The following is a 113437-nucleotide window of genomic DNA, read 5'->3' as shown; positions in this document are numbered from 1 at the left end:
ACCACACCATCCAGCTCAAAGGGCCCCAGAACAGAGAGAAACCCAGACGGAGAGGTCCAGGGTGCTCAACTGTGATCCATGATCAGGGCTTGATCCTCCCTCCAACCTGCTTTGTGTCCAACTCAAAGCATCTTAGAATAATTTTCCAGGAGGGAGTAGAGAGAACTTAGATTAGATATATGTAAGAACTTCCATCCTAACAAGGAGGCCATTGTAGAGCTTACACACCTCTTTGATCTCAGGAGGCTTGAAGATAGAGTTGCAGAAGGAGGGGGAAGTTGGATCCAGGTGAGGGATGGTGAAGGGGGAGAATAAGCAGGAGTGCTGACAACAGGAAAGTAGCATGAGGAGGAGGCTCAGGGAGGGCAGTGCTCTGGGTGGGTGGGGGGACAGGATGTGGAGGGGCTCTTGCTGGGCAGAGATGCCCTGGAGTGGGAAGGGGCCAGGGGCAAAGGGAAGGGATGAGGGAAACACCCAATGTGAGGTTTGAACAGATGGGGCCCAGGGCCACTTCAGAATGTTCCAGAGCTCAGCTGAAGGGGGAGGCCAGAAGCTATGAGAGGTGAGCTTCCACTGGGAAGACGAAGCCCCCAGAAGCAAGAAGTAGGAGCTAGCGGGGCCTTGGGAGGAGTCTGAACAAGAGGTCCAGAAAAGGAAGGTAAATTGAGTCCTGACATGTGGATTTTGAGAGGGGCCACGGATGAAACACATACAAGCCCCTACTGTGGCCCTTGGTGCAGAGACCCGCACAGCACCCCCCTCTTTAGGCTTCCACTGTGTCTGCAGCCCCCACCTGTCCCTGCCCTTCCAAGTACTTAACCCCCCTGTCCCTAGCCCTAGGAGCCCTGGTGGAGCTGTCTTGTAATGTTGGGTTGCTAATGGCAAGATCAGCAGTTCAAATCCACCAGCTGGTCCATGGGAGAAAGATAAGGCTGTCTGTTCCCATCAAGAAGTTACAGTCTTGGAAACTCACAGGGCAGTTCTACTCTGCCCTATAGGGTCGCTATGAGTCAGCATTGACTCCATGGTGGTGGGTTGGGTTTGGCCCCCTCATCCAATGATCCCTGGTGGTACAGTGAGTTAAGCGCTGGGCATGGTCAGCAGTTCAAACTCACCAGCTAATCCTTGGGAGAAAGATGAGGCCGTCGGCCCCTATAAAGATTAACTTCCTCAGAGGCCCTTGAGCGCAGTGGTCGTCAACCTTCCTGATGCCGCGAACCTTCATACAGTTCCTCACGTTGTGATGACCCCCAGCCATCAAACTATTTTTTCTTTTTTAAAAATACTTTTATTGGGGGCTCATACAACTCTTATCACAATCCATTCATACATCAATTGTATAAAGCACATTTGTACATTCGTTGCTCTCATCATTCTTAAAATACCTGCTCTCCATGTAAGCCCTGGCATCAGCGCCTCATTTTCCCCACTCACTGCTGGATCCCCTGTCCCTCATGAACCCTTGATAATTTATAAATCATTATTTTGTCATGTCTTACACTGTCTGACGAATCCCTTCACCCACTTTTCTGTTGTCCATCCCCAAGGGAGGAGGCTATATGTAGATCCTTGTAATCCATTCCTCCTTCTACTCCACCTTCCCTCCATCCTCCCAGTATTGCCACTCTCACCACTGGTCCTGAAGGGATCATCCATCCTGGATTCCCTGTGTTTCCAGTTCCTATCTGTACCAGTGAGCATTATCTGCTCTAGCTGGATTTTTTAAAACATTTTATTAGGGGCTCATACAACTCTTATCACAATCCATACATATACATACATCAATTGTATAAAGCACATCCGTACATTCTTTGCCCTAATCATTTTCAAAGCATTTGCTCTCCACTTAAGCCCTTTGCACAGGTCCTCTTTTTCCCCCTTCCTCCCCGCTCCCCCCTCCCTCATGAGCCCTTGATAATTTATAGATTGCTATTTTGTAATATCTTGCCCTATCCAGAGTCTCCCTTCACCCCCTTCTCTGCTGTCCGTCTCCCAGGGAGGAGGTCACATGTAGATTCTTGTAATCGGTTCCCCCTTTCCAACCCACTCACCCTCTACTCTCCCAGTATCGCCCCTCACACCCCTGATCCTGAAGGTATCATCCACCCTGGATTCCCTGTGCCTCCAGCTCCCATATGAACCAGTGTACAATCTCTGCCCTATCCAGTCCTGCAAGGTAGAATTGGGATCATGGTAGTTGGGGGGAGGAAGCATCCAGGATCTGGAGGAAAGCTGTATTCTTCATTGGTACTAACTCGTACCCTGACTGACTCATCTCCTCTCCTAAACCCCTCTGTGAGGGAATCTCCAGTGGTCGACAAATGGGCTTTGGGTCTCCACTCTGCACTTCCTCCTTCGTTCACTATGGTATATATATATATCTGATGATGCCTTATACCTGGTCCCTTTGGTCTAGCCAGATTTTTAAGGTAGAATTGGGATCATGATAGTGGGTGGGAAGGAAGCATTTAGGAACTAGAGGAAAGTTGTTTCATTGTTGCTACACTGCACTCTGACTGGCTCATCTCCTCCCACGACCTTTCCATAAGGGGATGTCCAGTTGCCTACTTTGGGTCACCACCCCGCACTCCCGCTCATACACAATTATATGATTTTTTTTTTGTTCTTTGATACCTGATACCTCATCCCTTCGGCACCTTGTGGTCACACAGGCTGGTGTGCTTCTTCCATGTGGGTTTTGTTGCTTCCGAGCTAGATGGCTGCTTGTTTACCCCAAAAATTATTTTCATTGCTACTTCATCACTGTTATTTTGCTACTGTTATGAATCATCATGTAAATATCTGATAGGCAGGGTGTATTTTCATTGTTACAAATTGAACATAATTAGGCATAATTAAAGCATAGCGATTTGTCACAGAGCAATATGTAATTGTATATTGTGAAATAGGTATGTGTTCTCCGATGGTCTTAGGCGGTCCCTGTGAAAGGGCCCTCTGATCCTCAGGTTGAGAACTGCTGCTCCAGAGGGTCGCGACCAGTCGGCACCTACGTGATGTCAGGGATGGAGCGGCTCTTTCCTCCAAGGAGCCACAGTGGCACACCAGGTTAAGCACTGGGGCTGCTAAGGGAGAGGGAGAGATATGGTTCAAACCCTGCAGCTGCTCTCTGAAAAAAAAGACGAGACTGTCTCCTTCCATCATGATGTTCAGCCTGGAACGCCTCGGGGCCAGGGGAGGGTCTTGCCGGACTCTGTGCCACGTGGTCCCCACGAGGAGGAGCCAGCCGGCCAGCAGTGGACTTTGCGTGGCTCACTCCTCCCTGCCCCGTCCCCTGCCCCTTGCGGATGGAATGGCGTCTGCTGGTGACTTGGACTGAACATGTGTGGAATGGAGGGCTTGGTTGCCAGCCAGGTGGCAGGGGGTAAGTGAGGAGGCGTGGCCGTGACCCCTGGCCTGCTCTCCCTAGCAGCGTGGCCACGACTGGAGAGGGAGAAGCAGGGCGGGAGAGGCAGGCACAGAATGGAGGCCAGAGGGTTTGTGTGTGTGTGAATTGGAGAGAGTCTTAAACAGGGATGCAGGCGGAGGGCAGCTTGCCAGCGCAGAGGGGAAGCGACGGAGAGGACAGTGTGGGAGGGGTGTGAGGAGTGCTTCCTGAGAGGGAAGGGCGAGCAAGAAACACACAGGCTCTCACTTCTCCGTCTCCCCCATTCACTAGTTCCGTCCTGCGAGTCTCCGAGACGATGCCTGGGCTCTCTCTATTAGCAGTCCCTGTGTGTCATGGAGGTCACTGAAGAGCAAGGCAGGGAACCAACTTCCCAGGCCACCCAGGGCTGGGGTTTCCTTCAAAGCCAAGCAAATCCCGGAGGCCCAAAGGCTCAGGACGAGGGGCGGCGACCCACTCTCAGGGGACAGAGGCTAGAAATGACCTGAATAGATCCATCAGGTGACTCTGACCTCTTCAAATATAGCGGTGGCCTGAGGTGCAACTGTTTTTTTGTTGTTGTTGCAAAGACCTTTTTATTAATTTATTGAGATGCAACTGTTAGGCAAGGCTTTCTAAAATGGAAAGGACATATGTCTGAAAGGAGCAGATTCATAATTACCTGGAAAGGAAACTCTAGATGATTTCAACAAACCCTGTGGTGACACACAGGGAAATAGAGTCTGCCAAAACCCTCTCTCGGCTCAGCGGGCGGCGTAGGAAGGGTGCTTGGCTTTTGATGAGCTATAAACAGGAAGGCTTTGATGAACAGTGAATGAGGCTGCTGCTGTCTGTCTTCAAGTCAGTTCCGATTCACGGCGAACCAACCCCTGGGCACGGCAGAGCGAGACGCGGTGTGCTCCAAGCAGTGCCATCCTCACGGCCGTGGCTGCGTTCAAACCCGCTACGTCAATCCATCAGGTGAGGTCTTCTTTTCTGCGGACTCTGCTTGGTAAGCTTGCGGTCCTTCTCCAGGGATCTTCAGTTCCTGATATGGTGAGCGCTGGCGGCAAAGTGTGGTAAGAATTAGGCTGCTACATGCAAGGTCTGAGGCTCAAGCCTGCCAGCGGCTCCTTGGGACAAAGTGGAGGCTGCCTGCTGCTTCCACAACTATTTTCACCTTCAGGAACGCTACAAAGGGTCTCTGTGGGGGAAGCCAGCCCCCCACAACTAATCATGGGTTCAGTAAGCGCAATTGTACGGTTAAGATATACAAAGCTTATAATAAAGGCATAGAGAAAAAGGAGAGATGGGAGAGAGTAAAATAGGGGAGTCAGACACATTTCATGGTCACATGCTCACCTCAGCCCTGCTTGGTGGTCCACGTGGAGATGGGAGATGAGAAGGCAGGAGCGAGTGAGAGCTCTTTATTTCTAAGCAAGGCTTGTATATCTTTGGGGGCGTGCGAGTCCCCTGATTACAGGTAAGGACATGCGTCAGAGGAAGGGGTTGTACTATAGGCATACACATCACAGGAAGGGGATGAGCTAGGCATGTACAGGCTATAGGAAGAAGAGGGGCTAGGGGTACACATGTGACAAGAAAGGAAGACCCTAGACTCAAGATGGCAGCCTGACCTTGGTCATGCTTCAGTGGGCTTGACCTCCCTGGGCTCTCCTTCAGGGAAACAATCTACTGTCCTTGGCCCTACTTAGGGTGGGATTGACTATGCAGTCTGATTGCTCTAGATCAGGGGTCCTCAAACTTTTTAAACAGGGGGCCAGTTCACTGTCCCTCAGACCCGTTGGAGGGCCAGACTGTAATTTTTAAAAAAAACTATGAACAAATTCCTATGCACACTGCACATATCTTGTTTTGAAGTAAAAAAAAAAACGGGGCAAAAATGTCCTCAGCGGGCAGCATGTGACACCTGCTCTAGATGACTGATAACCCCTAGGGAGGATCACCTCCGGCCTACTTTCATTGACCTCCAAGTGTACAGTCAGTCATTCGCCACGTGTAGCAAGCAGCTAGGTCTGGCATCTACTTGGAGAAGAGACAACCTGGGAGAAATCTTTCTGGATCCCACTGGTCTCCATGGGTCAAGATTGACTTCAGGGAAATGTGTTGGGATAACATGTCCAATCCTCATTCCTGAGGATCATTCTGGCTGTGCTTCCAAGACGGAGTCATTCCTCCTGGCCTTCCTTGTGTAGTTGATGTTCTGCTTCACCAACACCATAGTGCCTGTAGGTGGCTCCGAGCATAAAATAGAGGAGATTGCAGAAGGGGAGAAGAAACAAACCTGAACCGTCCAGGAAAGGGTTCTGAAATGAAACTATGAAGCTCATCATCGGAATCGGAACGCCTGGTAGGCGTAGGAGCGAGCAAGCAGTGGGACCCATGGATGTAAACGAGTTAGATTCCCCCAGTGAAACGACAGGATGTTCGTATGGAAAAGAAACACGATGCCCAGGAAGCGTGATTCACGGGGACACAGCTAGACGAAATAACCCCCAAAGGGCTGAGGACCAAGAGGCAGAAAAATGCCACTCAAAGAAGGTGAAGGTGGCACTGCTACTGTCGGGAAAATAGGACGGAAACAAGCGGTATTAGGTGGGGGAAAGTCTGGCTCCTGTTCCACGGATGAAAGGTACAGACCATGCAGAGGAATTGCGAGCCTTTGTGTTCTCAATGGTGTAGAGAGGTAAGCACTACAGGGCCAGCCACCAGATCCAGCCCACCGCGGGCTCCCGCTCCTCAGACTGTCTGCCCCCAGGCTTCTTGCCTCGGAAACCCACCGGAGCGGTTCTACCCGGTCCGACAGGGTCGCTGTGAGTCAGAATCGACCCCATGGCATTGGGCGGTTTTTGTTCTGAAAAGCAGAACATCAGCACATGCAACTAAACTATTGGAAGTGCGCAGAACGTAACCGAAACAAAATTATAGTGGGAGCGTTTCCTGCATCCCTCTCCGAATTTTGCCAATCAAGTAGATAATGGGTTTTTCAAAACTCAGAACGACATATAGAACCTTTGGAGGCCGCAATGAATAGGCACAGTTTTTGCTCAGTGTTTTGGCAAGGTCAAAAGAAACCAACAGACCAGAACTTGACCTTTGATGACACTGCCCCCTAGAGGCTGTCCTGGGTCATTTCACCTGTCCGCTTCCCAACCCAACTGATGTCACTGCCACCCAAGCCATCCCCAGTCATCGTGACCCTCCCGGACACAGTCCAACGATCCCCAGGGACTTCCAAGACTATTCCTCTTTGCAGGAGCAGAATCCCTCATCCCAATCCTTTGGAGAAGCTGGTGGCCCCGGATTGCTGGCCTTCTAGTTAGCAGGGTAGCAGGTGGCCATTATGCCCGCCGGGGCTCCTGTGACCACCTGGAATCCCACCAACACTGATTCTATCACGCCTGATCCTGCCCGCGGCCTGCAGACAATGCTGGACATTTTGACAATTCAGAGAAGACCCAGATAGTTGAAAGTTCCCTATGATTAACCATAGAAATGCTATAATTCTTTTCAAGGGATCTGTAGATACACAGGAGTCCCGGATTTCCTCTCAATTCCAGTTACTTAGCACCATGCCATGTTTGTTTGCTTGACGCACCTCATTGTGAGTCCCATAGACTGCACACAACGTGGCGGTGTGTAGCGGTTGCTGATGTTATCGTTCTTCATGCCGCTGCTAAGCACTAGGTCAGCAGTTCAAAGCCACCACTTACGCCAACGGAGAACGAGGAGGCTGTCTCCTCCCTTGAAGGCTGGGGGGGGTCTCAGAAACACCAGAAGTGGTTCTGTGCTCTACTCAGGGCTGCGAGGGGTCCCACTGATGTGATGGCAATTGGGTGGTTGTTGTATCGTTGGCATATGGACCCCAAAGATACTGAGAATGAAAGCTAATCGCAACAAATACTGTTGGTTTTTTTTTTAAATGAGGTATTTGACTCCAGTTAGAACGAGCTTACACAGGAGTCATGATAAGTGACCCAGTAGAAATGCCCGTAAGATTTCCTAGTCTGTAACCCTGATGGAAGCAGATTCCCGGGTCTTTCTCCGCAGGGCCGGGCAGGTAGGTGTTACATTGCCAGCCTCTTAGGTGAGTAGCTGAGAGCTTAGCCCTTTGCTGCACCAGGCTTTCGTATAGAGTTGCATCTCCGTCAGTCCCTCGATGTGGGACTCGGAAGACCGCTTCCTCTGATCATGATGGAATGTGACAAGAAGTGATTTTTGTTTTGTTTTGTTTTGAAAGTAACCATCAGAGCATAAGGAAACTTCAGGGGTGATGGATATGTTTACATCTGAGTTGGAGTGACAGTTTCCTTGGTGTGTGTACACAGATGCCAAAACTTACCAAGTCGTCCGCTTTAAATATGAGTGTGTGTGTGTGATCGTGGCGTGTCAATTGGGGCTTGATAGAGCTTTCTAAAAACACAGAACCACTGATCAGCCAGAACAAGGGGGTAGCGCATGGTTTAAAATCAGGAAAGGCGAGCGTGTCAGGGTAGTCCATTTGTACGCTGATCCGAAAATCGCAGGGGTGTGTGACAAACTCAGCATCAAGATGGGAAGAAGGCTCGTTAACAACCTGTGTTTACAGATAATGAGAAGTAAGCACGCTCAGACTGCGGAGGTTCAGCCTCGGGTCTGGATGGCACCCCAACAAAGGAAGATAGATGTGCTCTCACCTGGACCAGTGAGCAGCACCATGACAAACAGAGAAAAGAGGGACATCGTCCAGGGTTTCCTTTGACTTCGAGCCCATGGGCGGGGGGCGGGGGGGGAGGACCTGTCAATCAGGTGTACTTGATGACAACTCCTTGAGGGGGTGGTCTTCATAGGAGAGTGGGGGTCTCTGAGAACCGCCCCTCTCTCTGTCCCATTGCAATCCTCCTCATGGGGACTTCACTGGGACTCTGTGCCTGCCTCCGGGGACCGTCCCCACGAGGGCCACCTGACCCTGAGAGCTGTCCGGGGCCCTGCTAGGTTCCCAGTGATCTAGGATCGATCCACAAGGCTCTGCACCCCCCAGCCTGTGATTCCCCTGCCTCCCACGGCCCTGTTGGCATCAGCTACTTGAATCTGAAGGGGAACTTGTGGACAAGCATCAGACTCACGGACTTGGGCTGGGCTGCCTTCTTCATGTCAACTGGTTTCTTAATATAAAGCTCTGTCTTGTACATCGATGAGTATCACTGGATTTGTTTCTCTGGACAAACACAGCCCCAACACAGATCTGTAATCAACACCCATGCAAGCAGCAGGCAGGCTTTCCAGTGATGTGTGACATTGGATGAGCCATCAACAAAAGCCCTTTTTAAGTGTTAAAAGGCCACGATGTCGCTCTGAGTCCTGAGCTCTGCTGGACCCAAGCCTTGGTGTTTTCAGTCCCTTCATCGGCACGCAAGCCCTGGACAGTGGATAAGAAAGGTCGTGGAAGAATTGACGCCTTTGAAGGCAGAGAATCTTGAAAGTGCCTGGATTGCCAGAAGAGTGGACAAAAGGGTCTTGGAGGAAGTATTTACTGCCCTCCACCCCACCGAGTTGGTTCCGATTCATAGTGACTGTGTTAGTCTGGGTACTCTAGAGAAACAAATCCACAGCAACTCATGCATAAGAAAGTTTTATATAAAGTGTAAGTGCGCATCAAGGAAACATCCCAACCCCGTGCTGCCCAATCCCACAAGTCCAACATTAACCCATTTGTGCAACACCAATCCACAAAGTCCTCCTCCATCTCACAAAACACACACAATGATGCCGACTGCAGGAGGGAAGCTGAGTCAGTGACCATGTCAGCATCTTAGCGCTGGCAGGGGTCTCCACATGGCTGCTCCAGCACCCAGGGCTGCATCGGGGTAGGTCCATGTGGCTTCTCCTTGGGGATGTCTTGCAGGAAGTGAGCCTTGCCAGCTGAAGCAGGGAACTGCTAAGGCAGCTGCATCCTGGTCCGACCATCCCAAAGCAAGAGACCTGAGAACTAGAAAGGCGAGGCTCACTGAGGTATTTATCCCCCCGCCCTTCAATTGACCCCATATGTGTTTATCGGCCAGGTTGGCACAATAAACTAACTCAGTGACCCTATAGGACAGGGTATAAGTGCCATTTGGGTTTCTGAGAGTGTAACTCTTTTGGGGAGTAAAAAGTCTCATCATCCCCACCACCCCTACCCCCTGGAGCGACTGGTGGTTTCAAACTGCTGACCTTGCAGTTCCAGCACTAGGCCACCAGAGCTCCTTTGGAAGAAGCATCTTCTCAGAAAGGGAGAATGAGAGCAGCTGCCCGGCTTGAAGAATGCCTTCAATGGGGGCTACACAGCACACTAGAGACGGATGAACTGGTGTGTGGTTTGCTGTGTGTAATCTCGACAACAGTGAACACCCACCCCCAAAAACAAACCCAAACATTTTTTAATCCATTAGTTGAAACAGAATAGCAAGAACAAAATGAAAGGGAATGTGGACTTATGGAACTGTAACGAGTGTCACCGAACGATTCGTGTGAAACAGACCCATGGGAAGCTGATTTGCTGTGCCCACGTTCTCTGAAATGACAATAAAATGTGATTAAAGGAGAAGTACTACTGCCAGAGAAGCAATGATGATGAGACTTTGTCTTGACTTCATGTGCTTTGGGCCCGTTATCCAGAGGCACCAGCCCCTGGGGAAGGGCATCGTACTTGGTAAAGTCGAGGGTCGGTGAAAGAAAGGAAGCCCCCACTATGAGATGGCGTGACAGCACGGTCACAACAGTGGACGCAACCACGGCCTTGATGGTGACGGTGCTGCAGGCAGGACGGGGCACGTGCCACTCTGCCGGGCACGCAGGGTTTGCTATGAGTCCGAATGAATGAACTCCAAGGCAGGGAACTCAGAGGCCTAGAAACAATGTGGAGCTTAATAAGTGTTCAGTGGTGAATGCGGTTGCTCCGGGTCAGCAGGATTCAGTGACATTGACCAGCAATAGAATCGCCTTGATACTTACAGTTGACCCTTGCTGTTTAGACAGAGTAAGAAATCCAGAGTCTTTGGGTGTCATGTCTGCGCAAGCACCCAGGATTGGTTTATCGAGGGGCTTACCAGACCAAGTCAATGACAATCTGCAGTTGTCTCAATAAACCGAAGGTCATGCTCCAATGAGTGAGTACAAGGCACCAACGCCGTCACAAAAGCAAACAGACACCCGCATGGCAGGCCAAGGCAGGCAGGCAGAAGAGGCAGAGTCCCATAGTCCGATGGCCGTTTGGAGGCGGCGTGGGATGTTGCCATGTGAGAACAGGGATGCATGAGGCTCAGGCTGGAGGATGCAGACAGGAGGCCCGCACCTGTGCTTTTGGACAAGATGAGACTCAGTGCCAGGCAGAGACTGCTCTTCTTGCCTTTGTGCCCGCTTGCCTGTTGCTACAAGGCCAGACAAGCAAGCCCTCACCATCAGCGGGGGGTGCAGACTGAGCAAGGACTGCTCTGTTGTCTGGTTCCACAGAGCCGAGTCCTACTTGTACCCCCAACAGTGTTGTGTGTCCATCTGGAGAGGTCGGGGGGAGGTTGGCGCTGACATTCCCTCAGGCTGGCAACATTGTGCGTGTGTGTGCGCGTGTGTGCGTGAGTGTGTGCGTGCGTGTGCGTGCGTGTGCATGTGCGTGTGTGTTGCGTGAGTGTGTGTGCGTGTGAGTGTGTGTGTGCGTGCGTGTGTGTGAGTGTGTGCGTGTGTGTGTGTGATCACTCTCTAGACCAGGATTCCTCACTTAAAACAGGACGATGATCTTGCTCTTGTTCCGTGGTTTTGATACCTGTCTCAGCCACAGGCGGAACCCTCCTGGTGAAGCGAGCGGGTTACACATTGAGCTGCTAATGTTGAGCCCGGGAACCTGGAGCCAGCAACCATGCTCTGAGGGAGAAACGGAGACTTTCTATTCCCCGAAGTCACGGACTCAGAAGCCCGCAGGGGCAGTTCTTCTTTGCCCTATAGGGTCACTATCAACCGGCATGAACTTGATGGCAGCTGGTATGGTTTTGCCGTTATTATTAATAATTAGTGTCTCAGTCATATAACCCTGGTTTCAAGGAAAACCTTTCTCTAAATTCCAAAACCTGAGCCGTCCCGGGACAGGGTGACCATGGCCCCAGAGGGATGCGTGACTCCTGAGGTGGATGAAACAAGGACAGCCCTCAGGGAGTGTCTTGGCGGCCTCCTTGGGCTCAAGCATCGGCACAACTGTGAGGAGGACGCAGGACTGGGCAGCGTTTGGGTCTGTTGTGCACGGGGTCCCTGTGGGTCAGAATGGGCTCGGAGGCACCGCCCAGCCACCGCCACCCCTGGGACCACCGGATGCTCTCCCATGGGCGCAGAAACACAGCCTGCAACACAGCACAGAAAACAGCCACTCCATGCGGCACAGGGGAGTTAGCAGTGAGGCTGTGTTAAATGTTTGCTCTGTTCTTTTTAAAATACTTTCTTTTTAGAATCTGCACTTATTGATCAGTTATTATCTGAAGCCCTGGTGGCAGAGTGGCTGTACACTGGGTTGCTAACCACAAGGCCAGCATTTCAAAGCCACCAGTCACCTCCTCACGAGAAAGACAAGGCTTTCTATTCCTATAAAGAGTGATAGCCACCCGGTCACTGAAGACAAATGGGTGCATGAGCAAATGTGGTGAAGAAAGCTGATGGTGCCCGGCTATCAAAAGATGTAGCGTTTGGGGTCTTAAAGGCTTGAAGATAAACAAGTGGCCATCTAGCTGGGAAGTAACAAAGCCCACATGGAAGAAGCACACCAACCTGTGTGATCACAAGGTGTCAAGGGGATTAGGTGTCAGGCATCTAAGACCCAGAACAACAACAAAAAATTTATCAATGTGAATGAGGGGGAGTGCAGAGCAGAGACCCAAAGCCCATCTGTAGATAATCGGACATCCCCTTACAGAAGGGTAACAAGAAAGAGACAAGCAAGTTGGGGTGCAGTGTAGCACTGATGAAACATACAACTTTCCTCTAGTTCTTCAATGCCCCCCATTATCATGACCCCAATTCTACCTTTTAAAAAATGTTTTATTAGGGGCTCGTAAAACTCTTATCACAATCCATACATGCATCAATTATGTAAAGAACATGTGTACATTCATTACCCTCATCATTCTCAAAACATTTACTCTCCGCCTAAGCCCCTAGCATCAGGTCCTCATTTTCCCTTCCCTCCCTGTTCCCCCCTCCCTCATGAACCCTTGATAATTTATAAATTATTATTTTGTCATATCTTGCCCTGTCCGATGTCTCCCTTCACCCATTTTTCTGTTGTTCGTCCCCCAGGAAGGAGGTCACATGTAGATCCTTGTAATCAGTTCCCCCTTTCCAACCCACTCTCCCTCCACGCTCCCAGTATCACCACTCACATGACTGGACCTAAAGGGATCATCTGACCTTGATTCCCTGTGTTTCCAGTTCCTATCTGTACCAGTGTACATCCTCTGGTCTAGCCAGATTTGTAAGGTAGAATTGGGATCATGATAGTGGGGGTGGGGGGAAGGATTTAGGAGGTAGAGGAAAGTTGTATGTTTCATCCTTCCTACATCGCACCCTGACTGGCTCATCTCCTCCCAGAGACCATTCTGTAAGGGGGTGTCCAGTGGCCTAAAATGAGCTTTGGATTTCCACTCGGCACTCCCCCCATCTTTCACAACGATATGATTTTTTGTTCTTTGATGCCTGATACCTGATCCCTTCGACACCTCATGATCACACAGGCTGGTGTGCTTCTTCCTTGTGGGCTTTGTTGCTTCTCAGCTAGATGGCCGCTTGTTTACCTTGAAGCCTTTAAGACCCCAGACGCTATGTCTTTTGATAGCTGGGCACCATCAGCTTTCTTCACCATATTTGCTTATTCACCCGCTTTGCCTTCAGTGATTGTGTCAGAAAGGTGAGCATCATAGAATGCTAATTTAATAGAGGAAAGTATTCTTGCACTGAGGGAGTACTTGAGTGGAGGCCCAATGTCCTTCTGCTACCTTAATACTTAACCTATAAATATATGCACATAGATCTATTTCCCCATCCTCATATATAAATATATTTACATATATACATGCCTTTATTTAGACCTCTATAAATGCCCTTTGCCTCCCAGCTCTTTCTTCTATTTCCTTTGACTTTCCTCTTGTCCCACTATCATGCTCAGTCTTCATTTGGGTTTCAGTAATTCCTCTCAGTTACATTACCCTTGATCATGCCCTACCAGACATCCTACACCCTCCTCACCACCAATTTGGATCACTTGTTCCCTTGTCCCTGGGTTTGTTAACACCACTACCTTTCCCCCCACCGCCCGCTCTCCCATGTCCCCCCGGAACCACGGTCCCATTGTTTTCTCCTCCAGATTGTTCATCCAGCCTATCTTATTTAGACAAACCTACGGAGATAATAACACGCACAAAAACAAGATAGAGCAAAACCAAGCAACAATATACAACAAAACAACAACAACAAACCAATGACAAAAAACCAAAACAGAACTAGAAAGAAAAGCTAATTAGTTAATTAGTAGTTAATTCAAGGACTATTGGCCTTCAGAGGTGTTTTTCAGTCCAGTCTGTTGGAGCACCAAGCCCTGGTCCCAAAGTCCACCTTTGGCATTCCCTGGGGACCTCGCCGCTCCAGTCCCTTACTCTTCTGTTGCACCCCCTTAGTGTTTTGCCGCGGTGTGGTGGGATCAGATGGGGTGTAGTTCCCACACTGTGTCTCTAGTGTTGTCCCCTGTAGGGCTATGAGTCAGTGAGGGACGTCGTGTCTGATAGTGGGGCTGGCCATGTGGTCCTCTCTGTGGACTGGCTGCTCTAATAGGGAACATCGTCCTCAAGTCCTGGTGGGCCAGGATGCACTCCACTCTCTCCTTCTCCCCCTTCATCTGCTCCTGTGTGCTCCCATCAGATACGTCATTCTCCCAGAGCTGCAGATTCAGTGCTGTCCTCTGAAATGAATTCTTTTGAGGGGAGGGGCTTGTGTCCACATAGTTGGGATTGGGGCCAGCCCCTCAGACCTACTCCACGCAGATATGTTGCATTCACATCTTGGAACACTGGGTTGAAGTCTGGTCCCTCTTTCCCTATCTTTATGATCTTAAATCATGTTATTGGAGGCTCATACAACTCTTATCACAATCCATACATACATCAATTGTGTAAAGCACATTTGTACATTCATTGCCCTCATCTTTCTGCAAAGATCCACTTAAGCCTCTGGCATCAGGTCCCCATGTTTTCCCCTCCCTCCCCACTCCCCCCTCCCTCATGAACCTTTGACAATTTATAAATTATTATTTTGTCATATCTTGCACTGTCTGATGTCTCCCTTCACCCACTTTTCTGTTGTCCTTCCCCCAGGGAGGAGGTCACATCTAGATCCTTGTAATCAGTTCCCCCTTTCCAACCCACCCTCCCTCCACCCTCCCAGTATCGCCACTCTCACCACTGGTCCTGAAGGGATCATCTGTCCTGGATTCCCTGTGTTTCCAGTTCCTATCTGTACCAGTGTACAACCTCTGGTCTAGCCAGACTTGCAAGGTAGAAGACCCCTCTCTGCACCACTCCTGTCTGGAGACCAACTGTGTCACCATGGGCAGTGGTGAGGAGGTGGGGGGCATGCCTGTGGGGAAATGGCTCTTGGCCCTAACGGGCCCACTGGACAGTTCTTCCTTTATCAAGTCACCCAAGAGGTGCAGCTGGATGTGTCACCTGGGGAGCCGGACCCTCTGTGTGACCCCCCCTTCACACCAGGGCACCCGGGGGAGTGCCACTGTGAGTATCACTGGCTTCCAGGGGCACCTCATCTGCTTCCTTGGGGCGCAGACACCATCAGGGCTGAGCAGCACCTCCTCCGCTGTCTCCATGACAACACTGGCTGCAGAGAACAGAAGGTGTTGGAGCTGGGAGGGACCTGGGAGATCAGCTCCCCCGCCCCCTCATTCTGGAGGGGGAAGCTGGCCCAGAGAGGGGATGCTGCTAGTGCTGAGACATGTCCCACAGTGATCCTAGGACCCTGCCAGCAGGGCACCACCCCCAGTGGGGTCTCTGTTCCCAGGCCTGAGGGATGGGGACAAGGCTACTCCCTCCCCCCTCCCCCCCTGCTAAAACACATGGGGCCCAGCCCAGCGTTCTACTACTGAGCCCAGAGCCCTCCCTCTGGTTTGGGGGTGCAGAAGGGCAGGATGAGGCCACCCTGGGGACACTCCCAGACCCCAGCACAGCCCAATGAGGACAATCAAAAGCTGCACAAGCATACGTGAGTGTCCAGGGAATAAGGAAAGCTATTTAGAGGAGGGGGCTCTGAACAGGTCCTGGAAGGCTGGATGGGGAGGAGTCTAGAGTGAAGTTGGTCGGGGGGGGGGGGTTAATGGGGGCCAGAAAGAGGCTGCCCCCACCACGGGGGCTCCTGGCCACAGTGGTCAGACACCCAGGAGGACAAGGCAGCAGCCGAGTGCTGGCTGCAGGCCACGGGTGTGAGGGGACGGTCATGAGTGGGAGCTGACGAAGGGAGAGGGCCTGGGGAAGACAGGAACAGGCTCTGGGTCACTGTGGCCCTGGTCGGACCAGGTCCTGGTTACATGTTAAATGTTGCTCTTCCCCTGCCCACCCCTGAGCAAGAGGCATGAGCTTCTCAGAGCCCTCTTCTCCTCAGCCCTTAGCACCACCTCAGCTCAGGACCCGGAGGACACACCCTGCCCTGTGGGGGTCCTTTCCTCGCCAGATCTGAAGACCTCAAGAATCAGGACATCCCAGGTCTGGGAAGTCCATCTCCGCGGCCTTCTCCGCCAAACGGACTCTCTTCCTCCTTCTCACTGCAGCCTCTTTTCAGATCAGTGGGGACAGCTTCTGTCTGCTCAGGAGGGTGTCCCCTGGGGCTGGAGCATCCACGTCGACGAGGACTTCTCCATGCACGTGTCTGGGAACCAGCTCCTCTCCATGGGACTCTGTGGGCTTCCTCGAACCGTGGCAGCTGGGTGCTGAGAAGGGGTCCCAGGAGTGGGAGCTGCCAGTCTCCGAGGTCATCTCCACTTGCTCTGTGGATGGGACCAAGAATACAGTTCTGTCCAGACTCCAGGGCAGGGGAGGGGACTTCCTGGGCCACCTCTAATCAGACCACCTCCCTGCTTCTGTCCCAGGTGCTCTCACTGGTCTTCCCTTCCTTTGTCTCCAGGCCCGCGGGCTCCCTCTGCCCTGATCACCTTGTTGGGAAGCTAACCAGAAGGTAGGTAGTTCAAATCCATCAGCCCTACCCGCGGGAGGACGATGAAGCTGTTGGTTTCCATACCGATTCGCAGCCTCGGAAACACTAGGGAGCAGTTCTACTCTACCCTGTAGGATCAGGATGAGCTGGAATTAAGTTGGATGCAGTAAGAGCCCCAGTGGCATAGTAGTTATTGATTGGACTGCAAGGTCAGCAGTCTGATACCACCAGCCGCTTCTCATGAGAAAGATGAGGCTTTCTACTCCCATAAAGAGTTACAATCTCAGAAACCCACAGGGGCAGTTCAACCCTGTTCTATAGGGACTCCATGAGTCAGAATTGACTGGATGACAGCGAGTGGGAAAGACATGACATCCAACTTCTCCTTACAATCTAGCCCCCTCCTCCCTTTGCCAAGACGCCATCTCCCACGGCTCCCAATAAACGGGGCCATTCTTTGGCCTTTTAGTTGAACGACCCATCTCAGTTGGCACTCTCTGACCCTCTCCAGATTGCCTCCCTGCGCTTGGGCAAAACTTCTCTGCCTGCTCTGCTGTGGAGCTCCTGCGCACCCATCAAAGCCCCATGCAAATGCTTCCCCTTGGGCTCACAGCAGACAGGGATCCTGGCCGCAAGGTGTCCACCTGAACGGGGCGTACGTCTCTCAGCCACTGCTCCCCTTGATGATTTACTAAGTGCTTACTGAGGCTCGGAGCTGGCTGCCGGGCATGCGGCAGTGACCAAGACAAGCTGGTTCCTGTCCCCTCCCCCTGAGGATGAGCCAGATGGCAAATGGAAGAACTGTGAGGCACGATGATGGCTGGAAGGCAAGAGGCAGGGAGGGGATGGGGAAGCGGGAGCCCAGAGCTCACCATTTGCAAAAGGAACTGGAGACAGAAACTCACCTACATGTGAAGGAGGTGCAGACAAGCCTTTTCTCTGCTGCTCCTCACTGCCCTGTCCTGCCTGGCCACCAGCTCATTCTGGCTTTCCTGTCTGCCCCTCCCCTCCTCAGTCATTCTTCCCAGATGCCCAACCCACAGCCCTCAGCACCCCGCAACTCCTCACTACCCCAACACCGCAGGCAGTCCAGGCAGCAGTGGCCTAAGGAGGGGTTGCCCATTTCCTGGGGGTTCTGAGGTCTCCAGCTGAGACTCGGGGCCAGCCACAGCCTCACAGGGATAGGACACCCACACCAGGCTGGGCAGTGTGGTGTCAGGGGGAGGGGGGGTAAGTAGGGGGCTGGAGGGCAGGAAATGAGGTCTAGGGGCCTGGCTGGAAGCTGAGGGACAGTCGTGGGAACAAGGGACCCTGGGGAGGCAGAACTGCTCCTGTCAGTGCTCTGCCACGCCCTGCCCTTAGCAGGGACCCGGGACAGAACCTCTTGAGGCTCCAGGATTTGGATTCCCTTCTCTGCAAGGGGGAGACAGCAGGGACTCCCGCCCAGAGACTCTCTTGAAAAGGGTGTGCTACTGACACCCAGCAGTCCCAGCACAGCCTGGGCCAACACCTCAGAGGCAGCTTGAACTGTGGGCTCTGCCAGTAGGTGAGCTGTCTGCACAGACCACAGGATCTGGAGCCAGCTGTGACCTCTCCGGGCTGACCAGCAAGCAGAACAGGGCCCACAGCCCCAGATAAGAACATGGAGACTCTCCGTGTGAGGGACCCCTGGCAGGGGGCTTCGTGTGGGGGTGCCCTGAGACATCCCAGCAGCCCTGGTGGAGAGGGCTGCCCCTCTTGGGGAGACGCCTATCAGGGTCCAGGAGGAGTTTGGGGAATCTGCTCACTGGCCCAGGATGGAGAGGGGCCTGTCATGGATCGGGCTAGTCCCAGAGAGGGGCCTCCCAGAGGGGAGGAGGGCCATGTGCCAGAGGCTGCATGTGTGTGCCTGTGTTGGGGGGAGGGGGGAGCACAGTCGCCATGGTTCTGGCTGACAACCAGCTGCCAGCCAAGCCGCAGGCTCACGGCCTCCGAGTTTGTTTGTTGAGCCCGCAGGAGGGTGAGCGGCCTGCCGGCTACCAGCCGGGGGTGGGGGGTAGGGGGTGGGGTGGAGTGGGGTGGACGATAAGGGCAGAAGGTGCACACATCTCAGGGTGCCAACCTCAGGACCTCCTTGGCCCCAGACATGGAGATGGTACAGCGGGGTCATTGGGCAGGGGTGACGTCGAGTGCCAAGGGACCGCAGGGCCTGGGGAGGGGGCTTGCTCCTGGCACCCAGGCCCGCTACTCCCGGCACCCCAGCCAGGGGCACGCGCACCCTCGCAGAGCCCGGCCCCGTCCCGCCCCCGGGTTATTTACATGTCCCCGCCCCTCGCGCACCCATTGGTGGCAGCGGCGAGAGGCCGGGCCTGAGTGGCTGCGCGCTCTGTCGGGCACGGGGCGGGGCGGGAGCCGGGCGTCGCGGGCCCGGGTGGGCTCCGGGCTGGCTCCGCGGGCGCCGGCGGCTGCAGGACAGCCGGGCGCGGTGACCGTAGCGGGATCGCCCGGAGTGCGTCGGCATGTCCAGGAAGAAGACCCCGCGGAGTAAGGGGGCCAGCGCAGCCGCCTCCAACGGGCCCCGGCCAGCGCGCCCCGGCCCCGAGGTGCCACCCAACGGGACCCCGCAGCCCGGCCGACCCTCGCTGGGCGGCGGCGGCGACTTCTACGACATCGCCTTCAAGGTTAGCAGGGCGCCCCCTCCCCGGGAGAGCGCAGCAGGTGGCCGCAGGGCCGCGCTGACCCGCACCCAGTGCTGGCCGGCGCATCCCACACAGCTGTCGGCCAAGCGCGGGGCGCCCAACAGCTGCCAGGGCTACAGTCAGGGCCCGCGGGGCACAGAGCCTGGCAGCTCCCTATCCGCGCCGGGGCCCCAGTCCCACCTGTCCCCTCGCCCTGCAGGGTTGGCGTGGTGGGGACCTCCATTAGGGACGCCAGGAAGAGGTCTGCCAACGGGATGGGCCTTCAGGCTTAGGCTGTGTGGTCTGTGGGGCGATGTGGCTCTACCGTCCGGGAGTTTAGAATCACTGGCTGCAGGCTGGAGGAGGGGGTTCCCGGGGGGGAAGGGTGGGGTGGTAGACGGAAGCAGCAGTCTGGCCAGCCCTTCCTGATTTCTGGAACCTGCCACCCTACAAGGCTAGCCAGGACCCTAAGCCACTTAGCAAATGCCCCTTGAGTGCTGAGATTTGAAGAAGCATCCCCACCCTCGCAGGACACCCCCCACAAACCTCTTAAGAGGGCCCCAGCTGCCATCTCCCTTGCCTCTTCTCCCCATTAGGTCCCAAATGCCCCCGCCCCTCCTGAGCCCCACCGCCCCTCCCCCACCCGATTCATCCTGCTGTACAGGGTCCAGTGGTGGCGTCCAGAGGCTGAGTGTCTCTCCCAGGTCCTGTGGAGTCCGAGTCTCCCTCCTCCACCCCATCCCCTGCCACCAGCCCCCAGCCAGGCCAGCTCCCTGCACCCGGCCTGATGTCCCACCCATGCCCTCGCCACAGGTGATGCTGGTGGGTGACTCGGGGGTGGGGAAGACCTGCCTGCTGGTGCGCTTCAAGGATGGGGCCTTCCTGGCGGGGACCTTCATCTCCACTGTGGGCATTGACTTCCGGGTAAGCAGGAGAGCTGGGCCCCTGACACCCATGGGACCAACGCTGAGATGCACCCTCAGCGCCTTCCACTCTGCGGCTGGTGCCCCCAGGACTGACAAGACTACAAAGGCAGGCACCTCCTAGAGCAGGAGCTGGGGGCTGCGGGAGCCAGGCCATCAACTTTCCATAAAGCCCAGGATAAGGCATTCCCTAGATGCTGGGGGAGAAGTCCCTGCCCTTGGGAAGGGAAGTCAGGGCCCCATATGATTGACCCCCTACCAGGCCCCCTAGCCCTCTATATCCCTGCCAACAGGCTTTCTCTGAGCCTCTTCTGGCCTGTGTATGTGTAGTGGGTCTTGGGCCCTGAGCTTCCCCAGCAGTCTTTTAAAAGGTTGGGGAGGATTGGGCCAGGACCTCAGAGCCCCCCATCCACCCCAGCCCCCGTCGGGTCAGGTCAGAATCCCACGTGCTAAGGTGCTGTGTATTCTCGGCAGAGCTGGGACTTTGCTTTCTCACCTTTTAATTAGACCTAGTTAGCGGGAGGCTGGGGTGCTGAGGAGGGGAGGCCTGTGGACAGAGAAGGGGCTGAGGTGCTGTTCAAGCTGAGATGGGAGGGTGGGGATGGCTTAGGCTGGGTGGAGGGTCGTTTACCTGCACCTGCTTGGCCTCTCCCCAGCCCTCTCTTGGCTCTGGTTCAGACAGAAGAGGGAGGGGGGCAGTGGTTTGGTTGTTGGATTCACACTCCTGCCCCAGGTGTCCTTCCCATCCCCCTAACCGGCAGATGGCTGGCTGCACCTGGCGCCCCGAGGATCTACAGAAGCAGGGCAAGGAGGGCGGGTAGGAGTCCTGCCCCACACTGGCATGCGGATTCCCAGTGGTTCCCACTCCTGCCTTCCCCCTATGCAACCGGCCTGTGCTGAGCTGGGGGTCATTGCAGTGTGCGCCTGGGGTGCAGAGGGCCTATGTCCACTTTGCACTGTAGGCGGCCTTTGCCACGCCTGCCATCTGACCTGCATGTCTCGGTGTCATTAGCTAGAACCATCCCCAAATCCATGTCCACCTCCCCCATGCCTGCACCGAGCCCGAGCAAACTCTGCCCTTTAAGCAGTCCCTGAAGTCAGTTAGAGCGGGAGCAGACCCTCACTCGGGGCCATGGGAGGTCACAAGCCACTGGGTCCCCTGATGAACCCCATGAAGAGATGAGAAGACTGAGAATGGCCTTCCCAAAACAAACACGCTCACTGCCATCGAGTCGTTCCCACTCCCGGCAGAACTGCGCCGGTCCGTTTGTGAGACTCTAACGTTTGCTGGGAGTAGAAAGGCTTCTCTTTCTCCCTTGGAGCCGCTGGTGGTTTTGAACTGCTGACCTTGTGGCCAGCAGCCCCAGGGCTACTCCTTCGTCACTTCAAATAAGTGGTTACGAGTGTTCTCAGGGACAGCCCATGTGGAACTGGGTGAAGAGGAGCCGATGGGCACAGGCCCTCCCTGTGCTTCAGGGGAGGGGATGTAGGATGAAGGTGGATGGATTGGTCGGCCCAGGAAAGAAGTGACTGGGGACTTGGGAGGTATGGGGTATCTGAGGGGCTGGGATGGGCAACCTTGGAGGTGGAGCATGAAATGGGAGGGAGGCCTGGTATCTACATATACGGGGACTCCCAGGGGCTGGGACACAGCAAGGGGCCTGGGGGAATCAAGGAGCCTTCAGGTGGAAGGACGGAGGAGGGGGACCAAGAGGCAAGGGCAGGGAGACTGAATATTTGGCTGGGGGGATACCAGACCTGGAGGTGAGAACCCTTGGCTTGAATTCAGGTCCCTCACATGGACAGTGGGGCTGGGTTTGTTCTGAGTTTGCACCCCCACCCCACTCCACCCCTGCCATCCCACTCTTGGGAGCCCTGGGCCAGAGCATCTGCTGCTTGGGCGGGGGCAGCTGGCTGGACGGTGTCAGGAGCTGGCTGCTTCCATTTCAGAACAAAGTTCTGGATGTGGATGGCACGAAGGTGAAGCTCCAGGTAAGAGGAGAGGGTGGGCTGAGCAGCTGGGGTCAGGGGTCACGGGGGGAGGCTGGGCCACCTGACCGCTGGCTGCCCTTGCAGATGTGGGACACGGCCGGTCAGGAGCGGTTCCGCAGTGTCACCCATGCCTACTACCGGGATGCTCATGGTGAGTGCAGCCCTCGAGTCCCCGGGGTGGGGGGCAGGAAGTGACTGGTATGATGTGAGGTGACAGGTGCTCCTCGGTCCCCAGCACTGCTGCTACTTTATGATGTGACCAACAAGGCTTCCTTCGACAACATCCAGGTCAGCGGCCCCTCCTAAGGGGGAGGGTGGAGGGCAGGCCCTGTGACTCCCACCCGGGGACCCCAGGCCAGCGTCCAGAGAGCCCTGGCTTCATGCTCAGTGGGAGGCTGATCTGGTAACCGGCAAGTGCGGAGCTTTGTGTCGAATGACTGAGGAGGGTAGGTGACTTTCCAGCCTTGGGGACAAGTTGCAGTACGTACAGTATGGCAGCTGAGTCTACTAGTGTCCTTCACAGAACCACGGGGGCCGGGAGGGGAGTTGCAGCCTGGGGGAGAGGGGGGCGGTGTCCTCTCCTACCGGGGCCCTGGCTGGGCCTCCAAGGTGCACGGTCCCCCAGGACTGGCTGAGCGAGATCCAGGAGCATGCGCAGCGCGACGTGGTGCTCATGCTGTTGGGGAACAAGGTGGGTTGTGTGCCCTCTGGCTGGTGGGTGGGCCACGGTGGGCCAGCCGTCCAAGCTCCCTGCCCCCCTGCGCAGGTGGACTCCACACACGAACGCGAGGTGAAGAGGGAAGACGGTGAGAAGCTGGCCAAGGTGAGTGGGTCTCAGGCAGGGGGGTGCCCCGATGGTGCTTGGGGCAGAGTGTGGGCTGTCTCCTGAGACCACGGCCAAGCTGGCAACAGCTGTTTGCAGGAATATGGACTCCCCTTCATGGAGACCAGCGCCAAGAGCGGCCTCAACGTGGACCTGGCTTTCACCGCGATAGCCAAGTAAGCCTCCCTCCCCCCATGGCCGGTCCCCTGGATTCTTGGCTGGAGGTCTCATGTCTGTCTGTCCTGTAGGGAGCTGAAGCAGCGTGCCACCAAGGCCCCCCATGAGCCCCGCTTCCGGCTGCATGACTATGTCAAGAGGGAGGGCCGAGGGGGCTACTGCTGTCGACCCTGACCTGGTAGTTGCCCCGGAACGGGCCTGGCCCCTCCCAGCACACCTGCTTCAAGGAGCCAGCAGCTACCCAGCCCGTCCCCAAGCTAGTGCAGCTGGGGTGGACACCTGCCTCAGGCTGTCTGGCCTTCTGCTGCCTCCTGCTGGACACCAGGCCAAAGTGCACCGTGCCTAACCTCCTGGACAAGCTTGTTTCCAGTCATGCGCATCACGGGGCCACCGAATGGCAGAACCAGCCTCACAGGGGAAGCCTCCGCTCCATGGCTGATTCCTGGTCATCATCCGGGCTGCTCCCAATTGCACCTGCTAGGTATGGGTCAACACTGTCTTCCTCTGTGTCACCGGGAGCCAGCAAGGCTCCGTGTTGCAGGGGACATCATTCGGTCATTCAGAAAGCACCAGGGAAACCTGGGATAGGAGTCCCTTGTGCCCACCAGCAAGTCTTTTGTCAGTGCCAGTGAATAAAGTGTGTTTTCTGGAGTGGCTCCGTCTGCCATAGAACCCCAAGCCCTGGGTCGGGGTATCAGCAAGGCCAGGCTCTGGATTTCACAGAATGTACAGGGTCTCCTCCCCAAAGGGCAAGACCCATCTTCTCTGTGGCTAACCCCAAACTCCTTAGGGAACCCAAGGCCGCCCTGGCTATCTTAGCAACCTCTCAAGACACCTCCAGACTGAGAGGACCCTGAAAAAAACCCTCATCTTTTGGGGCTCACAGCTGCAAACTGGAGACGGGACCCCCCAAAAGATGGTATAAGGGAGAGAAATAGCTTCAATCATTTGAGATAAAAAAAAAAAAAGGAAGGCTTTGTCCTGGACAAAGCTGAGGGAACTGGGTGAACGTGATGATTTTCATTGGATGAGTTTAGTCAAACATGCACGGCTTGCTGGATGTAAAGCTGAGACCTGCTCTGTATACCTTCACCCCACGCCCAATAAAGTGAAGAACACCCACCGCACCTTGATCCTCCCTCTACCCGGGACTCACGACCCTGGTGTAGGTAGTACGAAAGTCACACTGACCTGCCCATTGGTTTAGCACTGCTTTATTTACACACACACACACACACACACACACACACATACACACACACACACACAGTAGCCTTGCCACCAGGACCTCCTGTCTGCTGGACCCCCAGGCTGAAGATGTTAACTTAGTCTTGGGGACTGCAGCTGATCCTCCCGTGAGAATCTGTTGCCACTCCCAATACTAGGATGTACCTGTGGGTCTTCAGGGGGAAAACTGGGGTGGGCCGCCTCCTCCTGCATGTTATCACCTGCTTACTGACGACTGCTCAGGAAATCCAATCTGGACCCCCTTGAGTATGAGTGAGGCTTTACTGGTTATTTTTGCAAAATCAGGCACCCAAGCCACAGAAGGCCAAACAGGCCCATGTGCCCAGCATTACTCCCACAAGCAATGTATTCCGTAGCCTGCAGGGCTCCACCCCAGGTTTTTCTCTGGCCAAGTACCATGGGGTGAACAGTCCTCGTGGGCATAATCCACTTCCTTTCCTGGTTACATCCTTAAAGTTCCTACTTCTTAACCAGATCCCCCCGCCCCCGCTCAATTCATCCTGTTTGCACATACCCTAGGCACATGGGCTCATGTGATCGCCACGTTAGCCTGCAACGTGGGCTCTGGCTATTTGAATGACTTCTTAGTCTTTTGTTCTCCTTATTTCTGATCTTGGACTACTTTGGGAATTATTTCCCACAAACTTTCCCCTTTTCACTCGTTGGTCTTGTCTTCATTTACATTTAAACTTCGTCTAGAATCTGTTAGTGTATCATCTGTGGTTATTTACTCAGTGGTCTCACTGGGCTTAGGACGAGTCCTTGGACACAGCACATCCAACAGCTGTCAAGATTCCAGCTACTATTATGAGGCTGAGGATGGAGGCAGTCACCTTTTTCTACTTTTCTACAGGGTCACTAATCCATGTTTTTAGCTGAATTCATTTGCTAGGGCAGGGGTTCTCAACCTGTGGGTCTTGACCCCTTTTTTTGAGGGGGCGAACAACCCTTTTACAGGCATCATCACAGTAGCACAATGACAGTGATGAAGTAGCAACAAAAATAATTTTATGGTTGGGGTCACCACCACATGAGGAACTGTATTAAAGGATCGTGGGGGGGCGGTGTTAGGAAGGTTGAATACCACTGAGCTAGGGTGTTTAATCCCTTCAAAATCTTGATGGTTCCATCAGGAGCTGTGTCATTTGGGGATAAAGGGTTAACATCTGCCTCCCAACATTGGACACCTCCCTTAAACAGCGGGCAGCCATGTCCAGTGCCCTCCTGTTTGTGGCATCTAACTGGCTAACTACCCACTGCAGGGCATCTCTGGTGTGGTTACAGTTGATGTAGCTAATGCAGTCTACATTTTGATTTACCAGGAAAGTCTGTTCTCAAACTCTGCAGATTCCTCCCTTACAACTCATTAGGAACTCCACTAGGGGCCCCAATGTGGATCAAAAGATCCAGGGAGATTTCTTATCCTGCTCGGGTTTCTCCTGAAACACTAGGGTGAAGGGAATTGCCAGCTGCCCCTGGGCACATGTCTCAGTCTAACATGGTAGCAAATCCGAGGGTCCCCTTTCCACACCACCACCAGGCATCTGCCCAAGGTACCTGAGGGCCAAATAGTTGGCACTGCTGGGATCATTGGTGAAGTTTCCAAGGTTGGTACAAGTTGCTAATTCTCCTACTCAAAAAAAACCCAAACACCTTTTGGCCAAATGCCAACACATAGCAACCCTATAGGGCAGGGTTGAGCTTTAGGGAAAGAGCAACAAGCTCCTACAGCTGTCATTCCCAAGTCCGTGTGTTGGTACAGCCAACATGCAGTGCATTCACTGGAAGACCCCCAACTGTGGCTGGCCAGCGGTGCAGGCCTAGCCATCAGGTTTACGCTGAGAGCTCACCAGTTCTACTCAAGCACTCACGTTTCTGTGTCCTAAGTGGCTTACTTCCATCACTGAAATGAAAGGGAATCATTCTAAGAGTGGGTGTGGCTTGGGGGGGGGAGGTCTTGGGTGGGGCAGCTGAACATCACCCTACCCAGGAGGCCTGTGCTCATTCTGTCCCCAAGCCACACTTCAACTGATGGCCATTGATGCCAAGGCAGTCAGGCTTACACCTGGACAGGGTTGCCACCCAACTCTACAGTTCAGGGAGGTTTCACCCTTAGCGAGGTGTATCTTTTCCTTAACCCCTTCCATGGCATACTCTTGTCCCAGCCCCATGTGCTCTGCAGGGAATAAGTTATCTATGAGCTCACCAGCTGTTCACAGAACAAGACCTGATGAGGATCACATTTGAGGACCAGGACGGGGATGCAGTTTTTGTCACATTAACCACCAGACTAATGGGTGTGGGCGCAGAGGACCCTTTATGCTGTTCCTGGTGTGATCACCCAGTTCAGCCTGCTACCTCCCAGAACAAAGGCTTTTCATGGTGAGTAGTTGTGGAACAGTCTCTCCCTGTAAGGAGTGCACCTCCTCAATGGTCCCGTCTCTTCTGAGTTCTCAACCAGAACTTTCCCTGGGATGTGGCGGGTCGACCCCTCCTGCGGTCCCAGTGGAGGTCAACAGCACTTGCTAAGAGTCTTGGCAGTTCAGCTGGTTTGTCTCAAACGACCTCCCAGCCCCACCCCCAGCAATTTTATCAGATAATTCAAAAAGCAGGGGACCAGCACGATGCTTTAGAAAACTGACCCTCATCTCAATGGCGGGGAGGTCTGTGGTCCTTCCTATTAAGTTTATTTGGGCGCAAAACAGAACTAAAGACCCAATTAATGATGTTTTAGAAGCAGGCTTTATTGGGAAGCTTGCGGGTGGGTTCAGCAACTCAGGGTATTGAGCTATTGAAGCCACACAGTGGAAAATTCTGGTGGCATTTTTATACCCCTGTACCTCCTGCTGGCAGGCACAGGTGGGGGGAAAGTGCGCACACAGGGGTTTCAGAAGGGAAACGGTCGTTAAACTTACCTAAAGGTTAGGGACGGGTTGAGTAAATATATCTTCAAAGCACATCTTGGCTCCGGGAACATCTGGTTCCAGGAATTTACAGTTAAGCAAAGGGAGGGGAGGCCGGTGAGGGGTAAGTCTTGAGAGCTAAGATGGAGGCGCCGGACTAAAAATGGACTCTAGTGCCAAGACCAGACATTCAAGACTCTGCCACATAGGGGAAAAGGGCGAAGTCAGTTTTTTTCGGTAACTACTTCCTGGTGGTTGTGGGCGAATATCAAAAAAGGTGGGGGTGGCTTATCAGGCAGAGTACTGGAAGTCCTGGCCCGGCACGGGGTGGAGAGGTGGTACTGCTGTAGCATCATCTGGTGAACTGCTACACAGGTGATTTCCCTGAAACGGGTCTGCAAAAATCTGAGAAAAAAAGGGGCAATCATTAGTAACACGAAAAGAAGAATCATGAGGCCTAATATTGGGGCTAGGAGAGAATACATAGAGGATGTCCACCAGGAAGAGTCTTCTGCTGCAAACTTCTTCCGATGGAGTTCACTGCTTAGCTTGTTGAGGGTCTGGACTCTAGTTTCCACAATTCCCAACTCATTGATGTAATAACAGCATTTCTCTTGGAGGTAAGGGCAAGTGCCGCCTTTTTCAGCAGTGATAAGATCTAAGGCTCGCCGATTCTGTAAGGCAACTTTGCCATGAAGCTAGGGATTTGGCGGAGGCATCTATGGCCAATTGGAATTGCATGGCTAGCTTGTCCGTGGTTAGGACTGAATGTGCCAGGGCCCCTCTGCTAAGTCCCAAGGCTACCGCTGAGGAGGCCAGTGATAGCCCTGCAACCAATGGAAGAAAAATGGCTTTTTATTCTCTCTGTTGGAGGAAGGTGGGCTTGGGTATACACGTTTTGGAATTCTGCAGGTGTGTAAATAGTGAGTTGTGGAACTAGGGTGACCGGGAGGCAAAGGTGGTAAGTTGTCATGTTAGGGTGTAATACTTTGGACAAAGTGCGGTTGCACCAAAAAAAGTATCCATTTGGGGCAGCTTGAGTCTGAGTGAGGGGGCGGGTGGAGTTGCACAGCTGGAATAGCACAGAGGAAACTGCGTGACTCCAGGGGTGACACATAGTGGGGCGTTCTCCATGGTGACTGAGCATGGGAGCGAGGCGTTAAGAGAGTTTGGGCAAGTGGGAAACAGGCACCGCTGCAAGTGGTGGTCGTTCAAGGGCGGCGCACATTAAACAGGCGGAAAGGTTCCCCAGCCCTGTAAGATTGGCTAACTGAAGGCCTTGCTTTAAAAGAGCTAGCCAGGAAAACGGAGAGCCAGAGGGCCTTTTTATTTGCTGAGTAAGCTGGTGTTCTTGAGTAAGTATGTCATGGTGGAATACGTTTGAACTGCACCAGGGACCTCCAGACATATAGTTTGGCTGTCAGATATTTGTCTCGGCAAGTGGTGTACCAGGCTCTTGGAACCAGAGACGTCCACCGGCCATCCCAGGGGCCTGGGATTGTGAGAGTGTATTTAGATTGATGGTAGTAGAATCGTCCCTGGGGACTACAGGAAAGGTAATGTTTCTGGCAGGAAGACCAAGGGCACCCTACATTTCCCTGTATCCACTTTTTGCGCATTGGGTAGTTGGCTTCTGGTCATACAGGAAGCAAATAATGGGATCAGCTTTTCCTCGATGCCACTTAAACTCAGTGAAATTTAAGTATATGGGTGTTTTGCACCCTGTGGGTGGGCAGTCAGCGGTGCCCAACAAATAGTCATAACGCTTAGTGCGGTCGTAACTGGTATAGTTTTCAGTTAAGTAAAATCGCCAGGCAAAAGGAGAAATTATACTTGGTTTAGCTGGCTGGCTAGGTAAGATGAGTGAGGCGGAGACATAGGGCCAGTAGGCTGTACAGCCCACTGGGACTCATGGTTAGGCTTTACCGCCAGCTTGACTGGGGACAGATGTACCCAGGAGTCTATTCCAAGCACCTTGATTGCTGAGGGAGTGGTGAGCACTACCGTGTAAGGGCCTTCCCACCGGGGTGCTAAGGGTTTAGAAGATAGGGATTTGATTAACACAGCATCTCCAGGATGCACTGGTTTTTGGTGATCAGCAGAGGTCGGAGAGGGTTCAGGGATAGTGGAGTTGGTGTGTTGTCTAAGAAGGTTGCGGAGCAGGGACAAGTATGGAAGGTATGAAGGTAGCGGAGGACAATCAGTTGTAGGAAGAGGCGAGAAAAGGAAGGGCCGCCACAGAGTATTTCAGACTGAGGCCGGACGGCTCCCCAGGGGGCTGCACGCAGGCAAGTAAGAGCAAAGTGTAATAGTTGAGGCCAAGAAAGTTGCAGTTCTAGGGAGTCTGGTGAGCTGTTGTTGTTTTATGAGACCGTTAGCTCGCTCAACCTTACCAGAACGTAGTGTTTCCAGCAGATGCCCAGTGAGGAGCTGCCTGCTGCACCTTAGATATGAAGGCTGGGCCGTTGTCCGACTGGATTGAAGCAGGATGGCTAAAACGAGGAAAGGTGTTTTGAAAAAGGTGAGCGGCGACTAAGCTTGCACTCTCAGAGGTGGGAAAGGCTTCGATCCATCCTGACAATGTGTCAACCATAGTGAGGAGATATTTAAACCGCTTATGCTTTGGCATGTGGGTAAAGTTTATCTGCCAGTCCTGTCCCGGTAGGTGCCCTCGCATCTGGTGGAGCTGTTTACGAAGGTGTTGAGCTCCCTATTGGAGAGGGCACAGATGTTGCATTTGCATGTACTGTGTTTATAGCGCTCCAGTCTAGTGGGGTGAAATATGGGGGCCAGAAACTTGTAGAGAGCTTTTGGCCCAATGTGTAGAGAATTGTGGATATCGGTGATGATTGTTTCCTGTTGTAACTTTGGGAGAATGAGCAAGTTACCTTTGTATATCCATCCTTCTTGTCGAGGAAGGGAGCAATACTGGGTGTTTTCCTGACCAGTGTACGCTGGAGTGTAAGTGGGAGATAAAAAGCCTACTGAGCTAGGAGCGGGAAGGGGAGTTTGTGAGCGAGCAGTACGGTCAGCAAAGGCATTGCCTTTGGCCACGGGATCGCTAGAGGCCTGGTGTCCCGGGCAATAAATGATGGCTAGTTTATTTGGTAGGGGGAGGGCCCGTAATAGCTTAGCAATTAGCTGTCCGTTTATAATAGGGGTTCCTTTTGTGGTAAGGAAGCCTTTCTTTCCACAACACGCAGTGTGTGTGCTATTAAAAAGGCATACTTGGTATCGGTGTAAATGTTGGCAACCTGTCCCTTGGATAGGGTGAGGGCGTCTAGTTCTAAAGGTGGTGCCTGAGGGAAGTGGGGCTGCCTCCATTACTTTGGAAGGCGTTACCACCGCATAAGCAGCCTGCCGGCTTCCAGTTATGTAGGGAGCTCCCATCTACAATCAAGGTGAGCTCAGCATCTGGCAGTTCATCTGGGAGATTGGAAGGTGTGAATAACTTCCACACATTAATGAGTTTGCATGGGGACCTGTTCTGGAGCAGGGAGGATGGTAACTGGGTCAAGCAAGCTGCAATGACAGTTATTGAGGGGTCTTCTATAGAGTAGATGGTACAATTGAATGTGGGAGGGGAAGTTTGCTGAGACAGGTCAGTGAGGTGGCGGGTGGAAAATACTGTGAGGGGTTGTAATAAATTGATTTTTCTAGTTTCAATGGTTAATTCGGTGGCCAGCTCGAAGGCACGGTGGCCACCGCAAACAGTAGGGTCTAATTGTTTGGAGAGGTAAGCGACTGGGATGGGCGAAGAGCCTATAGGCTGCACTAGGACTCACGCATGAGGTTGCATTTTTCACCCTTCTTGTGGTCTTAGGTATTTTTTTGGCTCAGTGAGAGGAAGGCACTCCTGCAAAGTCAGCCATCAAAACTAGACCCACTGCTCCAGGTGGGCAGAGAAATTCAACATGCCCTCCAATTTGTCAGAAATGCTATAGACACCCCCACATAGTCTCAGGTCCTCTTGGTTACTGCTGGGTCAGCATAAGGCCCCATAAGGTCAGCTAGGCCTTTACCTTGATGGGTCTCCCAAGAACTAGACTGGGGTGACCTCCCTTAGCCTGTATGATGTTTGCAGACGAAGGTCTGTCCTGTCCCGCGAGAACATCAATGCGGACCCTGGAGGGAGTGGGAATTGGGGGGACAAGAGACACAAGAAATGGAGACAAGACAGTAGCCTGAGCAAGTCTCATTTATTGAGTAAAAGGCTACAGCTTATATGGGCCCAAAAGGAGGCAGGTGCTTATCAAAAACACTTAACTGTAGAACATTTCCGTATGTGAAAATTCCCTAGTATTTATGGCCAACTCAGAAATGCCAATCACACCCACAATGGGACAAAGTGTGCTTGTGACAGCACTGTGGAAAATTAGACAGCTCAGGCAACAAAAACCAAGGCAATGGCCGGGCCTCATGGCTCTGGACAGGTCCCCCTTTTTATTTTTTCAAAACCAAGAGAAACCCCTAGGGAACTGCACCTGTTTTCGGTTGTCAAATCTCAGAATCGTCCATACCCGTCATCAGTCCTCTGAGCGACTAAGACCTGTCTTAGGTTGGTATGATCCGGACTCAATCTTACCTGTCATTGGCTGTCCAGTTCAGCTCAAAGGGGGAGGTGGTCAGTTATGCATCAGTCAGTGATATGTATGAACCACCTTGTTCGCGCATCTCAAGGCGATGGTAGTGGACCTGTGTGGGTTTTGCCTGGATGGCCTCAATTTGTTGTTTGATGAAAGCCATGAGCTTATTGAATACCACAGGTCCCAGTGAGCACAGCAGTAACAGACGGAGTATGGGGCTCAAAAATGGTAAAAGTCCATTCCACTTGGTCCAGAGTAGGCTGGCAGCTCCAGGTCGTCTTGCATTTGCTTGATCTTATCGCTGACGATCCCAGGCTTGTTTATGTAGAAGCAGCATTTTTCCTGCAGAGTCAAACTCCTGCAGTGAGTAAATCTAAACCGCTTCTGTTCTGCAGCACTACTTCTGCTTAAGAATCTACTTGGCCCCAATAAATTGTTAAAACAAAAAAAAAATTTAAAAAAAAATAAATAAAAAACCAGAGGAAGGTTAAAAAAAAAAAAAGAATCTACTTGATCTTGTAAATCTTGTATGGTGCCTGACAAGGCTTGTACATCTGAAATCAACTGTCCAGACAGTTTGGTAAATTGAGTAAGAGACACCTAGGCTGGCAGTTCCGGAAGCAACTGAGGTAGAAATCCTGAATCCTGCAGGTAAAGGCATAAACTGTACTGCTCTTGTTCCCAACGTGTGATCAATAGCAGGGATAGGGACAGGTTCATCTCCAGGGATGTTATCTATATCCGGAAGGAGGGAGGCTAATACACGTAATCCTGGGCAAATAAGTGTAAGCCAAATTGTTGCCACAAACAAAAACTGACCCACTAGGATCACACAAAGGCCCTGAAGCATTAATCACTGTACTGTAATTAGCAAATGTAACTAATCCTACAGCAATTTCATCAGTACCGTTAAGAGGGGGAAAAGAAACAAGGAAGAGGTAGAAAATTGTAAAGGCTGTACCCGTAGGGGAGGAATCTGTGCAAACTATTGCTAGTGTAATTCAAGGTTCGAGTGGGTATGGCAAGGGGGACAGGGTATCCTTGCCTCATACAAAACCAACATTCTTTAGCAAAACTTGAATTAGAAACATTAAGCAAATTATATGTGGCTTCAAGTATATCAAAATCTGAGCATCAAGCTCTAGTTCACCTCTAGCCTTGGGCAATGCTAGGGGATGATATTGGAGTTGAGGATATAATGCTTTATGTAGCTCAATTTTTTTTCTGTACAATAATCTCTCTGACCTTATCCTGTGGACCTCCTCCGTCTGATATGTGAACAGGAGGGCTGGTCTCCCAACATACAGGCTGTCCCACTGTACCTGCACAGGAGGCTGCTCCCAATTTGTTAGACACTCCTGTGGTTTGAGGTATAACACCCCAATCACCCCCAGTGGACCCGGGGTGTGTCATCTCTAAAGTGGCAGTAAAGTAAGTATTACTCCCGTGTGTGCATGGCTGATAAGAGGTGTAACAGGTGCTATGCACAGCTTGGTAAAATGTTGTGCAAGGGCAAGGCCCAGGATGCCCATTCTCGGAAGGGATCATGTTCAGTTTTTTAACACACTGCCACATATTAGAAGTCCAGTCTTGATATGCTGTATGAGAGGCGCAATCCACTGTCGACCTGGCTTGTCTCGGGGGGGCCGGTGCATATCCTGCTTTGCAATCACAGGGTTTGCCATACCGATTTTGTAGTATGGCATGAGCCTTGCCAGGGTCGTTGAAGCCAGCCTGGATTCCGGTCACGTAAAAGTGCAGGGTGGTAATCCACAGGAATATTGTGGCAGGACTCATGTCTGAAATAAAAAGAGAAGGTATTCTCAGGGAGTCCTTTTCCCTGGATTGATTGTTATTGTCGACTTGTTTTTCGCACGGGCAGCCATCTGGATGCATCGTGTTCTTGAGAAAAGACACAAACTAAGCCCCTCCGCCAGTTCAACACTGGGTCTGAGTCATGCCATGAATCATCTAATGGATCCTTCCATTTGACCATGGAGATTCAGGGTGCCAAAAGTGATCAGCGGCAGATTTTCCGTGATCATCCAACATTAAAAAAATTTTTATAGAGTATGATTAAAGATTTCTGGGGGTGCCCTCAGTGGGGTACCATCCCCCCTTTTATTTTTCAATGGTAGTTTTTAAGGATAAATGGGCTCTTTCAACCATTCCTTGCCCTTGAGGATTTTAAGGGATTCCTGTGACGTGTTTTATTTGTAATTTATCACAAAAACTTTGAAAAGCTTTTGCTGTATAGCCACTGTCTGTCTGTATTTGTTTAGGAATGCCTAAAATGGAAAAGCAGTGCAATAAATGGGCTACCTGTTTGGTGGTGTCTCCCATTTGGAGGGTATCGAGTATGAGCCTGCTGTATCCATGCATACACGAATATACTGTAAATTACCAAATTCTGCATAATGGGTAACGTCCACTTGCCAAATTATGTTAGGAACAAGCCCTTTGGGGTTGCCTCCCAGGTGGGGAACTGGCAAATGTGTCACACAGATAGCACTGTTTAACTGTCTAGCTTGCTCCCTAGTTATTTTAAACATCAGTCTTAGGGACTGAGCATTTAAATGATGTAAAGCATGAGTGCCTATGCTACGGTTAGGCCTTCGTTGGTAACCGTGGCTACCGTTTTTGTGGCTGCACCTGCTATTTCATTACCCTGAGTGAAGGGCCCCGGTAGGCCTGAGTGAGCTCTAGGAAAAAAGGGGCATTCTTTTTCTGAATAAGTTGCTGGCAATGTCAAAATAACTCAGCTGTTTATGAAATAAGTTTAATCTGTGCCAGTTTCTAGGAGGGGAACTGAATGAGCCAAATAAGCACTGTCAGTATAAATGTTGAGTGCCTGATTAGGAAAAGATGAAAAAACTGCAATAAGGGCTTGTAATTCCACCAATTGAGCTGAGGTATGAGTAGTCTTAAATTTAATTACTTTGTCAGCAAAGGCATAGGCAGCAACCCCTGTAGATGACCCATCAGTAAATACTAGTAATGCATTATCCACAGGTTCCTTACTAATAATGCGAGGAAATACAAAGGCATGTAATTTGCAAAACTGAACAAGTTTATCTGGTGAATAATGATTATCTAATTCCCCAGCATAAGAGGCACAGGCTATTGGCCGGGTATCAGTGTTTTGGAGTAGCCAATGAATTTGTGGGCGAGAATTAGGCTGTGTGATTTTTAAAGGTTCTGTTCCAAAATATTTTCGGCTATCTTCTCTGCCCAAAATGATCAAATCAGCTACAGCATCATAAGGGAGTAAAACCTTTTTAGGTGAAGAGGGCAAGTGAATCCACATAATTATTTTGGCAAAACAAACCTGTAGGTGTCACTGCTGTATTAAAGACTATAAATGGCAAGGGCTGAGAATAATCTATACTAGTAACGAACTGAGCAGCAATAGCATCTTCTACCCGCTTAAGAGCAATGAGCGCCTCCTCAGAAATTGTTCTGAGACTTAGGATGGGTGTCCTGTGGTTAAATTTAAATATGGTCAGGGCCAATTAATATCTCCCAAAAGTTTTTGAAAATCATTGTTTTTAATTGATCTTTACGGATAATGGCCTTTTGATTGATGACTTTGGGTCCATTTACTAGAAAACCCAAATAAGCATATGGGTCTTGTAACTGTATCTTGTTTGGAGCTAGTTGTAGTCCAGCTGCTGCCAATTCCTGCTTGAGCCGGGCGAAGCACTGTAAAACCTGTTCTCCTAGGACGTCATCCATGTAATGCACAATATACATTTCCTCCCGTAAGTGTCTGGTGGGTTGTATAGCGGCAGCTACACATTTTTGACACAAGGTGGGGCTGTTAGCCATCCTTTTGAGGCAATACTCTCCACTGGTACTGTTTCATTGGTTCTTTAAAACTCGTAGACGGCACACTAAAATACTCTGTGATCTGCCCTGCTTCTAAGTGTTCCTGCACTAACTGCTGGGCAGCAGCCAGTTTTTCAGTAAAGGGCCATTGATCAACCCATACGGGTTCATCTGACCTCCAAGTGATTGGATCAGCACACCCTTGGGGTGCAGGCATGTCAATGGCAGAGATCAAAAATTTCCAAAGTCCTTCTTACCCAGTTGTCCCAAGGCCAGATACCATCTTCTCCTTCCCCTAATCCTTTTCCAGGGCTAGAACCCTGAGCTGGCATCTGTACAGTGCCTATATCATTAGGGCTACACATGATGATTTTCATTTGAGAGTAAATCCCTGCCCCAAAGGTTAACAGGCAACTGAGGTATGATAAACGGCTTAATGAGGCCTGAATTATTCTTTGTCCTTCCAGATGATATACTTGGAACTTTGCTTGGGGTTACTACTTTGCCCAATTCCTCTCAAGCTAGTTAATGTCTCCAAAGTGGGCCAATCCTCCTGCTTAATGATGGTCACATCAGCTCCTGTATCTATCAATCCTGTAAATGGCTTGCCATCCAACCATAAGGTTAGGGAAGGCTTCCGATTGGTAATTGGTTGTGCTCAATACACATTAGAGAACCCAAACCCTCCTGTTGTCCCGTCCCACGGGTCATCAACAACGTGGACACCTGAAAGAGGGACTGGGAATGAAGACGGGCCAGAGACACAGAGAGATGGAGGCAAGACAGGAATCTGATCAAGCCTCCTTTGAGCTGAGTAGAGGCTTAAATAGCCAGTGAAGGGCAGGCACATGGAAATAAGGTACAGCTGAGGTAGCCAATATTTGTGCATCTCCCAGGTCAGTATGCTAATGAAGCATACCAAGGGCCTAGGGGGAAATGCCACCAGTCAGGTATTGTCCAATGAGCATAGCAGCTGCTAATGAAAGAGCACCAATCCTAGCAAGGGTTAAGACAGCCACCATCTGGCGGGTTTAAACAAAGGCAGTAAAACCACCGGGCAGTTTGTATGGCAGGAAACAGTAAATTCATAAAAGTCGTACATGGCTCAAATCCAGGGTAGGGGGATATGCAGTTCCCTACATCCTGTCCCTTTAGGGTATTGGCTCTTATTACCAGACTTAACAAATGGCAGTAGAATCAGCTGTGCTATTCTTTCTCGAGGTACAGTAATATTAACAGCCTTGGCCATAATTTTAATTTCTCCAGTATAATCACTAGCAAAATGTCCAATCCTGCCACATTTAAAACCTTTTTTATTTATTAAGGAAATCCTTTACCGTTTGCCCACTAAAGGCTGCCGCCATTGCTAAGCCCTGTTGATATGAGGGCCCAATATCTGAGCAAAGGTGGGTGGATGTATCCTGTCAGATCAGTTTGCTTTCTATAAGGTTTAATTGCTGCTTGACGGGCCGGATTGGCTTTTTCATATGCCAGTTGCTTTACATAGTCCAGCCTGAGCATCACCAACAATTCTTCCTGCTGTTGTCATGAGCCTATTTACAAAGTCTGCAAATGGCTCAGCAGGTCCTCGTTTGACTCTGGTGAGCGAAGCTCCTGGATCCCCTTTAGCAGGTTTCCTCCAAGCCTTTGTGTCTGAATCTGTGCAAACAGCCCAGATCGTATTGCATCGGGACATCAGTAGTTGCATAATTACCTGAACCAGTCAACATATCAAAATCCCAGCCAGTCCCTGCTTGTTGATTTCTTAGCTGTGTCCTTGCACTTTTCAATGTATTCTGACTTCCAAAGCAGATGGTCCCCCGCCCCCCACCGTAAGGACTGCCCTAACTAGAGTTCCCGTCTGTTGGAGTGAGCCATTTTTAGGCAGACTCTATTATGGCAACATTATATGGAGCAGTAGCTCCGTATTAGGAAACAGCCTTTAGTTCCTTTGACATTAAATTGCAGTCGGTTGTGGTGTCTCCCAGACTGCCCCTGTGCATCTGTAGTTTCAGTCACAGGAAAAGCCTCCATAGAGGAAGAGTTTTCCTCTTCCCTGTCTATAGTCAATCTCCCTATGGGGACATGTTGTCCGGGCTGCTGAGGCGGGCACATAGCTCTTTCTCTGAATCTGTCACACTCATTCTCTGTTCTCAATTTTTGCAACCTAGTAATCAAGGATTGATGTAATTCTTCTAGTTTTATTTGTTCTTCAAGCTGGGTAATTTTTTCTTTTAAGTTCCTCCTTTGGGTCCACTACTGCCATCACTGTAGGCGCAGAGGCCGTGTTATAAGGTGGAGGATGCGAAAAAGACAGGCCAGTCGGGATTGATATTTAGCTGCCTCCTCTTCTAAATCATCCCAGTCTACTTCTGACGGGTCGGGATTTTTGTCATCCTCTTATTTCCTGGTTGACTAAGTTTTTACCAATTTTTTTGGTCCCTCCACTATTTTCATCACTGTTTTATAAGAGGATCCTTCCGCCCTCATCACTTTCTAAGGAAATAAGGTCAATCTCCTCCTCTGGTGGAGGCGCTCTAAGATCAGTTTTAGAACTGACTTTTAATATTTCTTCTGTCTGGGCAATGGCCACTGTTATTTGCGGACAATTTTCCTTCCTATCTATTTAATATTTGATTAAATTCCAATAAGAAAAGGTTGTAACAGGAATCTTTTCTGGTCCAAATACCTCATAATAATCTTCTAGGGCATTGCCAAGCCTTTTCCATCTTTTTATATCAATTGTCCCTTCTTGCGGAAGCCAAGGACAAGTATCTTTTATAAAGTCAAAAAATTTAAATAAATCACAACTTTTCACCTTTACTCCTCGTGTCTTTAAAGCCTCTTTCAATTGTTTCACATAAATCCGATGCTGGCGTCCCATTTTCGGGCGCTTTTACTCACTTTCAGTCTCGGCGCAGCAGGCTCCAGAGGCGGCCGAAGAATTTTTTTCACTTTTATTGTCTACCTTCTCTGGACCCTGGAGGAGGGAGTGGGAATTGGGGGGGACAAGAGACACAAGAAATGGAGACAAGACAGTAGGCTGAGCAAGTCTCGTTTATTAGAGTAAAGGGCTACAGCTTATATGGACCAAAAGGAGGAAGCAGGTGTTTATCAAAAACGCTTAACCGTAGAACAAAACATTTCTGTATGTGAAAATCCCCTAGTATTTATGGCCAACTCAGAAATGTCAATCACACCCACAATGGGGTGACAGCACTGTGGAAAATTAGAGCTCAGGCAACGAAAACAAAGGCAATGGCCAGGCCTCATGGCTCTGGACAAAGGTCCAGTAAATCCAATCTGTACTCATGGCAACAAGTGAAGCTTTATTAGTTGACTTTACAAATTGGGGCAAGCAAGACTAACACACCAAACTTTTTATTCCATAGCTGAAGACCCTCCCCCCTGGTTCTTCATTGGTTAAGTACATTTTTTTGGGGGGGGGGCCTGTTTTAGGGTACGAGACCCTACCTCAAATATAATTTAAGGAGAACATTTACATCGTCAAACCTTCAGACATCTGGAGGAGGGAGGCCATCCTGTGGGGGAACATGCGCAAATAAAGACAAAGAAACTATGGGTGCAGGGGCCTTGACCCTGTTCTCAGGATTTTATTCAACATGGGATATTACAGCTCTCGAAACAGGCCAGTTCTGGATAATCACATCAAACAGATGGGCAACGCATTCACCTTGAGTATGACTTAAGTGTGCTTGCATTGAGGAGTTAAGCCTTTGTATAAGACACCTCAAATTAGTAGGGTGCGCTATAGAGAAACATCCTCGCGGACTGGAATAACAGGTAGGCACTTCCACGTCTCAGACTGGTGTGCACGAAGGCTCGAAGTAGGGCCACATGAAACTGTTCAGGGCACACATGACTCAGGAGCCCCTATAGCGGGCCCCGTGTGACGACCTCCAACAAAGGACACCCCTATGTTGGCTGTGGGGGAGACTACTCTCCCTGGGCTGCTGAGATGGGTGGAAGAAATTCACCAAGACATTTTTCCTGGAGGCAGGGTTATTGACACTCTTGGTTAATGGTCACAAAAAAAATTCTATTAAGGTTAGATCTATTTGGGGACCCTGCAAACAGACGGGGCCTGTGGCTGCCATCTACAGCCCTTTGCAAACCAGAGGGCTCAGTATTTAAGCCCAAACAGAGACGCAGGCCTCCAGGTCGCTACTTAGTTCCTTTCATGGTAACATTTTTGCAGTTTTTACTTCAGCAGACACTACACCCCCACTCCCGCCGCGCCCCCACTCAGCCTGCTCACATACCCCAGGTGCACGGGTTCCTGCCCTTGCCACGTCTGCCAGCAACTAGTGCCCTGCCCACTTAGTGACTTCTTGGTCTTTTGTTCTTGTTGCTGTCGACGGACCAGTTTGGGGCTTCTCACATAACCGATGATCCTGGAAAAAAAAGCAAGACAGCGCCGAGATGGATACGGGAGCCCTCGCCACCGTGCGGGGTTAGGCGGTTGTGTGCTCCCAGCCCCCCACCCCAATAAAGCCGCGCGACCTTGAGGCTTTCAGTCTTGCAAGCTAATCAGACCGCACGTGCGTGCAGTTCTCATACGAGGTGTCAGAAATTATGCAATTCATCACGAGCTCCGGGCCGCCGGGGGAGAGGGGGGCACCCGCGCTTACCTGGACGGACGGAAGACCTCAGGACCCGTGTGCAGCAGGGCTCGGAAACACCCTGAGGCCCACGGGACCCCTCACTTCCAAGCCACAAGGAGCCAGGACCAAAGCCCGCTGGGAAAGAAAGGGGAACGCGTGGTCCTCTAAGCTTTATAGGAGCTGCCACGCTTCTGTGATTGGACAATCCTGACGGAAGTACCGTCCCTCCTCGTAGTTAATAGGATCGACGCGCTCTACCTAAGTTGTTTTCACCAATCAGGCTACGGCATTTATTTTAGGGGCGGTTTCCAATGCCCGCGGCGCGAAGCTCCTCCCTTCCTTAATGGAAGAGGCGGTGGACTGTGAGCGACGGCCAATCAGAGTCCGACCAGCAACAGAGCGATTCTGAAGCCGCCAATCCTGTCCCGGGGCGGCCGGGACGCCGAAGTCGTAGTTTCTAGCGCGCCGCGCGTCAGGGGACTTCCTGGGCCTCGAGAGTCCGTGGACTACAAGTCCCGGCAGGCCCCGCGGCGGGGCACTTCCGGCTCGCGCGACTGGTCCCTTTCCAGGCCAGTGGCCGAAGGGGCATGATGGAGTGGGAGCGTGGCTGTGCGATTCCCCGGCGGCCGCGGGCGGGTGAGTGTCCGCGCGGCAAGCCGGGCCCGACGCTTGCGCCTCGGGGCCACAGGGGGAGGACGGGAGGCGGGTGCGTCGGAGGTCAGAGCAAAGGGGTGGCCCAGAGGGGGCGGGGCTGAGTCGGGCTAGGGTCTCTGGATCCGTCCTTTTTCCTGTGTGCTTGCCTGGCACGCTTCATCCCTTCTTCCTGCGTTTACTAAGCGCCGCCTGGATGCATGGCCCTGTTCCAGAGGCCAGCGAACGTGCAGGGGAATGTGCTCCCTGTTTTCACCAGCTCATCTTGGGGTGCTGGATTTCAGCTCGCCATTTGGACCATCCGGGCTGGGTCGTGCTTTGTGGTGGGGTCTGCACTGTGTTTATTGTAGAATACTGAGCTGCATCTCTGCTCTGCACCCCGCTGCTAGCTGTGATGGTCAGAAACAGCCCTGCGTCTTGGGAAGGGGTGGGGTGGGATTAACGATTTTGAGGGTACACAGTAAACGGAGGAATTAATGAGAAATTGCTGTGGGAGCTGTGAAGGATACTGGGGGCTAAGAAGCAGTCTGGCCTCTGGGAGACCTTTGGGGCAGGGAACAGTTAGCCTAAGACCAAACGGGAACTTCCGTGCAAGAGTATTCTCCAAGGTGGAGTTCCTTCGTTCGTGAGAAAGGGCCTAGCTGGGAGGCCCCTACAGCACCCTGTGAAGTGGTGAGAGAAGTCAGGGAGGTGGGCAGGCCCTACAGGGTGCAAGATGGGGACTTCACTGTGTATACCACACCTTTCTTGAGAGGCACCTCTGGGCGGGTGGGTGGGTGGACTTGAAATTCCAACCTCCCAGTCTCCAGCCACAGCTGTTCGTTGTTTGCACCACTCTAGGATTCTGAGGAGAGGGCTATTGGGGTGACAGGGTCAGGGCTTTGTCTAATGAAAGTGGAGGTTGGACAGTGGGGTGTCGGGGGGCAGTGTGGGAAAAGGGGCTATCTATTAGTCCTCACTGGGTTCCAGCTGCCCCAGCTGAGGCTGAAGCTGGTGTCCAGTCATAGAGCCAAGCTGGGCCTTAGGGTGGGTCCTGCTTGATCCCACCCTATCAGGGTACGGGAATCATCCTACTCTACTCCAGGTTGCACATCCCTCAGACCCCACCCCATGTTTCAAACCAGGACTTCTTCCTGGGAGCTGCCCATCTCTTGGCTTTTGCCAAGGGCCACCCAGATGACCTCCCTCGCTTCTCCTTCCTTCTTGGTGGGCCTCTCCTCTCTGGGAGAGTCTGTGGGATGGGCACCAGTTTTGCCATTAGTTCTTGTGTCCCTGTTTTCAGCATCCTGGCTTGTCACAGGAATCCCAGGTCCCAAGTCCCTACGAAGCCCTGTCTTCTCAGCTAGACCCTCCCTTTATGGGAGCTAGAGTGAGAAACTGGTGACCGGGAATTAGTGCCCCAGCCAGAGGGGCTGCTTCCTGGCTCAGCTTTCACTTTGGGTGTGATCACTGGGTCACTGCAAAACACAGCACAGCCCCGGCCACAAAGCACAACCCAGTGTTCATGTGGGTGCACTCGAATGTTTTTGGGGTTAGTGTGGGGGTTCCCAGTCCTCTACTTTCCTTCATCAGGTTGGACTTCTCTCTTTACCCTCACGTCCCCTCTCAGCACAGGGCCCTGCACGCTCAGTGGTATAAACCTGGGTGTATGCGTTGGTGAGAGCTCGAAGCTGGCAGACCTGGTAACCTGGGGCTCCCTGGTTCAGTTCTGCTCAGGTGCATGGGAATCCTGGGTGTACTGATGACAGCAAAGGGAGTGATTGGAAGGGGCACACTTTGGACCTGGGCTTGCTGGCTGTGTGTCCCTGGGATGGCCCCTGGGCCTTTCTGACCCTTCTTCACTTTCAGTTCTCATGGTCTCACCCATCTTTTTTTGCGGGGGGGGGGGGGGGCGGGGAACCCAAGGCTCAGGAGGACAGTCAGCTTGCTCAGAGTGACACAGCTGCTCAGCTGATGTGGGATTTGGACCCGGATCTGGGTGGGTTTAGCACCTGCATTCATCACTGTTCTGCTGGGCACCCCAGGGGGCAAGGGTATCCATGAGTGCTGGCACACATGCATCCCAGGGACATGGTGCAGCTGTCTCTTGTCATTGACTAGATGCTGTGACTTGAAAAGCCAACTGGTCTCTCTGGTAGGAAGGGCTAGCCGACCCTTGGGCTCTCCTGGACTTTTCCCCATTTGAACTCTTGGGATGGGTACCTGGTGTGTGGGAGGACCCAGAAGCAGGGGGCTGGTGAGGCTGGGGTACCTTCTGAGTCCCCACCACATCCTAAGACCCATTTCAGGCTCAGGGACCTTACAGGCATGCAACCTCCCTGGGGAAGCAAGAAGGGGCAGGGCAGGGGACCAGAGCCCAGAGATGTGCTCAAACATGGGGACCCCAGGTGGCTTGGATAGTGCAGTCACCAGACCTGGGCACTGCAGGCCCTGGAGCCCCAGGTGGCTGGCTGATGGAGCCCAAACCTGCTTCTGCAGCTGGGAGGGGCTGTCTGCTGTTGTACCCTCACAGATGGACCAGTGGCCCCTGCAGCTGGGTGCTGACATCTGGCTAGCCGCCTCCTCCTGGAAGCCCTCCAGACTTCCCCAGACAAGTCAGGTGTCCCCTGCAGGGGGGAGGTCGGGTGGTGGGGTGGAGGGAGAGGCCACCTTTCTGAGATGGTGGGAGGAATTAGAGCCTGAGCCATCCAGGCAGCTGGACCTTCCTAATCCAGTAGGTGGAGGTGTGGACATTGGAGAGTGCTGGGCAGGAAAGAGGTGCCAGTGGGGTGCCAGGACCAGAGTTCTATAGAGTCTGGGTTGTGATGGAGGGAGAGGGAAGGGGCTGGAGTGCCGCACAGGCATTAGACCAGGCTCACTGTCCTCAGGGGAACACCAGGCGCTCAGCTTTGTTGTGACAACCAGGCCTGTTTCTATAGGATCTGGCAGCCAGCTCTGGGCCGCAGCCTAGTGGCCTTGGCAGAGGCTGACCTGAGTGTGCAATAGCAGCCCCCAGGGGGCTCTGAGGCTGGGGGCTGCTCCTGGAGCCCTGGCCTTGATCCAGTCAGTGACCACCCACAGGGTGGGGCCTCCAGTGCCCTCAGCTCCTTGCTGGGGCTGTGACCTCTGGAACAGTGGGCTCTGAGGCTAATGGGTTCCCAGGCCCTCCCGTCTCTCAGCATGTGCTGTTTAGGGCACCCTCACGCCTACACACATGAAACTGCTGGACCCACTACTCAGACTGCCCAACAGAAAGGGCAGCAAGCCGAGTCCAGCGCCCTGAGGTGAGGATGAGCCTGTACTGGGCTGCTCTGAGAAGAACCCAGGGACCCTTGGGCCTCGATCCCAGACGGGTGTGAGGGTGGCTTGTCGTCCCCTGGCCCAGTGCAGCCATTCCTGGGTGGGGACAGCAGTGGCCTGCCCTGAGGGGGGTGGGGTAGAGACAGCTGGACGAGAGTGTTCTATTGGCCCCTGCTGGCCTTGCCCCACCCGGCCCCAGGCCAGCACCCACGGTTCCACCTCATGGCAGGCCTTGTCATCTGTTCCTGCAGGAGTGAGTGAGGGTCTTTTCTCCCGGGCCCGTCTGAAACCTGCAGGGTTTGGAGCTGGGTGTGAACCTGGCTGTGGCAGCTGATTCCCTGTCTGCCGCAGACAGAGGGCGGGGACCGGCCAGCATCCACCCCTGGGAGCAGGACCAGTGCATTCCTGCCCTGACCTGGCAGCAGCCAGCCACCCAAGAGCCCAGGGCTGAAAGGGAGCTGCTGACCGCTGGTAACCAGGCCTGGACACTTACCCTGCTGCCAGCCTCCTTGTCAGCCAGGGGCCTGGCATTCCCTAGGCGGGACCTGCCATGGGCAATGGGGAAGGCCGTTATTGCGAGAACAGCCCCGTGGGAGACTGCGGAGTCTTGCTCAACCCGATGCTGGTTCCTGGGCTGCAGTGGCCAAGTTCCAGTTCAGAGAGGGGTGGGGGTGGGGTGAGCACACAGTGGGCAGCCTCAGGAGCTCGGGCTGCATGTAGCTACCGGGCTGGCCGCCATTGACCAAGGGAATCCCAGGAATCTATGGGTGGCTGCATGTCTTTCCATGTACCTACAGTAGGGAGAAGTGGTCACACACACTGAGCACTCACCCAGGAGAGGGCCCCGGCCCTGGCCTGGCCTACCGCCCAAGCTTGGTCCCTGGGCATGGGTGTGGATGGAGCAGAATCCAGGTCAGTGGGGGCCCAGAGCAGAGCCTTCAAGAAAGTTGGCCTGACTGCCTCTCCTATGTCCAGGACCCTGCGGCTCCCACTGAGTGACCACTGCACCACTACCAAGGGCTGGGGCAGAGTCGGCCCCTCTCACCCCTAGTGCTGGCTTTGCCCCCCTTCCTGTGGGACCCCTGCCCTCTCCTGAGCGCCAATAAGTCAAGCCCTTGGGCAGAGGGGACTGTGGGGGGAAGGCCTGGTGGGATGTATGCAGGGGCATGATGTGTTGTGAGTGTGTGTGGAGGGGGAAGGGCACAGACTGTGGTCAGGAGGAGGTAGACTTTGGGCTGAGCTTCCTAGGACCCACTCTAGGTGACCAGACGTCCCGCTTTTTAACAATTTTTCCCGCGTCCCGTGGCAATTTTTTAAAGTCCCGATTTTGGGAAAGAATGTACAACAAGCCAGGGTATATGGTTTTCAGCTGCTGTGTGACTATTTCACCAGGATATGAGTTTTATCGATGGTGTCCCACTGGTGTCCCAGTTTACCAATGTTAAAATCTGGTCACCTTAATAGGCAGACCTGTGGGGCACTTGCAGAGTTGGGGACTGGGAATCTCCAGGCAGCACTGGCTCATGGGGGGCTTTCTCTGCCTTGTGGCTGTGCCCTCTGCACCTCTGGGCTGGACGGGGGTGGGGAGTTTGGCACACTCATCCAGCACAGCGTGGCACACGCACAGAGCCTTGGCCCCAGGGACACCTGTCCCGAGGGAGGGGCGGTCCTGGGTAACCAGCTGTGACTCAGGAGGGCAGGCATGCAGGGCGGCACCCTCACCTTTGGAGTGGGGGGTGTGCCTCTCCCATCCTGGGCTGGCAGCTCCTGGGCAGAGGGACACAGGAGACTTGGTCTACCATGGACACATCTTCAGAGGTGTTGGCAGAGGGAAGAGGGCTGAGGATGCCTACTGAGGAACTCCCGGCACTGACCCCCCCCACCTGTTCCCCTCAGGGAGCCCCGGCTCTGACCCCTCATCTGTCTGTCTGTCCCCCTTGGGAGCCCAAGCCCTGACCCCTTCCTTGTCCCCACAGAGGACTTGACTCACGGACCCTAGATGCCACCTAGGCATGAGCTCGGGCAAGAGTGCCCGCTACCACCGCTTCCCTGCCGACCTGCCCACTCCAGACGCCACCACTGCTGCTGCCGGGGTAAGGCATTTGCCGGCTCCTCGCTGCACCCCACACCCACAGAGAGCCCCCGGCAAGCCTCAAGACCTCCACTGACACAGATACGGCAGGGGACGGGGCAGCGAGAGAGGCCTGCTAGTGTGTCATGTGTTTCTGCACGCGGGGTCCATGTGGAAGCATGAGTGCACAGTCACACGTGTGCTGGGGTTGTTGGCGTGCACACTGCTTCCTGTATGAGGGAGTGTGCATGCCCACGCCCTGCAAGCGTGACCACAGCCTCTACTCTCTGCAGACCAGGATGGAGACGACCTTTGGACCTGCCTTCTCAGCTGTCACCACCGTCACCAAAGGTGAGCCTCAGGGTGGGGACACCAGGTCTTCTTGTCCTGCCCCTCCCCCTGTCCTGCCTGCAGGGGCTCACACCCTATGCCCCCTGCCACCCCTCACCCCTTCCTCCAGGAGGCTGGGCCTGGGTATCTCTGACCTGGGGCCAGCACTTGAGGCAGCAGCTGGGGAGGCCCTGGGAGCTTGGCTTCTCTGCCCGCAGAGCCAGGGTCCTAGGCTGAGTCTGTCCTGCCTTCAGGGCACTGGCCGCCCAGGAGCTAGCCACTGCACCCGTGGGTTTCTATGGCTGCCGGCCGGGGGCCTGTGCTTGGCAAGCTTCTCACAAAGAGGGGGATCAATGCCACTCTGGTGCCAACCCTGGCCCCAGTTCTTGTTCCTGGCCGTGAGAAAGCATATAGACTCACTACCTCCACGTCCATTCTGACCGAGAGCAGGACAGCCCCTGGGGGTCCTACAGCGAAGCCCCTGTGCAGGAGCGGCCAGCCTCGTCTTCGTTCTGCAGAGCGGCCAGTGGATTTGCCTCCCTGTACTTAGCAGCCCAACTCCTCCTGGCGACCCTTCAGTGGGAAATGGACAGAGCTGGAGATGAAGCCCAGCTGGTTGCCTCACTGGCCCTCGTCACCAACAGGAAACTGAGGCTCTACCCTGGAGCAGCACTTGGGGTCCTGAGCCGCCTGGGATTGGGGGGCAGGCAGACAGCTCTCAGGGCACCTCAGAGGCAGCATGTCAGCCCTACCTGCTGTGAAGGGCAGCTGTCCTGCCTCCATTTCCTTCTCGGGGGGGGGGGGGGGTGGGAAATTGCGAGGGTACCATAAGGGTCTTTTGCCCAGAGACCTGCAGTGTCCTCCCCTGGGTGTTTACAGGGCCGATTGGAACTCCTGTCCCCATCACACTGCCTGGATGGGGCAGGGACTCTGCACTCTGCTGAGCCTAACCCCCTCCATCCTAGGAGGGTTGAGTGGAGGGGATGGCCCTTGGGTTGGGAGGCACTTGCTGGACCCCCAGCAGTTCCCACAGACCCAGAAAGGTGCAGTTTGTGGTGGTGGTGGTGGAAAGTGAGTTCCTGCCTGATGTCCGGCCTCTGTCCCCTATCAGGCCCCTGTGGGGTGTGTGTGTAGGTGCTTACCAAGTTCCTGACCCTGTCTCTCACAGCCGATGGCACCAGCACCTACAAACAGCATCGCAGGACCCCATCCTCATCCAGCACCCTGGCCTTCGCCCCGAGGGACGAGGAGGACAGCATGGTGGGTCAGCTGGCCAGCAGGAGCAAGGACGCTGACAGAGGGACAGCGCAGATGGGCAGTCTGAGTGCCTGGGGGTGGGCCAGCTCCAGGAGTCCCGTGTGAGGCGGAGGGGCTGGGGGTGCCACAGGACACCTGATCAGGAGGGACAGGTAATTCTCAGGAGAGCAGGCCTTGGGCTGTTGGAGGCAGTTTGCAGGTCCCTCGGAAGAGGAAGGGTGGGTGGGCTGGGTGCAAGGTCCGCAGGGGGCCCATGAGGCCTACGCTGACACCTGGGAGCCAAGGTGCCCCCTGAAGCTGTGCAGGCATGCTGGTCCCCTGGAGGTTTGGTTTGGGGCTTAAAGGGCCCTGGTGGCACAGGGGGTTCAGCACTGGGCTTCAGACCCACCAGCCCATGCTCATGAGAAGGGAGAGGCCGTCTGTTCCCATAAAGGCCTGCTGGTTCAGGAACTCCACAGAGCAGTGCTGCACTTTCTGCGCGGTCACCTTGACTTTGAATCCATCCGTGGCTGTGGGTGTGAGTTTGTTAGTGTGTTTGCTAGCTGGCAGCCAGGGGTGGTGTGGGGGGCAATGGTGAGTGCAGGAACTTCTGGAAGTTTCTGGACCCTGCTGGGAGGGAAGGACAGTGACCCACCCCCACCCCCCAGAGCAGAAGCTGCCCTGGGATGTTGACTCTCTCCCATGTCCTGATGTGTCTCCAGACAGGCGCCGGTGTGGTGGGAGGTGGGAGGGTGGGAGGAATGAAGGCCCGCGGCCCGCATTGGCCAGTGGGGGTGCCCTGGAGCGCCCGGGCGCCCGCTTTCCCTGCTCACAGGAAGCAGGAAGTAGCCCAAGCCGTCCTCCTGGAATTGAATAGCAGGAAGTCCCTCCGTTTACAAAGAGAGCTGGGATGTGAGCCGGTGGCAGGACCCGTGTCTGGCTTGGCGTGCAGGAGGGGGCTCAGCTCCCCGCAGCTCCCTCTAGGTGCTGCCTCTGCTGTCGGGGCCGCTCTGCAGGCACCCACTTGGACAGGGGTGGCTCTGCCGCCCACCGAGTGCCTCCGGGGCTGGCCCTGCTCTGCCCCCTGGGTCTGGGGGGCCAACCCCTGACAGACCCTTGTGCACGCCACAGCCCCCCATCAGCACTCCACGCCGTTCCGACTCCGCCATCTCCGTGCGCTCTCTCCACTCCGAGTCTAGCGTGTCCCTGCGCTCTGCGTTCTCGCTGCCCGAGGAAGACGAGGAGCCAGTACGTTGGTGGGGATGGGGGATGGGGGATGGGGGTGGGGGACAGGACGGGCACAGCTCCAACTGGAGTACAGGGTCTGGGGGTGCCCATTCTCTTTTCCATCCTTGAAGTGGGTAGTAGCCGGCTCTGTGCCGCTTGGATCAGCGCCACTCCTGGCACAAAATGTCCTGTCCTGTCCCTGCCCGGGGCTCCCCCCACCCCACCGATGAGGCGTCCATCCTGTGGGGGCTGCGCCTCACTTGCCCCCACCCTGGGCTTGCAGGAGCCGCTGGTGTTCGCGGAGCAGCCGTCTGTGCAGCTCTGTTGTCAGCTGTGCTGCTGCGTGCTCAAGGACCCCGTGATCACCACGTGCGGGGTGAGGGGCTGATGAGGGTCCCCACGGGGGGGGGGGCGGTGCTCGGCCACCATGTGCAGGGGCAGGCCAGATGCCACGGGCAGCTCAGTGCCACACGCCCAGTGTGAGGGCCAGGGTTTGGCCACTGTGTGCACAGCGACGGGCAGGGCTGGGAGGCATGTGTGGGATGAGGGAGAGGCCAGGGCAGGGCCAGGTGAGGCCTGGGGTGCAGGGGGACCAGGCCGAAGGGTCCTCACTTCACTTTTCTGTGCTCCTTAGCACACCTTCTGTAGAAGATGCGCCCTCAAGTCAGGTAGGCCCCCTCAGGAGACCTGGCCCCAGGGCAGGGGAGGGAGGGCCCACTAGGGAGTTCCCCGTCAGGCCCATGTCTGCTGACCTGGTCTCCTGCTGGCCAAGGTCAGGCCTGAGAGAATGAACTCTGACTGCTCTGCGAGGCTGGCACCAGCCCTTGCCCTACCTCAGATGGTCTTGGCTGAGTGGTCCCCATGGGCAGCAGGGTGCAGACTCATGCATCCATCAGGATGAGGCGCCCCCTTCCTGGCCGGATCCCCCTAGCCCCGTCAGGACTCGGCTGTGTCGGGAGGGAGGGCTGTGGGTCAGCGTGCGCTCCCCACCCCTCCGCGCGCCCTTCTCAGAGAAGTGCCCCGTGGACAACGCCAAGCTGACGGTGGTGGTGAGCAACATCGCGGTGGCCGAGCAGATTGGGGAGCTGTTCGTGCACTGCAGGCACGGCTGCCGCTCGGTGGGGCTCGGGAAGCCCAGTGCCTTCGAGGTGGACCCCCGGGGCTGCCCCTTCACCATCAAGCTCAGTGCCCGGAAGTGAGTGCACCACACGGGGCAGCTGCAGACCTCCCCCCCCCTCGCCAGTCTGCTGGGGATTCACGCCCTGCTCCGCAGGGACCACGAGAGCAGCTGTGACTACCGCCCTGTGCGCTGCCCCAACAACCCCAGCTGCCCGCCCCTCCTGAAGATGAACCTGGAGGCCCACCTGAAGGAATGCGAGCACATCAAGTGCCCCCACTCCAAGTACGGGTGAGTGGGTGGGGGCGGGGGTGGGATTCTCGGGGTCACCCCTGGGGACTGAGGACAGACCCGGGCCAGGGGCCATCCCCAAGGCACAGCCACAACCGTGTGATTACAGACCCAGTTTCAGGTGGTGCTGGGGAGCAACTCAGCCAGTGGGAGTGGAGGGGGACTGGGCTCGCCAGGGGGTGCAGGGAGGCCTTGGGGGGCATGTGGCTGGACTGGCTCAGGCAAAGGTGGTTGCTGGTGTGGAGGGCAGGGGCATGGGGTGGGGGTGGGGTTCTGGAGACCCGTGAGGGGATGGACTTGGTTCTGAGCGTGGTTGAGCAGGGCTGGACGTCTGGGTTTGCTGTTGGAGCAGGGGGGTAGGGAGTGGAATGTGGGGTGAGGGGGAACATGGGGCCAGGGATGATGGGGGCGGGCAGGGCCCCGCGGTGGTTGGAGGGGTCAGGCAGGCCAGCGGGAGCGTCCTGTGTTCCAGGTGCACGTTCATCGGGAACCAGGACACATATGAAACACACCTGGAGACGTGCCGCTTCGAGGGCCTGAAGGAGTTCCTGCAGCAGACGGACGACCGCTTCCACGAGATGCAGGTGGCGCTGGCCCAGAAGGACCAGGAGATCGCCTTCCTGCGCTCCATGCTGGGCAAGCTCTCCGAGAAGATCGACCAGCTGGAGAAGAGCCTGGAGCTCAAGTTCGGTGAGGCCCGGGGGCGGGGCCGGGCGGGGCGGGGCCGGGGGACGCCCCGCCCCGTGACCACACCCCTTCTGCTGCCCAGACGTGCTGGACGAGAACCAGAGCAAGCTCAGCGAGGACCTGATGGAGTTCCGGCGGGATGCCTCCATGCTGAACGTGCGTGCGCGGCGCTGCCGGGGCCGGGCTGGGCCCCCCGGGGCTGGGACCACCTCCCCACCGGTCCTTCTTGCCTTTGCAGGACGAGCTGTCCCACATCAACGCGCGACTCAACATGGGCATTCTTGGATGTGAGTGTGTGGCCTCGCCCCTGCGCCTCTTCAGCCCGCCCCCGGGGCCCCCATGCGCCTCATTCCGCCCACCCTTTCTGCAGCCTACGACCCCCAGCAGATCTTCAAGTGCAAGGGGACCTTTGTGGGCCACCAGGGCCCCGTCTGGTGTCTCTGCGTCTACTCCATGGGTGACCTGCTCTTCAGCGGCTCCTCAGACAAGACCATCAAGGTGGGCAGGGCGGCCAGGGTCCCGCTCCCCCCGCCTTGCTGGGCACCCCCTAACGGCTGGCTCTGGCACTGCAGGTGTGGGACACGTGTACCACGTACAAGTGCCAGAAGACGCTGGAGGGCCACGACGGCATCGTGCTTGCGCTCTGCATCCAGGGGTGAGCTCTGAGTCAGTGCCGTGGGGGGCTGACTGTCCCTGTGTGTGTGTGTGTCTGACTCTGTATATGTATGTGTATTTCTGCGTGTGTCAGTGCCTGTGTTGGGAGTGTGTGTGTGTGTATGTGTCAGTCAGTGCTGATCCCCAAGACCCTCAGAGCCCAGGAGTTCTTGGGTGGGGGGTGGGTGGCACAGGCTTGGCCCTCTGAGTGTCTTATCCAAGAGCACAGGCAGGGGCTCAGCTTCCTGTAGCCTGAGACCTGGACCCCACAATTGGGATGAGGACCCTGGAGGAGCCACCTCCCTGCCCTGGCCTCTTATGTCATTGGGCTTTGTGTACGTGGGCAAGGTGCAGGTGCACACGCACGCGTGGATACATGCATATGAATGGGGATGTGAGTGGTCGTGAGCACGGTGTGAGCATGTGAGCCCGAGGGCACGTTTGTGTGCGTATCTGTGTGAGAGAGAGCGCGCCACGTGACACGATGCCCGCTTGCAGGCAGTCCCCACCAGCACCAGCTGGGCGGATTTATGCAGCGCTAACGGCACGTAATTGCCTCACTGCTCAGCTGGCAGGGGCCTTGCCTGCTGACACCAGGGGCCTGGCCACCACTTCCAAGGACCTGGCGTGGAGGCTGGGAACAGAGGCTTACGTAGGCAAGCAGCAGTGGCCTCGGCCCAAGCTGCCCGCACCTGCTGCCCTAGGCAAGGCAGGGATGGTGGCCCTAATGCCCTGGTTCTGCTTCTGCAGGTGCAAGCTGTATAGCGGATCTGCGGACTGCACCATCATCGTGAGCCGTGGGCGGGGAGTGGGGCGGGGCCGTGACCCGAGGGGTGGAGACTGGTGCTGGGCGGTCACACCCTCAGACTCCCACACCCCACTGTGCATAGGTGTGGGATATCCAGAACCTGCAGAAAGTAAACACGATTCGGGCCCACGACAACCCTGTGTGTACGCTGGTCTCCTCACACAACATGCTCTTCAGTGGCTCTCTGAAGGCCATCAAGGTGTGGGGCAGGGTGTGCAGGGACAGGTCCTAGGGCACCAGGAGCCCCTCCCCCCCCTCATTGCTGGCGTGCCCCCAGGTCTGGGACATCGTGGGCACGGAGCTGAAGTTAAAGAAGGAGCTTACAGGCCTCAACCACTGGGTGCGGGCCCTGGTGGCCGCCCAGAGCTACCTGTACAGCGGCTCCTACCAGACAATCAAGGTGGGCTCCCACCGTGGGCGGGACCTTCCCCACGCCTGCAGGACCCTCGGCTCACCCTGTCCCCCAGCAGACAGGCTGGGCCTTGGGGTGGTTGAGGGTGCAGAACCCAAGCTCACTCACCCGCCCGCAGATCTGGGACATCCGGACGCTAGAATGCGTCCATGTGCTCCAGACATCAGGGGGCAGCGTCTACTCCATCGCTGTGACCAGCCACCACATTGTCTGTGGCACCTATGAGAACCTCATCCACGTAAGCAGACCCCCACCCTGCCCCAGAGCCCTGCCAGCCCCCGTCTGTGCCCCTCACCTGCCTGCGCCCTCCCAGGTGTGGGACATCGAATCCAAGGAGCAGGTTCGAACCCTGACGGGCCACGTGGGCACCGTGTATGCCCTGGCGGTGATCTCAACGCCAGACCAGACCAAAGTTTTCAGCGCATCCTATGACCGGTCCCTCAGGGTGGGTGCCAGGCTTGGGTGGTGATGGCGGGGTGGGAGGAGCAGGGTTCTTGCGGGATGGCCGTGTGGCCTTCATGACCATATACCCCCAGGTGTGGAGCATGGACAACATGATCTGCACGCAGACCTTGCTTCGGCACCAGGGCAGCGTGACAGCGCTGGCCGTATCCCGAGGCCGGCTCTTCTCAGGCGCTGTGGACAGCACCGTCAAGGTCAGTTCCCCGGGGGACAGTGACCCAAGGTGGGCAGTGGCAGAGGGCAGGGGCTGACCTGGAGCTCTGTCTTTCTAGGTGTGGACCTGCTGATGGAGAGCGTGGGCTGGGCCTCAGCCTCCCCTGGGCGGTTCTTGAGCCAGCTGGCCACACGGGTGACCTCAGGGCTCTGACTGCCCCAGGGGTATCTGGGGAGCAGGCAGGGCAGTGCCCTCCTGGCCCACGCTCAGTGGCATCCCTACTGCTGCCCTGACAATGCCCAGCGCTCTCCCTGGGTGCCAGGTACGATGCTCGGCCGGCCCGACCTGGCCCCTCCCGAGGTGGAGGGTGGGCCTTTTTACTCCTGTTTTTCTACTATTTTTTCGACTGTACATACATTTGATTATTCCCAGCTGGAAATAAACGCACAGACCTTGGCTGAGTAGGAGCTGGTCTTTGGGATGGAAAATGTGCCGAACTTAAGTCGGGAAGAGGCAGGAAGGGGGTCCTTTGATATCTTAAGGGTGTCACAAAAGGGGGCATTGACTGAGTGGAGGAAGCATGAAGGAGCTCCTTTTCAACCCTAGGACCAGACCCCCCCCTCTCTTTGGGACCTTACCCCCCCTGCCAGGACAAAGAAACCCCCCTCAAAAAAAAAAAGAAACAAAAGCAGAGCAGACGGTGCCTTGTTCTGCTGTTTATTGAGAGCTGACAGCAGCCCCGCCTGGAGCCCTCCCACAGCTGGGTGACTACCTGGGCAAGAGAGCTGCAAGAGCCTCCCCAAGCCTGGACGCCACCTCTACCGGCCCCTCCTCCCGTCCTGTGTCACCATCGTCCTGTGTCACCATCGCTGGCCGGCTTTTGTGGGGGGGGGGGGTTGTTTTTTTTTTTTTTTAAAGAAATGTCAATGTTACCAACATCTGGGTCAGCAAACACAATAGAGACCAGTCCATACTTGGTTGAGGGGGAAGAGAGTAGCGGGGCTGGACAGAAACTGGGGGGGACCACACGACACTGTCTCGGACCACGAGCAGAAAGCGGCCGTCGGGACTCGAGTCGGGGGTGGGGGGGATTGAGCTGGCTGCTTGGGAGGCCAGCGTGGGTTCGGGGTTCTGGGAGCAGGCACGCACGCACACGCGCCACACGCAGCCGCATGCACGCCTCTGCTGCCACGCCTCGGTCACTCACGCACGCATGCCCAGGCACACCCCAGCCACGCCCTCGAGTCGGCCACGCCTGCTAGGAGGGGAGGGGAGCCTCGCCCAGGTCCCTCTGTTCTGGAAAGAGGACACAGCCGGTCAGTGAGCAAGGCACATCCTCCGATGCAGAGAAGTGAAGCGGGGAGGCAGAGGCCCCGCAGAGCACCGACCCCCCTTCTGGTCCCACAGTGCTCCCTCCCCCTGCCTCTGGTTGTGCTGCTGGGCCAGGGGCTTGGGCACTCCTGGACGGCGGGAAGGACAACCGAGGGGCCGGGCCTCTAACAGTGTCCTTCCTCGCTGCTAAATGGTTTTCTATAGATCAATAATATTTTCTTTCTTTAAATATATATTTGTTAAAGTTATACCTTTGTGTTTCTCTGGGGGTAGGGGGGGGGAATCTGCCTCAGCTCATTCCCAATAAATTAATACTCTCCATAGTTTATGTCCTGGGGTGGGAGGTGCAGCGGGGTGGGGGCCCACGAGCCCCAATCTTGACCCTCTGCCCCGGTTTGTGCTCCGCCGGAGTGGCTGCCCGGGGCTTGGACGGATCGGTAGGAGTGTGCTCTGCTGCTCAGCTGGGGGGCTCCAGCAGCATCCTGTCCTGGGCATGGGGGACAGCCCAGCGGGTATTGATTGCACTGGGGACAGCGGCGGGAGGCCAACCCCGGGCAGACGGCAGGAGTTGTGCTTGTGCAGGGGGCGGGGGAAGGCCCGTCCCCAGCTCTGGCCCGTGGCCGCCTGGCCCAGGTGCCCGTCCTGAGGTAAAGGTCAGTGTGCGGGCCGGAGCCCGGGCGGCGCGGGCCCCTCGTGGGCAGTGGCCCTTCACTCCAGCATGGCGTCCAGCTGGTCGGCCAGGTCGTCAAACATACTGCCGATGTCGTCCAGGATGCTGCCAGCGCTCTTCTCGGTGGCAGACGGGCTGGGGGCAGGGTGATGGGGGTGAGCCAGGAATGCGGCCAGGTAGCCCACTCTGCCCTCGCCTGCCTCTAACCCAGTCCCGCCCTTGGCTGGTTCCCTCCCACGGCCTCGCCCTCCATCGCGCCTGGTCAGCTTGGAGGGGGACACCGCTTCGCAAGGGTTAAAGGAGGCCATGCCCCTGCAGCCCTGGCCCAGTTCCCTTGCACGCCTGTGCCACGCCATACTCCCTGATAAACGCCAGGTCCACTCAGCCACTGGGCACCAGTGACTGAGAAGGCCCAAGCCCCACGTGCTATCCAGGTATGACCCCGCCCCCCGCGCCACAGCCACGCCCCTTCCTCGATGCCCCCCCAGCAAGGCTTCAGCCCACCGTCCACCCCTGCCACCCAGAGGGCGGGGCTTGGAGTGGCCCCACCCCACACGACTCGGGGGGCGGGGTCTGCGGTGGCCCCGCCCAGCCCCGCCCCTGCCGCGCCTACCGCGGGCCCTGGCCGTCCTCCTGGCGAATCTTTTCTTCCACGGCTTGCAGCGCGGCCGCTAGGCAGGCGCTGGTCTCCTCCAGCTTCAGCTGGGCGCTGTCCCCTGGCGAGGCGCCGTCGGGCGCGGCGGAGGGCGCCCCAGTGGCGGCGGCAGCGGCGGCGGCGGCGCGCGGAGGCTTGGCGGGCACGTGCAGCGCAGGGGTGCCGGGGGATGGCGGCCTGGCGCCCACCGGGGGCGGCGTGCTAGCCAGTTTGGTGAGGGCGGCTGGCGGCTGGCGCGCCGGCGAGGGCGCGGGCGATGGGCTGGCGCTGCCTGACGGCAGTCCCGCCGCAGCCTTAGCCGGCTTGGGCGCCGTGGGCGGGGGCGGCGGCTTGGGCGACACGGGCGGCGGCGTCCCATGGGCGCGCTTCACCTCTGCGGAGAGGACGGCGCTGGCACCGGGCATGGACTGGCCCTCGGTTGCTCCCGCTGCCCCACCCTCGCGCACCGCCAGGAGGCGCGCCTCCACGTGCAAATAAGCGCTTGCACCCAGCTTCTGGAGCGCAGGGGACTAAGGATAGACTAAGGATCCTCCGCCCACATCCCATCCTGGAGCTGTATGATCACGTGGCACTCTCTTGGCGCCCCCTAAGGTAGCTCCCCATTCTACAGGGTCAGCCCTCCCTGGGCGCTAGTGTACCTGCCCTTGTTCTCCAGCCACAGGTGACTGACCCTGACTGCCCTATCCAGGCTCTGAGCTGGCCCAGTGGTCCCAGAGGTGAATGGATGCCCCCAAATCCCAGAAAAAATGTTGGGGGAGGGCAGGCATCTTGCTCACTACTCCCTGAACCTACCTGGACTGCTGGGACCTGGGAGTGGCACCTTCTTGGACCCTGGTGTGGGCGAGCCCTGTATCTTGGCCATGGGCTGAGCCAGGACGGGCTTGGGCGAGACAGGAGGCTTGGCCAGCTTCCGAGCATCGCCGTCCAGCAGGGGCAGTGGTGGCAGGTGCCCCAGGTCCGCTGGTGGGGGCTCAGCAGGTGGGGGCGGTGGGGGCAGCTCAGGGGCTGCTCCCTGCTCTGAGACAGGCCGCCTGCGCAGGGTGGTGGTCCCATTCTGGTACACAGACAGGGGTGGCGGGGGAGGCTCAAGGCCCGCCTCCCGCTCCTTGGCCTTGGGCCGGCGCTTGACCGTGTCAGACTCGGTCAGGATGAACTTAACATTCTCCTGCTGATTCTGCTTGGCTCGGATCCGCCTCTTGAGAGTCACGCTGGCCTCTACCCTGGCCAGTGGGGGCCCCTCGCTGCCACCCTCACCCTTGGCTGGGCCTCGGGACCGCTGCCGGGCAGCACCATCCTCACCAAAGGGCCCATGAGGATCAGCTGACTCCCCAGACCCCCGGCGGGCAGTGGCCAAAAGTCCAGTGACAGGACCGCTGAGCGTACGACGACGGTTGACCACCTCCCCGTCGGGCCCGATGGCCTCCTTGTGCTTCACCGAGGCCAGCACTGTGGCCACGCGGCCTGGGTCGGGGCTGGCCGGGCGAGGTGTAGGGTGGCCCTCGGGGGGCCTGCGGGCGGCCCGGCCCCCACCTCCAATGGATGACAGCTCTAACATGGCCGCAATGCTCTTCACGCTGCCCGCGCTGCCCGTGTCCACGCTGCTGGCCAGGTCGCTGGCCCGCCGGCGCTGTGCTCGGACTCCCAACCCTCTGTCCTCGGGCGCGGCCCCCTCGGTCTCAGCGTCCAGCCCGGGCTCGTCAGCCAGGTTGGCGCTGGCCATGGCAGAACTGGAGCGTTTGGGCGGGGGTGGCGGGGGCCCCTTCTTGCGAGGCCGCACAGCAAAGGACTGGCTGCGGTTAACATTTTTGTCAGTGCCAGCGGGTGCCCGCACGGAATGGCTTCGGCCCACACGCCGCTGGACAGTGGCATAGGGCCCCGCCGCACCTGGGACCAGCAGCTCATCCCGCTCTGGCTCGCTGTCAGACGCAGTGTAGCGGTTCAGGCTGTGGGCACGCTTCTTTGGCCGCCCTGGCTCACCCTCTGCCTCAGGGGGTAGGCACAGCCTGGGCACGGGCCCCGGGGCCGTGGGCGCCGCATCCCCTTCCACAGGCTGGGGTAACACGTAGGCGAAGCCACGGTGGGTGGGTGACTGGGGCAGGGATCGGGGTGACATGGGACGCTCTGCCGGTGGTAGGAGCTGCGGAGTGGGTTTCACCTTGGCGGTGGCTGGGGTGGAACCATGAGGACTCCCCAGGGCTTGCGGGGAGCCTGGCCGGGCTTTGGTGGGCGTCTGGGGGGGTGTGAAATGACCAGCACCTGGTGGGAGAACCTGCCGTGGCTTGCCAGGCACCGGGGGCACGCTGGCACGCTTGACACTGTGGCCGTGGCGACTAGGCCGGACCTCCTTAGGTGGGGTGCTGGGGGCCGGTCCCTCATCCAGCAGGTACTCCTGGCTCCGAGACATGGGGCTGCCTGGCCCAGGGGGCCCATCACCCAGCAGCTCCTGGGAGCCACTCATGTTCCGGACCCGCCCACCCAGGCTAGGCTCCTGCCGCAGGCTGCCCCTTGGGGTGGGCGGCAGCTGGTTATACGGCTTGTCAGGGGCCCCAGTGGCAGTAGCACCCTCAGCTGGGCCGGTCATGGCCGCCTGCAGCTCCCCACTCAGCTCACTGTCCTGGAAGGTTGTCATCTTCGGGGACTGACACTCAGCGGGCGTGGGCTCCGGCGGGGGCGGCGACTCTACGGCCAGCACCCCAAGGGACTGGGGTGCCTTCCGACGCAGGGGTCCCCCCTCATACTTGGCGTATTCTGCTTTCTGCAGCTCGGCTAGCTTCCTCACCGCCAGCATCAGTTTCTTCTGGTGGCCTGTTGGGCAACGTGGTGTGGTCGGTCAGGTGGGGACCTGGGGTGGTGAGGGTGGGCTGGGTGGGTACGCAGGGGGGGGGGCAGGGAAGCCTCACCCAACTTGGTGATGCCGATCTCCTGCAGGTCTTCCCAGGTGAGATCGGTGATGAAGTCGATATTCTCATAGCCGTTGTCCACCAGCACCTTGTAGTACTGGGCCAGGCCAATCATGGACAGCCACACGGCCAGGTTAGCCTGGGGACAGGGGATACGAAGGGCAGCCAGGGCCGGCCGCCCACACCCTGCCCGCCTCCCAGGAGCTGTCCGGGACAGACAGACAGATGGACAGACGGACAGGCTGGGGGTGTTGGCATCGGAGCCGGAGTGGGTGCAGCCTGGATGCCACGCAGGGGGAGGCCCCTTCTCAGATGCCCACCCTCAGGGGGAGGACTTGCAGCACTCCCTGCTGCCACGCCCACACCCCGGGAGCTGCTTCCTGAATAAACTCACCCACAGGTCACAGACGCAGACACACTCATAGCCACGTCAGACACACGCACTGCACACATAGGAGTACATGCACGGCACACTCAGGCATGTCCGGGCACCGACACCCCTGCACAGCCCGTTCACACCACCTCTGTGTCTCCCGTCCACATGCTCACACACGCACCTCTAGCCACGCCACACGAGTGTGCAAGTACCCACAATGCACTTCACCCAGAAACACTGGCCCCCTCCCCACACAAGGTCCACGGACACTCGGCACCCTGTCAGCCTCTGTGAGGTTGAGAGAACCCTTGAGCCACTGACAGGAGGGGCGGGGCACTTGCTCCCACCCAGAGCATGTCCCGATACCCCTCCAACATGCCCTGAGTCCAGCTGGTGGTGGCACACTCTCGCCAGGTGTGTCGGCCCGGGCCAGCGCTGTGTGGCCTGCGCAGTCAGAGCCGTGACGTGCAGGGGTTGAGGCTTAGCAGGGGGGTATGCACACCTGACTTCTGGCCCCCTTTCCCTAAGACTCTGGCCCCTGCCCCAGGGAGGCCAGCTCCAGTGAGAGGCGGACAGACAGACTGAGGCCGTCTGACTGCCCATCCCGGGAGGCGGGGGGCCTTACGGGCTTCTGCTCGGGCAGCCAGTCAGGGATGCTCAGGCCGCTGATCTCCGCGGTGATCTTCTTCCGGTGGCCTGGCTTGGTGACACCAATGGCCGTGAGGTCCTGGGCGGGAGGGGCCGTCAGCAGGAGGCTGGGCCTTGGTGCAGGGAGGCGGGGGCGACGGGGAGGGGGTCACCAGGGCAGCTCACCTCGGGAGTCATACGGCTGACAGTGGGCAGGTCGTAGCCGGCATTGATGAAGTTGGGTGCATAGAGCTGCAGCTGGAACGTGGCCAGCCACTGGCTGACCGCCTCAGCGCTCTGGAAGAGACAAGGGCACCTGCTGCAGGGCCCAGCCGCCTGCCCTCTGGGCGTGCGTGCGCCCGCCTCCTCCGAGTGCAGTGCCAGGCTGGCCATCCATGGTCCCTGGGCACCAGGCTCCATCAGCAGTCCTGGAGTTGCCTTCCTCGGGCGCTGTCCAGCCCTGGGCTGTCCTTCGTCACCTCAGCGTGGACACTTCAGCTGCAGTCTATGTCACCGGGCCCCGGCGGTCCCCTGGCCCCGCACCAGGGAGCCCCGGCAGGTCCTGGTGGGATCCTGCCACCATCTCTGAGCACGGACAGCATGGCCCCCTGCTGAGGGCGTGCTGTGGAAGGGCCTGGGACTGGGTGGCTCAGGGCTTCCCCTCACTTCCAGGAAAGTGAGATTTGTGCCCACGGGTAGGGACCCCTCACCTCCTCCACAGCCAGCTGTCCATGCCTCCAGCAACACCCACACGCCTGGCTGCACACCCCTTCCACACCCACGCTCACACTTGTGCCGGCCCCCGTCACTCTGCTCCGCGCACACAGACACCTTGCTGCTTCCTTCACACCTGAAACGCTCACTCGACACACACACCTCCCGTGCACACGTGGGCTCACACGCAGCACATGGTAGACAACACCTACACACGCATGCACGAGCACACACAACACATACAGACGGACACAGACAGTGAGCGGAGCTGCCAGCCTCCGTCCCAAGTGCCTGCCCTGCCCAAGCCCGCCATGTTGGCCGGCCTGGCCCAGTACCTTGCCCTCAGAGACCAGGTCTTGCTTCCTGGGCGGCTGCTCCACATGAGCCGCCGGCGGCTGGGCCCGGGCAGTACCTGCGGACCAGAGTGTCGGTTGGGGTGCACGCTGCTCAGGGATCGCCACCCCTCCAAGCCAGCAGCTGCAGCCTGGGTCTTACCTGTGGAACCTTCCAGAGGCTTGACGGGGCTGTCTCCAGGGCTGGACTCAGACACAGACTTCTGGGAGAGCACCGTGGCCAGGAGCTGCAACCCAGAAAAGCCACTCGCTCAAGCTACTCTGGGCTCAGCCACCCCAGTGACCACCCCACTCCACCTACCTTGACCCCTTCTGAGCCAGCGTGCAGGGCGTGGCCCCCGCTTCCCCGGCCACCAGCCACACCGCTCAAGCTGCCACTGCGTTCCCCACCTGCCAGCAGGAGGGCGTGTCAGGCCACACAGGGTGATAAGGGGGTCACCCAGCCCCAAGGGTGCCTTGTGGGAAGACCCCAGTTAGCCCTAGGGGTCCCCGGCTACCTGCAAACGGCTTCCTCAGCACCCAGATGTCCTCCGGAGGTGCAGAGGGCCCCGATGAACCGCCTCCTGGGGGTGGGCTTGGCTCAGAGCCTCCTCGGGAACCTGCTGGCCAGCACAGGTCCCCTGAGACCGGCTGGGGCAGCAAGGGGGCCACATGTACGCTCTAGGTCAGCCACCCAATGCCCAAATACACACGAACACAGGCTTCCAGATAGTTGGCCATTCTCCCCGTGGTCTTGTAACTCCCACCAGATGACTGGGTGGGACTAGGCAAATCCGGTCCCTGAGGCCCATCAAGGGGATTGGACAGCTTGGTCACTGTACAAACAAGGTGTGGGGACAAATGAGGTGTGTGGACCTCTAATGAGAGGATTGGTTGATTTTCCCATGGGGCCAGGCTTACAATGAGTCAGTCCAGAAATAGATGGGGGGGGGGGCGGGCAGAATTCACTAGCACAAAAAGGAGATGGGGGCCGAATACATCTTGGCCCTAGGGTCCCTGTGCTGAGAATCTCCTAGACTCAGGAGACAGAGAAAGACGCGACAAGAGACGAACAGCAGCAGAGGGAGAACCAAGAGCGCAGCAGGAGGCAGCAAGGTGAGCTTCCACAGCTCCTGGTGCCTGCAGCAAGAGAGCAGAGGCCTTCGGAAGGAGGCCTGCTGCCCCGTGGGCCGCCCCTGGGCACTTCTTGGTGGATCTTGAGGATCCGGGCAGAGGCCAGAGAAGGCCTCCCTGTGGGTGTGGCTGTCAAGCGGCTATCCTGACTGATGGAGGGATCCTGGCTTATAACCTGTCACATTCTGAATAACCCCATCACCATGGCTATGCATTCCTCCAACCCGGCGGCGAAGTCGGGGGGCGGGGGGCTGGGGTGCAGTTAGCATGTGAGGAGAGAGGAGGTCTGTGTGGGCTCCATGGGAATCCTCCCTGGGCTCTTGATCAACGTTAGAGGTCGCGGGTGCAGCTCGTGTGGGCTTGCGCTCGGCCGCTGCTCTGCGTGTGGCCAGTGGAGGCTCTGGGACCACCCCGTCCTGAGCAAGACTACTGGCGACATTTTCTCCAAAGCCCGTGCCCACTTCATGCCTCTGGGCCCCGTGGTAGTGATCCTCGGAACACGGCAAGCCTTTCCATCCCGCACTGGGCAGCTCTGCTGCACAGACCTCTGAGGCGTGCTCAAAGGGCAAAGATGTGACTTGGAGGACCAAGCTGAGGCTGACCAAGCCGGGCTATTTTCAATGAAAGCTGAGTGTGACTCAGGGAAACCAGAGACTTGGCGCCTCCGAGCTCCTGGTGTTGAGGAAGGATGCTGGAAGTACCATGGGCACCAGAAGGACAAACAGATCTATCTTGGAGCAAGAACAGCCAGCTGCTCCTTGGAAGGGAGGAGGGTGAGACGTGGTCTCATGTGCTTTGGATCTGGTATCAAAAAAGACCAGTCTCTGGAGAAAGGCAGCCTGCTTGGCTGAGAAGAGCCCCCCCGCCCCTTGCGATGGACAAGGGGCTGCCACACAGGCTCAAAGCTGAAATTGTGAGCATGCTGCCCGGCAGGGCAGGGCCTGCTCTGTCCTTCATATGCCAACGCGAGGGCACCTTCTTCGGCTGCAGCCTCATGTCAGCCCAGCGTTTCTAAGCACTCGGAAAACAAAACGTGCACGCGGGTCCTTCTGGCGATCACTGCCTTACTGCGGCGAGCTGGAACTGAATCCAAACTAGCCCCAGGCTCCGTGTGTCCACACAGATGCCCGGAGACTGGTGGACACACATCACACACAGATGCATACATGGACAGGCATGTGCACACACAGGCACATGTACATAGCAGTGTGTACACTGACCGCATGAACACACATGCACAGACACGTGTAGGCACACAGATGCATGTATACACAGATGTGCATACCCACAGGTGCATAAATGCCTGGATGGATGCATGAACACACAAGCATACACATAGGGCCATGTACACAAAGAGAAGCAAGCACGCACACACGCATGTGCACATAGACATATGAGCACAAAAGCACACACAACTACGTGAACCCACAGATATGTGTATACAGCGACATGTGAAGAGACAGATGTGTGAATACACAGACACAGCTGTGTGAACACAGGCACACCAAGGCATGTAAGCACACAGACACATGCACACACAGACGCATGAACAGATATCATATACAAGCATCTCTCTGGCCCCCTGACAGACCCCCACCATTTCCTCCACATCCGGGCACCACTCACCTGCTCTCTTGACGATGGCCTCTCCCAGGGAGGACGGGAAGTAGCCGATGCGGTCGTTGCCCGTCCGGTTGTCATGGACACAGCCTTTCCACCGGCCATCCGGGTGCTGCTCTAGGACCTGACCACATGGGGTGTGGTGGTCAGCTTGGGGATGCTGCCAGATGGGGTGACCTGGGCCTACCTTCTCTGCAGCACACCGCCCAGCTGGCCGCCCCGCCCCGCCCCTCACCGTGATGATGTCCCCGGCCTTCACGGTCAGGCTGGTCAGGTCGTAGTTGTTGCAGTAATCCTTGGTCGCTCGCACCTGCAGGGCCGCTGAGGCCTCTGGGGACACAGGAGGCCGAGCCCCAGTCCTGCGGCTGGCTCGCCCAGGCCCTCCGCCGGGCCCCTTGGCCCCTCCCCCGGGCCCACCTCGCAGCAGCTGCTTGATCTCCTTGCTGGCCTGCGATGTGGTGAACTGGTGCACGATGTCCAGGGCCGTCTGGCTGTAGGTGTTCCGCACCTGGGCGTTGATCCCGCTCTGCACAGGGCAGGGGCTGTTAGACAGCCCACCGCCTCTGGTGCCTGGCAGGCCTCTGCCCTGTCCAAGCCCCCATGCCATGGCCTGGTCCTAGGGCCTCTCATGTCAGTCTCCGTAATATAGCCGGATCCTCACACCCTTGTCTCAGTCCCATGGCTCCCACACTGTGGCCTGAGCCTCGCACCCTCTGTCTCAGCCTTCAGGGTCCTCACATCACCTGATCCTAGGAACCCTGTATTAACACCTATGCCCCCCATGCCATGGCCTATCCTGGGACCACTCCCCTCACCTTGGCCCCCAGCCCCTTGCCAAAGCCTAATCTTAGCCCCTCTCGCCCTGATACCCCAAGCCTATCTTAGCACCCAGTACCCCCAACTCCCCAGTCGCCATGCCATGGCCTGAGGCTAGCACCCTCAGCTCAGTCCCCATTCCGTGACCGAATCTTACCACGTCCTGCTCTAGTCCCTTCCAGCCCCTATGCCATAGTCTGATCCAAACCCTCTGCCGAGGCCCCAGCCTCATGGCCCCCCCACTTACGTCAAGGAGCAGTCGGACAACTTCCGTCTTGCCGCAGAGTGCAGCCTCATGCAGCGCTGTGCCCGACTTGGTCTGCCGGTTTATGTCAATACCGGCTTGGAGGAGGAGTCTGTGGAGGGCAGGGGGCTGAGCGGGCAGGAGGCCACCAGGCAGGCAGGCCCCAATTCCCTGAGGACTGGGGGCCTGTCCTCTTTAGACTCCCTGGAGACCCTAAAGGGTCAGAGAGCCCAGCCCACACCCTCAGCTGCTGTTTGTCTGATCAAAGTGATGCCCACTTTGTGGGTAGCAACACTGAAGCTCAGAGAAGTGGCCTGCCTTCCTCAGGGTCACCCGGCACCAGGGGTGGGGGGTGGGGGGGCTCCAAAAAGTTCACGGACAAATGGAATTAAAAGGCATTGGACTTTTCTGTGGCTTCTGTTGGTTGGTTTGGAACTAGCTCGCGTATCACACAAGAACTGCACTTTCCACTGGACTTCCTCCTTGGATAACCATGCAGGCCAGCGTTTAGGTCTGATATCATGGGTAGGGAGCCTGGGGTGTTTTGTAAGGATTTTAAATTAAAACCGTTTTGTTTTTTATCATGATTTTCCTCCTTTTGCTTATGGAATGCAATGCTTACGGAGAAGAACGTAGGCTGCATAGCTGTACGGCCAGCCCAGGCCTTCAAACAGGGACAGTATCCCAGGGACAGCCCCCTGCATGGCATCCTTTTTTTCCTGGTTCTTTTCCCACCCGCCCTTATCCCTCCCCGTCTCCCCTCACTCCTGGCCTCACCAGAGTCTTAGAAGTCTTTTCCTTTGGTGGGAAAACCTAGTTCCTTTATAATCATGGGGTCATAAAGCATGTATCTTTGCGGGATTGACGAGCTCTGCTGAGCATAACATCTTCCAGCTTGTCGACGACGTCACGAGGCGTTCGACGGGCTCGTCGTTGTTTCTTAAGGACGCGTCATCTTCCACGGAGTTGTTGCTTCGTCTGGTCCTCCACAGACGGGGTTGTTGACTGGTGCTTTGGCTGTCATAGACATTGCCGCGGGAACTATGCCGGTGTACATCTCTGCTTGTGTTTCGCTCGGCAGGAGCTTGATGCATTCGGACTTGTCTAAGGAAGCGCCATACTGTTTTCCGTAGTGACTACAATTCTGTAATTCCGTGTTTATTATTTTTGTTTGGCTTGGGTTTTTTTTGGGGGGGGGGCGGCGTGGAGGGCACCAGGAGTGCCGGCTGGCGTGAGGTGGCATCTCATCATTGTGTTCATTTGTATTTTCTTATAGCTTATGAGCTCGAGCATGTCTTCCTAACTCTTGCTGCCTGGATGTCAGCTTTTGTTCGTTTACTAATTCATTTATGTCTTGTGCCCATGTTTCTGATCAGGTTGTGTTTTTCTTACTAAGGTAGTGTAGTGTCCTATATGTGTCTGAAACTAGCCCTTTATCCGATAGATAGTGGGCAAATGTTCTTTTCCCTAATCTTGTAAATGCTCCATTTTTCACTTTGGATGAAACCATTTAAGGTACATCAATATCTTACTTTTGGAAGGTCCCAGACATCGTGTGGTAGACCTCCATCTAGGCTCTTGTCCCAGTCCGTTTCTTTCAAGAATTGTGCTGGGACTGAGATCGGAATAACATTGAATTTATGGAGGACACTCAATGATATTGACATTTTCACTATATCTAGTCTTTCTATCCACGGACGCAGGACACTTTTCCATTTACGTAAATATCTTTGGGTTTCTTGCAGAACTTTGTACAACGTTTTGCTTTGTTTATCTGGTCCCTAAGTACTTTATTTTTAGGGTGGTTATCATAAGTGATATTGCTCTTTTAATTCCCTCTCTGGAGTATTCTCCTTTAATATACAAGAAGCCAATTGATTTTTGTTTGTTGGTCTTCTACTTTGACAGGTTGCCAAATTTTTCAATTAGTTCTAGTAATTTTTTTCCATTTGAGTTTTTGGGGTTTCCCCTGAACTTTTTGAAGCCCCTTCATATGTGTACAAGACCAGCTCCCAGGCAGCACCCTGCCCCACCCCCAGCCCCTTCGCTTTGTCATAGCTCCCCGGCTGCCCTGTCTTCCACCCCGAAGCCCAGGAACCCCTCAGCCCAGGATAGCCCCCAAGCCCTAAGCTCTCAAGGCTGGATCCCCACCCCACAGAGCTGTACCTGATGATGTCGATGTGGCCGTTCTTGGCTGCCAGGTGCAGGGGACTGGTGCCATTGGGGTCCGTGGTGTCCCCCGGCCGGGGTTCCAGCAGCGCTGTACACATATTGCTACTCAGGAGCAGCTGGACCACCTTGAAGGGGTAGGCAGGATGGAGGGCCCGGGAGTGAGGCTTGGATCTCAGGGATCGTGCCCCTGCCACAGGCCAGGAGGACAGAGCGAATGGACTGGGGGCTGGGGAACTGAGCTAGCCCCTGCCCCCCATCCCAGGGAGGCTTACCCCAACACGGCCGAACTCGCAGGCCAGGTCCAGGGGCGTCTTCCCCGAGTTGTCCACAGTGCAGGGGTTGGACTGATGCTGCAGCAGCATCTCCGACTGCGGGGGCCCAGCCGTCCCCGGTCAGAGCCCATCGCCCGAACGCCACGCCAGCCTCCCCACCCAGCTGTCCGCCCCCTGCAACCAAGCCCTCACCACATCATAGTGCCCATGCTGGGCAGCCAGGTGCAGGGGGATGTGACCCTCATCGGATGGGATGTTGACTGCCGAGCCCGCCTTCAGCACCAGCTTCATGGGCTCCTTTCGGCCCTGCCAGGCCGCATAGTGCAGGGGCCGCATGCCTGCAGGCAGTGGGCATGGTGAGGCTGACTGCTGACCCTGAACCTATCCTCACTCCGCTAATCCCAAGAGGACCTGCTTAGATGCAGAAGGGGACTCATGGCTCTGGGGCCACCATCCCTGATCTGCAAGCGTGGAGCTTGACTATCCAAACCTACAGGGGACCTCCACCTCTGACCTGGGTGCCGGGCCATCCAGACCACCCTCACCTGGACCCTAGGCCCCAGAGCATGCAGGCTGTGGTCCACACACCCAGCCCTAACCTGAACCCCTGCTCCAGACCACAGGACCCCAGACTGGACTCAGGCCCTGGATCACCTGACCCTGCCACCCCCAGCCCAACCCCCACGCTGCCCACCTTTGTTGTCCCTGATGTCCACTGCTGCCTGGGCCTCCAGCAGCAAGGAGATAAGCTCGACGTTGCCGTTCAGGGCGGCATGGTGCAGGGCTGAGAAGCTAGAGGTGCAGATACCTGTGAGGGGAGGGCGGGGCACACGTGCCCAGTCCCCAGGCCCAGGGGGGGACACTCACCCGTCTGGGTCCTGGAAGTTGACATTGATCTTCTTGGTTGAACCCAGGAGTTCTAGGGGTGGGGGGGGGGCACATGGGGCAGGTTGTGCCTAGCCCGGACGGCCTCTGGCACAGACCCTCCCGCCCTCCTCATGCCTTGTGCTCTGTGGGCCCCGGCTTCCCAGGGCACTGCCAGCTCAACAGGGTCGTGATGCTGGGCCCCAGAGGCTCCCCACCTGTGGACAGGAGGCAGGGCTGGGCACACCACCGACACATCCACCTGTTGGTGAGTGCCCTGCAGTGGTGGTAGAAGAGAGCTGACCAATCTGTCTCTCAGATGGCCGGGGGTGGGGGGGCTAAGGGAGTAGGGCTGCGAGGCCCACTGGGAATAGGGTCTCACTGAGGGGGTGTGACATCTACAGGCCAGTACAAACCAGCCCACCCTGCCCAAGTCAGAAGGGGCTCTTGGAGGGGTGCCTGGGGCCCAAGGGAGCAGATGTGAGACTCCCTTGTCCATATGGAAAGCCTAGCACCTTCCCTCTTACCCCTAAATCTCTCCTGGCCCCCTATCCTGTCCTCTACCAGCTGCCTGCCAGAGGAGGGGAACCCCCCCAACACACACACCCCACTCCCCATGGACTCTGGTCCAGCCGGCCTCTGGCCAAGCCCCTGCCTGCCTAGCCATGGTTACATAACCATTTGTGGGTCAGGCACTCCGTGAGGGAGGGGGCCAGTGGGGACAGAAGCCCCTTTGTCCAGGACCAGCCGGGGGTGGGGGGTGGGGGAGAGGACTCAAGGGCAGGGGCAGCTAAGAGTGTTGCCACTGAGAGCCAGAGCTCCAGGTCCCCTGGACATAGGACTGGCTCCCCCAGCACCCCAGGACGCTAATGCTACAGTTCGGTTCGAATCCCAGCCCCCCAAGCCCCGGCCTCCTCCCTAAGCTCCAGGCAGCACGGGTGGAGGTGGGGACAGGCAGGGCGGCCTCGCTCAGGAGTGCGCATTAGCCGGCATGACAGGAAGTCAGGGCCCGATAATTGGCCGCTACTAATCTTAGATGCACAGGAATCCCACCCCCACCCGGAGCCAGCGAGGCAGCCGGCGGCGAGGGGTTTCTTCCGCAGGAGTGGAGGGAGGGAAGGCTTCCCAGCCAGCAGCAAGAAATGTGCCTAGTGCCCTCACCCCCACCTGCCCTCCACAACTCAGACACCTTTGTTGGCGCCACCCCTCGGTCCAGGTCACTGGGCCAAAGCCCTGGAGTCAGTCCTGGCTGGTGGCCGCGTGGTCGGTCAGTCTGCTTCAGCAGCAAACCCTGCTGGCTGTGACTTCAAGACCCCCAAAAGGTCACACCTTCGCTCACCTGCCATTGCCCTAGACCCCGCCCCCTCGCACACTGACACATGTGCTGCACCCTGTCTGACCCCCCACCCCCTGCCTGGCTCCGCCACCACCTCTTCCTCACAGGACACTCCAACCTGCGCCAGCCACTCGGCCGCGTGGGCCACAGGGCCATGGCAGGTGCGACGTAGGGGTGCATGGGGAGGTCCTACCCCCTTCAGCACACACTCCCTGTCTCCCCATCATCTGGTCTTGGTTCAATGTCTAACAACAGCACCCCGCCCCCTCCTGCCCCTGGCCCCTCACCTGCCCTAGCACACACTGTCCTGGTGTCCCTTGCTAAGAGGAACCCTCGCGGTGCAGTTTGGGCTACTCATCACTAACCACAAGGTCAGCAGTTTGAAACCACCAGCCATTCCGAGGGAGCTCGGCATGTAATCCCTTGGCTGCTAATCCAAGGTCGGCAGTGGGAGCCCCCCGTCCCCCAGGGGTGGCCGTCTGCTTCCGTGAAGATCTTCCGGGCAGTGCTCCTCTGTCCTGGAGGCCACGAGGAATCTGACTGGGCTTGGCAGCCGGGGGGTTGGTTCTAGGTCTGGTGTCTGTCATCACAAAGGGTCAGCTTTGGGAGGACAGCGCTTTAGAGCTGTTCTGTCCACGGCCCTGGCCTCGGTGCTTGACAACACGGTTGGCAGGTAGGAGGCACTCGATAAATTGCTAGCTGACCTGCCACTTTGTCCCAGGTACTCTGTTCAGCTGCTCGGACCTGCTTCTCAGGTGTGCACGCTACGTAGCTGCTCAGAGGGTCCCCACGCCGGACTGAATACACTGCGGCCACCATCTTGAAAATCTCGAAATTTTCTAAGCAAAGGATTCCGTACCCATTTGAGCCATTGCCCACTCAACCCCCCCCCTCAGTCGTGCTCCCCCCACCTCTGGTCAGGCCTTGCCTCTGAGCAAGAAGCCCTGGTGGCATTGTGGGTTACACACTGGCTTCCAGTTGCAAGGGCAGCAGTTCGAACCCATCAGCCGCTACTTGGGAGAAAGAGGAGACTCTGCTTGTTCTACCCTGCCTTGTTGGGTCGCTATGAGTCTGAATCTACTCGGTGGCAGAGCATTTGGTTTTTGCTCAAGATGTTCTCTGGAACATTCTGCCAACTCTCATGTTTTTCTGTCCCCCCACGCGTCTTAACTCCAATATAGCCAGTTCTTTCTCAGCATGCCCCCGTAAGCGTTCCAGGTCGGGGACCCCCGTTTCCCCGCTACCCACACACACACATACACATAGTCAGGCTTCCCAGGCAGCTGGCAAGCCAGGTGTGCCCAGCCAAACCCAACACCAAGTTTCCCACTCCTCTGGCACACCTGCAGACTCCCCAGTGAGGGGCTGGCATGTCAGAGGGGCTGGTGGCCTGGCTCAGGAAGTGACCAACCAAGAAGATGGAGATCCCACAAATGCCCCTCTGGGGAGCCCCTTTTCCCTTCCGTAAGGTCCCTAAGCCTCACCCTTCTGCTCCCCTACAGGCTCAGGTGCTGGTGGTGCTGTGGTGAAGGGCTCAGCTAAAAGACAGGCTGGCCATTAGAACTCACCAGCCGCTGCAAGGAGACGCATGGGACAATCTGCTCCCCAAAACACAACAGACTGGAAGCCCCTCTAAAGGCAGGAATCAACTCTGGTAGGATGGCAAAGGCTTAGCAATTCGCATACCTGTGCCATCCCCGATGCTCCTGGGGCTCCCCCTCTGTCCTGGTGGGCCCCTACTCCAGGCTGCAGAGTCCCCCAGTAACAGGCCCAGTCCCTCTCCCTCAGCTGAGATCCTCTCCCAAGTCCAGGAGTGGCTCACAAGCCTCCCTCACAGGGCCCCGCCTGCCCCTCCAGGAATGGGGTCCTGGTCCCCTGGGTGAGTGGCTGAGTCCTGTGGCCTCCTACTGCTCCTCAGGCCAGGAAATTGGGGTCGGATGTGCAAATGAGTAGATCAAGGAAGATGGCCCACTGGAGGCATGCAGCTTGACCCTGGTAAGTCCCAGGGCACAGGGGCAGGGTCCCTGTCCTGAGTGGAATGCCAGCACTTCCCAGTCTCCTGCTCAGAGCAGCTTTCTTCCCCAGGGCACAGAGATAAGTGTGTGTGAGTGTGTGTCTGAGTGGAGGCAACCTTCCAGGAGGATGACGGGGCCTGCAGGGTACCCCAGGGCGAGAGGGGCGGGAGGCGGAGGGAAAGTGCCAGGCAAGGGAAGAGGCCCCCCCCTCCGGCATCTCAGCCACACCCCTGGCACCAGGGGAGGACTGGAGGGCACTGCTGGCCACCACCACCCCTCAACCCGAGGCCCAAACTCCAGCTGTAGTTTGCAGAATCAAAATACATCTTACTCCAAAGCAGGCCAGTGTTGCCATGGTAACCATGGGAATTCAGGGAGGGTTTCTTGGTCTGCTTTATGATGCAGGCCCCTGTGAGTCAGAGAGGTTGGATCTGGGGACCTGGGCAGGTGGCTCTTCGGCCCTAGGGGCCAGGAGGCAGGGCAGGGCAGAGGGGCAGGTTGAGGTCGAGGTTGGGAAACGCAAAGTCTTGGCTATCATTGGCAAGGGACCCTCGGTGACCCAGCATGGGAGGGAGAAACCCCACAGCAGGCCCCACATCCTGAGCCCACCCATGGATCCAGCAGAGCCTGCACTTTACAAGGGCTGCACCTCAGGTGTCCTCTCTCACAGAACTGCTTCACCTGTGCTGCAGCGGTCACTACTGCCCCATGTCACAGATGAGAAGACTGAGGCCCTAGAGTCAGAGGCATGCCCCTCTACAACAACCCCCCCACCCCCTGCCCGCTATGCAACCGCTAGGGTGGTACCCTTTACCTGCCTTTCACCTTCAGAACCCGTTGTCAACACTTCCAGCTGCCTCTTCAGAGATCCGCCTCCCTTTCAAGCCCCGAAATGGCCTTGGGGAAGGCAAGGCCAGCCAGAGTTGCCTGAGCCAGAGCTGGCCAAGCTGGGGACTCCTGACAGCTCCTTCTGTGGCTCAAGGACCTCTCTCCCCAACAGCTGGCAAGAGCCAGTCCTAATTCTCAGCAGCATCCACCTGGATGGTGGGGAGGGGCCTGGTTTACACACAGTCCAAGAAGTAGGCACGGGAGGGGTCCCCCAGACCCCACGTGCGCTCTGCAGGGCACTGCCCCTCGGCACAGGTGCCCTGACACGGTCTTATGTGCGCAGCCGCACACACGCCGTCCACACGCCCATCCGTCCGTCCGTCAGTCCATCCATCTCGGGCCCCGGGGGAACGCTGGCTGAGTCAAGATGAGCACCGGGATCAAGACGCCAAGCTCCCGCGCCCTTCCCTGGGGCCCCCACGGCGCACACTCCATCCCAGCCGGTCAGGGGCTCCCCTCCCCCTCACTGCCCCTTCCCGGCAGGCAGGGGCACCGCAGAGGCCGGGGGCTGCCAGGCCGGCCAGAGCGGTGGGCGCGCGTAGCCGTGCCCTGGACCCCCCAGTTGCCCCTGCCGGTAGCTCCTCTGCCCGCACTGGGCGACCTTGGCCTCGGCCTCCCTCCCCCTCTGCAAATGGCCCCTGGCCCGCCATGCCTCGGCAGCCACACCCCCAGCATGGTCCTGCCCCCCCCCCCCATGCAAAGCGTGTTATTAAACGCCCGGGGGAGGGGCCTGAGGGGCTGTCACCCGAGGGCGCCCCTCGCCGCACGGGATCCCTCTTTCGCCAGGGTGGGGGGCCCCGGCCGAGCATTCCCACTGGCGGCCCGCAGCCCGCAGAGGGAGGGGGCGCGTGTCGCCCGGCCGGGCGCCGCCCTCCTCCCGGCCGCGCCGCGCCCCGTCCGCGCCCCGCGCCCCGCGCCCCGCACTCACTGGCCTTGCCGGGCCGCGGCCTCTGCAGCAGCCGTTGCGCGGTGCCCACGTCCTCCGCCTTCACCGCCTGGACCAGCTCCTGCTCCTTCCCCATGGCGCCGCCCGGCCGCAGCGACGCGGTGGCTGGGCGCTCGGCGCGGTCAGCGGCGGCGGCGGCCCCGCGGCCCCAGCCGCATCCTCCGCCTCCGCCTCCCGCCGCCCCTGGCGTCCTCCGCGGGCGCGGGCGCGGGCGCGCGTCACGGGCGGGGGGCGGCCCGCGCGGGCGACGGCGCGACGGGTGCGGGCGGGGGCGCGGCGCCGCCTCCGGGACGCCGGGGTCCCGCGCTCGGGCCACTGACCTCCGCGCGCCCGCGCCCGCCGCGCGCCCAGGCCCCCTCCCCACGTGCGCGCCCGCCGCCTCTGCGCACCGGGTCCGCCGCGGCCACCACCGCCGGGCGCGGGGCGGCTGGAGCCCAGACCAGGCGGCGGCGGCGGCGGCGGCGGCGCGAGGCTGCGCTGGGCGAGGCTGCAGAGGCTGCGGGCCCCGGTGGGGGGTGGGGGGAGGAGGGACTCCGGGCGGGCGGGGACCCGGCACCTGCCACCCAGAGTCCCGCCTGGGGCTGTCAGACTTTTCTGGCCCGAGGTTCCCGTGGGAGGTGTGAAGAGGAATCTCCCAGTAATGTATTCTGTGTCGGGGAAGCCGCACCCTGTGCCCCTCTGCGCCTCCGCACAAACAATGCAGGGCCCAGCGCCCCCAATCCCGCGCACAGCGCCCCCAGCAGCCACCCGGGCAGGACACAGCCCCATTTCTAAACCAAACGGACCACAACCCCCACCCCAGCACCAAGTCAGGCCCAAGCCCCCTTCCTCAACGCCAATCCAAGCAAGACCCAGCGGGGTCCAACCCCTATTCCCAAACCAATTGAGGTTCAACTTTCCACCTCCAGCATGGATTAGGGTCCAGCCTGGCCAAGTCTGCTCAGCAGCCACCCACCCACCTGCAGCCCCAGCCGGACAGGCCCTGGCAGACATGAGGACCTTCCCAGACTTGGGGGTCACCCTCCTGACCTGCAGCCCACCCCACTGTGGACCAGCCCAGGCCCTCCCCTGGTCTTGGCAGCCTTGCAGGACTAAGCCCGGTGGGGAATGAGCCTGAGCTCAGCCTGTTTCCTCCCTTGCAGAGTAGCTAAACCCCAGCTGGACAAGGTTAGTAGGAGAATTCAGTGCGGGGCCACACACCTCAGGGCCCCTCCCCTGGAGCTCCAAGCATCAGGCAGGTCCAAGAGGAGGGAGGTGGGGGAGAGGGAAATGGGACCCAGCAAGGCGAGGGGTCCACTGGTCAGGCATAGTGGGGTCTCCCAGTGGGGTCTGCGGTGGGGTGCTGGCATCCAGCCTGGATTGTTCTTCAAATGCAAACGTCTGGAAACCCACCTTACTGCTGTGGAGCCGGCTCCAACTGGGAAGGACCCTGCAGGACAGAGTAGCATGGCCCCATAGACTGGATTACTATGGGAACAGACTGCCCATCCTTCTCCCCAGGAGAGGCCGGGCTTAACTCACTGTTACGGGATTCTGGGAGGAAGCGCCAAATGCAAGGGCCTTCCCCCCACGCTTTATAGTGGCGGTTTCTTTGTGGCTGGGTTCCTGCGCCCATTTTACAGACAGAGGCTCAGAGCAACGGCTTTGCTGAGGTCTTACAGCCTCTGAGCTTGTCCCAGTTCTGACTCTGTGACAACGAGCGACGGTTTGCTTTTCTGGATCTAGGCTTCCTCACCTGGACAACGGGGCCAGGAGCGGTTCCTCCTCCTCTTTCTCACGAGGACTTGTTGGGATGCTGTCCACGAGGCAGGCAGCAGTAGCATCCAGTAAATGCTCCAAGCTGGCAGCTGCGCCCATATGGCCATAGCCTGGGGTCTCACTGCCAGGGCTGCTGCATCGTTGACCCCGGGCACACCCGAAACCCTAACCAGATCAAGAAAGAATCCAAAGCCTCCAGCGATCGTCGTTTTTTCTGCTGTGACGCCGTTTGAGGCTGGAGGTTATGATAAAGTTCGCAAGGACTGGGGCGAGAGCCTGGATGGAGGCCGGCCACTCGACATCTAGATGGTTAAATATTTAACCCACTTTGATAACCTGCTCGCTAAATACAAGGGAGCTTCCAAAAGGACGCAGGAAAGTGGAGACAGGCGCTCACGGAATGTTTCTGTGGCCTTTTCTGCAGCCCCCGTGTATTAATGCCCCTGAGTCAGAATGGGCGCCCAGTTTTGGCTCTGTGGTTGGTATGGCCCAGCCTCCCACCTTGACCAATAATATCGCAGAGAGGCCAGCAGGCTCCAGTGAAGGGCTGGCCCCTGCCTGCAGCAGCCTTACTCCTGCTTTCGCTGGGCCCTACACAGGCACCCCTCGGTGGCTGGGCGGGCCACCTTCAGGAGCACAATGCCAGGATGGGCACTGTACAGACATCCCTAACATGGGCTCAGGGCACTGAACAGGGAATGTGGGGTGCCAGGTATCCTGAATGTGGGATCCTGCCTGAGGGTTCTGAGACTTCTCATGCCGTGGTAGGGAATGGGGCAGGAGTGTCAGGGGGCCCAGACCCCCAGGAGCAGCCCTTACTCCCCACGCTCACCTGCTTCACCTGTAAAATGGACCATTTGCTCTGCTCGGCAGGCCACCTGGGGCTGGCAGGAGGGCTCACACGCAGGTAAACAGACGTGTGTGCAGCCTAGGCGCCCCCAGGCTGGGAGCTGGTGCAGCAGGCAGCTGCCTTGGCCAGGGGGAGGAGGAAGAGGACGCAGAAGCATGGGCTTGGGCTGGCAGCCCTCCAGACAGAGGCCTCCCAGGACGGGCCTGGAGGAGGGGCTGCTGAGCCGGCAGAATTGCTGAGGCTCTGTCCTGCGCAGAGCTGGGGGCCTTGCACCGCAGCCCGGCTGGCCCCCTTCCCAGATGGCCAGGCAGCGGCCGCACTGCCTGCTGCTACCCACTGCTCTGCGCCTGCTCCACTCACCCCCGCCCCCCCCACAGGCCCTCCCCTAAGAATGGGGATGACAAGTGCGCCCTGCTCCTGCCACCCCCCGGCACTCGGTGTGTGAAAACTGCAGCTGTTTCTGTCACCCAGGTAGAGTAGTATCAACACTGTGTGCTCTTGTCTTGGGCTCCTGCTGGGAGGTGAGCTGCAGGGCAGCTCAGGCCAGCCAGAGTCTAGCCCGCTTTGTTGGGATCCCTCAGCCTGTGCCCCAGAATTCAGAGATGCTGGGGACAGAAGACTGTCCCTCAGCCACAGGAGGGAACCCACAGACATCGAGCTGCTCCCTCTTGTTCCCTTCCTGGGTTGCGTGCCCTCTGGATGCCCTCCCAGCTGTGGTGTCTCAGGACCTCTCCTCTGTCGCCCTCCGAGCTCACCTACTCAGGCCTTAACCATGGAACTGCCTCTGAATGGATGTGGAGAGCCTGGCCCCAGGGGAGGAAGGCAAGGGGATTGTTGGAGGTACAGGGGAGCATGGGGAGCTATCATCTTGACTACAGGTAGGGCCTGGGGCTAGACTCCCTCTGGTTCCACTGATTCCAGCTCAGGGCCTGCCTTCTGGTGCCTAATTCGGCATCTCTGTGCCTCAATTTCCCCCTACTGAGCGGGTCTTCACTCAACGGAGTCACTGTGCAGTCCTGTGTGTGACACGCCTGGCTCGCCAAAATGCTGATCACAGGAGCGGTTGTGGACGTGGCAACCCCGTGTGTGTGTGTGCAAAACCAGTGGGGTTTGCAAGGCTGTCAGAGTCCCATCCCAAAGGAGCTCGACCCACCAAGCTTGGACTGTTGCCTAGCGCTTAGCCCTCTGCGTCAGCCAGAGACTCCTGTTGTCCAGAGCTATTGAGTCAGCTCCGACTCATAGTGACCTGATCGGTGTACAGTACAACGGAACACCTCCCTTCTGCTCCTGTGCAACTCTCACCCTTGTTCTTAAGTTTGAGTCCAGGGGCTCCTAGGGGTGCGATACACCAAAACGACCCTGCTGCCCTGTGTCGATTTGACGCACGGCCACCGAGTGGGATGGAGCACACTGGCCTGGAGGGCTTCTATTGCTGCAGACTTTTACACACACAGACGGAAGGGTTGACAGCCCCCCAAAGCCCATCTTTTGGTGAGCAGCCAAGCGCTGGCCCACGGCACCCCGGTGGTGCCATATGACCTAGCAATCCCACTGAAGACATCTGCCCATTCGACCGGACGATGGGCTTTCAAAGAAAAATGTAAGATGTGTCGCAGCAGGAGACACAATAGCCAAGCGTCCTGCCCCCCTGGGGGGGGCAAATGGGCACACATAACAGAGCGTTACTCAGCCATCGTAAGAAAGAACTTCCTATCAAGAAGACGGTCCAGCCCAGTTCAACCCAAGTCCGGATGCTAACCGAAGCCTCCTTGGACTCATGGAGCTGCAGGCTGCTGAGGCAGAGCCAGGAAGCAGGGAGATCACAGGCCAGTGGATGGAGAGTCACATGGACCCTAGGTCCGTGGGAACATGGCAGAAGCTCAACAGCCCACAGAGGGTCACTCCTGGAGGCAGAAACAGAATCCCAGCAGCATGGAGGGCCAAGGGCCCCAGAGAAGTTCTCAGTCATTAAAAGGGAACCCCCCCACACCCCAAGGAGGCATCCCAGGCTACCTGACTGACAGGTTGGACTCCACCCCTACCGGGACTCCATCGAACTTAAGAGTAGTTTCCACCGTGGTTTCCCAAGACTGTTGGTCTTTACAGGAGCAGACAGCCTCCTCTTTCTCCCTTGGAGCGGCTGGTCCATTCAAACTGCTGACCTGTGTGGCTAACAGCCTAATGTGTAACCAGCTACGTGTCACCAGGGCTCCTCAGTGATCATTGGGGTTGAGGGCTGGAGAAGTGAGGCCGGCATTTCCAGGTGGATTCCAGGTAGGTTTCCTTTAGGGGGGAATGCGGATTTGGAACTGGATGGAGGTGGTTGTGAACAGCGCTGTGGAGGTACTCAATGCCACAGGAAGAAGTCTGTCTGACGTTGCCTCTTTGGCCTGGGCCTCCAGAAGCCGGGCCAGTCAGGATGGCAGAGGGAAGGTTTGAGAGGAAGGGGTGGGGTTGGGGATCAGAGATAGAAATTAATGCATCTGGCCAGAGCTCGGGCCAATGGTGAACAGCGACACTAGAAGATGCTAAGTCATCTGGGCCCACCCTGCCAGGCCCAGGGAAGATGTGTGGAAGACAGAAGGCTGGAGACGGCAGGTGGGTGGAGGAGGAAGACCAGATAGGAGATTGTTACAGGCCTGTGGGTGGGGTGGGGGCTGGAGGAGAGGCATGGGGCCAGAGAGTACTGAGGGAGGCCTGAGAGGGGAAGCAGGAGGGATGTACCTAGCGGTGGTCACAGGAAGAACAGTGTGGGGCCGGACAAGGTGATCTGTGGTGGCATGGAGGGGGAAGTGTCAGATAGGTATTACAGAGTAACAGTGCCCACCACCACAGGCAGGACAGATCTGAGGTTTGGGAAGCCACAAGTCACCTCACCTGGCCTTGGCAGGGCAATGGGATTGGAAGCCGCAGGGTGGTGTGCAGAGAGAATTCTCAGGGGTGGGCAATCAGGAGGGACAGGAAGAGGAAACAATCCCCCAACTTGAGAGTAATCTAGACAAGAAAGGCTGGCCGTCACGTGACCAGGTGTGAAGTAGCGGACAGCATGGTTGATCACTGGTGGACGGCCAGCAACCTTGAGCGCATTATCTGGAGAGCTGAGGGGAAGCCCCCGTTTGCAGGGGCTGGAGAGGAAAGCCAGGAGGGAGGGCGGTGGGGGTGAGCTTGTGTTCTCTCATAATGTCGAGGAACCTGGGAGGTGTGTGGTTAAAGCACTCGACTTTGAACCCCACAGTCGGCTGTCTGACTCAGTAAAGATCTACAGCCTTGGGAAGCTGGCAAAGCCATTCTGCTCTGTCCTGGAGGGCCTTCCAGATGAGCTGGAATGGACTCGCTGGCCCCTAACAAGAAAGGCCCAGGGGTAGGATAGGAAGGAGGTGAACGGTATGGGAAGGAAGGTTCTAGGTTGGCACCCAGAGCCTGGGTGGGCGGGCAGGGGACTGGGCCTTGGTCCAGCGCCGGCAGGAAGGAAAGGGAGGGTGTAGCTGCACTGGGACTTGTGTTGGGAAGAACCCGTGGGGGGAAACCTTGTCGAGGACTCTTGTTTTTTCTCCGAAGGAGGGTGGTATGGGGGTGGGGAAGGCTGGGTTGGAGAAGGAAGTTTGCCGTTTCCAGACTGAAAGAGTTCCTGAGCTGAGCGCTCCCCGCCCCTCGGCAGAGCTGTGCTCTGTAGGTCTTTCCGGCTGTGATGGTTCCGAAGCAGGCTGCCCGCCCGTTCCTCCAGGGTGCTTCTAGGTGGGTTCGCCAGGCCCACCTTCAGTAGCTGAGACCTTGACTGCTTGCACCACCCAGAGGCTGCAGGTGTCCCAGGTGGAGCAAATTAACGAAAATAAAGACTGCCCACTTAAAAGCAACGGCATTTTAAAAATATGTAAGCCTGTGCTATATTTGAGATATACCTGTACTAGAAGATTATTCCTAGCGTTCGTGAGAGGAACTTCCCCCCCCATAATGTTTCCCGCAACCCTAGCCTTGGGGGAGGGTATTGCGGGTGGGGCAGGGCGTGCGGACAACTCCACCCAGTCGTGGGGTCCAGGCCTGGAAAATGGGCAGTCGTCCAGAGGGACAGGGCGCCCCAGCCGGGAGAGTGCCGGGGGGCTGGGAATGGTCTCCGCTGCCAGAATCAGGCGGGTGAAGAAGACCGCCGCTTTAGCACGTTGGTCTCGTCCCAGCCACCCCTAACTCGGGCCCCATGGTCTCGCCCTAAAGGCCCATCGATAGTTCTGCGTTCGGCCTCGATCGAGTGGCTCCGGCTCCTCTCGCCGTCCTGAGTCCCGGCGGATGGTGGAGGCGCATGTAAGGTACGGAGGCCTCGGGACGAGGGTCGGGAAGTGGCTGCCGGGTGGCCGGGAGAGCGCGGCCGAGGGCAGCCGGCCCAACTGGACGCGGCCAGGGCGGCTGGCGGAGGACAGGCGAGCTAAGGGTGCAACCTGAGGGGCCCCCCTCCCATCAGGTCCCGCCGCCGGCCCCTTGCGCATGCGCAGCCGCAGCTCTGGGCTCTCCTCCCCGGCGGCCCCGCGCACGCGCAGCTCGACCCTGCGGCAGAAGGGCGCCGCGGCCGTGACTGCCCCCTGCCGGCCGCGCGCGGGGTGGCGTCCCCGCGGGGCGCGAGGCGGGAGCGGAGCCCGGGATCTGAGCTTCAGGCTGCCACTCCGGTTCCGGAACTTCCCTGGACCTGTTTTCTCAAAAAATGAAGATAGTGGGATCCTTGGCGCTAAGCTCACCGGGTGGCGGTGGTTCGAACCCGCTAGTCCCTTGCTCCCTGGAGAGAAAAAATGAGATGGGCTGCTTCTGTGGATTGGCAGCCTCGGAAACGCGAGCATTCTGCACAGCAGGGGTACTTAGATGACAAGTGTTAAAGGCCCAGTTCCACCCAAATAAAACCAAACTCACTGCCATCGATTCACAGAGTGGCCTCGTAGTAGCACAGACTAGGCCTGTCCCTGAGGGGGCCGGCTGCTTAGACCCGAAGAGTGGCTGGCGGTTTTGAACTGCCGACCTTGGGGTTAGCAGCCGAGCCCCTTAATCACCGGGCTGCTGAATGCCCTTTATTACACTGAGAGGGCACCTGCAAACCCTCCACCTGCTCTCTTCCTTGCCCACCCCAGATGCTTTGACCTTTGTTTGACCCTGCTGTGCAGCCCTATCCGGCAGCCGCCATCATGAACACTTCCCCAGGCACAGTGGGCAGTGACCCGGTCATCTTGGCCACCGCCGGCTATGACCACACCGTGCGGTTCTGGCAAGCCCACAGCGGCATCTGCACACGGACTGTGCAGCATCAGGACTCCGTATCCTGCACCCTGGGGGCTTTGGGGCACAGGGACTGGGCCTGGGGTGGGTGGAAACTCAGCCCACAGACGGTGGGGTGACTCCAGGGCCCCGCCCACCTTCTGTTGCCTGCCTTGACTCTAGCTAGCAGGTGAATGCGCTGGAGATCACGCCAGACCGTAGCATGATCGCAGCTGCAGGTACCACTGCTAAGCTCCCGTCCCCCGAGCCCGAGTGGTGGGCCTGGGCACTGTCAAGCTCACAGTCGGCCTATGCCCCCAGGCTACCAGCACATCCGAATGTACGACCTCAACTCCAACAACCCCAACCCCATCATCAGCTACGACGGTGTTAACAAGAACATCGCCTCAGTGGGCTTCCACGAGGACGGCCGCTGGATGTACACGGGCGGGGAGGACTGTACTGCCCGGATCTGGGACCTCAGGTGGGGTGCCCAGGGCTGTCTCAGGACACATTCCCTCCAAGTTGAGACTGTGGTGGGAGGGTTTTTTTGGGGGGGGACTTTAAGGGTGCAGCCAGACAAAAGCACAAGGCTGGCCTCAGCTTGGCCCCCCAGGGAGCTCTGGAGAGGGGCTCCAGCCCCCAGCTGGCTCTGCCTGGAGGCCTTTATGCCCCCAGGGGGAGCAGACTCCTATAGCAGGAAGTTTCTGTGGCAATTGACTCAATTTGGGATTCTGTGATCCTCTAGGACAGAGGGACCCCAAGGCTCTAAGTCTTTTGGGAAGTCGGCTGATTGCCGAAAGTTCTGCCCCACAGAGTGGCTGGTGGGCAAGCCACTGGCCATTTGGTCATCAGCAGGGCACTATACCCTCGCACCAGGAGGGTTTGTGAACGTTTATACCCGAGCAAAATCCAAACCCATCGAGTTGATTCCAACTCACCGCCACCCATTCTAGGGTGGCGAGATTTAAGGGCTCCTGAGACTTAAGGCTTAAGTTTATACAGAAGCAAGCAGCCTCACCATTCTCCCTTGGAACAACTGGGCTAAAGCCCTGCCAGACCCTCTGGGACACAGGTGCTGCCAAGGCCCGGGCATCAGTAACTTAAATCAAAGGCAGCACCCGGGCCGTCGGCGTCAGCTCCTACCCTCCCCCAGGTCTCGGAACTTGCAGTGCCAGAGGATCTTCCAGGTGAACGCGCCCATCAACTGTGTCTGCCTGCACCCCAATCAGGTGAGGGGCCCCATGGAGCCAGGCATCTGGGAGCTGGGCAGGGTGGGGGTCTGGGCCCATCTCACCGCCCCCCCCCTCCTGAAACCCAGGCAGAGCTCATCGTTGGGGACCAGAGCGGGGCCATCCACATTTGGGACTTGAAGACGGACCACAACGAGCAGCTGATCCCCGAGCCTGAAGTCTCCATCATGTCCACCCACATCGACCCTGACGCCAGCTACATGGCGGCTGTCAATAGCACTGTGAGCGGGAGCAGCTGCAACCTCACGCCCATCTCCCCCCTGGGGCTCTGGCACCCCTCTTGCTCCCACATCTCCTTCGCAGCAAGCAGACAGTGCCACCCCCTCCTTCCTCCCTGGCTCCCATCATCCATCGTCTTCGGTCTGGTAACCCCCTGCACCGCTCCTTGGTGCCTGGTCACACTTCTCCCTGCCTGAACGCACCTGCATAGCCCCACCTGGGCCTGGCTGAAGTCCCTGCAGTCCCACCCTGCTCCCTGACTCAGGCCTCTCCTGTCCCACTGTCACAGCCCTTGTTTGTTCTGGGTGAGCAGGTAGGCAGCTGAATAGGACCTGACTCTTTTCCTGCCCTGGGTCACCCCCACCCAACCCCCAGACTTCCCCCTGCCCCACAGGGAAACTGCTACGTGTGGAACCTTACTGGAGGCATTGGGGACGAGGTGACGCAGCTCATACCCAAGACCAAGATTCCAGCGCACACGCGCTATGCCCTGCAGTGTCGCTTCAGCCCCGACTCCACGTGCGTTCTGTCCTCAGGCGGGTGGGGGGTGCTGGGGGGGGGCTGTAGGGTGACCGCCCCCTCACACCCGCCCCCAGACTGCTGGCTACCTGCTCGGCTGACCAGACGTGCAAGATCTGGAGGACATCAAACTTCTCTCTGATGACGGAGCTTAGCATCAAGAGCAGTAATCCCGGGGAGTCTTCTCGTGGCTGGATGTGGGGTTGCTCCTTCTCAGGAGACTCCCAGTACATTGTCACTGGTGAGTCTACCCCCCCTCCAACCCCCACCCCCTGCCCCCAGCCTGCCCTGCTTGTCCACTCTTGCCCATCCCGCCCTGAGCCACATGCTCCTTCCCTGCAGCCTCCTCTGACAACCTGGCAAGGCTCTGGTGCGTGGAGACCGGGGAGATCAAGAGAGAGTATGGCGGCCACCAGAAAGCTGTCGTCTGCTTGGCCTTCAATGATAGTGTGCTGGGTTAGCCTGACCCTCTTCTCTGCAGCTTTCCCCATGGCCAACCTGCCTGGGCCCAACAGACTGCATGTGGCAGCTGGGCGAGTCCACAGCCCTCACAGGCTTGGAGCCACGCACGGGGCCTGACACATGTGCCCCCACTACCTGGTTCCTCTCCTTCCCGGCCTTCAGAGAATGTCCTGAGCCCACACAGGATACCAGCATGGCCAAGTGGAGGGGAGTTTATTAGTCCCAGTGTGGCACTGGTGGTGGGCCCGAGGGGACAGGACTGCATGGGCTCAGTCAGGCAGGTAATAAAAGCAGACTGACACGCAGATGTTGTTGGGGAAGCAGATGTCGATGCAGAGGTAGATCAGCCGCTGCCTCGGGGGCCCTGGGAGGAGGGGCTCTGTCAGTCCCCTCCAGTGCCCTCCAAGTCCCCTCTCACCCCCACCCCACCCCCGCCATGGCCCTCAGCTGGGCTCCTGCCCCCTCACCCTCAACGTGGTGGGCCCAGTAGATGGGCATCTGAGTGCACAGGTGCTGCACTGCTGCCCCCACCTGGGCAGGGTCCACCTTGTATCTCCCAGACACGGCCAGCAGCTCCTGGGCGTGGCCAGCATCCTGTCCTGGGTCTTGAGCCTGTGAGGCCTGCAGAGGAGAGGGTAGGGTGGAATGGGACCCAACCTGGGCATACCTGACTTGGTGCCCACCCCAGCTCCTGCTGCTGTTGCTGGCCCAGCCCCGGGCTTCCTTCAGAGGGAAGACAGCACCTTCTGTGCCCCCTGAAACCTGAGCCCCAGCAGGCGGCCCTCTAGCCAAGTGCCACACAAGGCCCTTTGTCTGCTCCCTCACCCTGGAGGTGTCTGCCCTGGCAGAGGCCACCAGCAGCTGCAAGGTCTCCTGGTCCCGGGGCTTCATGTGGCGCAGGAAGCAGGCTGGGTGCCCTGCAGGTCGGTAGCAAACACAGTCCTGGAAGGGCAGCGGTGAGAATGCTCTCCCACCCCCACGCCCCACCCCACCCCCAGCCCTCAGCCCACTCACACTTTGTCCATCAAATAGCACCACCCAACTGCCGTTGTCTCTAGGGGAGGTCACGGTGACGGTGGCTGTATTCTGGGCCACATCCACTAAGGTGGTTTGGTTGGTCCGGAGCAACTGGGGGCTTGGGAGGGTCAGGCGGAGCAGCTGCAGCAGTGGCTGAGAGGGAGGGAGGACCAGGCTGAGCCCCCCCCCCAGCCTAACCCAGGATCTCCAACATCATCTGGGTGCCCCCCCAGCTGGCCCCTACCACTGCCCTCAGGGGAAGCTCACCTTGGGAGAGTGGTGGGCGAAGCCGAGAATCCCTCCAGCCACGGCCCCAGCAGCAACCCCTGCCAGCAGCAGCAGCAGCAGCCCTGGGGTTCTCCACCCTCCCGGGCAGGCTGGACTCTTCACCTGAGGAGACAGGGGCTGGTTCGGGGCGGTGGGGTAGGAAATGGACACGACCCAGACCACCCGGTCCCCATTCCGGGAGAGGGCCCTGGGGTGGAAAGACCTCACCCCTATCTGGACAGTACGCACTACCTGGCAGTCCCCTGATGACTCCATGCCGCAGCCCCTGCTCACAATGTGCTGATTGTCCAAGGCCCCTTGGGGAGTCAGCCAGGGACACTGTGATGAGCCAAACACAGTCCCGTCCCCCTCCCCTTTAACCCTGTCTGCTCCTCCCCAAGGAAGCCAGCCACCTGATACCCAGCCTGGCCCAGCGTTGCCCCTTCCCCTAGTGTGGGGCTGAAGGAGCGTTTCTGTGCTATGGCTGGAGGCCACTTGAGAGTGGCCCTTGGAAGGCCAAGTGGACCCCTTTTGGCTCTGTGAGGTCTGGCTGGAGGCACCCAGGTGGCTCTTCCTGGACCTGCAGATTCCCGGCATAGCCTGATACTTGGGGGAGCTACGAGTAATTGCCAGGGCTACCCATGATCTGTGTGGTGAAACTTGCTCACCTCCCAGCACATCTCTGGCCTCCATCCATTAACTCAAGACAGGACAAGGCCCTGGGCGGGTACCGAGCAAACCCTGAACCTGCCCCTGCCCAGCCTTAATGCCATGGCTACCCTGTCACTAGCTGGTTCCCAGGGTTTATCTGCCAGCCGGGGCCAGGGCACACCTTGGCCCTGACCACAAGAGCACTTCTGCATCCAGGTGGTGTGGCCTTGCTAGAACTTGGCGATCAGGGGACCAGATCCAGAACCCCCTATCCAGTCAGGACAGTGGTCTAGGCCAGAAGCAGAATTCAGAAAGAAAAGACCAAGAGCCAGCAAACAGGTAGGTGTGAGGTTTAATCTGCATTCAGGGTCTAAGTCCAGCGGCCGCCGCCTCTGCTGCGTGCTCCTGGCGTGGGGAACACTGTCTAGGCCACTTGGAGCAGAACCCAGGTCCACCTCCCACCTCAGCCAGTCTCCCTCCCAGTTCTGCCAGCCTGCCTGGGAGCTGAGCACTCGGACACCCTTTATTGCTATGAGAACTGAGGGAAGGAGGGAGGGAGGGAGGGCTGAGTGGAAGCGCTAGGGATAGTGCAAGTCAGCCAAAAGGCACAGCCCTGTTGTGGGACAGTCCCCAAAGGTCAGCACACCCAGGAAACAGGAAAGGCCAGGGCCACTGCCAACAGGCTTTCTGAAGACCTAGCCTGTCCTCACACTGGCTGACAGGGGAATCCCAGGCCAGGGTAGATGGCCATGGGCACCTAGTCCTTACACAACCCTAGGTCATTTGAGAGCAGGAGATTGGAAGCTTTCTAAAAGGACTTCCTGTTCTTGGAGACACACCTTCCCCCACCCAGAGGGCATTAGGACTTGTCTACTGGGATTAGTCCCTAAGAGAGAGGCAGCTGTCACCGGCACACTCCTGGTTTCATCCCGTCACATGGCAGTGTTACTTAAGAGGTCTTCTACAAAAGTTCGAGTCTGGGCGCCAGAGCTGCTCTGAGCGCCTGGAACCAGCAGCTCCGGGCCCAGCATGTGTCAGCTGAATGTGAACACACAGTTGAGACACCGAGGGTGGGTCCCCAGGGGCTGGATTTGCAGAACTGAGAGCTGTGACGGACAGTAGCCTGGGACTTCAGAACGGAACAGGCGCTCAATTGAGACATCAGTGTGGTTTTCAAGAAGGTGGCAGGAAGGGCAGCACCTTGCACCCCAAGCGGGGGGGAGATGAGATGTATGGATGGCCTTCTCTTCTACGCCCTCCGAGGAGGGCGGTCCCCTTTCCCCCACTTGGTCTGTCCACCTTGCTCTCTTCATCCACCAGCATCAGCCCCACCCTGCAAGGGATTTTGTTCCTGGAAAAAGTTTCCAAGACCTACTAGGACTTACCCACCTTGTTCCCCAGGGTTTTGTTGGAACCTGGGCAGATATCAAAACCCCTCAAAGCCCTTCACGCTTCAAAAGTGCATCTTAAAAATACAAGCATCTGTAAACAAAGTTGCCCAGCTCCCCTACCTCCACAGGCGTCCCCTTTATGAGGTTCCGCTAGGAGGAAGGTGGAAAGTGGTACAGGGCTGGAAGCCCTCTAGCTGTGGGCTGCCTGAAGCCCCTCTTAGTAATTTGGGGAAGTGATTTTTCCAAAAAAAAAAAAATTTTTTTTTTTTTTATTCTTGAGCAGAAAGACACGAATCCTTCAATCTTGAAGGGCGACTAGCAGGTCGGCTATGCTGTCCACGTAGAAGTCAGGAACCATCCTCTTCTTCGACACGCAGTCACTTTCCTGGTTCCTTTTCACATCCTCCAGTGTGGACACGCCCGTAAGGGTCAGAATGGTCTTCAGGCCGCAGGTGACGCCCAGGAGGATGTCTGTGTCCAGCCGGTCCCCCACCATGACTGTGCGCTCCGGATTGATGTCATACTCCTGGGACACGCAGTCGAAGATGAAGCGGCTCGGCTTCCCAATGATGTCCGCCTGACGCTGGGCAGCCATCTCCACGGCACGTACGAGGCAGCCAGTACCTGGGGGGTCAACAGAGAGAGTGCGTGTGGGTTGGGGGGGCTGCGTCAGTGGTGGAGGGGCACCCCAGGCCGGCCTCCCAGCCCCCTGTCCCCCTTACGCACCGGCGATGAAGCGGCCGTTCTCCAGCGGGAGCCGGTTGTCCAAGTTGGTGCCCACGAGCAGGCAGCCGGGCTGCTGCAGGTGGCGCAGGGCCTGCGTGAGCTTCATGTAGCTAAAGTGCGGGTCGAAGCCAACCACCACAGCGCGCACGCCCGGCTCCAGCGGCGCGGCCAGCCAGTCGCCCGGGCTGTCGCCCCGCAGCGGCTCGGGCCCCACGCCCACGCTGGCGATGCCCACGGCCTCCAGCTCGGTCGCCAGCGCGGGGCTGCCCAGCACGTAGGCCTTGGGTGCCGGTGCACCAGCCAGGCGCTGGCGCAGGTAGAGCGCGGTGCAGTAAGCCGTGCCGAAGACCTCGCGGCCCGCGTCGGGCCCCGCGGGGCCGCCGAAGCCGAGGCGCCGCAGTTTCTCGGCGTAGGCCGCGCGGGTCTTGCTGCTGTTGTTGGTGATGAAGCCCAGCCGCTTGCCGCGGGCCCGCAGCGCCGTCAGGGCCTCGGGCGCACCGGGGACGGCCGTCTCGCCTCGCCACAGCACGCCGTCGCAGTCGAACAGCAGCGTGTCCACGTCGTCCAGCAGCGTCCGGGCCCTCTCGGAGTTCAGCCGCACGCAGCGGCCGTCGTCACCGCTGGCCTCCGCCATGGCCGCTCGCCGCCACCGGCCACCGCCGCCCGCCGCCACCGGCCGCTCCTCGTAGCCGCCCGCCGCGGCGCCCGCCCCGCCCCCGAGGCGCTCATTGGCAGCGCGGTTCGCGTGCGCCGCCCATTGGACGCCGCTGCCGCCAATCCTGCCCCGCCTCCCTCGGGCTGCGGGTGCTTAGTGCCAACCACTGCGGGCCAGGGCAGGGAGGAGGGCGGTGATTGGCTGGAAGGAGTGAACCGCGTCCGTAATTGGTTGGAAGTCCGCCAACCGGCGTTCGGAGTGACGTGGTCGCGGCGGAGACTTGTGGAAGAGCCCGAGAGCCGGCGCCGGGCGGCCGGCAGCTTCCCATTGGCGGTGCGGGGTCAGACTAGGTGACGGAGGCCCCGAGTGGAGTGACCCTGCGCCGCGCCGGCCGCTGATTGGCTAGAGTCTCGTGTGGCCAGGGTGACCCCGAGACCCGGAGTCACGCTCACCGCTGGCGCTGGGCACGCTCAGGGCCCGGTGGTTGCGCGCGGGCCCTGGTTGCCGTACACTTGCAGCCCTCTGCACACAGCTGATCCCAACCAAGCCTTATCCCATGATCGTCCTGAACCGACAGTACCAGGCGGTGATGCAGGCCCGAGAGGCAGGCGCTGCCCACAATGTTCAAAGGCCCTTTGGCATCAAGTGGCTTCCGACTCAAGAGTGACCTTACAGGACAAAAGTAGAATTGCCCCATTGGGGTTCCTAGGCTGTAATCTTTGCAGAAGCCGACCTCCAGGGGTTTGGCCTGAGGAGCACAGGAGCGGGCTGCTGGTTGGGTTCCCAGCTTAACGCACCAGGGTGCGTTCCACTTTGCTTTTGGAAAGCCCTGCACTGCCATGCAGTGAATTCCGACGTACAACTCACTGCCATGGAGTCGGTGCCAGACTCAGAGCAATCCTACTGACAGAATAGGGCTGGCCCTCTGGGTTTCCAAGACTGTAACTCTATATGGGAGTAGAAAGCCCCATCTTTCTTCCACGGAGTGGCTGCTGGTTTTGAACTGCAAGCCTTTAGGTTACTAACCTAATGTGAAACTGTTCAGAAGGTTTCCAAGGCAGCTTGCCTCATTTTTTCCCAGTTGAGTGCCTGATGGATACCAATTCCAAACCTTTGGATTACCAGCTGAATGCTTCACCACTGTGTCACCAGGCCTAGCTTATGTAAAAATTCCTTCAAGCTTACACACTTGAGAGGCACGCGTTTGCTATAGATCATGACTCCACAAGATTTAACAATAGATAATACCTAATCATAATTATGTGCTGATTATGTAATACCTAATTATGACTAGGTCTTCCTGTAAAATCATAATCATCAGTACTAGTATTAGTGAGGAATGATACTAATTTAATAATAAAGCCCAAGATCACTTTTACTAGGTATTATTGTTAAATCCTATCAAGGTGAGCTAATAATTGAACAATAATACATGGTATCATTATTAAATTTTACTGAGCGTGGTGTACGCCAATGCATGAAACCTAAGTGTGTAGGTTCCATGGAATTTTTACATGAGCAAGTCCCGGTGATGCAGAGGCGAAGTACTGGGCTATCAGCCAAAAGGTGAGGGAGAAAGATGTGGCAATGAGCTTCTCAAAAGACTGTACAGCCATGGGAAACGTGCGGGGCTGCTCTGACCCTGTCTGAGAGGGTCACTGTGAGTCGGAACCAACTCCTTAGGGAGTGGGTTGGTTTTATACTCTCGGGAAAACACAACCCAAATCGAGACATGGACTATTGCCAACCCCCTCAAAAGTTCCACTGAGTTCCTGTCCAGTCATAGCAGATCCCTTCTCTCCAATTCTTCTAATTAAGGAGTCCTGGTGGTGTAGTTAGTTGGTTACGAATTGGGCTGCCAACTACAAGGTGAGCAGTTCAAAACCACTAGTCACTCCACAAAAGGAAGATGGGGCTTTGCTTCTATAAAGAATGACAGTCTCAAAAAAAAATGACAGTCTTGGAAACCCACAGGAACAGTTCTGTGTCCTTTATGATCACTATGAACCAGAATCGACTTGATGGTAGCGAATTCACTTTAAAAAAAATCATTTTATTAAGGGCTCATGCAACTCTTATCACAATCCATACATACATCAATTGTGTAAAGCACATTTGTACATTCATTGCCCTCATCATTCTCAAAATATTTGCTCTCCACTTAAGCCCCTGGCATCAGCTCATCTTTCCCCTCCCTCCCCGCTCCCCACTCCCTCATGAACCCTTGATAATTTATAAATTATTATTTTGTCATATCTTGCCCTGTCCGACATCTCCCTTCACCCACTTTTCTGTTGTCCGTCCCCCAGGGAGGAGGTCACATGTAGATCCTTGTAATTGGTTCCTCCTTTCCAACACACCCTTCCTCTACCCTCCCGATATCTCCACTCGCACCACTGGTCCCAAAGGGATCATCCGCCATGGATTTCCTGTGTTTCCAGTTCCTATCTGTACCAGTGTACATCCTCTGGTGTAGCCAGATTTGTAAGGTAGAATTGGGATCATGATAGTGAGGGGAAGAGGGAAGGAAGCATTTAGGAACTAGAGGAAAGTTGTATGTTTCATTGTTACTACACTGCACCCTGACTGGCTCATCTCCTCCCCATGACTCTTTTGTAAGGGGATGTCCAATTGCGTACAGATGGGCTTTGGGTCTCTGCTCTGCACTCTCCCTCATTTACAATGATATGATTTTTTTTGTTCTTTGATACCTGATAACTGATCTCTTTGGCACCTTGTGATCACACAGGCTGGTGTGCTTCTTCCATGTGGACTTTGTTTCTTCTCAGCTGGATGACCGCTTGTTTACCTTCAAGTCTTTAAGACCCCAGACACTATATCTTTTGATAGCCAGGCACTATCAGTTTTCTTCACTACATTTGCTTATGCACCCATTTGTCTTCAGTGATTGTGTCAGGAAGGTGAGCACCATAGAATGCCAGGTTAACAGAACAAAGTATTCTTGCATTGAGGGAGTACTTGAGTGGAGGTCCAATGTCCATCTGCTACCTTAATATAAACCAATAAATATATGCACATAGATCTATTTCCCCATCCTCATATATAAATATATTTACATATGTACATGCCTTTATTTAGACCTCTATAAATGCCCTTTGCTTCCTAGCTCTTTCCTCTATTTCCTTTGACTTTCCTCTTGTCCCACTGTCATGCTCAGTCTTCATTTGGGTTTCAGTAATTCCTCTTGGTTACATTACCCTTGGTCACGCCCTACCTACCAGGCCTCCTATACCCTCCTCATCACCAATTTGGATCACTTGTTGTTCCCTTGTCCCTGGGTTTGTTAACACCACTATCTTCTCCCCGCCCCACTCCCCCCTCTCCCATGTCCCCCGGAACTGTCGGTCCCATTGTTTTCTCTTCCAGATTGTTCATCCAGTCTATCTTATTTAGACAGACCTGCAGAGATAATAACATGCACAAAAACAAGACAGAGCAAAACAAAGCAACAAAATAAAACAAAACAACAAGCCAATGACAAAAAACAACAACAAAATAAACACAACAAGAAAGAAAAGCTTGTAGTTAGTTCAAGGACTGTTTGTTGGCCTTTAGGAGTGTTTTCCAGTCGAGTCTGTTGGGGCGCCACGCCCTGGCCCCAAAGTCTATTTTTTGTATTTCCTGGGGACTTCGTTGCTCTTTTCCCCTTGCTGTTCTGTTGCACACCCTTAATGTTTTGCCTCAGTGTGGTGGGCTCAGATTGGGTGGAATTCCCACATGGTGTCTCCAGTGTTGTCCCCTGTAGGGCTATGGGTCAGTGAGTGATGTCATGTCTCATAGTGGGGCTGGCCATGTGGTCTTCTCTGTGGATTGGCTGCTCTGAGCGGGACTCTCATCCTCAAGGCTTGGTGGGCCAGGATGTGCTCCACTCTCTTCCTCCCCCTTCATTTGCTCCCATGTGCTCTGATCAGACATGTCTCTCTCCCAGAGCTGCAGCTTCAGTGCTGTCCTCTGAAATAAATCCTTCAGCGGGGAGGGGGCGGGGGGGGAATGAATTCAGGTTTTTGATACTTCAAATTCCTATCATCATAAAAACAGATTAGTTTCCGTGTTCTGGCAAATATATAAACTGGACCACATAGTCCAAAGGGACTTCAAATGTTTGTGGGAAAATGGAATTAAAAGATAATGAATTTTTTTTCACTTTTAAAGCTCCTTCCTATGTACGAGGAGCCCTGATGGTGGGTTTAACCAGCCACCCTATGGGGGAAAGAAAAGGCCGTCTACGCCCACAAAGATGTAAAGGCTCCAAAACCCTCTATGCGGTCAAGATGAGTCAGAATCTACCCGGAGACAGTGGGTTTGTTTGGTTTGCTTCCTGTGCTCTTGTTGCATGTCAAACTGACAGGGCAGTTCAAGGTAGCCATGAGTCAGACTTCGCTTGATGGCAGTGAGTTTTCACTTTGTTGTTGCTTGGTGCTCTTGCCTCCACTCAGACTCAGAGTGAGCCTACGTGACAGAGAACTGTTCCCCATAGGATTTGCTAGGCTGTCATCTTGATGGCCCTTCACATGGGTTGACACAGCAGCTGCAACCCGGGCAGTTCTGCAACATGGCTATTGCAAAAATAGCGATGATTGTGGGGGTGGGTGGCCCAGGACCACGCTGTGTGTCATCCTGTTGGACATGGGTCTGCTGGCTGTTGGGACTGACCAATGGCACGTAACAACAACAACAAACCACAATCCTCACTGGAAGGATCACCAGGTCTTTCTTTAGCTGAGCTATTGGGAGGATTTGAACCTGCAGCCTTGAGGTCAGCAGCTGTGCTTAACCATTTTCACCACTAGGCTCCTTGCTTTTAATACCTCCATGGCCACAGAAGGTGTTTTTGACTCCTAGCATCCCTGTAGGACAGAGGAGAACTACACCCAAAGAGTTTCCGAGCCTGTGACTCTTTATGGAAGCAAATGGCCTCATCTTTCTCCTGTGGAGCAACTGGTGGATTCTGACAGCCAACCTTTCAGTTAGCAGCCAACTGCGTCCCCACTGTGCCGTGAAAGCCACCCCACGCAGGTGTGTGGGTTTTCATTTCCGTGGCTTCCAGTGTCAGAATAGTTAGCCCAAGGGGACCTGTTCTCCCCCTGGTCGTCATTTGAGTCGTTTCCAGGCCGGGACTATTGCACCTTCGTCTGCACTCATTGATCTGGGATCGACTTGGAAGTGGGCTTCCCGGGTGTGGGTTCATCATTGAGGCGCTCTGGAGATGGGGTGGGCTAGGTCCGGCAGTTTGAAAGGAGCAGCTGCCCCCAGGGAAAGGCTGTCCACTCGATGGCAGCCTTGGGAACCATATGCAGTGGTTCTACCCTGGCTTACACGGTTCATCAACCCGGCCGACGGCACACACAGTGCTTATCTTATTATTATGTTTAATTGTTAGTCATGGGCCCCAACCGGTCTGTACAACACCTCCTCCTGGCCGGGGTCCCCCTCTACAAAGTCTTTCCTGGAGCCCTCCCACGCCACACCTAGCCAAGCCCCCTAGGCAATGCCAGGGACGCCAATTGTGGTGAGGTGCCCTCGAGCCTGTCCCAACTCATAGCGAGCCATGGTACAACATAAAATATGCGGCCTGCCCCTGTGCCGGCCTCACGGTTGTTCTTAGGTTTGAGTTCAGGGTCGCAACCACTGTGTCAATCCATCTTGCGGAAAGGCTTCCTCCTTTGGATGCCCCTCTAGTTTACCAAGCAGGATGTCCTTCTTCAGAGATTGGTCTCCCCTGACAACATGTCCCAAGAACCTGAGACAAGGTCTCACCATCCTTGTGTCTAAGGATATTCCTGGCTGTACTTCTTCCAAGACAGATTGGTTGATCCTTTTGGCAGACAATGGTACTTTCAATATTCTTTGCCAGCCCCGCAATTCAAATGCATCGATTCTTCTTTGACCTTCCTTATTCAATGCCCAACTTTTACATGTTTTTGGGGTGATTGAAAATACCATGGATTGGGTCAGGCATGCCTTAGTCCTCAAAGTGACTTCCTTGCTTTCAATACTTTAAAGAGGCTGTGTGCAGCAGATTTATCCGATGCCATATATATTTAAATTCATCATTTTATTGGGGGTTCTTACAAATCTTCTAACAATCTATCATTCAATAGTATTAAGCCCGCTTGTACACATGTTGCCATCAACAATTTCAAAACAATTTCTTTCTACTTAAGCCCTTGGTATCAGCTCCTCTTCCTCCCCCCTCCCTCCCCCATCCTCCCACTGTCCTTTATCTCTTCACTGCTGCTTCCATGAGCATTGATTATGGATACAAGCAAGACAAAATTTCTGACACCTTCAACGATCTTTTCTCCATTTATCATGATCGCACCTATTGGCTTAGTTGTGAGGATTCTGGTTTTAGTTACTTTGAGTTGTAATCCACACTGGAGGCTGCGACCCTTGATCGTCATCAGCAAATGCTTCAAGCCTTCCTCGCTTTCAGCGAGCAAGGTTGTGTCACCTGCAGATCAAAGGCTGTCAATAAACCTTCCTCATATCCTTCTTCATATAATCTGCTCAATATACAGACTAAATAAGTACGGTGATAGGAAACAACTCTGCAGCAAACTCTGTTCGCAATTATTTAAAAAAATCATTGTATTGGTGGCTCATACAGCTCTTATCACAAGCCATCCATCCATCCATCCATCCATTGTGTCATGTGTTGCCATCAACGTTTTCAAAGCATTTTCTTTCTGCTTGAGCTCTTGGTGCAGCTTTTATTTTCCCCCTCCCTCCCCCCTTTACTGGTTTTAAATCTTGTTATGTCCCCTTGCTCCGTTTGCGCAGGTGCCTCTTGATCCATGTGCAGGTTCTGCATGAGCACAATGGAGCGTTCCGGAACTCCCATTCTTCTCAAGATGAGCCATAGTTTGGTACAGTCCACACGCTCAATGCCTTTGAATAGTCAGTAAAAAACAAGTAAACGGTTTTCTGGAATTCTCTACTTTCAGTCCAAATCTGTCTGAAATCCACAATTATATCCCTTGTTCCGTGTCCTCTCCTGAATCCAGCCTGAACCTCTAGCAGCTCCTTGTCAATGGACAGCTGCCACCGGTGTTGAATGATCTTCCGCAAAGTCTTCCTCGCATGTGATATTAATTATATTTTCTCTATAATTTGGGCACTGTGTTGGGTCACCTTTCCTTGGAATGGGCACAAATTCAGAGCTCTTCCAGGCAGTTGGTCAAGTAGCTGTCTTCCAAATTTCCTGGCATAGGCGAGTGAGTGTTCCAGTGCTTTATAAGCTTGTTGAAATATTTTCATTGGTATTCTATCAATGCCTTCAGTGAACCTTGGACTCCCTCTGAGATAGTTAAAGTTTATTGTGCCAACCTGGCCGATAAACGCATGTGGGGTTAACTGAAGGGCGGAGCAATAAATGGCTTGGTGAGCCTCGCCTTTCGAGTTCTCATGTCCTGTGTTTTCTGATGGTCGAACCAGGGTGCAGCTGCCTTAGCCAGTTCCCTGCTTTAGCTGGCAAGGCTCACTTCCTGCAAGACAACCCTGAGGAGAAGCCACATGGACCTATCCCGATGCAGCCCTGGGTGCTGGAGCAGCCGTGTGGAGACCCCTGCCAGCACTGAGATGCTGACACGTTCACTGACTCGACTTTCCTCCTGCAATCGGCATTATAGTGTGTGTTTTGTGAGATGGAGGAGGACTTTGTGGATTCGTGTCGGACATATAGGCTAATGTTGGACTTGTGGGCTTGGGCAGCACTGGGTTGGGATGTTTTCTTGATGTGCACCTACCCTTTACATAAAACTCTCTTATGCATATGAGTTTCCATGGATTTGTTCCTCCAATGTCCCCAGACTAACACATCTTCATTCAGTACCATTGGCTCTTGCTCACATGCCAGTCCCAGTAACAGGGGCATTTTGACTTCTTTGTGCTCTCTCAATATTCTTTTAACGCTTCCTGCATCGTTCAATATTTTACCTAGAACCTTGCGATATTGCAACTCAAGCCTTGCGTTTTTTGGCGTGCTTTCAGTTTAAGCTATGCTGAGAGTGGTCTTCCTTTTTGTTTTTCTAACTCTCGGTCCTTGCACAGGTCATTTTATTTTACTTTGTCTCCTTGAAAATCTATGCCCTTCGAAATGTTCAGTCCAGCTCTTTTGCTTCATTGCTTTGATTTGCCTTTGCTGCTCTCTGATTACGGGCGAGAGTCAGAGTCTCGTCTGACATCCACTTTGATCTTTCCTTCCTTTCTTGTCTTTTTAATGAGTTTTGCTTTCTTCATGTGTGAGAATCTTGATGTCCTCCCAAAGCTCATCAAGCCTTCTGTCGTTAATGTTCCATGTGTCAAATCCGTTCTTTTTTAAAAAAAACAATTTATTAGGGGCTCATACAACTCTTATCACAGTCCATACATATATATACATCAATTGTATAAAGCACATCTGTGCATTCTTTGCCCTAATCATTTTCTTTTTTTTCTCCTCTTTTCTTTTTTTATATTTTATTAGGGACTCATACAACTCTTATCACAATCCACACATATACATACATCAATTGTATAAAGCACATCCATACATTCCCTGCCCCAATCATTCTCAAAGTGTTTGCTCTCCACTTAAGCCCTTTGCATCAGGTCCTCTTTTTTTTCCCCTCCCTCCCCGCTCCCCCCTCCCTTCTGTGCCCTTGGTAATTTATACATCGTTATTTTGTCATATCTTGCCCCATCCGGAGTCTCCCTTCCCCCCCTTCTCTGCCGTCCCTCTCCCAGGGAAGAGGTCACATGTGGATCCTTGTAATCAGTTCCCCCTTTCCAACCCACTCACCCTCCACTCTCCCAGCATCGCCCCTCACACCCTTGGTCCTGAAAGTATCATCCACCCTGGATTCCCTGTACCTCCAGCCCTCATATGTACCAGTGTACAACTTGAGATGTTCTCAAAATTCAGGTGGGAGAGACTCAAGGTCCTATTTTGGCTCCTGTTTTAATTATCTTCAGCTTCAACCAGACTTACACATGAGCAATTGGTGGTCTGTTCCACGGGCAGTTCCTGGCCTGGTTTAATTGCTGGTAATTGAACTTCTTCACCATCTCTTCCCACATATGTGTTCAGTTTGATTTCTGTGAAGTTCATCTGGAGAAGTCCACGTGTATAGTCTTCCTTTGTGATATTGAAAAAAGGTACTTGCAACCAAGAAGTTGTTGGTCTTGTAAAATTTTATCATGCAATCTGCAGTTCTGTTTCTATCTCCAAGACCATAAGTTCCTTCTCTTTATTTCCAACTTTTGCATTCCGGTCTCCAATAATTATCAGGGCATCTCGACTGCATGTTCGATCTATTTCAGATGGGAGATGTTGGTAAAGTTCAATTTCTGCATCACTAGCTTTAGTGGTTGGTGAATAAATTTGAATAATAGTTGTACTGACTGGATTTCCTTATATGCAGATAGATGTTATCCTATCAAAGACATCATTGTCCTTCAAGACAGATCTTGGAATTTCCTTTTCGATGACGAACGACACACCACATTCTTCCTGAATCTATTATAACCATCTGATTTCTGATTCAAAGTGGCCAATACAGTCCATTTCAGCTTCCTGATTGCTAGGATATTGATCTTTATATGTTCCATTTCATTTTTAATGACTTCCAATTATCCTAGATTTGTCCTTTTTACATTTACAAGTTTTGTAGGGATCGCGGTGTAATGCAGTAGCCCATCTCTATGATGTTAAGGTCAAGCTGACTCTGGGAAGAACCAAATTTTACCAAAATCACACACCTGCTTTTTCCACCCTCCAATGCCTCCTTTATTTCATGCACAGAGTGGACTGGGCAGCGCTGGCCACATCGAGCCAGCGGACTGTCAGACACTCACTCAAAACACTCTGCTATGAGTCACTACTGATTCCTGGTGACCCCGTGGGGCAGAGTAGAGCTGCCTCTGCAGGTTTCTGAGCGTGTCCTTCTCTGTGGGAGTAGAAAGCTTCATCTTTCTCCTGAGGGGCATCTGGTGGTTTTGAACTGCTGGCCTTGATAATCCACCAGGGCACCAGAGCTCCTTATGAGAGAGAAGTTGCTTATTAAATGGAAAAGGATTTCCTTTTGAGGGGGTGAAAAACAGTGTGGAAGTTCACAGCGGTTGCATCACATCGCAAAATAAATGCGTGGTCATTTTATGCCGCAAAAATACATTAAAAGACTGCAAAAATCAGAGTACTAGACAGAAAACGGGGCAGTGGGCTCGTTTGTGCTGACAGAGGGGGGACAATGCGGAAAAGCACTTGAAGAATGTTACCAGTATAACCAGGAGAAATGGTGGACTGGATGGAGACTCTACTGTGCATAGTGGGTTATACTAAAGGTCAGCCGTTGGAATCTACCAGCGGGCTCTGAGGAAGCAGTATGAGGCTGTCTACTCTCAGAAAAATTTACAGCTTCAGAAACCCAAAGGGACAGCTCTACTCTGTCCTACAAGATCGTTATGAGTTGGCATGTACTCGCTGCAGGCGTCTGATTTGCTGCTGTGGTGTGTTGTCCACAATGGTAAATTAATTATAAAATATGAAGACTTGGTGGGGGGGGGAGGAGAGCTGATACCAAGGGTTCTATAGAAAGTACATGTCTAGAAAAGAATGAATGCAGCATATGTACAAACACGCCCGATCCAACTGATGTACGCATGGTGATAAGAGTTGTATGAGCCTCCAGTAAAATGATTTTTAAAAGCCCTCAATTGCAAATATATAGAAAATTGCAAATATATAGAAAATTGCAAATATATAAATTGCATACATACATACATATATAAAAACTGCAAAGTCATCCCAGGTCTCTGTGGGCCCCACCCATTGCCCGCCCGGCGCCCGTCCCTCCCACGCTCTGGGCCCCTTCTCCCGGCCCCGCCCCGCCCCGCCCCGCCTTGCCCCGCCCCGCATCGCCCCGCCCCGCCCCGCCCCGCCCACCGGCCGCGGATCTCGCAGCGGCCCCGCCCCGCCCTCGCCGGCTCGTTCTCTCACGCTCGCCTCGGCGCGGCCCGTTGTTATGACGACACGGTCGTAAATCCGCCATCTTCCTGCGGCGCGTTGCGACATGGAGGGCGCGATGGCAGCGCGGGTGACGGCCGCCCATACGGCAGAAGCCCGGGCCGCAGCCGGGCGGGAAGCGGGCGGGGCCGGGGACGGGGCGGCCGCGGCCTTGGCCCCTGGCGGCTTCCTGGGTCTCCCAGCGCCCTTCAGCGAGGAAGGTACCGGGGCGCGGCGCGGTGGGGCGCGGCCGGGCTGGGGCGGCGCGGCCGGGCTCGCGGAGGCCCGGAAGGCTGGGCTGGCGGGCGCGACAAACCTCGGGCGCTGACCGGACGGCCCGCGGAGCCTCCTGCAGGGTGTCCTTCACCCCCGCTGCCCCCCTCGCCTGCCCACGGGGGCTCACAGTGCCCTGACTCCGGGCGCTCACCTCGTGGCCCTTTGCAATCCGATCCCCGCGGCAGCCGGCCGGCCGGCCCTGCCCGCGGCCAGCCCCTCGGCCTCGGGGTGCCGGGCATGGCCCCCCTCTGCCTGCGCATGGGCCTGTAGCTGCGGGCGGGAGGGGCCTCGGGGCCGCCCGGGCTCGGGCCGCGATGGAACGCCACGTCGTGCACGCTGCCGCCTCTGACCGGACTGGCCACCTCTCGCTCTTGGGCACGTGACCACACCTGTCCGAGCCCCTGTTTCCCGCCCCACAACGAGGCTGTTGCTGCTAGTGATGCTCGAAAGACAGCCCCAGCCGCCTCAACCCGACCTTGACGCGGGCATTATTACTGTCGTTCCCCTTTTATGGAATGCTTAGATGTGTAGTTACTCATCAAGGGTCACTCACGTCGCCCAGCCAGTTAGGTAGCCAGGACTGCAGTGGGCGCCAGGGCTGAGTCACTGTGGAACCCTCTGAGCTCGGGCGCCTCCTCGTAAACCCCACACTCGTGCCTCTGAGCAGATGCCGACTCGTCGTGGTCCTAGAGGAGAGGGTAGTAGAGTTGACCCCCTTGAGTTTTTCGGGTGTCACAAGCCCCATCTTTCGCCTGAGGATCTGCACCAGCACTTAACCACTGCACCACCAGGACTCCTCGCTGTGCCTCCTCATCCAATCCAAACCAAACCAAAAATTCACCGCCATGGATTCCATGCTGACTCCTAGTGATCCCATGTGCGGTTCCGAGATTGTTAACTGTTGGGGGGAGTAGGCAGCTCAATGTCTGTCCTTCAGAGCTGCTGGTGGTTTTGTGGCTCGCAGCCCGGCACCTAACCACTACACCCCTAGGCTCATTGCCTCCTCATTGGGTGCATCACGTAGTCACAACCCTGGCATTTGGAGTGCCCCCTGAGCTGTCACAGCACAGAAAGGAAGGGAAGTGACTGGGCATTGGAAGTGGTGATTTTTCCCCCCTTTCCTATTACATGTATTTTATTTTTAGAATAATTTTAATGGGGGCTCGTACAACTCATACCACAATCCATAAATGAATCCATTGTGTCAGGCACATTGTACCTTTGTTGCCAATATCATTCTCAAACATTTTTTCTGCTTTAACCCTTAGTATCAGCTCATTTTCCCCCTCCCTCCCTCCCTCATGAACCCTTGATAATTTATGAATTATTATTTTGTCATGCCTTACACTGACCAAAGCCTCCCTTCACCCACTTTTCTGTTGTCCGCCCCTCAGGGAGGGGGGTTATATGTAGATCATTGTGATCGGTTCCCCCTTTCTCCCCCACCTTCTCCTTCCCCTCCTGGGGTCGCTACTCCTTATTGGTCCTGAGGGGTTTATCTGTCCTGGATTACCTGTGTTTCCAGCTCTTATCTGTAGCAGTGTGCATGCTCTGATCTATCTGCATTTGTAGGGTCTCCGGGAGAAGATGAGCCAGTCTGGATGCAGTGTAGTACCGATGAAACATAAAACTTACCTCTAGTTCTTTAAATGCTTCCTCCACCCCCATTATCATGCCCCAAATTCTACCTTAAATATAAATCCGGTCCCTTTTTTTCATGGGTGCTCATAATTCCAGCTTGCAGAGTGGAAGTGCCACTGGGGACAAGCTAACTTAGTCTCCAAGGCTCTCTGAGGCTGTGACCTGGTTTCAGGTTAAATGGCCCCACCAGGTCCCCCTGGGCAGGGGCTCGTGCAACACAGTCACCAGATGCCCTGTGGGCAGCTAAGAGCACACTGGTACTTCTGTGCTTGCCTCTGCCCAGCAGCCCTCTGTGGTTTGGCCCGCTGCTCTGTCATTAATTCAACAAACTCCAGCTGGGCTCCTTCAGGTGCAGGGCCCTGGCTTTGACCTTGGTGTGGGAGGGGAGGGCAGGAGGCAGAGGCAGGGAGGACATCTTGCTGTTCTGCTGTGCACACGTCGAGGACTCTGGAGTGGCCCTTAGGGTCAGAGTCCTGCCCCCACGGCAGGGGTGGGGAGAGGGGTCTGAAGCTCAAATCATTGTTCTAGGATGGGAATGATCTCTCCTCAGGGTGTCACCAGGGTTCTCTGGGGCCCCAGGAGGTGCATTTGGGGCTGGGTTGGGGGTAGATGGAGTGGGTGCTGCAGGCGGTCTCTTCCAAAGGGCTTGGGGCAGGTGATGGGTTCAGAATCAGTAGTCTTGGGGCGTGGGGTACTCTGCAGAGCCTCACCCTGGTGTCTTTGTCAGATGTCACGTTTATCCACATCAGGGTGAGAAAAGGGTAGTCATCCCTCTGCCTGCGTGCGCGCGCACGCGCGCGCACACACACACACACACACACAGCTTATCCCTGCTGTGCTTGCCAAGTGCAGTGGGCATTGATTCCCGAGCACACCCGCAGGAAGTAATGCAAACAGAGGTGTCAGGACTCAGACTTGGGCGGCGTTTAATCCCGTCTCCCCTCATCTCTAGACTGGTTGGGGGAAGCCTCCTCTTCTCTGTGTGGGTTCCTGCAAGACAGGGGGCAGTCCATGTTTGAACTGCCCCTGCACACACTCCTGCTAAGATGCAGCCCCTCTGAGGGCCAGGGAAAGGCTCTGGGGTCTGGCATCACCTGGGCCCACTGATGGCACCCCCCCCACCCCAGATGAAGACGATGTGCACAGATGTGGCCGCTGCCAGGCTGAGTTCACCACCGTGGAGGACTTCGTCCAGCACAAGCTTCAGAAGGGCTGCCAGCGGGCCCCCCTGGATTCCCTGCCCACCACCCCCGAGGCCACTGAGCTGTTGGGCTCCGAGGTGAGTGCCCACCCTCTGCAGTCACTGCCAGCGATCCCTGTGCACCCAACAGCATGCCTGTGCCGACTGGCTCGCCGCCGACATGTGGGTGGGCAGGCAGGTCTGGCAAGCCCGAGGCCTCCTACCTGACCCAGGGTGGCCTCTGGCCGATGCCTGACCCAGCAGGGCAGGTGCGCGGGGAGGGAGGGTGGTGAGGCGGCGCTTGGGTATATCCCTTTGCCTTCTGCCATCCCCCCACCAGATTAAGTCCCTGGGGTCCCCAGACCACAGCAGGCTGGGCTGAGCCCTGACAACATGCCAGTGGGTGGGAGCATCTCAAGGACAGGGGGCGTGGAGGGAAGCCAGGGGTCTGAGGCAGGGGACTGGCCCAGGAGACATTTGAATATGAATCATCTCACTCTTCCTCTGCCCTCTGGGAAGTCCCCAGCCCTGTGCCATTTTGTGGTCCCTGGTGGGGGCTGTAGGGGTGAGGGGGTGAGTGCAGCCGTCCCTGCATAATCAGTGAGTTCCCCTCACTGCCAGCCCCCCCCCCCACATCCATGGCTTGAACTTGCGAGAGTTAGGCACAGGGTGATCCCAAGTGGAGAGGCCAAAGCTGACCCTGCAGTGGGTGCCAAGGGGTCGACTGGTCACGGGGCTCAAAGTCTCCTGTGCCACCCCCAGCAGGTGGTCCAAGCACCAGCCTCAGAGGAGCCCCTCACGCTGGCCCATATAGTGGTGGAGGCAGCGTCGCTTTCGGCAGACCTGGGCCATGCCCCCAACCTCGTGGGTAAGTGGGACCATGTGGGACTTTCCTGGGCTAAGGTGTGCCAGCTGTGGCCGGGCTACGGGAGGGGTCTGGTGTCTCCCATCGGCCTTCTCAGGGCAGTGCTGGGGAGCGGCATCCACAGGGTTCAATGGGTCAGGGGCCTCCTCCTACCATCATGCTCCCAGCTTGGCTCTCCCTGTGCACCCCCATTGTCCTCCACCCCCGGTCCCTACCAGCCTCTGTCCTGACTCCACGCCCCACAGGTGTTCTGGGAGGCTGGTGCAAGCCTGGAGGGTGCTTGTGGGCCCCACTTGCCCCGAGACCTTGACCTACCCCTGTTGGCCTGCCTGGGGTGACCATGCCGTCCTCCTGCCCCAGGGCTTTACAAGCTTGTGACGCGGGCCCAGGGCTCCAGAAAGTGGCTTTACCTAGTGTTCAGTGCCGGGCCAGGTGCCCTGGCAGAGTGGGCGTTGTGAGGGCTGGGTGGGGGTAGGAGGTAGGGTGGGGTGTGAGCATGGGTAGGAGCAAAGGTAGGGCAGTGCGTGCGTGGCTCCCAGCAGGAGCAGTTTGACCTCTGTGGAAGGGCTCGGGAAAGGATGGGTGCCCCTGGGCCCTAGGCAGCTGATGGTTTGGACAACAGGCAGAACTCAGCCTTGGCAAGCCCTGGGAAGGACTGCACATCTGTCCTCTTGACAGTCCTGTCCGCCGACATGTTCACTGGTCACCACTGCAAAGAGGCCTCTGGTTCTGGTGGTGGTGTCACTGGAAAGCAAGCCCCTGGTTTGGCCCACATCTAGCCCAGTGGCATACAGCTGCTTTGGCAGCTGCTCCTGGGGACTCTGGAGATGCCCCAGGCAGGCCCCTGGGTGAGCATACCAGCTAGCACTCCATAGTGAAAGGTGCCCACCACCAGCCAGATACCACCACCACCGCCCCCCCTCTGGCCTCTGATTCCAGGCCTGGGGTGTTTGACTGGGTCCTTGCCGGGGACAGCCAGTTGGGGCCCCGTGTGGCTGTCTAGGTTGGCACAGGCCCTGAGCCCTCTGGCCACTGCTCCAAGCCTTCTCCGGCCTGGTCTAGCCTGAGGGGGAGCTGTCCATGGTGGGAGATGCCCTCTGGGGAGGCAGAGTCAGGCTCGGAAAGTGCTGAGTCGGGGAGGGCGGCTTGTCAAAACAAGACGCCTGCAACCGTGAGGCTGTGAGAGGCGGTGCCCAGCTGCTGCATCGCTCCTTTGAGCGACTGTGGGACATGTTTACAGCACAGCTTTGCACCCTGTCATGTTTCTCCAACACCTACCAGACGTGTCAGAGCCCAGCTTCCGCTCCCTGGGGGCTGCCAGGTGTAGGGCCACCTGGCATTCCAGGCGAGCCCAAACCCCTCGTCGGACTCTGAAGGGTCAGGGACGGGGGTGGGTCTCTGGCCCTGGCGAGGCGGGGGCAGTCAAGCAAACAGCCCTGCCACGGGCACATGTTGGGGCTCCCAGGCTGCCTCTCCAGGAGTCTGTGTCGGGTCTGCCCAGGGCAAGGTGGGCTAAGGGATTGGGGAGCCACCCTGGTGGCCTGTAGAGCTGGTAGTAGTGTCCAGCAGCAGGTGACCAGTGGCCCATGTCTCCTTAGGTGGTGGGCACATCAAAGAGGTGATCGTAGCAGCTGAGCCAGAGTCGGAGCCGGGGGACTGCGAGGTGGCCGAGGGCCCTGGGCTGGCCGAGGAGGGGACGCCTGCCTCTGTGCGGCTGCTGGTGAACAGGGAGGGCCGCTATGTTTGCCTGTTGTGCCGCAAGACCTTCAAGACCGTGAGCAGGGCTGGGGGTCGGGGGGCAAGGGGAAAGCCGTCGGGGGAGGGGTACAGCCCCTGGCCCTCCTCCCCCCAGCTGCCCTGAGCGGCACTACCCGTCCCCCGACAGGGCAGCATCCTCAAGGCCCACATGGTCACACACAGCAGCCGCAAGGACCACGAGTGCAAGCTGTGCGGGGCCTCTTTCCGGACCAAGGGCTCTCTGATCCGCCACCACCGGCGACACACAGGTGAGGGCAGGCCAGGTTCCCTGGCCCCCGCCATGGGCCACCCCTGAGCCAACTGAGCCCGCTTCCCTCACAGACGAGCGCCCCTATAAGTGCATCAAGTGCGGGAAGAGCTTCCGGGAGTCGGGCGCACTGACGCGACACCTCAAGTCCCTGACCCCGTGCACGGAGAAGATCCGTTTCGGAGTCAGCAAGGACACAGCTGCCTGCAAGGAGGCGGGGCCTGCAGGTCAGTGAGGGCTCTGCTCCCCTAGTGCCCTCCTGGCCTCTGGCTGCCAGGCCTTACTAGCTGTGCCTTCCAGGGTCAGGGCCTGCCAGCCTGGGGATGGTCGCGTCACCCTCGGGGACAGAGGAGCCCATAGAGACGTCCCCTGTGATCCACTTGGTGACAGATGCCAAGGGCACGGTCATCCACGAAGTCCACGTGCAGATGCAGGAGTTGGCCCTGGGCATGAAGGCCCTGGGCCCAGAGGTGGGAGTGGTTGATCCTGGGCTCCATTTGGCCTGGCATGAGCTTGGAGGTGGCAGGGAGCTGAGGGGTGCAGGGTGAAGTAATCCCAGGGCCCTGGGTATGGGGTCCCCTTGGCCTGGTGTGGACTTGGAATGGGAGTGTGCACTGAATTGCCAGCAGCCTTACCTGTCCCTCCGCAGCCCCCAGTCCCCGAGGAGCTGGCCTGTCCCGCCAGCGAGGGAGGCCGGGAGAACCTGCTGCGGCAGGCCATGCAGAACTCCGGCCTGGTGCTGGACCGGGCCTCAGGGGAGGAGGGCGCTGCCCTGGAGCCGGCCCCTCCCACCGAGCCTGGCCCCCAGGCCCTGGGTGAAGGGCCGGCAGAGCTGCCCTTGCTGACCTTGGAGCAGGTGGACACAGTGAGTAGTCCCTGCCCTCGCCCTGTCTGTGTCCTGAACATGCCTACCACAGTGAAGGCCACGCCACCCCCTTCTCCCCACGGTGGCGTGAGGTAAGCCTTGTTCCCCAGCAGGTGGCCAGCGCAGCTGCTGGTGTGCCCAGGACCCACCCATGTCCTCAGTGCAGCGAGACCTTCCCCACAGCTGCCACGCTGGAGGCCCACAAGAGGGGCCATGCAGGTGGGTGGCAGGGGGGTGAGTGGGGAGTTCTCGGGCGGGCAGTGGGAGACAAGGTGCCAGAGTGCTTCCTCTGACGATCTGAGCTAGGGGGCACGCGCAGTGAGCCGATGCCATCGCCGTGCTGCCCGCCCCCAGGACCGCGGCCCTTCGCATGCGCACAGTGCGGCAAGACCTTCCCCAAGGCCTACCTGCTCCGGAAGCACCAGGAGGTGCACCTGCACGAGCGGCGCTACCGCTGTGGGGACTGCGGGAAGCTCTACAAGACGATCGCCCACGTGCGCGGCCACCGGCGCGTGCACTCGGATGAGCGGCCCTACCCCTGCCCCGAGTGCGGCAAGCGCTATAAGACCAAGGTGGGCCCCGGCGCCTGGCGCCCTCTTCCTGTACCGAGGCCCTCTCCTAACCCAGCCTCCACCGCCCTCTGTTCCCGGTGGGAGGGTGGGAGAGTGAGGCCCGGGCCCCACTGACAGCCACTCCCCGCAGAACGCCCAACAAGTGCACTTCCGGACGCACCTGGAGGAGAAGCCACACGTGTGCCAGTACTGCAGCCGGGGCTTCCGAGAGAAGGGCTCGCTGGTGCGGCACGTGCGGCACCACACGGGCGAGAAACCCTTCAAGTGCTACCGCTGTGGCCGAGGCTTCGCCGAGCATGGCACGCTGAACAGGCACCTGCGCACCAAAGGTCTGGGGTGGGGCTAGGGGGAGGGGCGGGGCTATGGAGGGGCTGACCCTAACCCTCTGGGCCCTGACCCTGCTGCCCACCGGCAGGGGGCTGCCTGCTGGAGGTGGAGGAGATGCTGGTGCCCGAGGAGAGCCCTGCAGCCTCTGCCACCGTGCTGGCCGAGGACCCACACACCGTCCTGGTGGAGTTCTCGTCCATGGTGGCGGACACCCAGGAGTACATCATTGAGGTGGGGCCGGGGCACCCCGTGGGGGTGGGCTGGGCTGGTGGGGGCAGCTGTGCTGACCTATGCCCCGCCGCCAGGCTACCGCTGATGATGCAGAGACCAGCGAGGCCACAGAGATCATCGAGGGCACCCAGACAGAGGTGGGGGCGGGGAGGGGCAGGAGGGTGTTTGGGGGGGGTACGTGGTGCTGTGCCGGGTCGACACCCCCACCTTATCCCTCCTTCCACGGCCGGTAGGTGGACAGCCACATCATGAAGGTGGTACGACAGATTGTGCGCCAGGCCGGCGCTGGCCACCAGATCATTGTGCAGAACATGACTGTGGACCAGCAGGCCGCCACGGGCGCAGAGCCTGCCGCCGACACCATCACCATCGCCACTCCCGAGAGCCTGACTGAGCAGGTGGCCATGACGCTGGCCTCGGCCATCAGCGAGGGCACTGTGCTCACGGCCCGTGCCGGCACCACTGGCACCGAGCAGGCCACAGTGACCATGGTGTCATCAGAGGACATTGAGATCCTGGGGCACGCAGGCGAGCTGGTCATCGCCTCACCAGAAGGCCAGATCGAATTCCAGACAGTCATCGTGTAGCCAGCTGCTGCAGGGCTGGCGTGGAGGCAGCCCAGCGGTGGTGGCAGCAGGTGGGGGAGGCTGGCGTAGAGTGTAAATACTGAGGTTTTTGTTGATTTACAATAATAAAACATGAAAACCCCACAGCTTGTGATGGTGTCACGGCGGTTGCCCCGGGGCTGGCGCCACTGCCCCTGCAGGTTCCCCACTTGCCACACCGGCTTGCCCAGGACAGCCTCATGTGCTGTGGCCCCGCCCAGGGCTCCGGCGGGCCTGCCAGCTGTGTGTGGGTGTGCTGGTATGCTAGTGAGCAGACTCTTGTCTTGCCCTCCTTTCAGGTCCCTGGGCCTCCTGAGGTGTGTGGGAGGGATGAAACCCACAGCCTCGCCTGGGCCTGGGCCGGTGGGCAGGCCTGAACAAGGATCAGAGCCGGAGAATCCTGTGGGAGAAGGGTCCAGGAAATGGGCTTGATCCTCCAGGCTGGTGGGCCTGAGTTTCCCTGTGGCTATGCAGCTCACAAAGACTAATGAAAGGCAACCTACTTTCCCGGGGGTGGGGACAAGGCTGGTCCCTAGCATTGGGTGTAGCTGACCCATTCCCTGAGGCCAGACCCTGTTTTTCAGGCTGGCTGGTGTGGGGTGGGTGGGGAAGATTATGATCCCAGTTTTCAGGGTGGTCTCTCAGATCTCTTGACTTTGCCCCCTCAAATCTGCCCCTCACCCTCATGAGATTCTGTAAATGGGCACCCAGAGCTCTGGTGCCCCAACATTGAGGGGGTGGAACCCAGCGCAGCCTGGCCCCGCCCCAGCCAGGGCATCAAATAACCTCCCCCAGCAGGTGCCAGAGCTACTGCTGGACCTGAGCCGGTGCGGTTGGACCACTGCCACAGGCTAGCCATCAGCCTGCAACCTGGGCTGAGTCCCCGAGCCTGTGGCACAGCCCCAAATACGTCCCAGGTGACTGGTGGGCCACAGGGAAACGGGGACCCTCTTTAGACCTGTTTCCCTGCAGTGGGAGGAAGGCTGGGGGCTGGCCACCTTGGGCCAGCAGGTGTGCAGATAGAAGGCAAGCTTCTGTTGGCCAGCATCCCGGTGACAGGCCAGGCTCTGTCCTCACGTAACAAGTGCCCTCCAGGAGTGTGGGTCAGTGGGTCTGCTTACTGTCTGGTCACTGAGCTTGTATGCTCCTCTCAGGCCGCCCCTCCATGCCATGGGCGGGCCCTGGGCCATACTGGTGGCGCTCTGGGCGCTGGGGTCCGCTGGGGCCGCGGCACTTCGTATTGGAGCCTTCAACATTCAGAGCTTCGGTGACAGCAAAGTATCGGACACGACCTGCGGCAGCGTCATCGCACAGGTGAGGGCCGGGACCGGGGCAGGGGCTGCAGCTGGGCTGCCAGGAGGAGCGGGGCTTTGGCTGAACCAGCGGCGAGTGCCCCAACGCTGCCCACCATCCCCAGATCCTAGCTGGCTATGACATCACGCTGGTGCAGGAGGTCCGAGACCCAGACCTGAGTGCCGTGACCGCACTCATGGAGCAGATTAACAGGTACGGCGGGCGGGGCCCGTGTCACCACGCCCCCCGGCGGGACCCAGGCCCAGGCTGGGTGCCCTGACTCCAAACCTGCCCGGTGTCCCTCCAGCGTGTCCAAGCACAAGTACAGTTTCGTGAGCAGCGAGCCCTTGGGCCGGGACCATTACAAGGAAATGTACCTGTTTGTGTACAGGTGAGGGGGCGGGGCCGCGAGGAGGGAGCATGCGGCGCGCGGGGCCGCCCCAGTGCGCTCACCAGCCCCTGCTCCCAGGAAGGACGCAGTGTCTGTCGTGGACACTTACCACTACCCGGACCGGGAGGATGCCTTCAGCCGGGAACCTTTCGTGGTCAAGTTCTCCGCGCCCGGCTCTGGTGAGGCGTGCCCTTGGCCAGCCCCGCCTCCGCGCCGGCCCCGCCCCTCCGCGCCGCCCCGCCCCTCCCCGCCGGCCCCTCCCCTCCGCGCCGGCCCCGCCCCTCCGCGCCGCCCCGCCCCTCCGGCCCCTCCCCTCCGCGCCGGCCCCTCCCCTCCCCGCCGGCCCTTCCCCTCCCCGCCGGCCCTTCCCCTCCCCGCCGGCCCCTCCCCTCCCCGCCGGCCCTTCCCCTCCCCGCCGGCCCCGCCCCTCCCCGCCGGCCCCGCCCCTCCCCGCCGGCCCCGCCCCTCCCCGCCGGCCCCTCCCCTCCCGCCGGCCCCGCCCCTCCCCGCCGGCCTCTCCCCTCCCGCCGGCCCCGCCCCTCCCCGCCGGCCCCGCCCCTCCCCGCCGGCCCCGCCTCTCTTCTCCGGCCCCGCCCCTCCCTGCCGGCGGTCTCTGACCCCCTTTCCTCGCAGCGGCGGGCGAGTTGGTTCTGGTGCCCCTGCACGCGGCGCCGCACCACGCCGTGGCGGAGATCGACGCGCTCTACGACGTGTACCTGGACGTGATCGACAAATGGGGCACCGATGTAAGCCCTGTGGGTCTCGGGCAGGCGCGCCCTGAGGGCCTGGACACTGGACACTCGGGCCACCCTGACCGGCCCCACGCTCCACAGGACATCCTCTTTCTGGGGGACTTCAACGCGGACTGCAATTACGTGCGGGCGCAGGACTGGCCCTCCATTCGCCTGCGCAGCAGCCAGATCTTCAAGTGGCTCATCCCGGACAGCGCCGACACCACGGTGGGCAACTCCGACTGCGCCTACGACCGCATCGTGGCCTGCGGCGCGCGCCTGCGCAGGAGCCTGAAGCCGCAGTCTGCGGCGGTGCACGACTTCCAGGAGGAGTTTGGTTTGGACCAGGAGCAGGCAGGTGCTAGGGGGCGGGGCGCCGGTCTTGGGGTTCTGGACCAGGCGCAGGCAGGTGCTAGGGGGCGGGGCGCCGGTCTTGGGGTTCTGGACCAGGAGCAGGCAGGTGCTAGGGGGGCGGGGCGCCGGTCTTGGGGTTCTGGACCAGGCGCAGGCAGGTGCTAGGGGGCGGGGCGCCGGTCTTGGGGTTCTGGACCAGGCGCAGGCAGGTGCTAGGGGGGCGGGGTGCCGGTCTTGGGGTTCTGGACCAGGCGCAGGCAGGAGTCTGGGGAGGCTCCCCGGGGTCAGGCAGGTGCTGGGGGGACTTTCCAGGTTAAGGCAAATTGTGGGGGTGCTCGGGGGCTCAGGCAGGTGCTGGTTTTTTTTTTGTTTTGTTTTTTTAGCTCTCTGTTTTAAGGTAGGTGCTGGGGCAGCCCCCTGGGTTAACAGGTGCTGGGAGGGAAGCGTCTTGGGCTCATATAAGAGCTGGGAGGGGCACCCCTGCCTCAGGCAGGTGTTGCTGGGTGGAGTGCTGGCCCCAGGGTCCTGAGACTCCTCAGCATGGGCAGGCTGTGGCATGCTACACCCAGGATGCCCCTGGCTAGAAGCTCTAGTGTCCACCCTCAGATTCCCTGAGGAGGATTAAACCGTGATCTGCCTCCTATGGAGTTTGCAGGAATTGTCCCTTCTCCGGGCTCAGCCCTCATTTGCCAGAACATTCCAGAATGGTCACTGCAGCTGCCCCATGATGGGGCTCTGATGGCCAGTGGGGTGTCCACAGACTACCTGCTTGGTCAAAATACCTCATCCTTCTCTCCATGCAGGCTCTCGCTGTCAGTGACCACTTCCCCGTGGAGGTGACCCTCAAGTCCAAATGATACCCGCAGGCCAGCCAGCCGCAGGACTGAGCTCCGCCCCTTGGCATGGCCCCTCTGGGGGCAGCCGGCCCTCAGAGAGGCTGCACGCAGATTTTGCCAGGGAGGGGTGCCAGCACCCACACCTTTCCATAGTCCGGAGAAGCGACCATGGACCTGTAACTGGGAGCTCCAAGCCTCAGCTTTCCCATTTGTAAAATGGGCTGTCTACCTCTGAGGGCTGCTGGGAGAAGCCCATTGAACATGCTCAATAAATGCACTGCCCCCTGTGGAGCCAGCAGACCCTGCTGACCCATGTCCTTTCTTTAGATCAGCGGTTCTTAACTGGTGGGTCGTGACCCCTTTGGGGGTCGAATGACCCTTCACAGGGTTCTTCCCATTCATCACAGTAGCAAAATGACAGTGATGAAGTAGTAACGAAAGTAATTTTATGGTTGGGGGGTCACCACCACATGAGGGACTGTATGAAAGGGTCGAGGCATTAGGAAGGTTTGAGAACCACTGCTTTAGATTCAGCCCCTCCTGGCTTGTGCTGAAGCCTGGCAGCCTAGGATCCCAGTTTCTTTAGGGGACAGGATGGCTGGTCAGCCTAGCTCATGACTTGTTGGCAATGGCCATCCCAGGTCACGCTGGCATAGGAAGGCAGCCCGTAGGGGGAGGACCTGGGCCCATTCCTTTCACAAACTGCCGGCCCCGTGTGATGTTGTGCCATCAAGTCATTGAGCTCCAATGTCCAACAGAACAGAACAACACCACCCGGTCCTGGGCCATCCTCACAATTGTTCTCATGTTTGGGCCCACTGATGCAGCCACTGCGTCCACGTCCGTCCACCTCATAAAGGATCTTCCCTTTTTTTTTTTTTGCTGGCCCATCACTTTCCCATACATCATGTCTGGGAAACATCCTTCTCCAGGGACTGGTTTCTTCTGACATGGCCAAAGCACACGAGACCAAGTCTCACCATCTTCATTTCTAAGGGGCATTTTGGGGATACTTCTTCCAAGACAGGTGTTTGTTCTTCTGGCAGTCGACTGTACCATACCTCCAGTCCTCTTCTCCAGCACCATCATGCGGACACATCCATTCCGGTCTTCCTCCTTTAGTGCCCAACTTTCACGTGCACAGGGGACTGCAGAACCATCGCAGCGTGGGTCAGGTGCACCTTGCCTTCAAAGTAACGTCATTGCTTTCCATCACTTTAAAGAGGTCTTGAGCAGCAGACACTCAGCTTTATTGCCCGTGGCAGATGATATGTAGATACACATACATATTGTATAGCAAATATGTATTATATAAACATAGGTACATATATATTGTATAACAAATATGTATTATATAAACCAATGGGAGCTTTGTGGGGCGTGCTCATTTCTTGTCTCTGTTGGCCATCATGCCAGGGCACACTTGAGACTACAATCAGGTGCACCCCTAACTATATGCATGGAAACAGGCGCGGCTCCTACTTTAAGGGGCCACGCCCTCAGTATCTCTGAGGCCCACCTGGATGATGCTGACGATGGGGGCCAGGGAGGAGCATATTTCAGACACCTGTGCAGAGTTGGTAGTTTGGAACAGTCAACC

General features: G+C 56.9%; 8 protein-coding genes, 1 long non-coding RNA gene and 1 other non-coding gene across 17 annotated transcripts; 5 read left to right on the top strand and 5 right to left on the bottom strand.

The window, feature by feature from the left end:
- The first annotated feature begins 19002 nt into the window (after positions 1 to 19002).
- Positions 19003 to 24126, top strand: RAB26 (RAB26, member RAS oncogene family). The gene is made up of 9 exons (XM_075528263.1): positions 19003 to 19266; positions 20077 to 20187; positions 22137 to 22178; positions 22263 to 22329; positions 22414 to 22466; positions 22804 to 22869; positions 22945 to 23001; positions 23101 to 23177; positions 23250 to 24126. Exons 1-9 carry the CDS (start codon positions 19105 to 19107, stop codon positions 23350 to 23352), a joined length of 738 nt encoding a protein of 245 aa, XP_075384378.1. The 5' UTR covers positions 19003 to 19104; the 3' UTR covers positions 23353 to 24126.
- A 3057-nt stretch (positions 24127 to 27183) lies between these two features.
- LOC142462515 (uncharacterized) lies at positions 27184 to 40514 on the bottom strand. 3 transcript variants are annotated; one of them, XR_012787262.1, is made up of 4 exons: positions 40396 to 40514; positions 40027 to 40158; positions 29723 to 38723; positions 27184 to 27734 (listed from the first exon to the last, which is right to left on the bottom strand). It is a non-coding gene; the product is annotated as an uncharacterized LOC142462515 (long non-coding RNA). The 3 variants fall into 3 exon arrangements; XR_012787263.1 differs by having other exon boundaries at positions 27184 to 33714; positions 38648 to 38723; XR_012787261.1 differs by having other exon boundaries at positions 27184 to 38723.
- On the bottom strand, positions 40272 to 40358 carry LOC142423615 (small nucleolar RNA SNORD60). The gene has a single exon (XR_012779226.1). It is a non-coding gene; the product is annotated as a small nucleolar RNA SNORD60 (small nucleolar RNA).
- A 355-nt stretch (positions 40515 to 40869) lies between the features above and the next one.
- Positions 40870 to 54203, top strand: TRAF7 (TNF receptor associated factor 7). 2 transcript variants are annotated; one of them, XM_075564458.1, is made up of 21 exons: positions 40870 to 41004; positions 46275 to 46391; positions 46663 to 46720; positions 47868 to 47959; positions 49067 to 49183; positions 49446 to 49538; positions 49797 to 49830; positions 50174 to 50357; positions 50436 to 50564; positions 51043 to 51260; positions 51340 to 51413; positions 51496 to 51544; positions 51628 to 51755; positions 51830 to 51912; positions 52662 to 52701; positions 52802 to 52918; positions 52997 to 53119; positions 53250 to 53369; positions 53445 to 53576; positions 53668 to 53787; positions 53866 to 54203. In XM_075564458.1, the coding sequence occupies exons 2-21, from the start codon at positions 46311 to 46313 to the stop codon at positions 53878 to 53880; spliced, it is 2007 nt and encodes a 668-aa protein (XP_075420573.1). In that variant the 5' UTR covers positions 40870 to 41004; positions 46275 to 46310; the 3' UTR covers positions 53881 to 54203. The 2 variants fall into 2 exon arrangements, with proteins under 2 accessions (XP_075420573.1, XP_075420571.1); XM_075564456.1 differs by having other exon boundaries at positions 50436 to 50570.
- A 444-nt stretch (positions 54204 to 54647) lies between these two features.
- CASKIN1 (CASK interacting protein 1) lies at positions 54648 to 73736 on the bottom strand. The gene is made up of 20 exons (XM_075564455.1): positions 73643 to 73736; positions 68479 to 68530; positions 68306 to 68403; positions 67804 to 67949; positions 67612 to 67707; positions 67334 to 67464; positions 65171 to 65279; positions 64525 to 64633; positions 64343 to 64437; positions 64114 to 64231; positions 61872 to 61973; positions 61676 to 61764; positions 61517 to 61601; positions 61357 to 61433; positions 60494 to 60604; positions 60306 to 60407; positions 59305 to 59443; positions 57197 to 59209; positions 56363 to 56777; positions 54648 to 55884 (listed from the first exon to the last, which is right to left on the bottom strand). Exons 1-20 carry the CDS (start codon positions 73734 to 73736, stop codon positions 55788 to 55790), a joined length of 4278 nt encoding a protein of 1425 aa, XP_075420570.1. The 3' UTR covers positions 54648 to 55787.
- A 6126-nt stretch (positions 73737 to 79862) lies between these two features.
- On the top strand, positions 79863 to 84258 carry MLST8 (MTOR associated protein MLST8). Its single transcript, XM_075564453.1, has 10 exons — positions 79863 to 80003; positions 80478 to 80569; positions 81377 to 81559; positions 81688 to 81739; positions 81822 to 81984; positions 82657 to 82732; positions 82822 to 82974; positions 83367 to 83491; positions 83569 to 83732; positions 83834 to 84258. Exons 3-10 carry the CDS (start codon positions 81431 to 81433, stop codon positions 83950 to 83952), a joined length of 981 nt encoding a protein of 326 aa, XP_075420568.1. The 5' UTR covers positions 79863 to 80003; positions 80478 to 80569; positions 81377 to 81430; the 3' UTR covers positions 83953 to 84258.
- Positions 84103 to 86101, bottom strand: BRICD5 (BRICHOS domain containing 5). The gene is made up of 5 exons (XM_075564452.1): positions 85238 to 86101; positions 84968 to 85123; positions 84779 to 84895; positions 84421 to 84574; positions 84103 to 84317 (listed from the first exon to the last, which is right to left on the bottom strand). Exons 1-5 carry the CDS (start codon positions 85928 to 85930, stop codon positions 84223 to 84225), a joined length of 1215 nt encoding a protein of 404 aa, XP_075420567.1. The 5' UTR covers positions 85931 to 86101; the 3' UTR covers positions 84103 to 84222.
- Positions 86102 to 86222: 121 nt separating this feature from the next.
- Positions 86223 to 88695, bottom strand: PGP (phosphoglycolate phosphatase). Its single transcript, XM_075564454.1, has 2 exons — positions 88006 to 88695; positions 86223 to 87903 (listed from the first exon to the last, which is right to left on the bottom strand). The coding sequence occupies exons 1-2, from the start codon at positions 88637 to 88639 to the stop codon at positions 87578 to 87580; spliced, it is 960 nt and encodes a 319-aa protein (XP_075420569.1). The 5' UTR covers positions 88640 to 88695; the 3' UTR covers positions 86223 to 87577.
- A 10982-nt stretch (positions 88696 to 99677) lies between these two features.
- On the top strand, positions 99678 to 108334 carry E4F1 (E4F transcription factor 1). 5 transcript variants are annotated; one of them, XM_075564451.1, is made up of 14 exons: positions 99678 to 99886; positions 102710 to 102861; positions 103525 to 103630; positions 105226 to 105401; positions 105513 to 105633; positions 105707 to 105859; positions 105933 to 106102; positions 106282 to 106497; positions 106608 to 106716; positions 106852 to 107069; positions 107200 to 107398; positions 107485 to 107584; positions 107702 to 107764; positions 107861 to 108016. In XM_075564451.1, the coding sequence occupies exons 1-14, from the start codon at positions 99733 to 99735 to the stop codon at positions 107877 to 107879; spliced, it is 1956 nt and encodes a 651-aa protein (XP_075420566.1). In that variant the 5' UTR covers positions 99678 to 99732; the 3' UTR covers positions 107880 to 108016. The 5 variants fall into 5 exon arrangements, with proteins under 5 accessions (XP_075420566.1, XP_075420565.1, XP_075420563.1 ...); XM_075564450.1 differs by having other exon boundaries at positions 99683 to 99886; positions 103528 to 103630; positions 106611 to 106716; positions 107485 to 107627; positions 107861 to 108334; XM_075564448.1 differs by having other exon boundaries at positions 99683 to 99886; positions 103528 to 103630; positions 107485 to 107627; positions 107861 to 108334.
- A 1048-nt stretch (positions 108335 to 109382) lies between these two features.
- Positions 109383 to 113202, top strand: DNASE1L2 (deoxyribonuclease 1 like 2). Its single transcript, XM_075564445.1, has 8 exons — positions 109383 to 109546; positions 109650 to 109738; positions 109833 to 109916; positions 109995 to 110108; positions 110429 to 110484; positions 110550 to 110662; positions 110750 to 111001; positions 111805 to 113202. Exons 1-8 carry the CDS (start codon positions 109403 to 109405, stop codon positions 111856 to 111858), a joined length of 906 nt encoding a protein of 301 aa, XP_075420560.1. The 5' UTR covers positions 109383 to 109402; the 3' UTR covers positions 111859 to 113202.
- Positions 113203 to 113437: the final 235 nt, after the last annotated feature.

This window comes from Tenrec ecaudatus, chromosome 12 (assembly GCF_050624435.1).
Source record: "Tenrec ecaudatus isolate mTenEca1 chromosome 12, mTenEca1.hap1, whole genome shotgun sequence".
In the NCBI taxonomy this organism is placed as follows: domain Eukaryota; kingdom Metazoa; phylum Chordata; class Mammalia; order Afrosoricida; family Tenrecidae; genus Tenrec; species Tenrec ecaudatus.
The sequence above is the reverse complement of the archived record's forward strand: the minus strand, read 5'-3'. Positions and strand labels throughout refer to the sequence as shown.

Coding starts and splice junctions, on each gene's coding strand:
- RAB26 (XM_075528263.1), top strand. CDS start 19,105: ATGTCCAGGAAGAAGACCCCGCGGAGTAAGGGGGCCAGCGCAGCCGCC. Junction 19,267..20,076: donor TCTACGACATCGCCTTCAAG/GTTAGCAGGGCG, acceptor CCCTCGCCACAG/GTGATGCTGGTGGGTGACTC. Junction 22,467..22,803: donor CTTCCTTCGACAACATCCAG/GTCAGCGGCCCC, acceptor ACGGTCCCCCAG/GACTGGCTGAGCGAGATCCA.
- TRAF7 (XM_075564456.1), top strand. CDS start 46,311: ATGAGCTCGGGCAAGAGTGCCCGCTACCACCGCTTCCCTGCCGACCTG. Junction 46,721..47,867: donor TGTCACCACCGTCACCAAAG/GTGAGCCTCAGG, acceptor TGTCTCTCACAG/CCGATGGCACCAGCACCTAC. Junction 47,960..49,066: donor GGGACGAGGAGGACAGCATG/GTGGGTCAGCTG, acceptor TGCACGCCACAG/CCCCCCATCAGCACTCCACG.
- CASKIN1 (XM_075564455.1), bottom strand. CDS start 73,736: ATGGGGAAGGAGCAGGAGCTGGTCCAGGCGGTGAAGGCGGAGGACGTG. Junction 64,634..65,170: donor TTGTCCGACTGCTCCTTGAC/GTAAGTGGGGGG, acceptor TGCCCTGTGCAG/AGCGGGATCAACGCCCAGGT. Junction 61,434..61,516: donor GCCTCTGGAAGGTTCCACAG/GTAAGACCCAGG, acceptor TCTGGTCCGCAG/GTACTGCCCGGGCCCAGCCG.
- MLST8 (XM_075564453.1), top strand. CDS start 81,431: ATGAACACTTCCCCAGGCACAGTGGGCAGTGACCCGGTCATCTTGGCC. Junction 81,740..81,821: donor TAGCATGATCGCAGCTGCAG/GTACCACTGCTA, acceptor CTATGCCCCCAG/GCTACCAGCACATCCGAATG. Junction 82,975..83,366: donor TGGCGGCTGTCAATAGCACT/GTGAGCGGGAGC, acceptor CCTGCCCCACAG/GGAAACTGCTACGTGTGGAA.
- BRICD5 (XM_075564452.1), bottom strand. CDS start 85,930: ATGGAGGCCAGAGATGTGCTGGGAGGTGAGCAAGTTTCACCACACAGA. Junction 84,575..84,778: donor CCAGGGCAGACACCTCCAGG/GTGAGGGAGCAG, acceptor TCTCCTCTGCAG/GCCTCACAGGCTCAAGACCC. Junction 84,318..84,420: donor CTGGGCCCACCACGTTGAGG/GTGAGGGGGCAG, acceptor CCCTCCTCCCAG/GGCCCCCGAGGCAGCGGCTG.
- PGP (XM_075564454.1), bottom strand. CDS start 88,639: ATGGCGGAGGCCAGCGGTGACGACGGCCGCTGCGTGCGGCTGAACTCC. Junction 87,904..88,005: donor GAACGGCCGCTTCATCGCCG/GTGCGTAAGGGG, acceptor TTGACCCCCCAG/GTACTGGCTGCCTCGTACGT.
- E4F1 (XM_075564446.1), top strand. CDS start 99,733: ATGGAGGGCGCGATGGCAGCGCGGGTGACGGCCGCCCATACGGCAGAA. Junction 103,631..105,225: donor CCATGCCCCCAACCTCGTGG/GTAAGTGGGACC, acceptor ATGTCTCCTTAG/GTGGTGGGCACATCAAAGAG. Junction 106,717..106,851: donor CCACAAGAGGGGCCATGCAG/GTGGGTGGCAGG, acceptor GCCCGCCCCCAG/GACCGCGGCCCTTCGCATGC.
- DNASE1L2 (XM_075564445.1), top strand. CDS start 109,403: ATGGGCGGGCCCTGGGCCATACTGGTGGCGCTCTGGGCGCTGGGGTCC. Junction 109,547..109,649: donor GCGGCAGCGTCATCGCACAG/GTGAGGGCCGGG, acceptor CACCATCCCCAG/ATCCTAGCTGGCTATGACAT. Junction 109,917..109,994: donor ATGTACCTGTTTGTGTACAG/GTGAGGGGGCGG, acceptor CCCTGCTCCCAG/GAAGGACGCAGTGTCTGTCG.